Genomic DNA, 105,112 nt, shown 5'->3' with positions numbered 1-105,112 from the left:
AGGGCAGCCTTGTTCTTGATCTTCATCTGCTCTTCACCCTAACTCGATCTAAGAAGTATCGCTCCGGAGTGAGCGTCCCTTAATCATTTCTCCTCAACTCTTGGGTTTCTTTGTAAGCTTGTCATCACGATAGTCCCGTACAGCTGCTAGTTCCAATTGATCGAAATTTGACCTGCCTCGAGGCACTACGCACTTCAAGCTCTATTTGATCTTGGGGCAAGGCAAGCAAAGCCTCAACTAGCCCATTTTTCCTGTCTCGAGACTCAACAACCGACAAAGGTCATGTTGTGGTAAATTCCTGGAATTGAACCCCATAGTCCAGCATGGAACGCAGGAAAAGAGGCACTTTCACGATAGCTGCCTTTGTGTGTGTATGCAACAAGTCATGGGAAGGGAAAAAAAGCAACGTCTCGATGTATCTTTGGTCATCACAGTCGCCTAATGTACATTATCTAGAATTGGCAAGTGTCTTCAGCAGTTACAAGCATCCGCTTACGCTGACTTGCGCTCAAAGTAAGTCCACTGGCCCTCAACAGGCTTCTCCTCAAGGTCCTCCCATCTGATTATGGCTGTTAGCAAGGTCGGGAGAAAATGGATGAGAGAGGAAAGAACGTACACCTTGGCCTGGGTCATCACATCCACGAGCTTCAGCTCGCCCTCGGCAACCTGAATGACCTCCTCAATGAGGCCAGCTCCGATCTTGGTCTCCAACTCGGAAATCCTACAACATGTCAGTATAAGCCCCCCTTCCCCGTTGCTAGCAAAACCGTCTCGATGTGAGGGTCCTGCTCCGGGAAAACACAAAAACGTACTGGTCGGCCGTCAATTGCGGCTCCGCCTCCCACTGCACCTTGGCAACATCGTTCAGGTCCTTGCGGTCGGCGAGAAGCTGGTGGTCCTTTCGCTCGGCCTCGCTACGGGGGCCCTCCAGGGTACCGCCCTCGTCCTTCTCGCCGTCCCACTCCTCGTAGCGGACGTCCTGCTCCTCGTGCTGTGTCGCAACGACAAACGTCCTGCCGCCGAGCTTCACCGTCCGCGCGCCGCTGCCGTCGACGCGGCCGCTGACGAGGCGGAACTGTTCGGGCTTCTCCTTGACAATCTGCTCGGCCCTCTTCTCCCACTCGGGGTATCCGGGCGGTACCGTCGCTTCGACGAGGCTGAGGCGGTGCTTCGTGATGGCTTCGACCGATTGGCGGTAGAGGGAGGACTCGGGGACCGTCTGGAGCTTCTCGAGGGTGGTACCGTACAGATAGAGCAGCGTCGACCGCGGGCTGTTGTGTGTCCAGAGGCCGGTGAGACCTGTCGGGGTGCCGGCTTCGAGATAGCGAGCAGGCTTGACGCCCGCGAGCAGGCGAAATGTTCTCCGCATGGTTGCGATATCAATTGGCTCGAATTGGAGATCGCGGGTGTTCGGTGAATTGAGCTATGGAGCGCAAGGTCGGCAGCACTTGGGGAGGTAGTGTCGCTTGGATTTCGTTGACCAGTAGATTTCCTTACATAAGTCAGCACTCCCAGTCACGTGACTCTAGTCTGTCAGTCAGGCACTCTCGGAGGTGCAAATGTGCATCGCTTTTTGATAGCATTTATTCCAATCCAATACATGCATTTGACAAGCTTAGGGATTTTGGCCGCATTCTGTGCTTCACTCAAGATTTTGAGTGAAGTGGTGACGGCAATTTGGGAACCAAATATTGTCATTCGCATGACGCTTCACCGATGATGTACTACTGATATCATGACCAACGAGAGACTCTCTCGACATGAACACACGATAGGTAGGCATGCAGGCTGGCACTGGATTGATAAAGCGGACAAGCTATTTGAATTTTGTGCCAAACCGTACTGCCAGCCGCAATTGCTGGGAGTCGTTCGGAACTCGTCAAACATGAAAACAACTCTATATTCAGAAGCCGTAAAATCAACCTTGAACGACGTAACCAGGACGCTCTCACACCCTACCATGGGGGTTTCGGGCGTCGATAATGAATCGAAGTAGTCCCTCAAGTCACACATGGCTGAAGTAGAAACAAGTCGTCTCTCAACGATGCATGGTGCGTAACATACGCGGCCCCAGCCACACCGGCTGCAACGAAAGCAATCGGGCTTCCTCCAACCCTCAAGCACATCAACCCGCGGAATGCTGGCAGTTCGCTACACATCGGCCGAAGCTAGGTACGATGAAGCTGCTATACTGCGAAGGCGGCGGCGATCAAGAAAATAGGCGCTCACTTCCAGCCGCTTAAGAGGCGTTCTCACGGCTCTTGCGGTAGCTGGCCTGCAGCGAAAGGGCGTCAGCACGGATCGGTCTTCGTTATACTTCGTAGTTCGAGGCGCGACTAACCTCCTGCTCAACCTGCAGGCCATCGACAACCGGAGCGAGCTCGCTCAAGATCTCGTAAGCCTTCTTGTGGTACTCGATCTGAGCAGCAATCAGGTCGGCGAGGTTGCGAAGGGGCTCAGGGGTATCCAGAACCTGTAAAGAGAGTTAACAATCACCGATTTCGTGCAGGCAAAAAGTCCATGTGTACGGACATTCTTCATGACACCAACGGCCTCCTCAGTCTGCGTGACAAAGTCGTCCTCGGCCTTCTCGATCTCCTCCTGGGCCTCAGGGCTCAGCTCCTGCGGCTGACCCTCGTCGGGACGAGTGGCGCCGGGGCCCATCTTCCAAGTGGTACCGTGGGCGCGGGCCTTGGCGGCATCGAGAGTCAAGCGGGACTTCTCGACGTTTTGGCGGGCGCGGGTCGCGAACTTGAGGTTGGTGTTCAAGGTAGTGTTCCAGCCGGCAAGAAAGCGGCTCTGGATCTGAGCGTCCTGGGCCATGCGGGACTCACCAACGCGCTCCATAGCCAAGGCATACTTCTCGAGCGCCGTAGCCAAGGGATCCTCGCCCGTACCGGTGTGCTGCTGGTGAAGGACCTGGCTGCTTGACAGACTGGCCCGGGCAATGGCATGGTTGAAGGTCTTGGGCTGAGGCTTCGCCGAAGGAGGAGCGGTCAGGGCTGCCTGGGCCTCGGCCGGGGAACCAGCGGACGAAAGAAGAGTAACCTTCTCGCTGACGGTGCGACCGAGATCTTGGAAGGTCTCCTTAATGTTAGGCGGGTAATCGTAGGCCTCGTTCGAGTATTGCGAGCTTCAGGTCATCGGTGTTAGTGGTCGGTTTTCGGCTTATGGGGCCTCTCCGTCGAGAACTCACGTCACAGCCAGCATCTTCTGATGGACCTGCTTGAGGGCATCGACGCGCTTCTCGAGATCAATGTAGTCGGGAGGAAGCTGGGTCTATGGAGGACGAGGCGATTAGCTCTTGCTTAATTGAATGACTGATCAAATTAGCGCAAAGAAATCAAAGTACCTTGTCCTCAGCCTGGCCAAGCTGCTCCTTGGTGTACTGGAAAGTACGGGAGGCGAAAGGGGTGATCGAGGACCCAAAGGAGCTGCATTGTTGGGAATTCGTCAGCCTGGATACAGCACTCGCGACCGCTGACATGAAGGGTATGCGACAACGCACGTGAAGCTTTTGCCGATATTCTTGAAATCCATCTTGGAGGTGGTTTGATGGGACAAAGTTAGGTGGGAAAAGAAAACAACTCGGTCGCTGCGGGAAAGTCGGCACTGACGATAGTGCCTGTTGAACGGGTTGAGGTGGGTTGTAGATGCGGGAGTTCTGCCTCGTGCCTGCCTGCGACCTGAAGCAAGATAGACAGGTATCCAGTATGTTAAATTGGCTGCACAGCAACCTCCAGCATGCTGTCACAAGCTACCCAGGGGCAGCTGGCCAGGTGGATCGGTCCAGCAGGGAATGGGCGCACACTAGCGCACGTGATTCATGGAACGCCTTTCGGTACGTACTTACGCATCTTTGGATGGCACCGTCGTGACTGTCTCCTCGTAGTTGGTGGATGCATCCCTCCCTTACCTTACCTTACTTAGAAATACCCAGCAGCAGTTTGTCCTGCAGATTCTAGCTGGGTAGGTTCTTGGTCCCAGGTGGAAACTATAGGCCTTGCTTAAATGCACGTTTCCTTTGTCGTACTTTCAAAGAATAGCTAGGTACCTTGCTTGATGACCGTCCTTCAACTAAGTCCCACATGTAAGCCAGTGGCGTCGACGGATAGATATTCACAACGGCTCAGCTAAGAATATTCATGTATGACACGCATAGAAATTAACGTTGATCTCGGATTTTTTATTTCTCTTTTTATGAATTTGGCTTCATCTGACCCCCACCCATTCCAATGGTAATACTGCCACAGGGAACTCCTCTTCAGAGCCACTCCTGGAGGTCTTAGTCCGGCGGCTTTGTGTCTGCCCAAGATGGTTCAATGTAACGACAAACGTTCTCGTAATCCAATAGCTTCGGGTCGCTTAGTGGGAGGTGTGGTGTTGTCCAGAACATGGTCCAGTTGGTGTCCTTGAGTTTCCATGTGCCCAGAGATCTCTCAAAATACCACTTATTGACGGGGTTGTCCTGTCGGCTACGCCAGCAGACGCCTTCTGGGAAGCAGCCTCTGACCATGGCGTTGAAAACCACATCTGCAACTCCGCCACTTCCCTGGCGGCTCTTGAGAACTGCAAACTTATCCAAGTACGGAACCAGTCGAGCGGTCTTGTATGCAGTCTCCTCATCCAGCCCGAAAGGCTTCTCCCAGGTCAGAATTGCTCCACCCTCGTACTCTCCTGCAATGATGATACCGGCCAGGTTCTCGTTGACACGCTCCAAGTAGTGTTCAACGTCCAATTCCCGGTTGAAGGAGTCGTTAATGAGATTGACTAGTCGTGGCATGTCTATACAGGTGTCTGTGAGCCTCAAGCGAGGGCCGCCCGGTCGTGGTGGCACCCAGGCACTGATTGTGGGATCAGGATAGACTGTAAGTGGCATGCCGCGTTTGACCAAAGTTGCCACATGGGTCTCGCCGGACGTCATGTCACCCTTTTTCCCAGAGCGGACTCGGTCGAGCGGTAGTGATGATGAAAATACTGGCTTGTCTGTTAGGAGGTTGTGAATCAAAGGGTTTTGCCGGTTACGTGTTGTGACGCTTGTAAACTGCCGGATCGGCTTGTTTGCTGCAGCAGACGGGGTGCTGATTATGGCAGAAGAAGTCGAGGGCAACATCGCAAGCACCTTCTTTGAAAGGTCGAGGTTACGGGCGTGGAGCTGGCGCACACTCTCGGAGTATTTACCTCGCCGCGCTTCTGATCCTGTAGGGTGCGTGAGGCCATACATGATGCCCTCAAATTCCTGGTCCAAGTTGATATATCGATGACACGAATCATCATGTGCATCCGACAGAGGTGTGCCTCCAGCTGGGTCTAGGATGATGATCTTTTCGACTGAGGCGACTTTGGCGCCAGGGCTGAGACTGGAGTCAGGCGCTCCAACGGGGCTTTCGGAGGCGTTGAATTGAAGACCACAGAAAAACTTGGTCAGCGCAATGATGGTTTCGTCAGCGTCCACCACGTCGATACTCTTCATGTTGTGTGCCATGGTGACTGGAGGTACTACAACAATCGCATTGTCTCGCAGAGCTCGCAGCAGAAGGTGCGGGTGTTGGATATAAACGCCCGAAGGCATGAATCCCTTCGTTTGCGCTGTCTGCGACTCAGCCTCGGCAATGCATTGATCGAGCAGAATGCTCCCTGGCTCGCCAAATGTCTCAATGGCTTGCTGGACTCTCCATGACTGCTCCCGAAGAAGCTTTCGGGACGATATTTGCCCTCCATCGAGGACAATAAGGCTCACGAGTCCCAATTTCCTAAGTTGGGTCAGGGTTTTGGCGATAGCATTCAGCATCTCGTCGTCAACATCCTGAGGAAGGCGTATCTTGACAATTGCCAAATTGATGGGTTCGCCTTCAGGAATGGCGGTTTCGGCCTTAAACTCAGTGCCTTGGATGAATTTTGGCGCCTGATTGATGACTCGAACGGATGAATAAGTTTGGTCAGGTCCCTCTTGCGACTTGGAAACTTTGCGCTTTTTGGATCCATCCTCGCCGGACTGAGGGGCATATTTTTGAAGGTAGCCTTTGGCATCACGACGAGTGGCCGAAGCCTCTAAGACTGATACAATAAAGTCCTGCAGCTCATGTCAGAGATTGAAAGAAGAAACGGAGCGGGAGTTCAATAAGTACTCTGTCTTCAGCTCGTTGCCTCTCGCGGGCCTGATTGCTGGATGAGTGGCGGACTGCTGAAAGGGCACTTTGTAAGGCTTCTTCTTGGCGCGTGCCTCCTAACCGCGGGCGGTGGTAAAGTCTGCAATTGGGCGGGCTGTAAGAGTCGAGGGCGAACGGTGCCTAATATGAAGCTTGTAAGGCCTGGGCACGACGATTTGAAGACGTGATGGAATTAAGAGTTTGAACGCATACCCTTGCAACCAGGTTGCTTGCTTGCTTCAACGCTGGAGACCGCATCTTACCGATAACGGCGAGAAGTGTAGGGCATGCCCGTGATGTGCTTCGTTGGCCTACAGTGGCAATGTGATGAGCGAATAGAAGGCGAGGCAGTTTGATGTTTGATAATAAGTCCGGATTGAACACAATCCTGTTGTTCCTTCGTGAAGGGTAGAAGCAAGAGCAGATATAATATTGAAGCAAGTGAAGACAATAAAAGAAGCTGGTGTCTGTGATCAAGTCACCAGCCGATTAGAGACAGCGTAATAGCAGCGTCGTGAGAGACGGGCGGGTCAAAGCAGATCCATCCCTTCAGACAGCCATGATACTGACTGCCGGATCGTCCTTGGGACCTGTCTGAGCACTGAATCGCGCCGGTCTGAATGAAGTTGCAGGAACAATGTCGGGCAGAGTTTAAGAGTCGGTGACGAAGGGAAAGGGACCTTGGCTTAGGCCGGGAGAGCACGAACTGCAACCCGCCCTGTCCCCCCGACCGAGAAATTCCCACTTTGTGAGTCAAGGTGACCTACCAAAGGGCGTACTGATAAGACGATAAGAACAGATACGTCTCCATCATGGGGACCGCCATCGGCGACCGTCAAGTATTACCGGAGCACCGAGGCGAGCTGTCGGACAAGCAGACGAGGTAAGAGAAGACAAATCACCAATCGAAAAAAAACCTCAATAATTGGCGCGGTTCATCTCTTACCGCGCACTGCCGATGCAATTGCTTACATGTTGAAAAAATGGCTCGCATGTGACGAGGGGCAAAAAAAGAACCTCATGAGCGGCAGCTTCGCACGACTTACACTAACGGCCGTCAACCAACAAAGGTACAGGCATTCTAGTATAGTAAGACTCTCTCACTGCTTGGCACTCCAAGGCACAGCTGCGAGGACGGGAACAGCCGTAGATGTACACTAATCGACCGGACTGCCTTGCTCAACTCCGCACGCGCTCCCGCCGTCTGAGCTCCGTTGGCGTGGAAAAAAAGATCCCGAATAAGTTGTAAAGCGTACTATGCAGTGGAGCAAAGTTGTAAGCCCGTTGGTTGATCATTCGTCTTCAACTACTGTTAAGACGCCGTAGAATAGAACTAAGTGACTTGACAACCCGCCTTACCTGGCCTTAGTTAATACTGGCATATTGCCGTTCCATTAACCTCGAGATGCTCTTATCTATACACTACCTATGCTAGCCAATTTCTTAGCGGCCATTGTTTGTCCCAAGTTACCGATGAAAGTGCCGCTGTGGTCTCTATGATGAACCGAAGCAACCCCGCTCGGGCAAAGCCGTTGTCGTCACCTCGCTCTTCAAACTCAACTGACCGAGACCCTGAGGGGCTTTCCGGCATGTTAATGCCGCCGCTTACATGTCACCAACTACATTGAATTTCTCTAGCATTGCATTCTCATTAACGACACACTTCTCTCTTGACTTCTTGTATTCCACTGAATTTTACAATAGCATAATTCTTTTCCAACCTCATCTACTACTAGCCATCCTTGTCAACCACAGTCATCTTCAAAACACCACACTTCACAATGGCTCAGACACTCCTTTGGATCGGCCTCGGCAACATCGGCAGGGTGAGTCGTACCCGGAGTTTTGAGTCGCAAAACCCCGTTCCGATTGTGATATGCGAGCTCACCAGCTCAGGGTATGTGTAAAAACATTGCGGAAAAGTCCAAACTTGACAAACCACTCCTCATCTACAACCGCACCACCAAGCGGGCCACGGAACTGAGCCAGAGCCTGCCCGCCGGTAAGACTCAGGTCGTCGAGGCGCTTGGGGACGCCATCGCGCAGGCCGACATCATCTTCACATGTGTCGCCAACGACCAGGCAGTAGAGGAAATCTTCGCAACCGCATCCCAGCAGAAACTTGAGGGCAAAGTCTTTGTCGAGTGCTCAACCATAGCTCCCGGCGCTTCAGAAGCGGCCGCGAAGGCGGTGCTGGACAAGGGCGCCGAGTTCATCTGCGCGCCCGTGTTCGGAGCACCCGCCATGGTAGCAGCTGGCAACGCTACCTTGGTGCTTGCCGGGCCCAAGGCCTCGATCGAGAAGATCCGGCCCTATATCGATGCCATGGCGGCTCGCGAGATCAACATGGCTGACGAGCCGTACCACAAGGCGTCGACGTTGAAGGTGCTGGGTAACACCGTCATCCTGGGCATGGTCGAGCAGCTCGCTGAGACCTATGTGGCTGCCGAGAAGAGCGGGCTCGGGACCGGCTACGTGAAGCAGTTTGTCGACGCCATGTTCGGTGGCAGCCCTTACCCTGCGTACTCGGTGCGCATGTTGGAGGGTGACTATTACAAGAGGGAGGAACCGCTCTTCGCCGTTGATTTGGCAAGGAAAGACGCCGGGCACGCCATGGCCATTGCCAAAGCCGCAGGGACACGGCTGCCAAATATTGAAAACGCCGATAGGCACCTACAGATTGTCAAGGAGCACGTAGGACCATCAGGTGATATGGCCGGCATCTACGGCGCCGTAAGAAAGGAAGCTGGCCTCAAGTACGAGAACGACTCTTGAGCAAGGGCCCTAGATGCTAGAGACATGGCTCAAAGGGCATCAGATCAAAGACTAATGCACAACATCATGTAAAATGAAAAAAATGATACGAGAATATTGAGTCTGATTTAGTTGCATGACGTGAAGTGAAAGACGTATATTACTCAAACCTCGAGTTATAGGATATAGTACTAGTGACATGAAAATTGACCAACAAAATACTTGCATTGGTTCTTGCAGGCTGGAAGACCAGGTGGAGAGACGGGAATGACTAAGCACCAGCAACGGTCGAGCTGCCGGCTGGTGCACTGCGCCGACAGCTGCACCCACAACTGACGTCCAGGACCTCCTACCTAGCTCAGCCTTCCCAACGACGACAGAAGCAATCGACGAAGCAGCACGACGACATCAACGCGAAACCCGACATACCTGCACATCCACCAAAATCATACCCTCTTCCGAATCAAGCAGCAAAAATGGCGCAAGGGTGTGTTCCCTCTCCCATAGACGAGCGTACTCTGGCGATCGATGTGTGTTGACGTGAGAGAACAATAGGTACAGCATCTTCGTCGGCCTCGTCATCGTCGTCGCGATGGGCGCTGGCGCATGGTTCTTGTCTCCCAAGGGCGACACGCAGATGTATGTTATCCCTCTACTCGAAGCAAAATGCCGCAATCGGAGAACTACTATTCCATGCGTCACTGCGACAGAGACACAGCTGACCATCATCTACAGCATCTGGAGATCCTCCCTCCTCCTTGCCCTCGCATGCTGCTATCTCATGTGGGCCATCACGTTCCTCGCCCAACTTCACCCCTTGATCGAACCCAAACGCAGCAACCTCCGAGAGAGCGCCGTGCACCATTGACGACCTGTTATTCGAGGTGACGGTGGAAGGGCGAAAGAGAGCGAGATGCAACGCCATGGGTGCGATGTACTATTATCGATTTTACACAACTGCAACTTCATAAGGACGGCGTTAAGGGGCTTGTTAGGGTTCTGTCATATAGAACGAACGGCGCGTGACTGGCTGTTGAAGAGTGCCGCCTCGCATCTGTAGCTCAAGATGCCGACAGATGATACTAGTCCGGTGGCGATGGGGATCATGGATGGACTGGGTAGGCACCTGAAATGGCAAGACGGCTAGTTATGCAACATCAATTCACGCAATGCCGGCTGGTACATATTACACATGCATTTCCTCTGCCTGGCTTCTACAGCTATATACTGCCTGTTACCCTGCGGCTAGATCGCTTGCCCACTCCCTCACGTACATCAACAGAGCCCAGAGGGCTTTGCCATCTGCAGCAATGCTCGTCTCTCCGATGGAATCCACTCCATCTAGCCCGGCAGCCCAGAGAACACTACGTCCCACTGTCCACCGGGCTAGAGCTCCCAGCGTGGCAAGCAAAGTGGCAACGCCGTAGCCGCAATCCAGCAGAATACGAAGGGCCTCGACGTTGTTTGCTACGACGGCCCAGCCCAGCGACCGAGCCGCAGCTGGGACATCGTACTGCCATATGACCATGAGTATCGGAAATAGCTTGGTCGAAGACGAGACGAGGAGTGCGGTCGAGACGGAATTCGGACGCGAATATCGGGGCAAGATGTTGAAAAAGTTGAGCGGGGAGAACTTGGACGAAGTCAGGAAGCGAATGCTCATATGAAAGGCAAATGTCGACAAAGCGCACAGGATGACTGCCGGAACATTAGTTTCTTCCATCTGAGTCAGCCCTCAGCATGCTTCATGATACATACGGAAGAAGAAATATTGGGACACGATAGACTGCTGTGCCAAGCTGCCCAGGTTGGCGCCCTCGCCCCGAGCAGAGATGGGCACCGTCTGCTTCTCAATGCGCGCCCATGTCAAGTAGACGTCGAATAGAAGCAAAAGGATGCCGAGTCGTACGATGGATGACTGCGTAGGAAATAACGTCAGCGAGGGTCTTGCAGATAGTACTAGCACAAATTCCCCCACGACTTACATCAAAACGGTCGTCATCCTTCATCAAGGTATTGTGCAATAGATGACGATAGACCTGGGGTTTAATCAGGACGAGATCGATGAACAGCACCACGAAGTCGTGCTCGACGTATTTGTCGCAAAAGTGGCCGCAATTTCTGCAAACGGTCAGGCGGATGTTGTGACCGCTCGACTTGTCGTCAGCGTTGGAGTATTTGGTCCATAGGGTCTTGACCGGATGGCGGCACTCGATACAAATCGGCATCGCAAGATGGGGGGTGGTCAGGGTCGAAAGACGTCGCAAAGGGTTCGATCGTTCGGCATGGGTAAACGCTGTATCGTTTGCTGCCCGCTACTGAAACTTGCTTGATGGTACGCGACTAACGATAATGCGATTGCAACGCGTAGCGAGCATGGTCGTGGCAGTCTACACCGGAGCTCTCTGCGCTGCGCCAGAATCGGGATCCCAATCGAGCTTCGTACTTCGGAGTTCTGCAATATGGGGGAAAAAAGAGGTACCTGTCGCGACCGTGAGCTCGCACAAAGTGTTTGAGTGGGGCCGCTGGGAGCCGGGCGGAACGTCGAGTCGGAGGAGTGGAAGTACCCTGCACGGTTCATGTCCTCAGCCAGCGGAGGAGCAGGACTTCAAGACTCCAAGGGGACGAATTGATCACCACAGGTGGTGGGTGGCCGAGCCACGAACATGACTCTCCCAGGTCTCTCCAGTAATTAAGACTGGCAGTCATGTCCCTTTCCCCATTATCCGCCCCCACCACCGCTGGGAACTCATGTCCGTAAGCCGCTAACTTGGGACTTCTCAAACAGCCCAGGCCTCAAGCGAATTGGGGGGAGGGGATTGCAGGAATGCCACCTGTTCGTCCCCACTGAAAGGACCGCTAATCATTTCAGTACGGATAGGACAGGGCGCCACAAGCAGTCCTCGGCACCTAAGGTACCTTACCTACATTACCGACTTGTAAGTACCTTGAGCCACGAGGTTCGGAGGTGAGGTACATTGCCTTTCAGAGAGTTCTGAGTGCGTGATTGCGTCGTCTTTCGCGGCTGGCCAAGGGTCCCGTCCTTTCAAGTCCCTTGACAAACCCCGGCCCACATCTCTCGACGGGCCACAGTGCAGCCCGCCGCCTCAGCACTTCAATACATACGTAGAAGGACACTTAGCCCAGTGGAGAGGTGCCCATACTCCCTACCCGTCCACAGTATCGCATACGCACATGCGGTTCGCTCCTGCTGCCACCACCCACGGTCGCCATCCTACCACCGCTTCCCCTTCGCTGCTGCTTGTCACTGCTTGCTTCCCATGCTGGCTGCTACTGCATACGCTAAAGAAAAGGTACACGACCACGGTTCCAATTGTCCATCCATTCGGCCATCATACATCACTTCCATCCATTCATTCCTCAACCAACCAACGAATACTACACCTGCTCCTCCCTTGGCCTCAGCTGTTCTTCCCTTCGAGATACACGCGAGAGCGACACTCTGACGTCCCCTGTGAACTTAATCCGCCTTGACCGAAACACATACTTTATCGCCCGCTCTTTCGACCTACCGCTTTCAACCTTCTGTGCTTCCTACTCCGAAGTCGCCCACGGCGCTGCCGACCCAGATCGCATATTACCGTCTTCCAAGCGACCGAATACTGTCGATGATCGAAGCCACGCGCTGATGCCCTCCCTTTCAACTGCCTACCACCCAAGCGACGAGGTGGGCGGCCTTGCTCCATCATGGCAGATTCCCTAAACCCGGCCGGGTCGACATCACACATGTCTTCTTCGGCCCTCATGCCAGCACGTCATGATGCCGAAGCCCGCCCACGCAACCGGCGTCTCATCAGCACTGCAGAGGACTCCTCTACTGGCGGAGGGCCCTTGGATAAGCTGTCGGCTTCCTTTTCTGCCTTGCGTTCACCAAGCCGTGAGCCAAGTCCCATGCCATCCAGCCACTTATCCCGCGATGCCTCCAAGTCCGGTGCTCGAAGTGCATCCTCCGCCGCCCGTCGAAACAACACCGCACCAAACTCGGCCAGTTTCCTCGACACCACATGGTCGCAAGGCTGGGCTTCTATCCAAGGGCTTGCTTCTTCCATCTTGTCTGGTGGAAGTGTCCACGATGCGGGCTACGAGTCAGATCACAGGGAAGGGAGACGGACGAACATCAATCCTTTGAAAAGAGACTATTCTACCCCGCCACGAAAGGCTCCCAAAGACTGGGGCCCAGCGCCGCCCCCCAATAGTAGGCCTGCGCAGAGAGACATTGCGGCAGGCTCTCTCGCAGAAAGAGATGCTGCCCTCAAGGCAGCCCGGACAGCGAGCGTTTTGGAAAGTCACGACGGAGTTAATGGTGGCCTCGATGTGTCGGGCAAGTACAAGAAGAGAAACTCGGACGAAATCGCCAGGGACGCACCACAGGAAGAAGAGGTCCAAGATCAATTGGTGTATATACACCATGTGCAACCAACTGACACCTATGCCGGCATAGTGCTCAAGTACAGGTGCCGCGAAGACGCATTCAGAAAGGCAAACGGCCTGTGGTCTAGAGACATACTGGTGCGCAAGTGGCTTGCCATACCAGTAGATGCATGCGAAGTCAAGGGTCGCCCTTGCGAGCCACCCTCGCACGAGGGGCAGAATGTCGACTTGCTAGCCCCAACACCGGAACCTCGAAGCGCTCATGGCTGGGGTAAGCAGACCTCGGCACAACCACAACAAGTCGACTTCTTCAGTCTGCCTACTCAAAACGGGTCGTCGTCTCGACTCTCCAACAACGATGACCAAGAAGAGCCTTCTTGGTCTCACGTTCGATGGGTTGCACTGGACTCTGTTCCAAAACCAGTTGAGATCGCCCGCGTGTCGAGCAAAACGATTGGGTACTTCCCTCCACGTCGGAAGAAGAGCCTCCGAAGCACCTCAAGCATCTCGACGCCGAGACACTCTCTCGATGCCGCGGCCATAACAGCTGGACTCACAGAAAGCCCAGAGCAAGTCGGTAGGCCATCGTCGCGACGCCAGAGCAACTTGAGCAGTCGACCAAACCTACCCGGCACTCCAGGGCGATCGACTCCGGCATCGTCGAGAAGCAGGATGGGCAGTGATGCAGGCGATACCCGGCCAGCATGGATGAGGAGGCCCGGAGGCGTAGGCTCGTTGGGGCGAAGTGTACGAGCACCTGGACCGGAGAAAGATTACTTAAACTCTTGGGCGAAGAAGCATCTCCCCGGTATCGCCATCGACGAGTCTCTGCCATCGATTTCCGTAATGGGGTCCGAGACCGCAAACTTTGGATTTCGGCCGGGTTCCAGCAGCGGCATTGTAGAAAGTCCTTTTGATGAGGGACAGGATCTATCAGCGACGTCCCGACAAGGCTCTGGCTTAGACCGTGCAGCAGCATCAGTGGAGACATGGCTTCGAGGCGCGTTTGCAAAGTCTCCGGGCACGCATACCTTGGGGTCCCGAAGCCGTCAGCCAGATGATCTGGATCTCATCGAGTTGACTGATACAAACAGTGACGATGGAAGGTTGCCTATGCCCGCAACCAGCGGCGGAGTAACCAGCACAGGCTTGCTTGACGCTGCGCCTATGACGATTGGCTCCAGTGGGAGGAGCGATGGAGAGGGGTCCGTCTTGAGACGAGGCTTGAGCAACACTGGAGCAGCAGCAAAGGGCAAAAAGTCGGACTGAGCTTGCTCACAGTTGGTTTGCATTTGCTGTTGAAATGGGAAGAGTCTGGAACTAGGGATTACAGATGGGTACTCTCGGTGCTCCTCGAACAAAGCCTCGGCGGGAACACACCTCGTAATCCAAATTCATAAAGAAGATCCCAACGGTCTGGGTGCAGGGGCGATATGTAGAGGTGTCGGAACTCGTGTTGGAGTGATTGCGCATTATATAGGCGTTAGCGGGCATTGAGGGAAGGGCAGACAGAAGGAGGGTTGTGATGTGAAGTGAGTGTGCCGGTCAGGTTGGGCTTTCAGCCTCTTAGGTTCACCGCTTGTCTAACCCCTTCATCCCCTTTATCTTTGTTTACAACTTTTTATTTTCAAACATTAGACTTTGGGAGCAGTAGAAGATTGGGTTGTCAACCCAGGGTTTGGTTGGCGGGCAGGCGATCAAGGGGTTTGTTGACGAGAGGGTTCTTTCTGAAGCGAGGCGGAGGCGGGAGAAAGGGGAAAGGATACAATTTTTCTATCAGCTTCTAGAAACCACCTAGTCTTTGGCTATGCAATATCATTGACCCCCAGCCAGCTTTTCCAACACCAATACTTTGGTCCTTGATTTACAGGATCAAACTATAAATGCCTGCCTATACTGCTAAAGGGTGACTATGTGAAGATATGTTCCAAACTCGGCTGATCCGAATCTCGAAAGGTACTCTTCGTGCCGGTTGGGAGAATGAAGCTGAGTATATACGCAAAAAGCAGAGCCTGGAGTTGAAGCCTCTTCAGGGTCTAGCCGTATCATGTGAAAGCCCATCTTCTGTAAATAACGTGTCAAAAGGCATACGTAAGCGTATCATGCCATACCATCGCATCATATGGCTTATGTCTTCTCAAGTTTGAACCATCAACTTGAATTGAAGAATCGGTATACATTGATTGCTAAGGTCACTCGCCCATGAATGTCCTGACTTTTCCCACACATGCTACCAAGTAAACACGAAGCTCCCGTGACGAGATGGTATCATTTGGCGATACATCCGCTATGCACCTTCCCGCCATGTGCAAGTCATATGTCAACTTCGATTGCAAATACGTTGGACACGGCGGATGGAATATGCGCAAAATCGCCCTACGAATTCACCCTACTGGGGCCCTAACCCCAAATCAAGATTCATGCTAGCCAGGTCACCGTTATTGATACCAAAGAATTGGAACCTAGCACAATAACGTTAGCTCTCTGCGGCGTTCTCGGGAATCTAGCATGGCGTCCACCTACCAATCTTCAACATTGAGCGTGTTTGGAACAGGTTGCCCTTGAGCTGATCCTGTACTCCAGCTGTCACTTGGGCTTTGTCCATCCGGCATCAAGCCGTCGAAATTCGCTGTCCAGAGATTGCTGTTGAGGCTGTTATTGTTGTTGGAGCTCTGCCCTTGCCCCTGTGCCTGTTGTTGCTGCTGCGGTTGCTGCTGCTGGAAACCCTGCATGCCAGACCCCAGGACGTTCGCGCCTTGCTGAGGGCTTCCACTCAATCCTTGTTTGGTAGGGCCACGTGCTTGGAACTGAGTGCTTTGTGCTGGTAGACCATGGGACGTGTTTTGGTTATGCAGCTGCGCCATGAGGCCTGTATCTAGGCCATGGTGATTCGGTGGCGGTGACATGTGCGGGAATGCAGGCATACTTGCGCTGTCTGGGAAAAGCTGGTCGGGTTGGAAGTTTTCCCACAAGGACTGAGAAATATTCGGCGAGTTACGTGTAACAAGATACAGGTCTGGCGGTGTGGCCGGCACCGAGAATGAAGGGTTGAAGGGCGTCGCTGGTCTGGTCTGTGGCCTAGAGGAGGTTCCGCCCATGAACGTGTCTGCGTTCTGTCTCGCATTAGGTGATGTGATCGGAGGCGGCATCGTCTGCTGATTTGAACCTCCGTCGCCCTTCATATGGCTAGGGGTCTGCGGACGCGATCTTTCATAAGACTCTTGAGGCGTTGGAGTATTGACGCTGAAGTCGATCGCCATGTCGTCGTACTTCCTCTTGGCAACGTCCTGCGGCCGCTGTTGCTGCTCCAGCTGTGCCAACGCCTGTTGCGCTTTCCTGTGCCTCTTACCCGCAGCCTTCTGCAGCCGTTCCTCGAGCACTTTGTTTCCTATGATGGACTCAAATAAGGTATACACCATCTTTCCTACCAGCCAAACTCGCGACACTTCCTTGAGGGCCTGCATGCATGTTCTTAACCTGTCCTGGGTTACCTGCTGAATCGATGGGACCGGCGACCGCATTTGGTAGACGTGCATGATCAGGGCCGAAAACAAGCTGTACACAACAAATGCCGGACAGAATCGAAGTTCGCCATGAGCTGCCAAGTTCTCGATGATAGAGGTGATCATAGCCGCGGCTTGGAACGCAATGTTTCGTGAAGGATATGGAGAATCGTCAGGGAAACGACTGCCTCCATTTGGCGGCATGTGAGCTCTGTGTAAGAGGCACAGTGTTGTGTAGTAATTCGAGTGTAGCAGGGCTGACCAAAAGTGATGCCGAGCAACCTCCCAGTACACGATCTTTGGGCAATTTTGGAGCCAATCGGCGAGAGCCATATCGCTATGGGTCAAGTCGATGGCGTTTCTCTGTCGTCCTTTGGAGGCTACCGAGTACTGCTGAGACAGCACCAGGCCCATGATTTCGCAAAGCTTGACGTACTGCATGAAGAACTGCACGTGTATGGGATCTGGAGGGTACTCGCTGTTACGGTCGCCATCATCCTCGATAAAGTCATCCTCAGTGAGCATCTCGACGTCGGAGTCGTCGAGGTTGATGTGAACTGGTCGGCCGAGAGCAACGGCAACAGACCTGTCTCGTGTAAAGAGAGTCCACCAGATTCGTTTCCACAGCCTCTTATCGGAGCGGCTGAGTTGTGACTGCTCAACACTTCGATGCATTCCAGAACCCTGAGCAACGATGGTGGCGACTCGACTCCAATAAAACACGTTCTTGGTGACATCTTCAGGTCCTTCCCAGTACCACCCCATCAACAATAATGACTGCACAATGGTCACCCGATCGTCTTCGTAGTTGGCATCGTAGAGCGCCTTTGCCCTTTTGTAGAAGGTCAGGGCAGCGGGCGTCGTCGAACCATTGGCATCCATCAGCTGTGGATTCGTGCAGACTCTTGAGCCGGCCAGCAGCACAGCCTGCAGTAATAAAAGGGACGGCGGGTTCTTGGGATCGCGGTACTGTCGCATGAAGCGGGTACGGTTGATGACCGGAACGATAGGATGGATCCATTTGAAGTAGGAGTCGATAAGCTCGTCGCATAAAGATCTGGGCGGTAGAAGGAAGGCGCCGCGTTGGTGCAGGATATCGATTTCGACGTTGTCCAGCTCGGTCAATCGGGCCCTGGAACCCCTCACATTTTCGGGTAGAGGATAGTGCACTACGTCTGACGAGCCTTGTCGATCGTGTACAAGCAACGTCAAATTGGACGACTCTCCGAGGTACGCGACCCTGCCAGCATCCGTTATAGGGGCTCTCGTGAACTTTGGTTTCATCACCAGGTTGAGATAAGTGCCACTATCGACTTCCTCCTTTCGGGCTTGCGACTCGGTATAGGTGGACGACGGCGTGCCATCTGTGGTGTGATAGACAGCAGGAGTCCGCGGCGGGAAGGTCCCAGGTCCTGGCGCAGGAACACTGGGAGCTCTCGGTGAACGCTCTTCAGCATTATCTCCTTTCTCGCTGGAGCACACCTCAGTTAGCCCATGACTGGGAGCATGTGGAAACGGCGAAGCTGAGGCAGACCTGTCCGAGTCCTTGTTCGTTCCGGCATTCGTAGTCTTCTTGCGCTTTGGGGTCGGAATGCGACATTCTATTTGGAAGGCTACACAGTTTGTGCAGGGCACACCGAGACTCGCGGCGTCGCATCGTACCTAGACAAAGATATTAGACGAAGAGGTTTGGCGAAAAGTGTCGATCGGAGGAGGGGGTAGGTGGAATTCGGTTGTGGGTAGGAATCGGCCGACTCGGAAGCTCAATCGCCCACAAGAGAAAGAACACTCAAATAGAAAAGAAGACTATTCGTACCTTGCGGGCGTGACATGTCTGTACAATACAAGGTTAGCTTTGATTCAGATAACGGAAGGCCGACAAGAGGTGGGCGTGAGATCTCGCAGGGCAGCATTGCACCAGTAGAGCGCAACGCAGCGCCGCGGCGCGAGTAGCGATACCTCGGCACAAAGTGGGCAGAGGGGCCACGGAATGGCGGGCGCGACAAAACAATAAGGTGTGAGACTACGTACCTCGCAAGCTCTAGAAGCTCGTTGCCTATTCGAATCAAAAAATATATTAGCACACAGGTTACATCCGCCATTGATTGGAAGATGGCTATTGAAAAAATTTGACGGAATTTGGGTCGATGGTGAGGGACGAACCTGCGAAAACTCAAGTGGTTCGCGGCGGCCGCGGCCGCGGCGGCAGCAGCAGCAGAGCTACCTTGAGCGTTGGGACTCGCGCCAGCTGGATTGGTAGAGGTTCCTGGGGCCTGTGATGGCGACTCTGATTTTTGTGGTGATTGTTGCTGGTTTAGCTGCTGCTGCTGTTGCTGCTGCTGAGCCGAAAGGTCGGTCGACGACATATCGACATCCATGGGCGACCGTGAAGCGTGAGCTGCGACGGAGTCGTGAGGGTAATGGTGAAGAGGTTCGTCGACGAATTTCTCGGGTCGACTAGTAATGGGAGGAGGGCCAGTGGGAGGGAACAGGTGTGGCAGCAGCCGAGTCACTGGCTCTGGTGGCCCAGGCGCAACAACGTCTGGCTCTGGCGCAGGCTCTGGATGTGTTTGTGCTGGTGGTGCTGTTGTTGGTGGTGCTGGGACTGAGACCGAGACTGGGATGGACGGAGGCAGCGGAGCCTGGTGATTATGGTGGTGGTGCTGGTGGCTGGCCTGGCCGGCTGGGTACGGGGAGTGGGCGTGGTGTTGGTGTTGGAGGTAGTGGCCCTGCTGCTGCTGACGCTGGTAAGGCTTCTGGTACTTCTTCTGGTGCTTCTGATGTGTACGAGAATTGTTCAGGTGGCGTGGGTGCGGGTGCGTGTGCGGGTGCGGATGCGGATGCGGGTGGAGGGGGGGTGAGGTCAGCGAGAACAAGGAGTGGTGGGAGTGGGGGTGGGCAAATGGTGTTTCCCCTGATGCTGGTGCTGATGCGGGTGCTGGTGCTGGCGCCGGTGCTGATGCTGATGAGAAGAGGATGGGCCTGCGGGACGTGGAACCGGGGGCGGTGGAGCTGCTAGTGCCGGAGCTGCTGGGGCTGGAGATTGATGAGATGGAATTCGGAAAATGCACTTCTGCCGAGTGTCCTGCAACTCCTGATGATGATGTTGTTCCTGTCGTTCTTCTACTTACTGATGTTGTTGCTGGTATTGTGGATGATTCCAAAAGAGAAAAAGATGGGTCAATAGTAGGTCCGGAACCTAACACAGGTTGAGGTCCGGGAAGGTGCAATCCAAACGTGGAGACCTCTACAACTCTTGCCTCTCTTCTTCCTCTTTCTTCTTCTCTTCCTCCTGCACTGCAGCTTATATCCGTTGATGTACCCGTATCAAACAACAACTGATGTTGCCCCGTCCGTTCTTCTTTTTCTTCTTCTTGTCTCTGCTGCGACTGATGGAATGGGAAGAGCACTGACGTTAGATTGGGTTCGCTTTGTTGCCGCAGACCGGCAATCGCGTTGTAATTGTTCTCTGCCAGAATCCCAGATTCGGCTGCATCAACATGAGCCGCTGGAAGGTCAATGTCACCGTCGATGCCGAGGTCAAGGCTGAAGGTCAAGTTCAAGTCCAGGTCGCGGCTGACGTGATGGTCGAGGCTGTGCTTTCGAACCTCACTGTCGGTTTCTTTGCCTAATTCTGGCAACCCGGTGTCTTGTTTTGTCTCTTCTTCAAATCCAAAGTAGTTTTGCTGTGATAGTTGCTCGTTTCGATGGTAGTGTTGATCGGTTTCTTGTTGCTGCTGCTGCTGCTGCTGCTTCAATAGCACAATTCCGGGAAATTCAAGGTCGCCGTCCTCTTCAAGATTCGGCACACTTGGCCACTGGAGCACAGCCATCCAAATCTGGCCTCAGGAGATGAGTGACCTCCTGACCTTTATGAGGATGTTTGTGCTTTGTCCGGCGTGTTTTGCTGTCCTGTAACTCGGGCAATAAGCTGCCGTGTACAACGGTCAGTACTTTATCGCGTTGTGTCTTTGCGCAGGAAGGATCTCATCTGCCTGCCCAGACTCTATGCTGCTTTGCAAAAAGAAAGGGACATGAAAACAGAAGAACGAAGATAAATGGTAACGCAGTTCAACAACCAACACAACCACCGCGAAGGGCGACTCTGGAAGGGTCGCGTACCTTTCAAGTAAACTACAACATGGCATACCAAGAAACGATATCCCTACAGAGCTGGAGCTGCTGTCATGTACGTTGGTCTAGAACCCTGTTTTCCTACTCAGATACCCTGCTGTCTCTTTTCTTTTTTCTTACGCTGCTGAGGTAGGTTTCTTGGTCTGAAGATCGGACAGAGTTGTCGCCTGTAGGTTTGAAGCTCGGCCGATGACGGGATACAATAGATCGGGGAATCAGAAACCCAACCAAGTCGTGCCGCGCCCAGATTCCCGCTGCATCTGCCGGTTTGCCGCTGCTCAGGTTCCTTGTTGAGCAAAGCCCCCTCTTCACATTACTGGTCTGTTCACCAGCAAAGACAGAAAAGGCAATCAGCTTTAGCTTCACAGCATAGAGCCTTTGGCGTTTCTATCGCTTGCTGTCGTCTAGCTCCCAGGTTCAACGTTGTAGGAGATCCACTGTTGTGGTATGTGGTGATGCGCTGCAGTCTTTTCTCGACGTTGACTCGCTACTTTCTCGATATCTCGCAATCGGCTCCCGTGTAAGTAAGGCAAACTCGTCTGCCCTTGTCCCGGGACGATCTGCCTTGTGTCCGTATCACAAGGCAAGAGTTGTAAGGCTAGGCAGGTATCACGGAGGGAGGTCCGGCTAGTCGTCTGGCCCCAGCTTCGTTTTCTCAAATATCGGATCCAGTTATGGCTCGACGTGTTCCCACTTTGAAGACCGCAGCGGAAGCAAAACAGGCGTTATCTTGCGTTTCTTTCCTTGGTAACCTGCGGCTATGCTTGCTTTTGAGGCTTGGGTGTTTTACTCCCAGACAAGATACGCGTGAACGGGAGCGAGCCACCTTCTATTATAGACATCGGAGATGATAACTGGAGTCTGGAAGAAAGGATCCGGCTCCTCGAGCTGACGCCAATACCAAGTCCCCAGGTACATCGCATGAAAAGAATCACACCGTCTCCATCCTTGCTTTAGCATGTAGTTTCTACGTGACGAGTGACTAGTGATCAGTGTGCAGTGTCGAGTGCCAGGCTTCGCCTCTGCCGCCGCCAATGGTTTAGCTCGATGGTCCCCTTGGCTGTTGACGCCGAGATTATGGTCTTGTGGGTAAGTGTGACAGCCTCGACGGAGTGTGTACCCAAGGCCGGTGGAATGGAGCGAGAGAGAAAGCCACAAACGTTTACAGGGCAAGCATGTGAGACTTCTCAAACGGTGCTAGGTATTCAGTGCTCGCAGGATCGCTGCCCCTCCCCCGCCAACGTCTTTCCTGGTCCCGGCTTCCGGCGAAGACGGATGATCGTGTGCCATGGCCCGCCCAGAGTCCATATGTAGTATAGAATGCCTAGGGTACGCAGGGGGGCTAGAAAGTGAGGCAGCGGGACATGAAGCAGTGTCTGTTGCCGCAGGTGGCAGTCATTCAGAATCCAACCCACGCCACTGGTTGAACAGTCATGCGCCAATCCATGTTGAGAACGACGGAGACTGAGGAGGTGAATCCACTCCTTCCGCTCCTCCCCGGCCATCCATTTCGAACATGATTCTTTTAGCCCTCCTCGGAACGGATAGGTACGGTATGGGGGGTGGACGAGGGTGAGGGTGAGGGCGAGGGTGAGGCTGGGCGTAACCCGCTAGATCTGGGGTAAAAGAGATGGAATTGGCCGTGATGTACGGGGAATGGACTGCTAAGGGTGCGGGTTGCGGGATTGTGGTTGCAGAAGACACCCCGCCAGGCTCACGGCAAGGGAAGGGAAGGTGAGGGCCTGCAGGGGCTAGGCAACGGCGCAGGCGCAGGCCCGTAAAATGATATACTAAATGCTAGGTACTACGTATACTACCTAAGGTAGGTATCAAGGGATGTAGCGTATGGAGGACTGCGGAAGGGGCGGGGTGCAGGCTGGGCGCGCGCGCGCAGATACGGGTAGGGTAAGGAGCAGGAACGGTGCGGTGCGGGCAGCGGTACGGTGATCAGTTGTTGGTGATGAGCTCCTGCTTATTCGCAGCTGCACGACTGGATAGAGCATTCAAAAGTAAGGTAAGTACGGATAGTGCCTGAAGGAATCGTACTCCGAAGTCGCGGTAAGGGTATGCATCGGGGGGGGGGGGGGTGCTCCGAAACGGTGCTGGCCCGCGCATGTATTACCTCTTTAGGCAAGGACCACGCTTTGCTGTGTGTCTCGACTCTCCAAAGTGGATTTCTTCTTTTGCTGCGCCCAGAAATGCTGAGGTGCCGAGAAAAAGCATATGATCACGACCTCGACTTCGATTGCATGACCGCCCTGCTCTCTGTGCGTCTGGTGTCCGTCACGCAGCGTCACCTCTTCCAAGATTCTCTAAAGAGTGCCTTCCTTTGAACCGTCTAGCTTGTATATGATCACTCGAAATGGAGAAAGAAAATCAGACAGAAAAGGTATACCTACGTAGATGAGCTCACTTCTCGCCGGGCTCTTCCGATTGCCGGGCAGCGTTTCCCTGGCCATGGCAAGGGTACCGGCGCACACGGCACCACCACCAATACCACCACCATTACGGTTGTTAAAGATCCAGAACTGCCATGGCGATATGCTTAAGTGGTGGACTCGAGAGTTGGCGCGCCGCACGGCACTCCCCCGGGGTGGGAAACACTGACGTTGCGACAGAAAGTTTATTAGTCTACACACTGCGTAGTCGAACTGCTCATGATGATTTCCGCGCGCGGAACCCGAGCAGTCCATGGTACCAAGGTGACTGGGATACTAGCTGTACGGTTTTGCCTAGTGTGCCGCCGGTGAACTTCTTTGGTGTGTGTCGTGTGTCTGTCTCCAAGCCTAGTGGACTGTGTGAGTGTTAAAGTGTGCCAATGTCTTGTAAGTGTTGCACAGCAAATGACAAATGATTCTTACAAAATTGGGATTCTAGACGCCGCAAACTTTCCAGGCCGTTACTGCGTTGGTCTTGGGAACTTGGGATGACCGCGGTCCACGATCGTCCGGAGGAACGACAACTGAATAGGATCTGTATCCCCGCGCTGTTTACCAATTTGGCATGTTTTTTGGGTAATGCACTTTCTTCCATTCGATATTGCTCCTCTGATTGTTCTTCCTCCACGGGCTGTTGCTTTTAGAGGTTGCCAGCTTGCATTGAATGCTTGGATCTGTTCCCAACATAACTAGAGTTTCCTGGTATTGTAGCACACTGTCTCATTAGCTGTAAAGCTGTATCGTGTGCGTACCGTATCGTGAGATTTACTTTCAATGCCCGATCCTGTCTGGGTCGATCATTTGTATCTGTGCTAGTAGAGCTGGAGAAGCCTACATCATACGGGCTCTCATCTTGGCATGTAGCCTTGTAGGTAGACCGCTACTACTCTTTCAACTTTCACTGCCGGTTTTATTCTCCGTCTTGCTTCAGATAAATGAGTGTCTCGACAGGTTAAGAGTAACATGCCAGTCCTTCCGTCTCACGACGTATTTAACCCAGCTCATGCAACCTTTCCCCGCCATATCACCCTCACATATGCAGGCAGGATCGTGGGGCGGGCAATAGGGAATTGCATGTCAATACAACTAGCCCAATGAAGATGACAAAACGGGATTCTCCGGTTCCTCGACAGAATTCGAGAGCCAATCTATACGTTTGTGGGACTAGTATACGAAATTCAAGGTTGCTGTAACCACATCACACACGCAAACAGAGAATGAAACGCCCAGCCAAGGGGTACTAATCACCCAGTACTTGACGTATTGAAGCATACAAACAGGCCCAGAGTATGGAGTGAGGCCTGGGCCTGGTTTGGGCTGCTACATCTATATCTACTTACTTCCCCGCATTATCTCCCCGAGATCACTCAACTCCACGTAAGATCACCAATGACTAGGCCGGCACACTAGACTAGACATTCTGTCATTGCCGCGTTGTGTTATGTTCCTTGCAGGGCCAAATGACCAGTTAGCCTTAGCTCCTCGAATTTCCTTTTCAACCCGCAATATTCCCTTCCACCCCTGCCCCCCCCCCCTCCTTTTCCCAGCTTCCCGCCCCTTCCATACGGCCGATATATGAATGTGACTAACCTATGTCCCGGGACAGCCCTTGAGATCACCGGGGCTTCACGGGCTTGAAAAATGTACTACAATTTCTTCTATCTGGGCGATGCCGAGGCACGTTGATTTGGTGGTTGTAGAAGAAGAGGTTGAAAGCCGAGAAAGTTTCGTCACTGAACAGCGACAACTACGTCTTTGAAAGCCAAGAGCTTTCCCCAGTTACGAAGAGTGTGGGGTTCAAACATGTTATTGGGCACTCAAGCCGGTCAACAAACGGCACGTAGAAATGTCAAGCTCACAGGACACAGCTTGCCGAGCTCATTCCGGGTCTTACCGCGAGTCTCTGATTCCAAGGGATTCCTGCGGCTTTGGTTTCCACACGTCTCGATTTAGCTCAAAATCCGGGGTATCACCAGGCATTGTAGTAATAAATCAGTATCTGACGCCATCATATGTACATTATCCTCCGCCTCCACCGGAACCATTGGAAAGCACCCCCCCCCCCCCTTTATAGCCCTGTACCAGCACCCGATGTCTTTCCGTTGCCGTTGGCAATTGTGCCTCCGGCGGAGGCAGACGCCGCCGCAGCCGTTCCGTTCTGTCCGACTTTTGGTTCTGACCCCTCAACTTCAATGCCACTAATGAACAGGGCACTCACACCCTCGAGGAGCGCCACGAAGACGCATAACAGACTGGCAATGACAAAGTGGCTAATAGTCGAGCCGATCTCCAGCCAAGAGCCCTCATCCTTGACCACCCAGAAGAAGTATAGAGTGAGGACGTCGCTGATGGCCATTACAACCATGAAGAGAGAGGAGGGCGCCACGCCAAGTCTGACGTTAAGGATCCCGAGGTTCGCCGATATGAGGGCGAACGGAATCATGAGCTTGACGACGAGAAGCGCCCCCTGGGAGAAGGGATCAAAGATGGGAATTAGGCGGTACACGCTGTCCAAGCTGAAGGATGAAACCGACGCTACGTTCCCAGTGCTGAAGAAGGCTGATTGCAGCAAGACGAAGAAGAACAGACATACTCGCGCGTCGGCGAGAGTCAAGGCTCTAAAGCGTGACGTGGACGCATCCTGTGGCTTACTGGCAGTGTCTTTTGAGGAAGAGCGTCGATCTTCCTCAGTGCCCTTGCTAAAGACGAATACGCGATGCTCCAGACCGACCCAGGCAACCAGCAAGGCACTGAAAGCCACATAAAAGACACCTTCGTAGGAGATGGTTAAGATTACGAACGTCGGTGCACAGGTCAAGAACATGGTCATCAGACTGTGCTTGTAGTGGCTGTTGGGCTGCAGACGTTGAGCCAAGGGCATGAGCAGCGAAATAACTGGACAGATGGTTAGCAATGCCACGAAGTTATCCTGCCCTCGAACACTTACCCAGAACAATCCAGCCTACAACTTGATTTCCCCGAGGCAACCCCGCCTTCGCCTGAAGAGAGATAGCGCTGGACCGAGTGACCACGATCGCAAGTAAGATCAAGCCGATCTGCAAGGTCTCTAGTTAGCCTTTGTTGTTTCGTAGCACTTCAACCTGAGCACAATTCCTCACCTGAATACCTGTCAGAGTCCTGGATATGGGCAGAGCTGGCTTCGCCAACAGTCTGTCCTCCCAGATAAGATACGCCAGACCAATGGCGGCCATGACGATTCCACCGGCCACACTACCATGCGTTAAAATGTGAGTCCCAGTATGAATGGCATGTGGCGAACGTACATTAAAGGGATATCCTCTGACTTCATGGCGGGGAGCAACGTAAACACGCTCATGACCAAGCAGGAGAAGAACCAGACGACAGACAGCAGAGAGTTCAACTGAAGGAATCTCAGGCCATACGTCATTGGCCAGAAAGCCGCGAGAACGTAGATCACGGTGAGAACCTCGCGATGAATGTATCCCAGAGCCTGTGTACCTGGATTAGTAGTGTCCACCGGTCGAAGCAAAGATTCATCTTACCAAAGACACGATAATGCCGATGTAAGCCACGAGGTTCAGCAGGAACGAAAAAATACTCGCTCCAGTCTTGATGTGCCCAAAGAGAACCTTTCGGCCCTCGATAAGAGAGCTACGTCTAGCCCAGACTTCCTCCCAGAAGACGACGGGAAAGAAACCATAGGCATAATATGTGACCGGGGACTTGGAAATGATGAAGGATGCGTACAACGCTGCAAGGACGGAGCTGAAAGCCGTCGTGCCAAGAGTCGTACGTGAAGGAAGCTGGCTGCCACGCAGAACATGCAGATCAACGACAATCGTCAGCGCGAACGCCATCCAACCAAGGTATCCGATTGTGATCAGCGTGCGGAGGAACAGCCAATCGTAAGTCTGGAGGTATCTCAAGCCCTCCAGGGCGATCTTCATAAGAGCTGCAGACTCCTCAATGGCCTCTTCGTAGTTGCCAGCGTCGACCAAACGTTGGATAGCGGCCACTCGGCGCTCAGGGGCCAAACCTGCATCACTCAAGGGCTGGAATGGTCGGTAGCGGACCTCCGTGGCCTTCTTTTGTTCTTCCTTGACCCTGTACATCTCCAAAATCTCGCGAGCGTTGATGAGTGCTGCCTGAGCCTTCTCCTCGATACTCGATGAGACGTAGGACAAGGGTAGCTCACCAACGGAGTTGGCAGGGAACTCCACACCGATCAAATATGCCATCAGAGCAGCAATATCAGCTTGCGCCACGTCGTGTCTCTTGATCTCATCAAGATGCCAGTCAGAAGAGTACTCGTCGTGCCCAGGAGCAACAGAATCGGAGGAAAGCACCGGCGGGGCAATGCCAGATCCCCAGGTGATCAAGGGGGTGCGAGTATTATTAGGATGGCCATCGCCGTGGCTGCCCCAGTCACTCATGCCATGGTCGGCAGTGAAGACGAAAGCGGTCCGGTCATCGGCGTAGAAGTTCCCGATCATTTCTGTAATTTCCTTGACACCTTGGTCCACAACTTTGATATTATGCAAGTATTCCTTCGAGTAGGGACGGTACGAGTGTCCATTGGTATCCAGGCCGAGCAGATGGAGGAAAAAGACGACTTTGTCTTGGCGCAAAGCGGCATCAAGAGTGTCGTTCTTGGCTGCATCGGCGAAAAGCTCCTTGACGTGGTCAAAGACCCAGAAGTCCAATTGCAACGCATCTTGGCTGAAATCCTCAAACTCGTGTCCGTATGTGTAGGAATCGACGCGGCCGGGGACGGCGCCCTGTTCGAACATTGGCAAAATATCGGGGGATCCCCAACTCCAGGTATGACGGCTTCGGTTGAAGACGCTGTCGAAGTTTACGGGGTTGAGCTTCCAGCCAGTCGCCACGGCCGAGACATCTTCATAAAGACCGGCGATGAGCGCAACATGGCCAGGGCGAGATTCAGTCGGCACGCGCGTGTGTGACACTCCAAAGGTGCCATGTTCAAGAACGCGGGATCGTAGGAAAGGGGCGAGGGGTCGCGGGGTTAAGTCATCCTCAGATTCGGGGTAGGGGTCGGGAAAGGACTGGAAAGCCTTGTCTGCTCGTAAACCGTCACCTGGAAGAGAATGTTAGCATCCTGCACCAGCTACTCCATGGTATTTGAGAAGGTGGGCGAGCTCATACCCACGAAAAGAACCAGACGGTCTGCAGGGGCTTTGGAGTTTTCGGGTCGTTCGATTTGAACAAGCTTCATGCCCGAAACAATAGGACTGACGAAGTAAATGTCAAAAATCGAATATATATAGACGAGGTGAAAGATGACAGCGACGGCTAGAAAGCCGGCGCGCGAGGAGACTGCCATCACAGACGAAGGGGTGATGAAGCAACGTCTTCTCTTTGGTGGGTTGTGTCTCTTGCGATGTCTGTCTTCTCCTGTGGGCTTAAAGGAGTGGGAGTAGCTCAATCGACGATGATCTGGGGTATGGCACGCCCAGAGTGGGTAATAGGCGAGTGAATCCACTCGCTCAGCGCCAGAGTCGATTGGTCTCGTGGATGACGGATCAAAAGAATGAAGGGGAAATGTTCGAGAGCTCTACGAAAGAGAGGGAAAGCGCAGTCATTTCACGGCTCGCGCATTGCTCCTATAAGGAATGATATAATACAATGATGTTGATGCGCAACGCTGGACTTTATTCATAGAAAATGGGAACCCAGCCGTCCCGTCTAGCTCAATGTATGTAATCGCTTTCCACTCCAGGGTTGACAGTCGTCCCGCTTGTTGCATCGACGCGGAAATTATTGGTTTTCGCGACACGTCTCCCACCCCCGAACTAACGACGTGTAGGGATGACGGACCCACATTGACATCGGTAGCCCCATGCCGTGGAGCGGGAACGGCTGTGTGCATGTAGCGGGGCTTTTACAGCTTCCATCCTGGATACAACACTGCGAGGTTCCTTAGCTTAGCCCAGGGGCAGTGTATGCGACTTTAAAGACACCTTACTAATTATTGCCTGCCTGGTAGTAGCAGCATAACACGATTGGAAGTGCCTGGTCTTACCCACGTGTCTACATCATTGTCAAAACCATGGCTAGACACAGATGTATTCAGACATGTATGCAATTTGAAGAATTCCTGTTATTCACCCCCTCTATTGAGCATTGCAACTTTCCGTATTGCTAAGAGCGGATTTCACATGACCATTGAGGTGTAATTTGCTACTGGGACATCAAGGTATGCACCCTCTTACAGGCCAGTCAACTGGTAACTACCAAGCTGCTTTCCTTGAGAACCTCTTTGGATAAGGTACGGAAACCCTGCTGGGAAATCACAAGAACAGCTCTTGGCTTTTGATGTTCCATATTCATAAGCCGGCAAGGAAACAACAAACTCCGCGAATCGGGGCTGGACCAGTTGATTGACACACTGAGCTATTCCGCCTCGGCCTCAATGTATCCGCCAAAGCCAAAATTCTCAGCAGATTTGGGCGGCAATTGAACGTCCCGAAATCACACGCGAGAAATCAACACCGTCTCTAAGGGGTATAATATCGAACAACTTCAAAGGCTTCCCGCCCACCCGTCTCATCTAGCTTCTGACCACCAGAACAGTCCTTACATCAGGCCCATTAGTCCAGCCGCTCCGTCAGAGACTTGATGACACGCGCGTAAAACTTTGCCGCATGTGGCCGAGGGAATTCGATCTCTTCAACAAGGAAGTCAGGCAGCATGTCGATGAGTTCGCGATCTCTGTTAGAGTCCAATTGTGGCTTGTACGTGAAATGAGCCTCCTCGTAATTCTCGCCGGAGCTCTCGTTCTCAACTTCAAGTTTGAAGTGAAGGGCTGCGGAAGTCAATATGATGAGATAACTGTTGGTAAAGACGATGACTTACTTCCGTTTCTCCCCGTTTGTATGCAATCAAAGACCTGGCCCGCCGAGTCACGTTTGGTGACTCTGACAATCAAGCCGGTTAAATCCCCATAAAGATCCTCTTTCAATTGTCCCGTTTGCACAACATCCGCGCTAGCGATGGCTCTGGCAGCTGCGCTTGAACCCTTGACGGCGCTCCCAGGTATGACCTTGGCACTAGCTGCAGCTTCAGCAGACCTGCTCGCGGCTAGGCGCGTCGTCAGGGTCTTGATTTCCTGCTTTGCGTCGGCTAGGGAAGTCGTCAGAGCTGACACCTTTGCCTCCATTTCTTCCAGTTGCTTTTTGCGTTGTTGCCCTTCTTTGGCCAAGCTACGTTGCTCTGCAAGGTCGGCCTTGAGATGCGCAATGAGTTCGTTCGCAGCTTCATCCTATTAGCAATGTGCTACCCCTACAATTGGCATTTGGTACTCACTTTTGGCTCTTTCTTCACTCTCCTTTTTGAGATTATCAAAGTTGCGTTCTGCCGCCTTGACCCCAATGTCCCGAAGATCGCGATATTTCGCTTCCAGGTTATCGTACTTTCTGATTGTGTCGCCCAAGCGCCTCCGGATTTGCACATCACTAGCATCCAAGTCTGGATTACCGCTTGTCCGATTAAGGCGATGCGTTGACGGCTTTGGCACCGGTAGCTCATCGAATTGGTCATCACCTTCCGTATCGACGTCCATATCATCTTGAGCCTGCGTCTCTGGAATTTCAGATTCATCACTCCGGGTGGCCTTTGCTCCTGCACCACGCCCTCGCTTAGTCGACTTTGCGGTATCCTTCGTAGTAGAATTCGGCACTCCTTTCGGTGTGTCGGTAGTCGTCGCTATCGTAGCTGCTGCCTTCGGTCGCCCTCTCGTCTTCGCTGTAGTCGCCTTCACCGCCGGAGCAGTGTCCTCTTCTGATTCGGCCATACTGTCGACATTCGACGCATTATTCACCTCGTCCTCGTCCTCAACATCCTCCTCTTGGATCTCGACCTTCTCGGCAGCCTTACGGCCTCGCTTCGAAACCTTGCCGCTCGCCTTGCTCGACATGTCGTTGATGGCCTCTTCTCCAGCTTTGCTAATCGCCGCTGCAAGTTTCCCAGCCGCGCGACCCTTTGTAGCCTTCTGGGCAGGCTTTGCGACTTTGTTGGCAGCTGGTGGCCTGCCCCTGGCCTTCTTCGCCGGCGACATCTTAATTGGGTTCGAGGTAATGATCTTAGCGCTGGGAGAGGAGGTCGTCAAAATCTGTGTTCCAGTCTGATTCAGATAAAAGCGCAGTACGCGATATTTACACCACTAGTTGGATCGGAGGCTGATGCAAATAGGCAGGGTGTACCGGCGCAGCACAAACGCCGCCAGGATAGCCAACGCGCCCGAGAGAAACGTTTCGTGTCGCGCGGGAGGGTTCGTGGACTATCGGCTCGGAGGAAGTGGGCGTGTATTGAGAATATCGAATAACATTGGTTTTGCACTTAGACTGAGGTGATCGATGTCAGACGGATGCGTTGGTCATGATAGCAGGGTCAAAATACCAAGGTTGTAGCTGAGGGGCAAGCGCAAGTGAGGAACTACAACTTGCGATAAAAAAGTAAACAAAGCCGCGGTGCGACAGCCACCGAATTGGTACCTCACCTTCGGTGCTCCTAGGCGACCTTAGGCGGGCCGCGGCAAGGTGCTCAACTCACCTAGGGGGACATGCTTATCCCGGTACCTGACCACCACCTTTCCCAAGGTAGGTACCTAAGGTAGGTACATATCTTACCTTAGGTACCTAGCTTATCGGCTTATCTAGGAAGGCTAAGGTGGGTAAGGTGAGGTAGGTAAGGTACCTTACCTTAGGTAAGAGTCAAGACACCTCAGTGCAATTTTGCATGTGGCGGTGCGCTCTCCAGCGGAGCACGAAATGTGGCTTGAAAATTTACTGGCTACCCTTGTGAACCGCGGGTGGCGTTGTCGGCTCGATTCAATTCTCTGGGGCGTTGGACACGTCTATTTCGTTGCCGGCTATAATACTCTATCCCGTCACTTGGACACGCTCTTGCCGAACCACCGAGAGTGAGAAAGGATCTCCTCCCGCTCACGATTCCGACGATACTTGCCTTAGAACACATTCCAACAAGCGTCAATAAACCACCGAGAGTTATCAAGCTAGTCCGTTTCGATCGTACCGTGTCGGCCCTCTGCCGCAACGCCAACACTGATGACGGGCGACCTTGACCGTTGGCTGGGTTCCGTCGGAAAGCTTCTCGGCATGGGTGACCGAAAGAAGGGCCTGGGCGATTTCGCTCTGGACTTGCTGTTGGTTGCTGGTATGGTGGGTAGACAGCTTCATCAGAAGCACATGTTTGGTTCCGAATGTTAACCGCACTCTAGATGGCAACCGGCGTTTACCTCGCAAGAAACTTCCTTTCTTCCCTCACGAATACCCTCGCCGACCCCGATCGAGAGAAACACGAGCAAGCACGGCTACAGGCCAAGGCTCATCTAGAGCGCTTGCGCAAAGGCAAGAATGTAGGGAAACCTGGCGAAGAACCATCAGATGACGGCAGCGTCTCTCGTCGCGGACCAAAGCCGGAAGAGTTGGTGTTGAATGAATATGAGAACCTCATTGCACTTGAGATGGTGGCTCCGGAGGATATCCCAATCGGCTTCGCTGGTAAGTGCTCTACTGATCTGGTGAATCAGCACCAGGGATATTGCTAACGGCGTATGATAGACATCGGTGGCTTGGAGGACATTATTGATGAACTCAAGGAATCCGTCATTTACCCGTTGACTATGCCGCACTTGTATTCCCACGCGGCGCCACTGCTATCTGCACCCTCTGGTGTGCTGCTTTATGGCCCTCCAGGGTGCGGTAAAACTATGCTGGCTAAGGCAGTCGCCCACGAGAGCGGTGCTTCCTTCATCAACCTCCATATTTCGACAGTGACAGAGAAATGGTACGGTGACTCGAACAAGCTGGTCCGAGCTGTGTTTTCGTTGGCTCGCAAAATGCAGCCCGCCATCATCTTCATTGATGAGATCGACGCGGTCTTGGGCACAAGAAGGAGCGGCGAGCACGAGGCCAGCGGAATGGTCAAGGCTGAGTAAGTTCTGAATCAGAAATTTTATCGTTTCCTGTCACTGATAATTCAGGTTCATGACCCTGTGGGATGGATTGACGTCGTCAAATTCTTCAGGCATGCCAGCAAGGATCGTCGTTCTCGGTGCCACCAACAGAATACACGACATCGATGAGGCTATTCTCAGGCGAATGCCCAAGAAATTCCCGGTGTCTCTTCCTGGCAAGGAGCAGCGACAACGGATCTTGCAGCTCATTCTGAAGGATACAAAGACAGACCCCGAGTTCAGTGTGGAGTACATTACCAAAGTCACAGCTGGCATGTCAGGCAGCGATATCAAAGAAGCATGCCGTGATGCTGCTATGGCACCGGTCCGTGAATACATGCGAGAGCATCGGGCGAGCGGGAACTCCATGTCGAGCATCACACCAGAGAACTTCAGAGGTATCCGTACAGAGGATTTCTTTGGTCGCAAGGGTGGAGGTCAAATCTTGATGGATAACCATGCAAAACACTCCAAGGCGTCGAGGTCATCGGCAGATGAGTACGAAGATATTGTCGAAGAGCTGGGTTGATTTGGCCAGAAACTTGGATTGTATGAAAGGAAATGAAAGACGCGGCAGAGGTCTGCTCTGAAAGGGTAGTGCTCTTTTACTCGATATGTCGGGAACAACCATACAACATGATTGCCTACAAGTGGGCAACTTACGCAAACCATGCTAGAATGAGACGATTGTACAAAGAAATGTACCGATACAAGTAGGAAACGAATACTGAAATACCATCATTTTACGTGAGAGAACTTGCCAATTTTAAGCGTTGGTCGCCCTACCAGCAGCGGCTTAGGTTCCCTATTTCGTAAACCAAGGCTGCAACGACTTTTGATTTGAATTGTCCATTGCCTCAGTATTGTTGAGAAGACGCCATAGCCCTAAGGTGAGAACTAGGCCAGGCACACAGGTGTGCCACATCAGAGCAAATTCAGGTACAGACGGCAGTCAGATGTGTCAAGCATGTTGCGCCGACGTTGGTTTGTTACCATCCAGGCGCGCCAGCGCAGTGTGCCAATTCAACGCCGCGCCTTTTCCCCAGCCAACATTCCACTCGGACCACTACCGTGTCACCCCCGCCGTTTCCAGGGTTCATGCCGCCCCGCCATCGCCGACTTTCGGGGCACGCTGTGCACACCGACAAATCACGTCATCGGCAAGGGCCCACACCTTGGGTCGCCCAGTGCTGTTGGAGTCACACGCTCCGTCCCCCAAAAGCCCGCCGTCGGCCCTCACTTAACGTCCCTGTAAAACTTCTCCTGTACACACCTGCAAGCTCCTATCAGCTCTCTCAACCTTCTCGTCAATTGCCTCTGCTTTTCAATCGAGTACGCCGGTGCTGCGTTTGGACAATTGATTTGCTGAGCAATTCAGTCTGTCCGCGGCGACAAGTCTGGCTCTTAAAGGAGACCAGCGGTAGTACTGTACTCGATCCCGAACGCCTCCCGGACCTTCCTATCCTTCCTTCGTCCTATCGTCCCTCTCGACCATCAAGTGCGACGACATACAGGCATCGACTGGCCAAGATCCATTTGTCGAATCGCTCAATCCAAGAAAAACTCGTTCAATTGCCGCTGTCAACCAGATCAGCCGGCAGCTCCTTGATACTAGTGCTACCCCGCCATTGCTACATACGCTTTGTCTCACTATGTCTACACCGCCTAACAACGGAGCGGCATCTAAGTCCAGCGACCCCCTCAAACGGGTGGACCTTGACGGACACGATCTTCCTCCTTCTCCCGCGCCGTCTAGTCCTCGCAACGGTCGTCGTCGCTATGCCCTCGCCACGGAGCTGGTCTACACTGACAGCAACGACCAGTATGGCGCATCCAGCATCCCCATCTACCAGTCCGCCACCTTCAAGCAGACCAGTGCCACTGGTGGTGGGGAGTACGACTACACCAGGTCCGGCAACCCGACTCGCACTCATCTTGAGCGCCACCTGGCCAAGATCATGAATGCCACGAGGGCTCTGGCTGTCGGCTCCGGCATGGGTGCTTTGGATGTCATTTCCCGCTTGTTGCGCCCCGGCGATGAGGTGATCACCGGCGATGACTTGTACGGAGGCACTAACCGCCTTCTCACTTACTTGGCTTCCAACCAGGGTATTGTTGTTCACCATGTGGACACTACCAATGTGGAGAACATTCGTCCTGTCATCTCTGAAAAGACGGCCATGGTTCTGCTGGAGACCCCGACGAACCCTCTTATCAAGGTCGTCGACATCCCCTCCATTGCTAAGCTTGTTCACGAGGCCAACGATAAGGCTTTGGTTGTCGTGGACAACACCATGCTCTCGCCAATGCTCCTGAACCCCCTGGATATTGGTGCAGACATCGTCTACGAGTCCGGAACAAAGTATTTGTCTGGACACCACGACATCATGGCTGGTGTAATTGGTGTCAACGATACCGAGATTGGCAACAAGCTGTACTTCACCATCAACTCCACTGGGTGCGGCCTGTCGCCTAATGACTCTTTCTTGCTTATGAGAGGCATCAAGACACTTGCTATCCGCATGGAGAAGCAGCAGGCCAACGCTCAGCAGATTGCTGAGTTCCTTGAGTCCCATGGTTTCAAGGTCCGATACCCGGGACTCAAGTCGCACCCCCAATACGACCTGCACTGGTCTATGGCACGAGGTGCAGGTGCTGTTTTGTCGTTCGAGACCGGCGACGCGGCGCTTTCGGAGAGAATCGTCGAAGCCGCTAAGCTGTATAGTATCAGCGTTAGCTTCGGCTGTGTAAACAGCCTTATCAGTATGCCCTGCCAGATGAGCCACGCCAGCATCGACGCCAAGACCCGGAAGGAGAGGCAGATGCCGGAAGACCTCATTCGCTTGTGCGTGGGCATCGAGGACGCAACGGACTTGATTGAAGACCTCTCGCGAGCTGTAAGTGCTGTCAACTAGATTCGCCCCTAAGGCACCAATACTGACTTCTGTCGTAGCTTGTTCAGGCCGGTGCGGTCAACGTGACCTTGGACGGGTTTCACGCGACTGAGGCTGTCCAGCAGGCTTGAAGGACTCCTTGTAGAGGCTGGAGCTTGAGTACCTAGGCCTGGGTTGATTGGGTCAAAGAGAAGTCAACCGCACGCGTAGTGAGTGAGTGGAAGAAAATCCACCTTCGGAACACAGCGGCGTTGGGGCTTGGTACGCTCGATATGCGTTGGAAAATCAAAAAAGAAAAGGGGGGCAACGAAAAGCGTGAATAGCTTAGAGAATTCGACTACTTCTTGTCGACCTGACCTACCCGGAAACGGAATCGTTCCTTTGCCGCACCTTGTATGTTTCGCAAGTTTTGACAGCGAATGCGTCCATCTGACCAGATGAGGCGTTGCGGTTTCTGACTCCTTTAAATGTGCTCATGGCGCTGGAAGTAAACAGACCAGCATCATACCAACGGATCATGTATAAAGTAACGGAGTAGTACAATGCCATTCAACTAACTATTCACTATTGCCTCTTAAACTATGCAACCCAAAATCGTTCCGCTCTGACAAGACTGAGAAACTACACAATGCTATTTGTACAGATATCTAGGAAAAGTCGAAGCGGTCTGGGAGGACGACTGGAGCTACCAGCGTCCAAGCATACATGGCGTAGCAAACCCAAGCGCTTACAATCTTCACCCAGCTGGCCCAGTACGACCGGCCGACAGGAGCAAAGTTGCCATCGGCATTTTGGTCGTCGTAGCTCTGGGTTAGCAACGTCGCGATCCACGCCGTGGCTAAGAAGAAGATGATGTGGAAGACGGTATAGCTGTACTGCGTCTGTGAGCGCTCATCGTCACCGTGGACACGACTGCCGCCAGCCTCGCTCTCGTCGTCGGACAAGAGAGCGTCCGCCGGTAAGCTTCCCTCCTCAACGGCACGACGTAATGCCTCCGCCCGCATCTGTTTTTGGGCGCTGGGCTGGTGAGTGACGAGATCGTGCTCATCTTCCTCTGGGAGACGGATGCCGCCGGAAGAACCAAGTCCAAGGCTCTGAGTCGCCGCCCGTGTCGTAGTGTACGCAATTGTGAGCATGGTGACGACGGCGCCAATCACAATGGATGTGGTGCGAGTTCCCTGAGCGCGAATCAGGGGGTTGCATTGCTTGTCATCGGGTTCCATCGAAACAGCGGACATGGTAAGGTAGGTGCAGTATACGGCGACCATGGCACCCTGAGCAAGACCAGCCTTGGGGTTGTATTCCTGAATGGTGGGATGGACCGAGATGAAAGAAATTCCAATCCACAGCAGGAGGTTGATCGTAATCGCTGCTTGGTTCATGGAGCAACCGGATCCGGCGAAGAAGATGTACTGGACGATGGTCATGGCGAGTGAAGCAAGATACATGCCCAATGTAGAGCCGATGAGAACTGTCCGCCAAACCTTGGAGTCGGTTTCCTCAATCTGCTCAAGACAATACTCAGCCCAGTTATGGGCGAGATCAACAAGCAAGATAAGGCCGAGGATGAGGAACAACATGCCGCCGAATCGGGCAATATAGGCGCCGTAGAACTGGAAGAATTCGTCGGGAATCAGGAAGGAGAGGACGATGAAGGCAAGCCACACAATGACTTTGGGTCCCCAGTAGCCATTCTGAATAGCGGCGCGAGGGTTCTTGGAAGATGTTACACCGAACAGAAGCCCGGCGAGTATGAGATGGAAGAGACCGAGAGCGAAGTTGAAGCGGTGGACCGCCATCCACCCGTAGCATTGGCCGTTGGGACAGTCGATTTTGACGTAGTCGAGCATAAGGTGTTCCAGCTTCTTGATAGCCCACGGGGTGAGCATGATCCACGACAGGATCGAGTTGACGAGAAGCATGACTGCGTAGCCGATACGGGTGGCGACACTACAATGAAGTCAGTACCGAGAGTGGTGTGTTCACGGGGTGGAGGAAGAATTACCTGTTGCCGCACTTCCCACAGGCGCTGCAGACTGCAGAGCAAGTTGCCGCACCGCAGCAACTGGCAGCGAAGCCGATGAGCTGTAAAGTATTAGCTTGTGAAGTGAAGATAGGCTCTACAAGCCGTAGAGAAAGGAATGGGAGGGGACTCGTCGTACCGTGCCCATGCTCGGCACCGCCATCAGCGGCAACGAAAGCAAAGCACCCATGGCGCCGGTTTCCTACGGTATGTACTATCGATCTAAAGGGTACAAACGTCGGTTCGGCGAGGGTCGCGCTGGAAAGATGGAGGTGTCGCGTCGTTGATGTCTTTGCGAGATGCCTTACGTCGGCGCGGCGCAGTATGGATTAGGTAGAGAGGTCGCTTGGAGGCCGGACCTACGTACCTTTGGTAGCGAGCCACAAAGGGTGGGTCCATCTGTGGAGGCTGGGATACACGTGAGATTACGTAGTCTCTACTGTGGCTCCCCACCCGGATCCGAACCCCGGATTCCAAAACTCTCCGCCGAAGTCGGCCATCCACTATCGGCAATTCTGCACCGATTCCCGACATCTTTCGTCTACCTGGCACCGAGTGAAGTGAAGCTACTTACACCTGCCTTTCCTGCTCAACCTCAGTTACCTTATCGCGACGATCCCGACGCGGACATCTGAGAAGCCGCTGGCTAGCCCTACCATATCACCCATTATTCGCTATCCAAGCAGCCTCAAATGCAAGCTTCTCGTTTGGAAACCAGCCCGCACATCGTTCAAATCAATGATTTGCTGCCTCAACCAGAAACTATCTCGTCTTACCCAGTACACTTGCGTACCTAAATTTTACCTTTGATTTGCGATCCGGATCTTCCCCAGACTGAACCGCTTACTATATCCACCCGAGTGTACCATGGCCCCTAGAACGAGGACAATATTCCCAAACAGTAAGAAGACAACACTGTGAAGCTGCAGATGGCCTGTCGCAAGGGGAGCGGGGTTGCTACATACATTCGACGTGGTCGTGCTGTATTGCGTGCGACAATCCCCATCGGTGGAGTCCACACTTAATGTCTGATTCGTTGTATATGGTGCAAGTCAGTGTTGCGCAACCCGAAAATCATCCATCTTGTCCCAGTCATACTACCCACACATCAAAACGTCCTACGTGGAATGGACCTAGCTGTACTTGGCTTTGAGAACTTCGACAGCCGAAATGGCAACTAGACTCTCTATTCACTTGCTGGTTCCGAACCGACCTCGTGGATTTACCTGCAGTGGCCTCACTACTCCAGGTCTCAGGCCGGTGGAGGGCGAAGTGATACTCACCAGAACTGTATTCTCTACTAGCGTAGCGTCTATGATGTCTTACAAAAAGATCAAGTGACTGAGCGTTCCCCATGTGTCGCGCGAACTATTTCAGCGCCGAGGAAGAACAGGCGACCATGTTCGGCTGACTTATTCAAAATTGCCGACATTGACACAAAATCCGCTGAGACAATCAGCCCAACTGACCAGGCACACACACATAGGTAATATACTGTTGATTCAAGCAGGCAGGCATGATGAAGGGCGGCGGCGCATGGGTTTCCATATTCCAGCCGCGCAGTTGACACATGCACGCGCCACCACCCTTCCCTGCCGCGCCTGAAAGGAAGTTAGGGAAACAGAAACGCAGCGCACTCGTGGCACTCCAGCGGCAGGCCAAGATGCCGAGGAGGACAGAAGTACCGGGTACGAGACCCTTTACGTAGCCAATATGTAATACGCACAGCGTCATTGGTACTCGTTACGTAGTGTATTTGTCTTCTCGGCAGGGCACTTACGGCATCTTACGGCATTGCAGCTTAGCCTTCAGGGGCATCCTCCAGGGCTCCGAATCCCTACCTTATTCCCCATTACCTTCCCAGTTGAAGTGCATGCGCGGCCCCAAAAGAATGGATTTGTGATTCCTGCCCGTAGATAAGGGATCCGATCCGGCATCGTTCCCGTTTCGTTTTCCGACTCAACGAAGCTTCCCGCTGCCCCTCGACAACCTCTATCCTTCCTTTTCCCCTTACCTCACTGTGCGTCCTTCCTACCATTCCGTTTCCTCTAGTCTTAAGACAACGCCCAAGTCTTCATGTCGCATGCTACTGGCTTCGTCAATATCGATATGAACACTGCTCCTCCGATAGTACACTAAAACACCAAAACACCTACCATAACCCCAACCGTCGCAAAAGGCCCTCCCCTCTCCCCGACTCTTCGCCGTCATCGGTGCCGATTATCGCTGCCGCCCCTCGCTGACGAGCAATCTTCCTTCCGCCACAAACCGGCCGAAGCATGATATCTTGAGAACATCATTTCATCGTCGCCCAGTCTGCAGAAGCAATGTCAGGTCCACGGGAGAAAGAGCTGCACCGCGCTCGGCTGGTTGCCAGCGTTGCAGCCACGGTCATTTCTCTAGCATGCGGTACCAACGTGAGTTGGCGCGATCGGATCACATCCCTGCCAGACCTATCGTCACTCTCAACGTGAATCATGAGCTGATATGTCCCTGCTTTACAGTACGTTTACTCGGCATGGTCCCCTCAATTCGCCGAGCGATTGAAGCTCTCCTCGACCGAAACGAATCTCATTGGCCTTTCCGCCAATCTGGGAATGTACTCTTTGGGCGTTCCTGTCGGCATGCTCGTTGATCACAAAGGACCTCGCTCCGCCGTCATTATTGGCTCCGTCCTGCTCGCCCTCGGATACTTCCCATTCCACATCGCCTACGATCGCGCGGCTGGCCCCGTGCCGCTTCTCTGCTTCTTTTCATACCTGTCTGGCCTCGGCGGGTGTCTGGCTTTCGCCGCCTCTGTTAAGACATCCGCTCTCAATTGGCCTCATCATCGGGGGACTGCCACCGCTTTCCCCTTGGCTGCTTTTGGTCTGAGTGCCTTCTTCTTTTCGACGTTTGGGAGTCTATTCTTCCCCGGGAACACCAGCGCCTTCCTGGCCTTACTGTCCATCGGGACCTGCGGTTTAACCTTCTTCGGTTTCTTCTTCCTGCGCGTCTATCCTCATGCCACCTATCACAGTCTGCCAGCAAGCGATGGTCTTTCCGGCTCGCAACAGCTTCGACGCACTTCTTCGGAAGAGGCCAAGCCCAACCGACCCGGCTATGGGCACCGCAGCGCTCCGGTTGAACCTGGTACGTCGCCCAAACTTAATAATACCACTACCACAATCAACTCCACCGCCGACCACGAGCCGGTTCATCCCGAGTACGAATCGTCCGCGCCGTCTCGCGAGGCTGATGAGGCGCAAATCGAAGCCGTCGAAGCCGATGATTATGAGCCCGACGAGACGTCCTCGCTGGTATCGAGCTCCTCTTCCATGCCCGGTGATGTCTTTGTGCAGAGCAGTGTTGATCTGGATCGTTCTCATCGAGTAGATATTCGTGGCTGGGCTCTTTTGCGTGAAATCGATTTTTGGCAATTCTTCCTCATCATGGGCATTCTTACTGGCATCGGTTTGATGACAATCAAGTGAGTATCAGTATTCGGCTAACCTGTGATATTCTTTGGCATTAACAAAATCTCCAGCAACATTGGAAACGACGTAAAGGCCCTTTGGCGTCATTATGACGAGTCGGTGGATGAGGCCTACCTCATCACGAAGCAGCAGATGCACGTGTCCATTCTATCGATTGGTAGCTTCGCAGGCAGACTTCTCAGCGGTATGATGCTTTAGTCTATCATTCGTCCAAAGATTCAAGCTGACTTGGACTGCAATAGGTGTCGGCTCCGACTTTATCGTAAAGGTCCTTCACGGCAGTCGGGTGTGGTGCCTTGTGGCATCCAGTGCTGTGTTCTTCGTGGCACAGCTCATGGCCCTCCACGTCACTAACCCTCATCTGCTTGGACTGGTTTCAGGCCTGTCTGGTATCGCGTACGGTTTTCTCTTCGGGGTCTTCCCTTCCATCGTGGCCGAAACCTTCGGCATTCACGGCCTGAGCCAGAACTGGGGGCTTATGACGCTCTCGCCCGTGGTGTCTGGTAATGTATTCAACATCTTCTACGGCAGGATCTACGACAGGCACAGCGTAGTGGGCCCGGATGGCGAGCGCGTCTGCCACGACGGGCTGGACTGCTATCGTGCGGCGTATTTGATGACACTTGGCGCATGCTCAATCGGGCTGGTGCTCACCCTATGGGTCATCCGTCACCAGCGAGTGAAGTGGGCAAAAGAGGAGAAGATGAAGGCGGAGCAGGATGACTGAGGTACATTGCCCACGGTGAAACCAAAAGTATAGGAGGGGGATGAGGGAAGTCCACGACTGTCCCTTACAACTCTTGACACAAAGTCGTCTCTGCGAACACGGCTGGCTGTCAAGTCCTCAACATAGATTCAACGTCAACGGCCATAGATAACTCATAGAGGAAAGGCGTTTGGGGCAGCTGTTGATTATTTTTTTTTCGATTCATGAGTATCGACACTCGCTACCACAGCGGATATCAATGAGAAATTGTAATTCATCTTTACCCCTATTGTATACTCAACTTCATTCACGGAATCAAGTACTATAGGATCGGTGAAATTCACTTTCAGTATTGGGAGCATCTATCATTGCTGGTGGGTGCTATACTACGGTCGTCTTTTACGTTGAGCGCTTCATTTGCACTCCTCCTTTCTGACTAGTGAGGGGGCCCTTTATTGGGCACTACATCTCTACACGGGTAAACCCAAAGAGAACTTCATCCGTCAACGTATTAAAAACGAGACACGGTGTCCCAACGTCAAACAAAAAACCGCGTCGCGACATTACACAATATCGTTTGAAGCGGAGCTCCACCTCGTCCCCTATTTAAGGAACTGTTGTCCCACCTCATCGAATCACCCTTCCGGCGGACGCTGGTTGCAATGCAGTGGTGCCCGGGCGGAGAATAGGTAGAGGAAGAAAAGCCAAGGATACCTCCTGACACCTCATAGCCCGGTCCTCTGGAATAAAATATGTTCATCCCAACTCCTCTAACCAAAAAAAAGTGTGAATCGTACTAAACTCCCAGCCGATGCAAGATGCAGATGGAAAAACAGTGATGACAACACGGAATATTGTAGCGACACCATTGTCACTAAAGACTGGTATCAGCGTACTACCGAGACAGTGTCTGTCGAGCTCTAGATGGGAATATCCGAGACCATCTATTATGAAGAAAAGAGAAGACTCCCGTGTGAGTTGAACGTCGTTCGCCGACGAGTCAACTGAGACTGTAATATGTACAGCGCGGAGCGATTAGAGCGAATGGGTATTACTGTTCTCGCCGATCGAGTTCTTGAACAGAGCCAACACGAACAGTGATATCCCACCAAGTGAAGAGAATCGAGTGCCAACCTCGTCCTCATGGAGTTTTGCCACGTTTACGGTCTTCTTGATGGCCGTCAAATATTGAACTAAACCCAGCAAGGGGCCAGTTGTCTGTAGTCGAATGAATAACAACCAGCCAAGCAGCTATCAAATTGACGAGATAGTGCAGCATGTAGGCGTAGGAAACACCATAAACAGCAGCGTAGATGGCTGTGCCAAAGAGTAACACGCTTGTGAGATATCTCATCCTGCCCGTAACTCTAGGAACCATCCTACCGGTGGTTAAGTTCTCCACCAGTAATATGAACGGCATAATCGATAGCACGTTATGGTGCGAAGAGAAGGGCGTGAGCCAGTGGACGGCAAGGTTGCGAATCCACACTGCCAGAATGGGTAGATTGATAGGGAGGACCCAGAGCATGAGAAGCAGAATGGAGTGGGCGTAGTGGTAAAAATCTTGGGTCAGTCCAGATTTGACTTCTGAGGCAATCCGATGAGCACGGACGACGGTGAATAGCTGAACGAGACATGCTACCAAGTACGCAAATTGATAGGGTATAAACGTCGATACGAGGAATAGCAGGACGGCAGTTGTTATCATACGACGTCGAGGAGAGGATGCAACGAAGATGGGTAACTGCGGCCTTCGGCGCTCATCACGCCCGGCTGCGAATGGTCGCAGAGCTATCCAAGCGTAGAGAACGCCGAGAATCTGAGTCAATGCCAGGGTGACAAAGTGAAGACAGGCGCACACCCCTACACAGACGACTCCGATTAGGGGGATAATAAACCAGAAGAAGGGGTCCTGGGTGCCTGTAAGAAGATCGTTGCTGTGAAAGTCGCCTTCCGCTGAAGTCGTGTTGCGCCAGTGCCAAAATACGCCAGGGCCGGATGACCACGATCCAGTCATTGACAAGGAGAGGAATGTCAAGGAAAGGAACATCAGCGGTAGTGATTGCCGTAAGCAGAGATCCAAGCTTTCCGAGAAAGATATGAAGGCTCCGGTCGTGTCGTAGATCCGGAACTGCTTGCGAAGCACGAGAGCCACCACAAGCAATGGGAAGGCCGCAAATACAGTCCGATAACGCATGTACAGCTTTCCCAAGCTCCCCAACGGGTCGACTGTCAGCGTAACTTGGATTGCGGATTCGCAGGTTGGATCGGTCCAAAACTGGAGGCTAAGTCCCTGCTCATGTTGAAGCTTGTGCCTAAGAGGGGGCGGAACGAACGGGGCCACGCCATGCAAACTGATGCTAGCATGCCTAGCGTTTACGAAAAACTTGGACTCGTATGGCTGAGCCAGGTGTTGCCGTATGAGAGGCGAGAACAGTCCAGAGGATGAACCGCAAGCCTGATTGCCAATCTCCAGATTGTATGCCAGTAGACTCGATTGAATGGTAGGAATGTTGATCTCGGCAGCCAAGGGACGGTTCGCAGGTAGTCGCAGCGTCATTCCAAATGCGAGAATTCGACGCAGGCTGATGTTACGCCTTCTGTGTGATTGCGAATGATCGCTGAATTCGGCCACAACGAAGTTTGGAGTTGGCTTCGCCGCCTTGTCTATGACGGCTATGAATTGGTGGTCCGCAATGTCCTCGATATCAAACTGGAGATAGGAGAATGGTCTTGTCACTGGCTCATTTTCCGAGGCAAAGGGCTGGTGAAGCATTCTCGTCGAAGGGGGGAGGAGAATGGCGTCGGTCGCAGCATTCTTGCAGGCCAATCTAGTAGACCCAGTGCTATCGCCTGAGAGGTCCATGTGTGTCGAGAACAGCGTCGTCGACTGTCCAGGCTGCAAAGGGAACACGCTGCAAAGCAGGACCTCGAGCTTTCCATGTTCTCCTGGCTTGTCCAATGCGCTGTCGGTCAGTAGGGTGAAGCGCTTTCCTTCTGGGGATCCTTGGGGAGGTACAGGAAGCAGGTGAGCTGTGATTTTCGGGTCGTGGCCGAGCTGTCGCAAGACGAGGCGTTCGCCTTGTGCCTTGATCGCGTTCGAGTTGTCCTCGAGTGTCAGAAGTGTGCTTGGCCCCTCAACTGCCATAGTCTGCTCGGCGATCGACTCCATGCCAGTGAGGAAGTACTTCTTGAAAACCCGCATTCTCTCAGCCCTGGGCTTAGTCTGCGAAGATCTGTGGACATCGACCACGTCGTACATGGCGCGAGCAACAACTTTCCGAAATTGGTCGCACCATAGAATGGCCTGGTGATCCATACTAGTCCAAACACCTGGAATTCCGGTGGTGAAGACAGTGAAGCCGTGCGTCTCGGGGATTATCGGCTCGATGCTTGCGTAGTCGGACGGAACAACCGTGTCTAAGCCACCTCCAGCGATTGAGACAAGAGTAACATGCCACAACGGATTGTTGTTGGCCCATTTCTGTGAGTAGGCGTGACGCCAGTAGTCATTGATATCATCGTATATCTTGACAATCTGTCCGTCAAAAGTAACAGGGGGGCGTGAGTGTGGCGCAGACATGGTTATAATGGTGTTGATCGAGTTGGACTGGTAGTTCGGCATGATGAGCATGGTGCGCGCGACGATACCACCCATCGAATGACCGAGTACCAAGACAGAGGTTGGATCTGGCAAGTCCTGATCTCGAGCTGACATGCGCGGGTCCATGTAGAGCGACAAGATGTACCTGATGGCTTCGTTCAAGTACTCGGCCTGATCCAACATGGTCTGTCCGTGGAAGGCGGTGATATCCTCGTTGAAGTCAACTGTAAAGAAATCGAGATTCCTGGCGCCGGCTGCAACAGCAGTTTCATCGTGTTGAAGAGACTCGTGGTAGTAGTTTGCAGCTTCAGCGGCTATGGGTCGAACTTGTTTGTAACTTCCGGCATTACCTGGGATGAAGAGTACGGGAACGCCTCTCAGCTGTGAAAGGTCAGCGATCTGCTATAGCCCCGGCGCAAGAAACAAGACGCACCTTTCTTTCGTCGTCAACACCCTGCTCACGATACAGGTATAGCGAGTATTTGGTCGCAAACCGGGTGTGTTCGGTATCGAAGTCACGAAGACGAATGTAGGAAGGTCGCATGTACGACATGCGGCATCCCTTGGCATCGAGCTGGCGAGTCCATGACGAGTTCAATATAGCGCATAGCAGAGTAATCCCAAGAACGGTGACAGTCAGCGTGAATATGGTGACGGACCAAGGGCTTCGGAATCGAGAGCGGCGACCGGCGAAGCGCACATCGGGCATCTTCTCTGCGGCCATGGTGGTTTGATCCTCTCGCCGAGTGTCTACGATGTCGTCGTGGAGGCCGTCCCCGTCGCCTCTACCGTCGTGGTGATCGCTATCGAAATACTTGTCGTCGTTCGGCGTAGGCTGAAGTTCGTCGGCGACACTTTGGGAATGGTGGTGAAGTTTGTGGTTCGGCAGCTGGTGTGTGTGGTTTCGGTAGGCCGGCGATGGCGTGGCCAGGGATGGAACTGAGAGGGGTGACGATGGTAAGGCAGTTATGGGGTGGTTGTCGAGAATCGAATTCACGTTCGGGCCATGTTCGAGCTTCCAATTGGGATTGTTTGACCGTCTGCTCCTTGCGGACGACGGTCTAGATGCGGCTCCTGCGGCAACAGTAACAGCAGCGGGTTGCTTGGGAAGAGGTGCAGAATTGCGACTTTGGGCGGGCTGCTGAACGACTGGAGGATCGACAAGAGGTTCGTCGCTGTCGTCGGTCGAACCCGACGAGCGCCTCTTCATGGGTGGAGAGGGCTCGATCGAGTCTTCCAAGAAAGGAAGCGTGTCGTTCAATCGAGCCGTTGGGGAACCTGTTGTTTTCCTGGCCAGGTGAGAGAAGGCGGGAAGGTAGAGGAAAACGAAAGTATGGACGACAGCGACGTCTCGAGGAAGAGAGACGCGCAGAAGGCTGTGGTGGTGGTAGGACGAGACGACAGGAAAGGACTTGTCCTGGAAAGAACGTGCCCTCGACCTGCCTTTCCTTGGGCGCGAACTGGTATTGTCGGGTCCGGGCCTCTACTACCTACCACCTTAGTGGATGCTAGAGGTACTTAGGGGGTACTGGAATTTTGGAGGGTTCCTCCACTGGCGGTGCGTCTGTCACTGAGGGTGCCGCTGGGGTGCTGCTGCTATAACGGTGGTCCCGACCCACGGATTCGAGTCGAGTCCCGCGTCCGTCCCCCGTTCCGTCACCACTAACCTATCAGACAATGGAAGGAGAGATAAGATACCCACGACAAGGACATGTGCCGAAGTACCACCTTTCCTCATTTCCAAAGAGGTACCTGGAAGTGAGATACTGTAGGTAGGTACCTATCTCCCTAAGTTAGTAGGGACTCGGTGAAGAATACCTACGCAAAGCATCCGAATGGACGAATCCATTGCTATAGATACACGCACATTGATGTGTGCAGCCAGGACTAGAAGATGATGGTTACCCAGACACTACAGTGCAGTATCTTGGTCACTTGTGAAGTATGCAGCCAAGCTACCTTCATGAGACCAGAGAGATAAGGGTGACCGTAGTTGGTGAGACTGCTGCAAGCTCACTACCTAAGTGTCTTGCAGGCAGCTGATGATACACTCCAGCCTCAATTCACGTCACGTCCGCGTGGAGCGCTGTTCTTCCCGTTGCCTACGATTCGTAGGTACCTCATGTTTCTGAAGGTCGGTCCCCACGTGCCCTTGCCATAGGTACCTCGCATTACATACACATTTGTGTGATATCCCACATAGCATTTGACCTGGCTCATCTCGCGCCTCGTCCGTCCACGCAACGTGGAATTGTACGATCCACATGCAATTGGGTTTCCAATGTCTCAGCCCCATCGCCTCCTTTCTCTGCTCCTTTGTGAGCCCCTTCTACTCCGTACAAGACGCTGACTGGCACTGAAGCATAAGGCAAGGTAGAGTCTACAGCAAGTAGTACCAAAGTAGACACATGGCATGAAACTGCTGCAACTCAAGCTGGTTGGCCGGTATATTCAAACGTCCAGAGGAATCCCACATGAAAACGTAGCGGAGGCGGGAGCGATAGCTAAGAAAGGTTAAGAAATGCTGCAGAAACGAGCAATAAAATGGCTCTCGCGGCAAGCTGCGTGGTCCTCGATGCCCGAAGCGCCCGGCTCGACTCATGTTGTGCTTCAATAGCGTCAATTTGCTGCGACCAGATTCGCCGGCCCAGCAGATAGAACTGGTTAGGAACTCCCGCCGACCCTGCCAGCCTACCCTGCCAGCCTGCTTCACCTTAGCTTACCTTGGGCCAGGATTTGAACATTGTCAAATGAGGAAAATTCACATTCCATCAGCTCTGCAGCTCGCTCACCTCAGAAACCAACGTTGGTCTCCCGGGCTTCGGCACGCTTAACCTTCTAAGTTCTGTTCCCAGCCCCCCGTCTTTCCCGTCATTTTGCCATTCTCCGGCTTCTCTCCCCCGTATCACCAGTGCTTTCCAAAGAATCTAACATCTTTCTCTTCACTGTCCCCTCCTTCGCCCAATTTCTCGAGCTAGCCGGGCATCCCTGACCTCCCATGGTTTCTCGAATGTGACGTGAAACGTTTTCATGTCGTTTCTCCAGCGAGTGCAAACAAGATATCTGGTTTGGTTGGTTCAAATTTCTTCCTATCAATATGTATTAGGTAGCACCCTGCATAAACTTAACTACTACATACATTTTGAACTCTGAGCTTGCCCATCATTCGCGTCTCGCGTTGGCTCATCCTGCGTCGCCGTTGGCTACCTCTTACTACGTGTTAGTGCTGGAATTTTCCCGACCTTGCCGGTACCGATTGCTTAATATCCGTACCCAGAAGCGAATACCCCCTCGACTGATGACAAAGATTGAGATGCTCAATCTCCCCAACAACATCCATCCCAGCAATCTAAATCGAAGCGCTAGTGCATGCTTTCTGCAGCTTACCATGCTGCGCTGCTACGCATCCTGCCTCCTTCGGTCGAATTGATATCGCTAACGCCGAAGTTGTCAGCGACGAACAACTTCCCTCACTTACCGGTTGCCAAGCTTTACCGAAGCAAGGAAAAGAGAGAGAAAGGCCCACCCAGTTGTTTGGATCTATTGAGAAGTTACGGCTTCGTCTTCTTAACCCGCAACGGCTACAAGACTTGGCAAAAAGGGGATCGACACAGATGTTCTCGTCCTACCCACATACAACTCGATGCCAGCCTCTGAAGCATGGCAATAGCCTCTAGGCGTGGGGTGTGGTGAAATTCGATGTTGCAGTGCAGTCAGTTGCGGTGGGCCAATGGAACAATTACATTATGCCTCTGCGTAAATGTGCAATGCTACCCATTCCAATTCTCCGAATTACCGGCCTCTGGCAAACACGATCTTGTAGATATCTGGGATCCTTAGAGACGTCACGAATGCGAACAATGACATGTGCCAACACAAGGTTTTCCCCATCAGAAGCACATCCAAGTCCATCTGGTTGTCCGTACGCATGGAGATCTGCTTTTAACTTTCAAGATTCCCTCATACCTAAGTGCATGCAGCGTATATTGGCCGGTGCTCTCCTCCCCCACCCTTACCGGGGAGTTGGTTTTAGCCATTCACAATTCCCTGATGACACATCATTTCAAAGAATCAAAACATCATTTAGTGTGGAAGAGCCAGTCTTGGCAGGCACGACAGGGTTGGATGGCTTCGGGGAGATGTTAAAGCGCGCAGTGAAGGATGTGGAAGTATGGGAAACTTGGACTTGAAGCTCACGGAAATCGGGAACGCATGAGGAGTAGATTGGCGGGGTGATGCATAGCCCCATCCCGCGCTCCATGATTGACATCTCCGTGAAGTCAAGCCTTTCGATTTAATTTGATTTGTTTCGCAACCACAGCGCCCTGGGAGGACGTGGAGCCCTCGGGGTCCAGGGCATGGTGTACCGTATTAAGGCCGACATTGCCAACATGCAAAGAACAAGCATACCCGCATCGACGTTCCTCGTTGGCTCCTTGCATATTCGTTCGCCTGATTACCCATATTCCTCTTCATCCAAGTTGCTAAGGTACTCAAGAATAGTAAATCCGCCATATTGTATTCAGTATGATGTATTAGGGACCTTGGCATACCTGATTACCAGATGTCAAAGGACAGGTCTGAGGTGGGCAACACCCGACGGCTATTTCTCGGGTCCCCATGCGCCAGCAGCCTGCTGAGGTAAAGTGCCTACATATCTAATTACCACACTACCGACTGAAGGTAGACCTACCTGTGGTGGGTATCCGTCCACTTTACGCGTCTGAGCACGGTCAACGCGTCTACCCTTCCAATTCGTAGGCACCCCAGCACTTCACGACAGCTGCCGATGGATATAATGTAGACATGGCGTTGCGCATACACCAAGCGACGACCAAGCACCTAGTCAAGACGTCATGTGAGAACAAGCAGGAGATACGGATATAGGAAAAATCGGGTTACGCATCAAATCACAATTGATTGAGGAATCATGGCCACAATCAAGCCCATCGAGGGCCGCACAGTGAACCCCCCGCAAACTGTCGTCCACGTCCTGTACTGACAACATCGCAGATTCACCAGATTCAATCTGGTCAAGTCATTGTTGATCTGTGCTCTGTCGTCAAGGAGCTTGTGGAAAACAGCATTGACGCCGGTGCTACGAGCATAGGTACGCAAATCCGGACATCCATCTCTGCCATGTGATTTGTGGATAGACTCGATTGCTTACATCTGCACCCAGATGTACGCTTCAAGAACCAGGGACTGGATTCCATAGAGGTCCAGGATAACGGCGAGGGAGTCTCACCGGACAACTACGAGTCAATTGCCTTAAAGCACTACACTTCGAAGCTTGCAACCTACTCCGATCTGGCTACTCTCAAGACCTTCGGTTTTCGCGGCGAAGCCTTGTCATCGTTATGTGCCTTGTCTCAATTCAGCATTGTCACCTGCATGGCACAGGATGTTCCCAAAGGCGCAAGACTCGAGTTCGAGTCATCGGGGAAGCTCAAGGAAGCTCATGTGGTCGCCGCCCAGAAGGGCACCAACGTCATCGTCGGGAACCTGTTTCACAACCTTCCTGTACGCCGCCGCGAGCTTCAACGCAACGTCAAAAGAGAATGGAATAAGGTCATCGCATTGCTGAACCAGTATGCTTGCATCCAGACTGGCGTCAAGTTTTCCGTTTCCCAGCAACCTACCAAGGGAAAACGTATAATCCTCTTTTCTACAAAAGGCAATCCCACCACGCGAGAGAATCTGGTCAACATCTTCGGCGCCAAGACGATGACGGTTCTGGTGAAACTCGATCTCTCCCTCCAGTTTGAGCCCACCGCTAGGCCGGGCTTGAAATCCACTAATCAAGACGAGAAAACTTCCACAAAGGTCCAAGTCCAGGGTTACGTGAGTCGTCCAGCCCACGGAGAGGGCCGTCAGACCCCTGATCGACAAATGTTCTTCGTCAATGGCAGACCATGCGGCCTTCCTCAGTTCGCCAAGGTCTTCAATGAGGTCTACAGGGCTTACAATGCCTCCCAGTCGCCCTTCATACTGGCTGATATCCAGCTTGATACGCACTTATATGATGTCAACGTCAGTCCGGATAAGCGCACGATCATGCTGCATGATCAGAATCGCATGTTGGAGAATATGAAGGAGGCCTTGTCGTCCCTTTTCGAATCCCAAGATTACTCCATTCCGTCCGCGCAGCAGCCAATACAGATAACACAGTCAGCCAGGGCGGCCCCCGTTCTCGAGAGCGACGGCTCTGACGATGATGATGAACCTTCGAACCAAGCACCAGCCGCCCCGGCGAAGCAGACGAGTTCAAGTGACGAAGATGACGTTAGCTCCGAAGACGATGACGAACAATCTCATTCACGTACTAAGCAACTACGCAAACCTCGTCAGAGGAAACCCCAAAAGCTCACAACAGCAGAACTACAGTCCCAGAGCTTAATGAGCAGGTGGGTTGGACGAGCAACCGACAGTCGTGCTTTGCATCGGGGAATGGATATAGTATCCGAAGAGCCTGTCGCTGAAGATAGTGGCGAGAAGGCTCCGGCTACTGAATACGACCCTGGAACGTCCGAATCAGAGAACGAGGCAGCGGCGGAGGCTGCCGAAAGCATTTCTTTCAAGACGCCGCGACAGGTTCTCGACTTCAACGCTCGGCTTTCAGACGCCCATAAAGACCACGAAGCTGATGCTTTGGGGGAGAGTGTCTCGCAGTCTTCTATCGATGGCACCGAAAGTAGACAAGCCCAGATTCCTGCTATGATACCTATTAGAACACCAAGAGTTGACCCTCTCATGGCTTCATCTACTTCACGGCTACCTAAGCGGTCAGCCCTAGAAGTTGCAACCGTGTCTATTGGAGAGAGTACCATCACCAGCTCCGTAGAGCCAGCATCGAAGAGAATAAGACACGAGCCGACCTCATCGCCGACGCCAAAGGCTGCTCATTTACCATTGAGCTCAGCCACGGCAAAATCCTCCTTTGGCTCAAGGCTGACCCAGATGTTCTCTGCGAGTAATGCAGCGAGGCAGAAAGGTGTCAGCAGGGCGAGCACAGATCTGCCACAAAACCCCAGCGAAGATGCTGGCGCAGAGACAGATGATGGTAGAGAAAGCGATGACAGCTCAGAGGAGAGGGCACCTGCGGATGAGACCATGGTCAGCCAGGATGATGAATTTGAGTCTGCTTTCGATAGGGCCGAAGCGTTGTCAAGTCCAACACATAGACCCCATGCGAACGTATCGAGCCGTGTCAAGACCCCGGTGCCGGCCACAACGAATGACGACATTCTAAAGGATGAAGCAGCGGCGCAGACTATGCTCGCAGATGCTCGGTCGAATGCCCTCAAAGGGGGGGGCAGGCGAAAGGACGCAACTCTACAGCAGAGGCAAAATGTCAAGATTGACACAAACGATTTACAGTCTCGCATCGAATCTTGGCAGGCAGAGCTACGGCGCACCACCCAAAACCTAAGCCGACAGTCCAAGACCTCCGGTATCGAGGATCTCGAGGCCCAGGATGCCGAAGCAGCCCTGTCCTTGATCATATCAAAGTCGGACTTCGCAAAGATGACCATTGTCGGCCAGTTCAATCTCGGCTTCATCATCGCAGTTCGACACGCGGCTCGGGACCAAAACGGTGACGCAGTCGGGGACGACGAGCTCTTCATCATCGACCAACATGCGTCGGACGAAAAGTACAACTTTGAGAGACTGCAGTCCACAACGGTGGTCCAGTCTCAGAGATTGGTGCACCCGAAGCAGCTGGAACTCACAGCGCTGGAGGAAGAGATCGTCATGGAAAACGTCGCGGCCCTGGACGTCAACGGCTTCAAGGTCAGCGTGGACAGCTCGGGTGACCAACCCGTGGGAGCAAGGTGCAAGCTCCTCGCGCTACCCCTCAGCCGCGAGACGACATTCACATTGTCCGACCTCGAGGAGCTCATTTCTCTGCTCAGCGACCACCACCTCACCGAAGTCAGCAGTGCCCCTCGGCCGTCCAAGGTGCGGTCCATGTTCGCAATGAGGGCATGCCGCAGCAGCGTCATGATTGGCAAGGCTCTGGCACAACGACAGATGGAGAAGCTGGTCCGTCACATGGGCGAGTTGGATAAACCATGGAACTGTCCACATGGACGGCCGACGATGAGGCATCTCACCGGACTGGGTTCCTGGGACGACATGGGATGGAAGGAAACCGAGCCTCGGGTCGACTGGGCCAAGTACGCCCGAGCATGACGTTGGGTTTCATGTCGTGGTACGCAAAAGTCAAAGGTCGATCTTGATAACATACTGGTTCACTCTCCTATGTTATCATTCACGTTGTTCGTTATTTCTCAAGACATATCCGCGAAAGGGGGCAATTGATTAGTTTACATGCCAAAAATGACTTTTGTTATTTGTATTGGTATCACAGCGTAGTTGCTTGCTCTCGTTACTTTACTTTACATTTAATGAAGCTGTCCATACACTTCCTAGTCTTGTTCCACCGGACGTCGTGAAAATCAACCCGTGTTCTCGTATCAAACTCCCAAAACAAGTACTCATTCGCTGCTTACGAAAACCTCCTCATCACCGCGCCACGCCATATTGAACGCCCTTCGACCCTGCGAGACCTTCTTCAGCGACCTTGCCACTCACGTTACGCCTTCCATAAGCTGACGAGTACTTGTTGTCTTTGAAGTCGTTGCCGGATGAGACTTGACGGTTACCGCCGATCATGACCGGAGGAGTCGCCGACTTCAGCTCACCGTACGGCTTGGAGTAGAAATCAGCCTCTGGTTGAATGGAGCTGTCGCGGTTGCGCGGCCAGGGTTGAGGGACGAGCGATGAAGGTCTCTCATCGGCAATGTCGTTGGTACCGCTGACCCTACGAGAGTTGAGGTCTACGTCCGACAGTGCCGTATCCCTGAGCGAGTAGTACGGAGCCTTGGTCTTGGGCGGCGTCGGATGGGACTTCAATGGGTTCGGGTGCGGGCTCTTGCCGATATCATTCTCAAAGTCACTGCCAGCAAGGTCGTTCTCGTCGTGCTCTGAATCGGAATCTGCGACGTTGTATCTTTGAGACAGAGCTTCGTAAGTGCTGTTCCTCGTTCCCTGCCGCTGCGTGTTCGCAGCTGTCGTGGCTTGGTCCATGGCGCGATTTCGCTTCTGAGTGCGAGAAATCATGGAGTCTGTCGCAAACCATGTCTCGGTGAATTTGCCTCCAGGGGCTGGGACTGCAGAGGAGAGAGAAGTTCGGGATCCTGCAATGTTGGTCTCGTGGAGCGGCACCTCGGTGTAAGACCCGCGGTATGAGGACCGAGGCCCGGACGTACGAGCGTACTCGCTGACGCCTGCTGTCTGGTTTTGTAGATTTCCTGGAGGAACCTGGTACTGCCGACTGGGAAGATCAACAAAGGAATTGCGGTTGAAACTGGAAACGTCGGAGCCGGCGCGGGTTCGTTGAAAGGGGATGCTTGGTGGTCGAGATACATCCTCATACGGAGCACCTGATCGACGACGGTCCTCGAGAGGTGTGGATAGTCTCTTGTCGCTTTCGCCACTCATGGAGGTCGCAACACTGGACTTATTTCTCTTGTGTTTGGCTCGGGAGGTGAGGTTGTCTTCTAGAGGGTTCATGTCGGGGGGCAGTTCGGTAATCTTGCGGAACATGACACCAAGCCATATTGAGATGCCGAGAGAGATCAAGTGCAAGCCCCCAGCACCGATGAAGGTATAGAAGACGGCTGGAAGGAAATAGTCCAGTAGGCTTTGGTCGGAAAGACGCGTCTTCCAGGTGCCGCCGCTGTTGTTGACGGTAAGAGCACCGTAGGCGTAAAGAGGCATAACGCCAAGATCAGAGATGCTGGCGAAAAGTTGGTAGGCTGTAGACGAGGCAGGGCTACGGCCTCCAGCAGGCCGCTGGAGATGGTAGATGCCGTAGAGGCAGTGCACCATGGCGACACCCGGCTGGAAGAAGGTCAGTCAGTTTTCGTGTACTCCAAACCTTGGAGCAGGCAGTCTGGGCAGTGGACAAACCGTAATACGCATGACCCAGCCAGCCAAAGTCTCGATATTGTCTAGCAGGATGAGTAGAGCAAGTAATCCAGCAGCCCCGATTAATTCTAGGACCCTCAAGCACAACTGGACGATGCGCATCGCCTTGATCCAACTCTTCGTTCTAGGACCGAGGGCAACATAGTTGTTGGATCGATGGTTGAGGACTAGATGAGCACTACAACAGAAACGGCAATCAGTATTAACTTTCTCACTCCTCATGATAAAGACAGTCCTCGCTGTCAATCCTAGACCAAGCGAACTTACTCGGGATGACGGTTGAAGGTTACCAAAGGGCCATCCGGCTTCGGTTTGCGCGGCTGCGGCTCCCAGCTTGCGCGGGTCACTGCCTTTGGGTCGAACTTTGGCTCAGGGAAACGGGAATTGTTGCTGACGACATTGTAGAGGTATGGTTGGTGAGCCATGGTCGCGACACGGCGTTGGTCTTGTCCTTGCGTGTCCTCCGAGAAAAGAAGGAGAGGAATGCGCGGGACAAGAGTTTAACAGAGGTCAGACGGCTGGAATGCCGCCAACTTGAAGGGTATCCGGTGGTTGGATTGGTGTGGCTAAGGTCTCGCTTTCCTCTCACTTACCACGGACATGTGAATGAATGAAAGAGGTGGGGGGTGGGGGAATGGGTGGTGAGGTGGAAGGCGAGGCAGGATGGTTAAGAGCAAGACAGGGACCAGAATCAGAAAGGCCAAACTCAGGGTGAGATGCGCAAAGGTACAGGCAAATCCTGTGTTTGCCCGGCCTCGCCAAGATTGAAGCCGTATCGCTCAAAGGCCCAGTTGTTTTCCAGCCTTCCCGGATCGGTTGATTGACATTGGGTACATCTTGAGTCTAGTGTTGCAGCTGGCGCGCGGCGGTTGCTATGGCAACTCCTCGTTCCTGCAGTACTAAGGTAGCATGCCTTGGGAGCTGCACCATAGCAAGCCCAATTACCCTTGTCACCTCATGTTCAGGGAATGTTCGTTTGAAGCCTGTCGCGCCAGAAAGCTGTCATCCAAAGTTGTCTACCTTGTCTGTTTGCACCTCTTTCTGGCTCGACGATCATTGACCTCTCACCTCCAGATGTCTGGATCATGGATCATGGGTAGCATAATTAGTACACTAGATACTATCCACTTGGTCCCGAAACCCCCCCACCAACTTTTGGGAGGGTCGAAATGACGTATAAAGCTTGGACCAGGCCTCGATTACAAGCAACAGGGCACTTTTACCGGCAGCTGTAGTTCAAGAGAAGCTGCAAGAAGGTAGTACAGCTTCATGGTTCACGACATCGATACTTCAATTGCAGGCCTGCTTTTCTTCAACCGCGGCATCTTCACCCGCGGCAAAAGCATGCACCTACTCTTCTTTCGAATCTCCAGGCACAGCCCAGTGTCGGCAACCAAGTCAAGGTAGTAAGTGGCTTTATAAGCCACAGGCCGAGGACGCCGAGTCCATGCTTCACATCGGTACCGCAACTAGGCCCGGCTCCGGATTGTGGATTCTCGATTTAAATCCGAAAGCTTCCACCCCGACGCCTTCCTTGACTTGACTCACTCGGTGCTCTATACTCGGGCTGCATCAACCAGCTTTGGTGGTAGCTTCCCATTTCACCGACCAGGCTACCTCGACTTATTATTGTCTGAACACGCGGTGTCCAGTATCACCTCGGACAAGTCAAGTTCCTTAACCATCAGAACAGACCAAAGTCTACTCCGCGCTACCCTCCACCAGTCCCATGATTCCATCCCGATGCCGGGCCAGGCTACGCCCAGCCTGCCGCCGTTTTCGGATGGAAGTGGGCACCGGCGCTTCCGGGTCGCGCCCGTCAAGTACCGCCGCGAGACAAGTCCGCCAACCAAACGCCCCGTTCCGACTGGCCGTCGTTGGCTCCGGTCCAGCAGGCTTCTACTCTGCCTACCGAGTGATGTCCCAACTCCCAGAGACTACGGTGGACATGTATGAGTCGCTGCCGGTACCGTTTGGCCTCGTCCGCTTCGGCGTTGCCCCAGATCATCCCGAAGTCAAGGTTCGATATCTCCCGTCTCGTTGACTGCTTCACCGGTGCACGCTGCTTACACAACCCCAAGAACTGTCAGGACAAATTCACAGAAGTTGCGGCCTCGCCTAAATTTAACTTCATGGGTAACGTGACCATAGGCGACGTAGGCCGTCATCCCGACAGCTGCAATGTGCCCTTTCCCACCTTGTTGCGAAATTATGATGCAGTGTTACTCGCATATGGAGCCGCAAAGGATAGAACCCTCGGCATCCCTGGAGAATCCAATCTCCAAGGCGTCTACTCGGCTCGCCAGTTTGTGGGCTGGTACAATGGGCTCCCCGAATATGCCGATTTGTCACCCGATCTCACGAAAGGAGATGAGGCTGTCGTAATTGGTCAGGGCAACGTAGCCCTGGACGTTGCTAGAATGCTCCTGGAGGATATCGATGCCTTGCGGCGGACAGATATCACAGAAGAGGCCCTTGCCCAGCTTGCAACCTCTCGCGTCAAGAGGGTTCATGTCGTTGGAAGACGAGGTCCAATGCAGGTGAGTAAACCGCTCAACTTCTTGTGTCCAAATAGAGCAGACGAGTTGATCCTCCCATCTAGGCCGCGTTCACAATTAAGGAAGTCAGGGAGTTGATGAAGATTCAAAGTGTTGGCTTTCATCCGGTGGACAGCACGCTCATACCCCCAGACATCAAGTCACTTCCAAGAGCAGCAAAGCGCTTGATGGAAGTGGTCGCCAAGGGCTCCGTGTCTCGTCCACACGATGTCGAGAAATCATGGTCACTTGACTTCTGCTTGAATCCTGTTGAATTTTTGGCCAACCAAAATTCTCCTACCGATGTTGGGAGCACTGTGTTCGAGAGGACGGAACTGTCTCACAAATTTGATCCCGGTGCTCAAGCTCGGCTTACCGGAGAAACTATCACGGTGCCTTCGAACTTGGTCTTCCGTTCCATTGGTTATAAGTCCATCCCCTTGCCCGGTTTGAAAGAGGCTGGTGTAGCTTTCGATGACCGCCGAGGTGTCGTTATGAACGATGGACGCGGCAGAGTTGTTGCTGTAGATCAGGAAGAAGCTTCTGAAGCAACGCAGTCAGGGGTAACCCCCGGTGTCTATTGTGCCGGTTGGGTTAAACGAGGACCGACTGGCGTCATTGCCTCGACTATGCAGGACGCCTTTGAAACGGGCGATTCTATCATTCAAGATTGGCTGTCTGGTTTGCAATTCCTGTCTACGGGTAAGGAGAAGCCCGCGGCAGGATGGGATGGAGTCCGCTCAGAAATCGGTGACTCAGCTCATAAGAGAACAAGCTGGGAAGACTGGCAAAAAATTGATGGCGTAGAGAAAGGAAAAGGTCAGGCTGCGGGCAAGGAGCGGGAGAAATTCACGTCCACCAAGGCCATGCTTGAGGTCCTATCATAGAATACGGCACTGTAGTCAAATGTAGAAATACCCCTCTTTGTAAACTATAGAAACATTGCCATTTACTGCTTGATCTTTTCGGTCAGTTCTGGCACCTTGTCGAACAAATCTCCCACGAGCCCAACGTCCGCGATTTGGAAAATAGGGGCATCAGCATCCTTATTTATGGCGGCAATGACCTTGCTGTCCTTCATACCAGCCAAGTGCTGGATGGCACCTGAAATGCCAACAGCCAGGTACAACTGAGGTGCAACGACCTTGCCAGTCTGTCCAACTTGCAAGCTGTTATCAGCGTACCCGCTATCAACAGCGGCTCTGGAGGCGCCAACAGCAGCACCCAGAGAATCGGCCAGGGGCAGCATGACCTTGTCGAACTCCTCCTTAGACTTGAGGCCTCTGCCGCCAGAGACAACCCTCCCAGCGGTAGCAAGGTCCGGCCTGTCTGACTTGGCAAGATCCTCTGACACCCACTCAGTAGCAGAGTCAGACTTGGGATCAACGCCATCCTCCACCGTAGCTGAGCCGCTAGCAACTTCGGCCGCGGGGAAGGCCGTGCCTCGGATGGTTATAACCTTGATCTCGTCGGATGACTCTACTGTCGCGATGGCATTGCCGGCGTAGATTGGGCGGACGAAGGTGTTCTCACCCTCGATCGAAGTAATGTCGGAGATTTGCTGCGAGTCCAGCATGGCGGCAACGCGGGGCATCAAGTTCTTTCCAAAGGCAGTGTGTCCAGCGATGATGTGGGTGTAGCCGCCCTTCTTGATGTTCTCGACCAACAGCGGTGCGAAGTTCTCGGGGAGACCCTGCAAGTACGGAAATGTCAGCTCCGGAACCTTACAATTTGTCGATATTCTACAATAATGGCCTACCTTGTCATAAGCGGCATTGTCGACTGCAATGACCTTCTCAACACCTTCAACCTTTGCCGCCTCATCGGCAACACCCTTGATGTTGCTTCCCGCTACAAAGCCGTGGATGGATCCTCCCAGCTTCTTTGCTGCTGTGATGGCGCTCAGTGAGCCATGGTTCAATTGACCTTCTCTCTGCTCCAGAATGGCGAGGGTCGACAGCAGACTTCTTCTCGATACAGATCGGAACCCCGAGAGTCCCCTGGACGCTGCGACAGCCCCGCTGCCAGCGGCTCTTCGAGCAAGGAATAGCATTTTGTGCGGCTACGACGAATGCGAAAAGTACCGACTTTACTGGGCTCGTCTAGAGGAACAATTGGCGAAGCTCACCGTGAGCGAGGGCTTGGGTGTTGATGTGTAGGATCTCAAGTTGAAGAGGAACGGTTGGACACGGCCCGAGGTTACTAGGCCGAGTTCGCATGAAGCCTTTCTCAGCTGTCAAAGTGCCGTCATCAGAGGTAGAGACGCTCTGGCTTGGGCCGGGGGTGAGATTAGCCGCAGCAACCCAGTCGGCTTTATGCTCCGAGCTCTCGGCCTCACCAAGCTTCTCAGGACTCAGGACATTGAACAAGGGACGTGCACCAGAAGATTAGTCATGGTGAGCGATACTAGTCCGACACGTGACACTCTTTGACCACGTGATCAGCTGGACCTGGCGTCGCGCTTCAGCTTCCAACGGGAGAGGGATTGCGCAGGGAAAAGGTACACTTGGAGAAGCCCAAGGACAGAGCAGTTCCCCTGGTATCTTCGCGCCAAAATTTCTCCAGATCCAGACGCGACTCCATAACGACCACACCTCTTCATCTCCCATCAAGAACCACGCGCTTTTGGAGGGGCACACCCACAGGCTGCATCATCAATCAATCAATTCCACCAGTCGCATGTCATAGGGCATCCTATCCGTGCAATTTGTGTTCCATTTTGCGCGTCGCGCCCTTGAGCTTCCGCGCGCCTCGACAAGAGTTTGGGTGCCTGCCTCCTCCTAAGATCCATTCAATCAGAAGTCATCATGGAGGACCAACCCAACTACGGAATTTCCAACGCCGCCTCTCCTGGCAGCAATCCTATCCTTTCGCAACCACCTTTGCAACCTGCCGCGCCTACTCCGGGAGATGGAGCCGAAGGTGCGTGTCATTGGCGACCCCGTTAGCATTGCTTTCATCGGTACAATTGACGGCATCTAACAAGACTATGTTTCTAGATGTCCAGATGACCGAAGGCCCGGTCGCTGAGCCTAGCATCAAGCAGGACAGCGCGACACCCGCACCAGGCGTCACATCCGATAATCCCCTCGACGCCCCCGATGGCCCCGCGCCCGAGGCTACGCAGGACGAGGAAATGGGCGGTGCCCGCGACGAAACAAAGGATGGCCAAGCAGCAAAGGGCGGCGATGATGCTGCAGCTGGAAACGATGCGGAGGTGCAAGACTCCAAGACCAAGGAGACACTCGAAAACGCGGCTCGAGAACATCTTATCTCGCAAACGCACGCTATCGTTCTGCCGAGCTACAGTACCTGGTTCGACATGAACACGATCAACGACATCGAGCGCAAGGCCATGTCCGAGTTCTTCAACAGTCGCAACCGCAGTAAAACACCAGCTGTCTATAAGGACTACCGTGATTTCATGATCAACACCTACAGGTTGAATCCCGTGGAATACCTTACTGTCACGGCCTGCAGACGAAACTTGGCTGGAGATGTTTGCGCTATCATGCGCGTCCACTCATTCCTCGAGCAGTGGGGTTTGATTAACTACCAGGTAGGATCAAAATCGATGCGCTGTCTTGTATGGTGAACTGACTGAAGCGATGTAGGTTGATGCAGAGCAACGGCCCTCGCATGTCGGCCCCCCCTTCACTGGTCACTTCAAGATCATTTGCGACACCCCACGCGGTCTACAGCCGTGGCAGCCGTCTGCCGACGCCGTCGTCTCTGCTGGCAAGCCCAGTGCCGATACAGAAAAGAAGGCTGCGGCAACACCGGTCGCTAAGAGCGAGCTTAACTTGGAAGTCAGCCGCAACATCTACGAAGCAAGCGCTAAGGGTACAAAACTCAACAAGAGCGAACCAAAGACCAATGGCGAAACGCCAGTGACGAACGGAGTTTCGGGTATCGAAGATGCCACCAAGACACCAATTGTCAAGGTCAACTGTCACACTTGCGGTATCGACTGCACCAGGCTATACTACCACAGCTCTCAGGCCGACCCGAATTCCAAGACCAAGTACGACGTTTGCCCAAGCTGCTTCCTCGAGGGTCATCTTCCAGGCAACCAGACAAGCGCTCAATTCACCCGCATGGAAAACCCTACATACACGACCGTCCTTGACAGAGACGCACCGTGGAGCGATGCCGAAATCCTTCGGTTGCTTGAGGGCATCGAGAGGATGGACGACGACTGGAATGAAATTGCGGATCACGTGGGTACGCGAACACGCGAAGAGTGCGTCTTGCAATTCTTGTCCTTGGACATTGAGGGCAAGTATGCGGACTCGGACCTTGCCGTGAATGCACCAACCGGCCTTGCAATGCTTGGACAGCAGGGCGGCCATTTGCCTTTCAGTCAGGCGGATAACCCGGTCATGTCCGTCGTCGGCTTCCTTGCCGGCCTCGCAGACCCTGCCAGTACGGCGGCTGCGGCGAACAAGTCTGCCGAAGAGCTCACGCGTAAGCTTCGCAAGCGACTTGAGGGTGGCAACTCAGAGGAGCAAGCTGTGACCAATGGCAAGGGCAAGGACAAGGACGGTGACTCAATGGAGATTGATATCCGCCAAGACGTCACTACGACAACTACTACGACGACGACGACGCTGGCCACCATTCCTATGGCCACCATGGGCGCCCGGGCCGCTGGCCTGGTGTCCCACGAGGAACGTGAGATGACAAGACTAGTGTCCGCTGCGGCCAACCTCACTCTGCAGAAGTTGGAGTTGAAGTTGAAGTACTTCAACGAGATGGAGGCCATCTTGCAGGCAGAGAGAAGAGAGCTCGAAAGAGGACGGCAACAGTTGTTCTTGGATCGCCTCGCGTTCAAGCGTCGCGTCCGCGAGGTGCAGGATGGACTCAAGGCGGCAGTCGAGACGGGTGGTGATCAAGGTCTTAAGCAAGCCCAGGATGCGATGTCTGACGGAGCCAACCTCACCTTCCAGGCGGCGCCTGGAGCAGGCGCTGTGCAGCCACTGAGCAGTGGAGGGCAGATTAAGAGCTTCGAAGCTTGATGCAGCTCATGGCACGGTGTCTCTTCCATGAAGAAGACATTTATGAGATCCATTGGGACAAATATTGCTCTGCGTGTGGGCGGAGAACGGGGTCCCTGTATTTTGCAAGGGGTTTGGTTTGGTGATGAACAGGGAACGGCACAAATAATTGTGGTGAATTGAAATAGTCTGGATGATTTTAGGCGTCGGAGGGATTCCTATGGCTGGACGACTTCTTGTCGTTTACGCAATTGTATTAGATACTTGCACTACCGGTTTTCTACCTGCTTTCCATCTTGCCAACACCGTGTGAAGTGTAGACCTTAAGGGAATTCATCATTTCTCTGCGGACGGCAGTGTGATTGCTCGAGCTATGTGGTTGCCAAATGAGTTACGAGCTCACATCATGGGCACAGGGCGCTGACACATGCTAATGTGTTGTTCTGTACCTGGTATTGATCTCATGGTGAAGCAGTGCTGGTAGTTTGATGGATGTGCTATGTTAGCTTAGTCTCACATGTTTGGAAAGAATCATGGTGCATAAGGTTGTCAGATCCAGCTGCATGGGTAAGCTCAAGTCAAGGTGATCTACTTTGTGGCCGTTGAGCAAGCCACTCCACTAATGCGCGTACGGCGCGGTAGTGGTGCTTAGGGACGCTGAGGTCAACCGCAATCTGTGAGATGAAGTGCCGTGTGACCGCGGCCCTGACCGTGGCCGTGACCTAGGCTGGTGTGGCATGCGTCCGGTCTGTGGGGCCGTGCTTCATGAACCGGCCGGTGAAGCAAAAAGGTAAAAGCAAAGAGAAAGCGCCTTGCCGCCAAGGTTTGGGAGCACCCTTTCTCGAGGCATTCTAGTATCTGACTGTCCCGCCTCAGGTAGCTGTCGAGATGCCAAGATGTCCGGGTAAACGGAAGGGGACATCGATCAGTTCGATCCTCCGATGGTCCAGTCCGGTATCGTCTGGGGCTCCCCTCCTATCCGGTAATATACATATGATATTCACCGGATCAGTCTTCGTCCTCAGCCAGTGGTGTAGAATCGAATTGGAGGTGTGTTCCGCACTGACGAATAGGGCGGTTGATATCATGATATGTCTCCCATCAGAGACGGAATGCGATGAGCACCGGTAGTCATTTGTATTCGACCGAGCATCCTAGGTAAATCCAGCCGAGAGCCTAGGCTCAGGAATGGCAGAGAGCCGACGATTCTCCGGCCTCGGAGACTATTTGTGAGGAGAACAGATTGAGGGGATTTCTCCAGATAGTAGAGATGGAGATCAACTGGAGTCTTCGTACGGATACTGGGGTAAGGATGTGCGCATACTCCGTATCCGTACAAGTTACAACTCATTACCTACTACGTATGTACCGTATCGTGCGTATCCACTGATGGGGGTCGGCACCATCGTACGTACCTACTACGTAGTACATACATAAAGAAGAAAAGTACGGGGTAAAAGCTGCGTGCATGGGGCTGGCTACCTAGCTTCTGGAGCTAACGTCTGCTCACCCCTGTTTTACCTCGGCTCAAAGTCCCGATCCACCGCTTCTACACCAGATGACCAAGGTAGTGAAGACACCTTGCCGGCTGCACCGCGATGCGCCGAGGGGCAATGAGCCAGTGAGGGAATTTGGAGAACGAGTGCAAGATGGTGTCAATATGGGATCCGGTAAATTTTGCGCGCACGTATGGAGGGCCGAGACTCAATCGCAGACTGGCAGACTTGCCGTCTGGGTTCTGCGGTGCTGCAGCCGCCGGTATGCGGCCTGTAGCGCATGGCGCGCCGCGCGTGCCCTTTTCCCCAACTCAAGGTCCATCTCCGCCGCTCCGCCGGACGTTCGGGCATCGTGCTACAAAACCTCTAGAATGAGAACTGAGCAAAACGGAAGCCAGGGGAGAAAAGGGTCAGAGACCTGGTGTCTGAGAGGGTCAAGAATGAATTGTGTCTGATACCGTGCTCCGGACCACGGTCCCGTCCGGCTTGTCATAATAACATAGGGACATACCTACCCGGAGGACGCCAGATAGCGCAGCTCTTTCTTTCTCCCTTTCTTGCCTTTTCTCAACACCTCTTGCTTCATCTACCTCGCTCTTGATCAGTCCCTTGACATAGGTGGTCTTCTTCAGTACTTATAGCTTTTCGCTCTTTTCTGGATCGCAAAGGGTACATGTATCCTCTCTGGTAGCCTGTACTACTTTGGTCCCTACGGCGCTGAACTACCTAGACTACACCGGCCCATCCTCCTACGGAGTACCAGCCGCCTTATCGACAAGACGCGATCCCACGCCATCACTCGCGGCCCTACCTACCTTAGGTATTCTGAGATCAGGACAGGCTCACTACCTCACCTCAGTGTCTTCGTCAACCTCACACAGCATCCATTCCCGTCACCTGGGGACGCTTCTGCCACATTAGCAGCCCGAGGTATCGACAAACTAGCCCACCCCCACCGCCCCATCGTCGGAAGCACCTGGCTTACAGCGGCTTCGAAAGAGAACCTGACACCCCATACCCCAGCTGTTCCCCATAGCCGGACCCCGTACCGAACCGCAGCAGCCTCCTCTTGGAGTACCTGACAGAGTACGGAGTACCTACCTACAGACACACTGCTAGCCCAGAATCCACACATCCCTGTTGTGGTCGACATTGCTGCTGGTAATAAAGGGATTCCCGCGTGGCACCTACGTTTTGGCTTGTGACAAGCAGCCACTTCACTCCAAGTCTCCCCTTCTGTCTGAAGGTGTCTGTTGTATCCGTCAGTCTATCACCTTGTCACTCTGTCCTCGTCCCTCGCTCGCTCCGGCTAGCCCCCGCTCCGGCTCCAAAAGCCACTCGACTGAATCGCCTGCCCGTCTGCCGTCTGCCGCGGATCTTTCTGCGGCTACCTTTTTTCGTGCGTGCCACCACTGCGTCTGCACTGCAACTATTTTAACACCACCCAACCACTCACACACCACCACACGTTTAATCCTTTTCAAGAATTGGTCATGTCGGCCGCATTGCGAGCGTTGGAGGCTAGGTCTGCCACGGCAAGGACTTCTTTGAGACATCTGACCTTTAATCGTCCGGTACGTTTTGTTCGTTGACGCTGTTGCATCTTCCCTTCCGCTATCCTCTCTCTCTCTCTACTCTGCTCTGCTCTTTGGCCTCGGCTCAACGCCATCATCCTTGATCCCACCCCGCTCCGCTTCTTCGGCTCCATCCATTACTTTTGGGGAGCTTCTCTCTTCCGTCTCTCACATCCTCTCATACAAAACACATATCTTCTCTGCCTCATGCTCTGTCTCTCACACTCTCTAACCACGTCTCCTCTCTCTCCAGACCTTTGCAGCCATGGCTCCTGCAGCAAAGCGGAACAACAGTTCCCTCCCTTCAGGTAAATTGCGACTCCCCAACCATTCTCGAGCCGTTTGCGCTCGCGCCTTGAATAACCGAGGATGCGCATCGCTCGGCGCATTGATCCGCGCCCGACTGACATGGTGAATTGCGTACAGGATATGTTGAGGACAAATCCAAGGGCGCCATGCTGAGATTCCAGGACTCTCTACCCCGTCTGCCTGTGCCGACTCTCGAAGAAACAGCCGCGCGCTACATCAAGACCCTCCACCCCCTTCTGTCCGAATCAGAGTTCGCCACCAGCAAAAAGGCCGTCGAGGAATTCGTCAAGCCCGGTGGTGTCGGCAGCAAGCTCCAGGAGAAGCTGCTCGCCCGGAGAGAGGATCCCGCGCACCGCAATTGGCTGTACGAGTGGTGGAACGATGCGGCATACCTCAGCTACAGAGACCCCGTCGTTCCCTACGTGAGCTACTTCTACTCTCATCGTGACGACCGCCGGAGAAGGAACCCTGCCAAGAGGGCCGCGGCCATCACCTCGGCTGTCCTCGAGTTCAAGAAGCAGGTTGACGAAGGCACACTCGAGCCCGAGTACATGAAGAGACTGCCTATCTGCATGGACAGCTACAAGTGGATGTTCAACACCAGCCGTGTCGCCGCAAAACCCGCCGACTACCCCGCCAAGTTCTCCCACAAGGACCACAAGTACATCATTGCGATCCGCAAAAACCAAATCTTCAAGATTTTGCACGAGGTGGACGGCAAGCAGCTCAACGCCTCAGAGCTCGAGCAGCAATTCAACAAGGTATATGAGTTGGCCCAGAGAGTCCCTCCCGTGGGCGCTCTGACCAGTGAGAACCGTGACGTCTGGTCAGATGCACGCGAGATCCTTCTCAAGGCCAGTCCCAAGAACGCCGCCTCTCTGGAAGCCGTTGAGGCATCCTCCTTTGTCGTGTGCCTTGACGACGCTGCTCCCGTCACTCTCGAGGAGCGCGCGCATCAGTACTGGCACGGTGACGGCGCCAACCGTTGGTACGACAAGCCCCTCCAGTTCATTGTCAATGATAATGCTACGTCGGGATTCATGGGAGAGCACTCCATGATGGACGGAACCCCTACCCACCGTCTCAATGACTTCATCAACGACCTCATCTTCAACAACAAGCTTGACCTCTCTGACCCCTCAATCCGCTCCAACCTGCCCGAACCCCAGGTCGTCAAGTTCGAGATTACCAAGGAAGTACAGGCCGAGATCGACCGCGCCAGAAAAGATTTCCATGATGTCATTAGCCAACACGAGCTGGCCGTTCAGGCGTATCAGGGTTACGGCAAGGGACTCATCAAGAAGTTCAAGTGCTCGCCCGATGCCTACGTTCAGATGATCATCCAGTTGGCTTACCACAAGATGTACGGCAAGAACCGGCCTACATACGAGTCGGCCGCCACCCGCCGCTTCCAGCAAGGCCGTACCGAAACATGTAGAACCGTGTCAGACGCCTCCGTCTCGTGGTGCAACGCCATGGCCGACCCCAACATCGAGGACAAGGCCAAGGTCGACCTCTTCCGCCAGGCCATTGACTCCCACCTCGAGTACATCACTGCCGCCTCAGACGGTAAGGGTGTCGACAGACACCTGTTCGGTCTGAAGAGGCTGCTCGAGCCCGGCCAGGAGTTGCCTGCCATCTACCAGGACCCGGCTTTCTCCTACTCCTCCTCGTGGTACCTGTCCTCATCACAGCTTAGCTCAGAGTACTTCAACGGATACGGATGGAGTCAGGTCATTGACGGCGGGTTCGGAATTGCCTACATGATCAACGAGAACAGGTGCGTGATTTGTGTGCTGTCGTCTGCTGCAGTGTAGCCTCCCCCCAACAAACTAAGAAACAAGCTAATCTCTGCGTAGCATTAACTTCAACGTTGTGTCCAAGGGCTTGGGCAGCCAGCGCATGAGCTTCTTCCTCAACGAGGCCGCCGGCGAGATGCGTGACCTGCTCATCCCTACCATTAAGCCCGCCAAGGCTAAGCTGTAAACGGTGATAGAAATCCTTTGTAAGAGAGGGGACGAGAGAGGAGTTGTCGTTGGCGATATGGGCGAGAGAAGAGAAGTCGACCAATATCCCAAGGGTGCTCCGGCGCTCCGTCAGTTATGTGAGGGTGTGTATGTGTGTTCATATATGGTTACATGTAGATGACCGGTCGTTCTTTGCACCGATACAGCAGAAGCGTCTCTGGCAACCTGATAGACGTGACCGGTGGTGTCGGCACCACCGCGATCATATTGAAGAATTTCCCCCTTCGCAGTCTTCTCATTCTGGGCCTATGTACACTGCATCTCCCCATTACTCGAGTGGTAGTACCAAGCACATCATTTCGACAGCTTTCTATTGCCTCTATTGAACATGCGGGTATGAAGGTTGCAGGGCAATGTGTAAATGTAACGTGACTGAAACAGGCAAATCGAAACCGCACAGTTCCAGATTGAAGCAGGCTATGTGAGGTGGGGAACAAAAGATGCCGCCGCCATGTTTACTCCTACAAATGGACCCAACTCTGGCTCTTCCCAGTCTAATCCCCCTTCCTTAGCTGCAGCTGAAACTACTCATCTTAACCTGAGTGAGAGACAATCTCGTTGACGAGTTCGCCCTTGCTCTCATCATAGTAGGAGCAAATCTGCGATGGAAGCGGTACTTCCACATAGTCCTCGTCCTCTCCCGAGATAACGTTGAGGTTGATGCCTGAAGACTTGCTCGAGAAGATCCTGGTGTCTGTGCTCTCCTTGCTGAAGTAGACTTGAGCGCCGTCAATTGAGTCCATCAAGACAGCAGGCACAGCACCCATGACCTGCAATGCAAAGTTCTGAGACTTGATGACGTCCACAGTAGACACAAGAGACTCCACGATCAACGACAGACGAGTTGAGTTCTCAATGGTCACAGCATTTGCTTTGCCCTTCACAATGATGGTAGTGTTGCTGCACTTACTGATCAGGATGGAGTGCGAAATGGACGCCTCAATTTCAATGGGCTGAGGCTCCTTCTCAAAGTTTTCCTGCATATTATATGAAAGTTAGCCATCTGTGACATACCATTCAAAACATAATAATAGGGGGCTTTCATACGATAGTCCACTTGTTGCCCTCAAGCACCTTCTTTGGTGGTTTCTTGACGCGCATGCTCTCTGGCTTAGGCTTCTTGCCAGGAGCTGGGCTCTTGCCGCGTGCTGATGCCTCTCCATCAACTTTCGAGCTTGTACGAAGGGACGGGTTCTTGTGCGTCATTTCCGATCTGTCGACCTTGCGAAGACCCTTCGTCACAGCCTCGCCCTTGTTGAGTTCGGAGAACACGGCGCCCAGTCCACCTTTGCCACCGGGGGTTTCTTCCTTGATATCCAGTACTGGGGGAGGTCCAGGAGGCGGGGGTGGAGGCGGAAGACCGCCGGCCGGGGGTGGCGGAGGAGGAGCAGCGGCAGAAGCTGCAGATGCGGACAACGATTTAGCAACCTCCTGAGCTGGCTGACCCTTCGGGTTCCAGGGGATGCCGCTAGCGAAGTTTTGCTTGACGTAGTCGGCAAGGTCACGGAAGACTTGGTAAAAGGCGTTCACCCATTCGGTTTGCTGCGCATCCCTATGGTATACCGCATTAGCCATGGGTCCTTCAATATCACATCGAATCATTGGCGCAGACACACTTATCCTTTTGCTCCTTCAACACCCTGTTACCAAAGAATTGGGCAGAACCCAACGAATCTTCGACATGTTTGTAAGGACGATTGTCGACAGTGACCCAGGCGAGAACCATGATGCCCTCAGCAACAGCGCTCAGCTGGGTGAAAACTGGCGACCCTCGGTTGGACTCTTTGATATTGTTGACAGCTACAAGAGCTTCATTAATGGGCTTTAGGAGGTCCTGGTAGACAGCCATTTCGGCGCCATTCAAATCAGGCTTCTTGGCCTTCGTGGTGATGAGCAGGAAGTTGCGCTGGGCTTGGAAACCTTGCAGAACTTTGGCAGCCTACGGAGACCCTGGTCAACATCCAAATAACGAATGATTCGCGAGTGTATTTAAATGACTGACCTGGTCAGCAACAAGGCCTCCAAGTTGCTGACTGGTTTTGACATATTTCTCGACCGATGTGGCAATAAATTGATCGAACTCCTCAATGGACTCTGGAACTGGCTCCGGGGGAGCTTGGGGGGCGGCGGCGGCTTGCGGCGGCGGGGGAGGGGCGGGAGCATTGGAAGCAGCAGGCGGCGAGGCGACGGATTGATTGAGGGCGGGAACGGCTTGGGGAAGCTCGATGGTAGAGGTGGCGATATCTTCGAGCCTAGCCGTAGCAGCTTCGAGCCTTGTTTCGAGGTTAGCAACGAGTGCGCTGACAGTGGGCCCAGAATAGGAGCAACAGCGAGCTGAAGCTCGTCAATGTTGCCGTAGAGCTGGATGCAGAGTAGTCCGGGCTGATGGGATTTCGGTCGACGTACCGCTTGATGAGGGTGGTGAGGTTATGCATGTTGTTCGTTGCCATGTTGGGCAAAGGAGGGGGAGCCGAAGCTTGGTGCAAGGAGAAGGTCGACAGGAGAGGTTATAGGACGGCGGCGATGGGCCGGGGGTAAGCACTGACGGACAGAGACGGTGTGACGAAGGGCGTCAGAGAACGGAGATCGGTAGCGGGAGACGCGGTGGACATGCAATGGCAAGAACAAAACCGACAATGACAGCGAGGGCAATAGCAGGGTGGGCTGTTGCAACGCGTAGTGAGCTCAATGCAACCGAAGCTTCGTGCAGGATGTCTGTCGAAACAGCTCAACACAGCAAAGCCACTATTGCAAGGTTGATTGGGGGAGAGCCAAAAGATTGGGCGTGAAGTTTCAGCTAGTGCGGAGCTGCTGGGATGGGCGAAATGCACCTGGCAAAGAGCAACGGGTCGGCTGTTGCTGAAGATGTTATAACTGAGCAGAGAGCTACGAGGTTGGCGGAAGAGGTGTTTTGAATGGGTATTATCGCAAGCATCCAATGTCATGCCAGATGGGGGGGAACAGACGCGGCAGTACGTATCTTTGTTCTAGAGACACTGTACCTCTTAAGGAAGCTCAGGTACGGAGTACCTTACACCCAACTGATTGTGCTTGGGGTCCCAGGACAAGGTACCTCAGGTAAGGTAGCTCCACACGCTGGTTCAGAGCTGATGAACGGATGCCTTGCGCACTTTGGATGCCTTGAGTTCCTTGCCTAAGGCATTTCCTACCTCTATTCAGGCACCCGGTCCCAAGCCTATCCATCTATTCCTATCCGTAGGTCTGTCAAGCTTGGCTACCCAAGCTTGCGCAAGATATCTCACAGATCAACCTCTAACTTGGAAGAAATTTCACCCCATTGACCAAGCTTAGGTGTCTGCTGAAACCTAAGATCAATCCTACATCTCCTGCGCATGGGATTACTCCCGTTCATCTGCTCAGTCTCGCTCATTCAGTGCAATCTGCACTTGCATACGATGAGATGACGGTGGTCAGCATGCTAGGCAACTCTGAAAAGGCCGTTTGATTCGGAAGCAGCTTGCTCAGTAAACGAACTCCGGCTTACGTATACTCTGTAGGCTGTCGCCAAAGTCAACACTTTGTCCGTGAATACGGAACCAATAAGCGGCTATTGACGGCGATAGTCGAGCAAAGTCGTTCGGCAACAGAAAGTGTCACTTAAAATCACTAACAGCTTGCTCAGTACATCGTCACGCCAAGGCAGCATGTGTGGGCAGCTACACATGTATGGCTCACCTTGCCTCGCCTCAACCTCGGAAAGGTCTTGCAATGGACTTGGACCGACTAGCCAATTTCATAAAGAGCTCCTCTTGTCACCTTGTAACTCCTGTATGTGCCTGGTTACAACTTGCGACGCTATTTGGCTGTCAGTCACACCATGTGTGCCGAGACCGGAATCCGGGCCCATAATGGGCTGCCCCTCTTGGCTCAAGTGAGTTGAGTAAGGCAAGATAAGCTTCTGGAAGCTTTCTCCCTTTCTACCACAGGCACCTTGCCACGTGCCGGTCTAACGTGTGGTTATGTCTGCTGCCTTATCTGCAGGATTTCACATGAGATCATTTCAGGTACCAACCGCCCATAAGGTAGAAGACGGCGGTCTTTAGTGTATGGGTCGAAAATAGCATCTGCTTAGAGAGGGTGGGGTAAATTAGAAGAGAAGATGGATGGCGCTGCTACTCAACTGTTTGTTGTTGATCTTGAGGCTCACTCGAGCTACAATTCCACAATTCGTTTTGCATCTCCAATTTCCTTAGCAGCCATAAATTCGGGCCTGTCTCTCAATCCAACCTTTATCGCCCGCAAAGTCTCATGAGGGAGGTGCCCTCTCACCGCACCTCACCTCCCCGAAAAACATATCGGCCCGTCAGAGCCACCTCGCTTCGTCCGTGCTTGCATTGTGCATTCTCGCTGATACTGATGCGACCAATAACCCATAGCACACAGCAAAGTGGGTGTAACCTAGTTTCAAAAAGCCCTTCACTTCCCAAAATCACACTCAGATTCACCTGTCCTACTACGGCATTTCGGCTGGTTGCAAAGATACTACTCAGTTGTCTAATTGTTACCTTCTCACAATAGTGGCCACTGTCACGGAGCACAGCATTTCCGCCAACGGAATATATCTCATTTGATACTCCGTACAGTCTGAATCTTTACGCCACTCATTGCGTATCTGACATTGATCCGTCATTGCAATAATCCTTTTCACTGGAAAGCTTTGACCATGGCCGAAGAAGAGTCACAGTCGCCGAAGGAGCAGCGTCTCACTGACGAAGAATTCAAGGCATTACCTGCCATTGACTTTGTGACGTTAGGGATGTTCATCATAGGTGAGTCAGAAACCCCTCTCCACTGATGTCCCGTCTCTACGAATTCAACATCAGCCCGCTGTGCACCCTCACTGCATGATTCCCAGCTGACAGTTACTAGACGAGATACACTTCTTGCCACCTACGCCGTCCGTCTATGATATTCTCGGCGGTGCCGGCTCATACGGTGCCCTCGGAGCCCGTCTCTTCTCGCCAGCCCCGGATGCCTCATCGGTCGGTTGGATCGTCGACAAGGGTTCCGACTTTCCGCAATCCTTGACTGAACTCATCAACAGCTGGGAGACATCAGTCGTGTTCCGCGAGGACCCAGAGCGGCTAACCACTCGCGGATGGAACGGATACGAGAACGCAGAGAAGCGCGCCTTCAAGTACACCACCCCTAAGAAGCGTCTCACTGCAGAGGACCTGACGCCTCATCTGTTACTTTCCAAGACCTTTCACTTAATCTGCTCTCCGGCCAGGTGCAGAGACTTGGTAACCGAAATCACCTCAGCCCGCAAACGCGTGTGCCCGCCCGATTCGTACATAAAACCAATATTTATCTGGGAACCCGTACCTGACCTGTGCACACCGGATGAACTTCTCAACTGTACAAATTGCCTTCCCCTAATTGACATCCTCAGTCCAAATCACTCGGAGCTGGCGGGTTTCATGGGTGACGACGGCTTGGACCCAAAAACAGGAGAGATTTCGAAAGCGGCGGTAGAGAGATCCTGCGAGCAACTTCTCGCAAGCATGCCTTTATCGTCTTTCACGCTCGTTGTCCGCGCCGGGGAAAAGGGCTGCTACGTTGCTCGCAACGGCGGCCGCAAACGCCATCCCGCTACTGGCGACGGGGCAGGCTCAAAGCGTCGCAAGAAGGATTATACGAGGGGCGGCCTTCAGCCGGACACCGACATGGAAGCACTCTTCGCCGGTCTACTCCAAGATGACGAAGGTGCTGTTATTCGCGAGGAGATCGAGGTAGATTCTGGTACCGAACAGTGGATCCCGGCCGTTCATCAAGACAGCGCGAGAGTGGTAGATCCAACAGGTGGCGGCAATACCTTTCTGGGCGGGCTCGCTGTTGCTCTTGCAAGGGGTAAGTGCGTCGAGGAAGCTGCAGTATGGGGCAGTGTAGCTGCCAGCTTCGCTATTGAGCAAGTTGGCGTACCAACCTTAGCCAGAAATGAGGACGGCGAGGAGACATGGAACGGCGAGAGGGTAAAGGACCGGGTTGCGGAGTTCCGAGCCCGTCTCCAAACAACGCAGTAAAGTTCACGGAAAATGCTACATCTGTGGTGATAAACATAGAACCAGGTAGACGAATAATGACAAAAGATTTACGTCAAGTGCGACTCGTTAGATCTGAAACCTTACGGACCACTGCGCAAGAAGTACGACAGATGGATTTTCCATTCGTTACATGGCAAGGTCTCTTAGGGACGACGCCTTCCCGTCATAACACCAACGCCAGATGTCATATCACAAACAATCCCACATCATGCCACCGGACCTTAAATCTTGTAGACAAGCTCTCCATCGGTGTACCTATTTCTCGGTTAGTCATGTAAGAACAGAAGACGAGAAATCAGGTGGGGGAACTTACATAATCTGGTTGGCTTCATCCATTTTCTTAAGAGCTTTGACGGCCTCCTCCTTGCTGAAGGTACTACCGCTACGTGACTGCAACTTAGTGTTCACGGCTTCAAGAACAGCATTGACATTGGCAGAGTCGTCGTCGAACAGGGCTGAGTTGAGTAGCTGGCCAAGGGCGCTTCTGAAGACAGTCAGCCGCTGGGGACTGATGGGCTCGTCAACAATGGCGAGGCCAGCTGCTCCCGATGCCAGCTCGTCGTCATCCTCGCCAGTGTCTTGCGATTGAGAAGGCAGCTGAGAAGCAGGCATGGATGAAGCAAACGATGTTTGCGTTTGGGGTGCCGCACTTGAAGGGGCCGTGCCATCACCGCGGCGACGGGATCTCCGTGGCGTCGCCTCGTAGATATCCTCTCCTGCGTCTTCCACTACATCAGGCTCAGCAGGGGTATCCGCGTCGCTTTCAGGGGCATCTTCGTTGGCGCTGCTGGCACCAGCAGCGGCTCGCCGAGGCCGGGCCACGCCTCGTGTCGATCGCGAGGATCTCGGGACGGGTGTCCGTGTTGTCGTCTTCTTGAAGTTTCCATCATCGCCATCATCATCGGATGAGCTTTCCTCGCTTGATGACGCAAACTCGGTAGTCTGGGTTTTCCTACGTTTCTTTCTCGACTCGTCCTCGACCACCTCCTTGAACAGAGCAAAACGGAGAATTGCTTCGGCCGCAAGGGCATCGCGCTCGTCTACTCGATTAGATAGTCGGGACTTGGCGTGGGCGGTTGCCAAACGAATCAGAGTTTCCAAAGTACGGACGGTCAGAGGACTGGTTCTGCGCTGGTTACCCTCCATTTCATCGTTTCTGAGGCCAACATAAATGTCAGAAATGCGATCCGATGCGGCCTGAGTCAAGACAGGCCGAATTCTGGTCTTGGCATATTGGATGTATTTCTTCATGAAAGGAATGCTGAGCACCTCAGGCTTTTTGTTCGCGCCGCGTCCAGTGGTAAGAGTGACACCAGCGTGTAGCATCGCATCGAACTTCTCGTACACATCGGTCGGGCGTTGGGTATCGGCTTGATTATTGATGGCAACGCCGAGGGCTTGGCCGGCGTTCTCACGCACCGGCGCACCCTCTTCTGTCCCGGGTTGACGGTAACGGTGCATGCGCAGAACGTGCTCCGATACCTGCCGGTCCCGGGTATCCTCGATATCATCGGTAACGACGAATAACAGATCGAAACGAGACAGGAGGGAGTCTGGTAGGGCGATGTTCTTGTGAGGGTCCTTATGGGTGTCGTATTGGCCAAAAATGGGGTTAGCAGCTGCAACAACGCTGCACCTGGCGTTGAGCGAAGTGTGGATTCCAGCCTTGGCAATCGTGACGGTTTGCTGTTCCATGACTTCGTGAATTGCAACACGGTCAATGTCGGACATTTTGTCGAACTCGTCAATGCATACCACGCCACGATCAGCCATGACCATAGCTCCGGCTTCTAGTCTCCGTTCACCCGTCTCCTTGTCCGAAGTCACTGCGGCTGTCAGACCGACACCCGATGAACCTCGACCGGTGGTAGCAATTGCTAGTGGCGCCGTGTTGAGCACGAATCGAAGGAGCTGGGACTTGGCTGTAGAGGGATCTCCCACCATAAGGATATTGATGTCACCTCTCAAATGGGTGCCATTCTCCAAGTTCTTCTCCATGCCACCGAGCAGCATCAGAAGAATTGCCTTCTTGATGTATGCGTGGCCATAAATACTGGGCGCGAGTGACTGGGAAAGAAGGTCGAGAAGATTCTTCTTCTTTGCTACTTTGTTGATGTTTCGAATATCCGTGTCGGTTATGGTGGCAGTGGCGACACCACCGCCCGATTTCGATGACAGAAGAAGAATGTGGTTGGCGATGATGACAGTCTTGAACAAGGCGCTGTTATGATTTGTGTTTCTGTTTCCGAGAGTTCTGTAGATACCGACGAGTTGCACGCGGTCGCCAGGCTTGACCTTATCGACGAGGTCGTCGTCAAGAATCACATCCACGCCACGGGGCAGCTGACCGGCCGGGGCACGCTCGGGCATCTCCTGAATAGAAACGGTCTGGTGATCTCTATACGTGCTGAAGCCGTACTCGGTAGTAAGCGGGTTGCCTTCGTCGTCCTCCTGCGGGTAGGCGCTCGATGTGGTGACTCCGTTGGTCATGGTCTGGTCTTGGTACTCCCTGAAGTGAAAAACATCCTTATTCTCATTGTAATGCACACTCTTGACAACCTTGGGTCGGATCAGCGAGCATCTCGTCACGATGCCTTCGAGGGACACCATGCTGTTTAGGTGCTGAGAGGATAGCGTGCGAGGGTTGCAGGCATTCATGCCAAAGCTACCAGCCCATGCGCAGTAGTAGGAGATCTCGTTCAACTTTTCCGCATCGCCGGACTGGGGCAGTGTTTTGACGATTTGTTTCAGGGCATGATTGAAGGCAAGACTATAGTCGAATGGGTCTTGAAGAATTCCGGAGGCAAGCTCGGCATTATGGGCACGTAGTTGGTCGAGGTTGACGACCAGTCTTCTCTGCTGCTTTTGCAACATCAAGATGATGGCTGATCTGTAACTGCGTCCTTGAGAGTCATTTTCTGTGGTTACACCAGGTTAGTGTGCAACATTCAGAGGCGCAAAGACCCCTACGGTGATGCGAGAGCAGACGTACGGGGATCGAGGAACTCCTGGGCTGCGCGCACGCGGTCCAAGGCGGCTGCATCTTGCAGCATGAAGGAATCCATGGCGGTAATTGTCGTCAGAGTCGAGACTTGGTTGAACTGGGAGAACAGGGTATCAAAGGCGTAGGTTTGCAAAAGTAATTGACAACATGAGGTACAAGGGAGGGTGCAGAAGCGTCAATACTGGAGTGTCGAGGGGGGGAGGGGAAATGTAATCGGCCGCAGAGAGTGTGAGTGACAAGGAAAAAAAGGAGGGGACCAAATGCCATCCAAAAACGCGAGGCGACGCGCCCCAAGGTGGGACGCGTAAAGTGGTTTTGGTTTGGCAAGGCAACCGTGGCTTGCCCCTGGAGGCATGTGGCTGATGCCCATTCTCCAACAATTATTGGCTGATACCGTACGGTGTACCAGGTTCCCCAATTCATTATCAACCTTGAACCGTCACACACTTCAACGCAGACTGTCACCACCTGAAATCAGCCCCAACCCCGGCCAAGGATTGACCGATGAATCAATCATATTGTTGAAGATAAGCCGAGAATGATCCGTCGCGCGCTCAGCTTGCATTTGGACAGAGATAGGTAATCACAGCTTTTTCCTAACCCCGCGTTGCTCCAGAGTTCGAGAGTCTGGCCTTCTTCCCACGACGGTTGGCCCCAAAATGCAGCTCTCCATTGCGGCACCATCACGGCATGAGGAGTTGTTTCCCAGCCACGGCCAAACTACCCTGTTTCCGGCACGCCATCATCGTCCCGTGGTTACTCGACTCGCACCTATTGCGGGCAATCATCCTGGCAAATGAGCTGCCGCTACCACCATGACGATACCAGCTCACCCTTCGCATCTTACGCCTTGCACATTTCGGACCACTCCAGATGCCTAGAACATCTCGGCTTCTCACATACCCTATCCACGGGAGGCCGATAACAACCGTATCAATGCTGTGCCTTCCTTGCGCATGACACGTTACCTCGACGATGTCCTTCGCCGAGCAAAAGTATCTGTCCTTATTACAGGATTGGACTTGCCATTTTCAATGACGGCCGGCTGACGGGACACCCGCCGAATCGTAGAATAATCGCAGACTTGCCACCAAATAATCTCAGCCACGTACCCAGGACCCGACAGTCTGGGCCACCCTGGCAAGCCAGGCTCCCAGAGGCTTCGTGCAGATACGAAGCAGAATCTCTGGTGCCCACTTATGTCAATATCGTTTAATACAACGTCTGCTGTCAAACGTTGGCCATCCGCTTGGTGGTCGTCAAGCTCGTGAACTGATTTCACTCTATTGACTGAGTGTACGAATAATGGAATCCCTTGAGACTCTAAGGTTCTCTAACCTCCGGTAAGCACGTGTCCATTTATAGCCGATCGGCAACAGTAGGCCAAGGGAGGTGTCTTGTACCTTGCAGTGCTGTTCATCGCCGAATACGGCACCAGGCGGATAGCGCGCGATGCTTTGCCAACATGGATTGCATCTTGCAAGCCCAGTCGGTCGCCTCTGTAAAGGATCTCTTCCTCCATTGCTGGGCTCAAGTTCGGGCTTTATCTCACTAGTGACGAGTCACATCCGCCAACCCTTGTCACTCCCAGCCGGCTCTGTATGCATACAGGGGTAGAGTGCGAAAATGAAAATCCAAGGGGGCCGGGCATCGTCGGGTGAGACGAGGGTGTAAAGATATCGCCGATGCGCTTACCTCGTACGTGAAGTTCACAATGCAACGACGCCTGTATAGTTGCCAGCTACCTGTACACACTTACGGCGGGAGGAAACTTCTCGCGACGAGAGCGTCTATGGCCCCGTACTAACTAGTCTTGGGAACGGGATAGTGACACCGAAACGACCGGCCCGAAAGTATGTCGGCATCCCGATGAGGGGTGACACGACATCGGAATGATCCGACACTGTTACTGTTAGCTGCTCCACCTTCGTGGGTCCGGTCTCTTTCAACGGATACTCGCAGCTTGCGAAGACGCTGGGAAACCCAGGGGCTTGTCGATGGGTGAAATTTTTCAGAACGCCGTTGGACTGGTTCACAAGGAGATCTTCTTGCATCTTCTATTCTATATGAAGTGCTAGGTTGGTACCAGAAGTGCCATCTGATGCACGTCGGTCCGCGGCTATCCGTTTTCGTACTGGAGCGGCAGGACGCATCGAGAGAGAGCACCGTTGGGTAAGCCGATGGTGTGCCTCCGTCTCGACGGGGGCGGAGCACTGTGCTCACGACCGGGGACAGATCAAGCTATCACGGCTCGCTTGGTCGGGGGTATTCGCCTCGGTGGAAGGCTTCCGTCATGGTTCTCCAAGTTGTATCGCTCACCTACCTACTCCGAACTCTATTCTCCATGCCCACGCCCCTTCTCCACACCATGGTGGATGCGCCAATGCGTCCCCCTCCTCCCACGACGGGGTCTTGGTACGCTACCTTGGACCCTAGTGCAGAAAGGCGGACTCGATCCTAGGTTCGGCTTGCCGATATCTTACACATTATTAATTGCAGATACAGAAGCAACTGTGATGAGGAGCTTCGTGAGATGGGAGGTGAACAGTATTAAAGGCTCGACGCGAACCTTGGCCTGCCTGTGTTGTCTTCTGCTTACACCGCTCTAATCCCTTTATCATCCAGATCTTGCTTACGGACCTCTACCAATACGCCGTGCCTCAACGTATATCGTGCCTCACTCGCAATGGTTCTCAAACCCCTGGATACCATAGAGTTCATTGATGCGAGCCACTCACCAGTGCTCCATCGAGATCTACGGGGTCAGTTCGCACGCATCGTTGGCGGTGAAGGTCACCACTATGTTGTAGAAGGCGGCAGGAAACTCTTTGACGCTTCTGGAGGCGCTGCCGTCGCTTGTATCGGTCATGGTGACAAGAGAGTGGCAGACGCTATGGTGAGGCAGATCAATAGCATCGCATATAGTCCTTCGACATTCTTCACAACCCCCACCTGCGAGAAACTTTGCCAATTCCTCGTCGATTCGACCGGCGGTCGGATGTCACGAGCCTATCTAGTCAGCAGTGGTATGTTGGATCAACTCCGTCAGTACCGATTGATTGCTAACCATGTCAGGGTCCGAGGCTATGGAGGCAGCGATGAAGCTTGCAAGGCAATTCTTCCTAGAGAAGGATACGCCAGAACCGCAGAGGCATCTGTTCATTGCTCGAGAAAGGTCTTACCATGGAACAACTCTCGGCGCACTCTCTATGGGTGGTCACGTTTCTCGTCGAGCCAAATTTACGCCGATGCTCCTCGACAATATCGTTTCTCATGTGTCTCCATGTTACGAGTACAGAGGCAAAGCGCCTGGGGAATCAGATGACTCATATGTGGCCCGTCTTGCCCAGGAGCTTGACGATGAGTTTACCCGGGTAGGACCCGGGAACGTGTGCGCTTTTGTAGCAGAACCAGTTGTTGGGGCCGTAAGACGATCTGCCCAAGAAGCGCAAAGTAGCGTCAGTCATGATGAGGTCGACTGACATTTCTGCATAGGCTCTGGGTTGTGTCCCATCAGTGAGCGGATATTTTAAGGCTGTTAAGGCAGTTTGCGATCGACATGGTGCCCTACTTATTATGGATGAGGTCATGAGCGGCATGGGCCGCTCTGGGACTCTTCATGCTTGGGAGGGTGAAGGGGTAGTACCCGATATCCAGACTATTGGCAAGGGCCTAGCCGGGGGTTACCAGCCGATTGCCGGCGTCCTAGTCAACAAGGGAGTAGCTGATGTGTTGGAGAGGGGTTCCAGGTGAGGTCCATGAGGTGGTGTCTGGGAGTGTCCCGATGGTGAAAGTGGCCACACTGACGCAGTACAGTTGCTTCGTTCACGGACACACATATCAAGGTCACCCTATTGCATGCGCAGCAGCACTCGAAGTACAGCATATCATTGAGTCGGATGGTCTTCTAGTCAACGTACGAGCCATGGGCCAATTGCTTTCAGAACTCTTGAGAGGGGGCCTCAAGGACGAGCCTTGTGTGGGAGATGTCCGCGGCAAGGGACTCTTTTGGGGCATCGAGTTTGTGCGGGATAAGGTGAGCAAGGAACCTTGGCCCAGAGAAGCACAGGTGGCAACGGAGATGAGCGATCTTGGGCGCACCGAGGAATACGGCATTGTGGTTTACCCTGGTGCGGGAACTATGGACGGCGTTCTAGGCGATCACATCATTGTGGCGCCACCGTATACTGTGACACGGAGCGACGTTGAGTTCATTGCCGACACGGTGGTGAAGCTGATCAAGGGATACTTCGCAAGACTGAAGCAGTCTGAGTCAGCTGTCTGATTGACTTGGTCGTTGTTGCTGCTACGGATTCTGCGAATCATGTGCACTCTGCGAGAGCAGAAAGGAAAGACTTCTATGGCAACGTACGATACCCCACATGGGTACTGGATGATAATACAGAGGGACTGGGTGAAGTTATTGAAATTCAACGCCGGTCATGAGAGAAGTCGATGTGAAATAAGTCGCGATGCATGGTGATCTCGTGGACCTTCTTTGGAGTTGCAGAGGTGAAGTCAAGTACGGATACTCGATAAGGTATCGGGGCCTCGGAGGCATGGAAGGGCGGCACTCCAAACATGGGATGACATAATCCATCCCAACTGTTCATCCAACCCCCAGGTTCCTGAACTTACTTGCTCTCAACACACAGGCGACAGCATATCAGAACCACACGTACCTCATCTGATCAGCTTGCGCGCATTCGGGTGCGTCTGACACAGCCAGTGCCCGCAAGAGTACAACGCGCCTTCCCTTTACCGTCCCACTCCCGCACCAAGCTCTCGCCCCGCCCGTCCAGCCGCCTGCCAATGTATCCTCGAAGACCACTCGACCTTCTTTGAGCCAGCCATCTCACGATCTCGTGGGTAATCCTTCCCAAGGCACGCGGAATTGAACACCGGTGACGCGATATTGCAATTCCGGCAGTCGTTACTTCGTCCAGATCTCGACCTCCCACGACTCCCACAGCGCTTGACGACGGTCCGGTCCTACACTTCAATTCCCTGCGGTCTCCAATTCCGACACTCCTTGCTTCACCACGCTTGGCCGCAACTTGCAAGTGTTATAGCAGTATCAGCTGATAGGACGCACACCATGTCTGTCGGGCCTGCGACCAGTCGCCATGCCGACGAAGAAGCTCGTGCAGAGGTTGATGTGCTCAACTCGCGACTCGAGAAGACGGCTCAATTGACCAAGAAGATCCAAGCATGCATGGGAAGGTTGGAGTCCACCGGCAAGAGCGTCAAAGAAGTAGCAGGTCCTCTCAGTGGAGAAACGAAGAAGCTCCAGGTCTTGGGCAACAGTAAGTCTATTCTCGCTCATGCCTAGCAGGGCTTCAGCTGACATTAGCTCCCTCACTCGCAGACATCGATTCTGTCCTCGCAGCCATCGAACGCCTCCGTCAGCCCGCCGATAGTAAGAATGACGAAGAACAGATCATACGTGCCGGCCCGGACAAGGCTGGTCTTTCCAACTACCTCGCCTCAATCAAGCGCCTCTCCAAGTCACTTGAAAACATGCAAGCCTCCAACCTCCGGGCAAACCAACAGACAATGGCTGAGCTTGTCCGCTTAATCAAGTCAGGCAACTCTCAACTCGAGGGCCATTTCGACAGACTGTTGCGAGGAGAAACCCCACGATCGATTGAACCGCTACATTACATCACCAAAGACATGCCATTCCCTGTACTGTCACAAGACAAGGTGACACGCCTCGGCCTAGTCAACTCGTACATCTCAAGCACCCATCGCCAGAATGCTGGTGCTGCTGCTGCCCCACAAGATTCGGCCATTGCCAAGATTTATGCTGAAGTACGAGGGCCCTATCTTTCTTCTACCTTGGCCAACCTGGCTGCTGCCAGCGTCAACACGACGAAGAAGAAAAACCCCGACGCCATCTACCGCGCAGGCACCAATGGCATCGGTACATACGCGCAGGCCATGGAAGGCGCGTTTTTGGCCGAGTACGACAACATCTGCAGCATCTTCACCCGTGAAGATTGGGGCCCCCTTTTCCAAGCCACGTGCCAGAGCGCTATGGCCGAACTTGCACGTACTCTTCGCGAACTGAACAACCACATCAAGGGGCATTTGGACACAGACTGCTACCTCGCCTACGAGATCACCGAGATCATGTCTGGTCTCTCGAGCAACCTGGAGACGCGTACAGGCGAGCTAAAGTCTTCACTTGCCTCAGCCCTTAGGCCTGTGCGAGAGACTGCGAAGCTTTCATTGGGAGAGCTGTTGGATGACACGAAACGAAAGATTGCCGGCATGCAGACACTTCCACAAGACGGTGCACCGATACCCGTTGTATCGGCCACAATGCAGCGATTGCAGACCATGGTCGAATTCCTGCGGCCTGTCTCCAGTATCATGTTCTCTCTAGGCGACGGAGGATGGAGGTCGAATGCTGCAGCCGATGGACGATCGACCGACGCAATCCCCAGTCTTGCTTCCTTTGATATTGGCGCAGACGGAAAAGAAATCTTCTCACACTACTGCTCAGACACAGTCGAGATGCTCATGGCAGGACTGGACTCAAAGGCCAAGATGGTCCTCAAGGGTGGCCGAGCTGTCATCGGCGTCTTCCTGGCTAACAGCGTTGTCATCATTGAACGAATGATTCGCGATTCTGACCTTGCGCCACTCCTTGAGGGTCGGATGAGCATGCTAGACCAATGGCGCAAGAAAGCAACAGGCATGTACACGATGGATTGCAAAGAGGTCTCAACACACTTGTTCGATGTCATCCACACGAGCAAAGCAAGACCTCAGTCCGGACAGGCTGATTCTGCCTCAATTCTCAAGGGCCTTAGCAGCAAGGACAAGGATAACATCAAGAGCAAGTTCCAGGCATTCAACGCCTCCTTTGATGAGATGGTGAGCCGGCACAAGACGTACAACATGGAAAGGGAGGTGCGCCAGATGCTTGCAAGAGATATTCAGCAGATGCTCGAACCCCTTTACAACCGGTTCTGGGACCGTTACCACGAGGTTGACAAGGGCAAGGGCAAATATGTCAAATACGACAAGTCTGCTATTGCCGCTGTCTTCATGACGCTCTATTGAAAGGACCCTGTGTATCCTTACATGTCACCCGCTGAGTTATTCACGGTTGCGGTTTCTGGCTGGTTTATCGGCCATTTATTTATTTAGCATTGTTCTGGAAGTTTGGCAGGGCGTTTCGGTGGCGGATACCAAGTCATGGATTGGCAATGCTTCTCGTACATTCAAAACATTATACTGCATCTCACCTCTCGTTCCGAAGATGAATCGGAGCGGCCTTGGTGTTAGCATTTTCAACTATATCAGCGTACAATGAGAAGGCACAGAGCTTTATGAGGAACACGAGAGGCCTTGACAAGTATGGTTATTTTCTGCCGAAGGCAGCTTTGACTAACGATGTAACTATCCACACGAAGGGTTTACATTGTGTAGGAAGCACCATATCCATATGTCCCCGAATCTGGCTACCGGCTTCAGCACAAGCCCAGGCGCCAAAATCAAGCCTTTTTAAAGAGCAAATCGATGCGCTCTGACCTGTGCCACACAATCACCCCGTCGCTGCCGCGCTTGAACCACAAGATTCGATGCTGAGGGATGAACTCCTCGTGCGTCTGTTCGCTCTTCCAGGCCGACAGTGCCTTCTCCTGTGGTCCCAGGAATCTGTCCTCGTACCCGATGACGTAGTCATTGCTGTCAATATCGGGATCCCATCGCAGTCGGTTCAGCACATCAAGCGCCGTGCGAAACTTGCCTATCCCCTCGGGCTTCGGATTGGCTGTTCCTGAGCGCTGTTTCGCTGCTTTTGCCTTCTTGCTCAGCTTTCCGGCGGCGAGCCTCTCTTGCGCGGCCAATTCTTCCTCATTCTCGTCCTCGGTGCCATCCTCGTCTTCTGTATCCGAATCGTCATCGCCGTCGATGTACACACCCCATTCGCGATCATCCAATCGCAAATTTCCTAGCTCATTCGTCTTTACAATGCTCGCGCAGAACCATGATGTAGTGGAATCGAAGTACTTCTCGTCACTCAGAATCATCTTCTCGAACTGCTGCAAAACAGCCCTGAGATTGCTTTGTGCAACTTCCAGGTCGCCCCGTCCTGGCTTCTCGTCCGGTTCCATCCAATCCAGACCGACGAGGTAAGAGCCTTGATAATCGCCTTGGGTGTTTTGGGGATCGCACGTAGATGCGTCGACAAATCTCGCGGGCCAAATTCTCGCCGAAAGCTGCGGGACTCTTCTGTTGATATCTATGGGTGTTGTCAGCAAACAAGCAGCACGTAGAAATGGGGACAGGGTTCGCAGGCTACTTACCGACAAGGAGAGAGGCACATCGAGACTCCAGCCAGCCAATGAGCCTACTTCCACGCTCTAGAGATGCTCCCCAGTAATGTACACGCAAGTCCACAAAGGACCGGAACGACGTGAGAAAGTTCGCGGCGCTAGGCGTCATGACGTTATCTCGGCCGGGCTCTAGCACCGGTAGCAACGATTCCCAGGTTGCTCCGTCAGCAGATAGCAACGTGTTAGCTTGGCGGAGTTCTGTTGAGATAATCTTGACGGTCGGGACGGAGGCGTTGAGTGCCGTATTAAGCGTTGGCGAGTGCCACCCGAGCAAGACCAGGGCTTCTCTGCTTGTTCGATGATATCTAAGGTTCTTGTGGAAGAATGGATCGAATACCATGTCCTTTAGCCAGTCAAACCGCGCATAATGCTCGAAGAAGGTCGCAATGATATCAGCAGCAGAAACGGTGCCGCCATTGTGTACAAGCACCTTGCAGACATTGACCAACATGACGGTCAAGTGGATGCCCCCAAGATACCCAAACTTGGCAGCGTAGATTCCGCGCGCCTTGGCCCAAGTCTTGATAGCTTGGTGGCTCAACCGGAACTGGGCCAAGTCTGGAACGGATCGCTGGAGATAGAATAGATCTCTCGCGGGCTTCAGCTTCAGCAGTGTCTGGGCAGACAAGCTGAAGGCCGGATCTGACGCGGGACGCTTCAGAACGTCAGGCCACTCGTCCGCGATGTTGGGTGCCTGGCAATACTGGAGATCGCATCTCACGCCGAGAACCTCCACCTCGAGCATTGTGCCGGTCTTGGCTTTGACTTTCCTTAGAAGCCGAATACCAGGGATACCTGCTTTTTTCAGTCTTTGCCTGGTCAGAGTGAAGAAGACACGGGGACTGATGGATCCGATGAAGAAGCAGTCGATATCGGAGTTCCTGGACCACGTGCCTAAACCATAGGATCCTACGGGGACGAGCACAATTGTCGGACGGCCTCGTTTGTTGTCCACGAGTGGCTGGTCGGACTCGATTAAAATTTGACGAAGCAATTGAAGAGCCTCATTCCGAGCTGTCTCATCTTCCGCCGAGGGAAACACCTCAAGATTCTCCAGGCCCTTAGTAAGTTCTGTGGTATCTGACAAACCGTCTGGCGCTCTCTTCATATTGATAGGAATCGCCCGCGCATCGCTGGCGGCATTCTTTGCGTGAGAGCGCTGCAATAGACATCGAACACCCCAGTGATCACTCGGGTACAGGGGCTCTTGTCCGGTCTCGCTGTCGCCAGTGACGAAGCCGAACATGTTGAAGCGAGATATCTGGAAAGAGCAGGCGCCCTTGACCAAAATGCGGTCGTACCGTTGGGGTCGGTTACCCAATCCGGTACCAACCATCTTGCTGGCGTGGGGGTTTGCAGTAGGGTCAAAAGTTGCTCCTTGCTCGCCCTCGAACATCTGGTTGAGGTCCCCTTTGAAGTTATCACTCACGCCGGTCTCGATGCGCGAGACCATCCATACGTCGAGGAGTTCGGCCTTTGCCAAAGTTGTTTCGATGCTTCGGAGGACATTCTCTGTCTGGACCGTGATGGCCCCCTTTCTGACGGCGGCGTCGATAGTGTAGGAAGATGTTGTGATATTGAAATCACCCGCGATGATCCATTGATGCGAAGCGTATTTGGAATTGAGGTGACTTAGTAATACCTGGAGTTCTCTAAAGAGGACATTTTAGTACAGGTAGAAGATCAGGTCAGGCGGTATTCTATAGCTAACCTTTCCTTTGTAACCACAGCGCCGTCTGTCAGACCATGGCTCAGGTGACAAGTTGCCAGTACTAAAGGAGAAGTAGGTTCCTCTCCCTCGCTGTGTGCCAGATCACCGAAGCTGATTACGCATGATCCCTTGTGCGGGCGTAGGAAGGGAAGATACTCCCATGAAAATGGGTGCTTGCTGAGGACCACATGATTGAGTATGCTGGGTAATGGACCGGCATTGGGGTCGTCAGGAGACCCGTGGGAGGCATTGGGGTACAATTTGCGAATTCTGTCGTCATTGAGTAAGAATGGTAAGAAGTCGTCCGTCACTTCTTGGAGTACCAAGATATCTGCAACGGCATTTCGTGCGAGTAGGTTGTCAATGATGACGGGGTATCTGCTACGAGATGGGGGCCATTCGAACTCTGCCAAAACGTTCCAGCTGGCGACGATGAGGTTCTCCACTGCCTTGGTCTCTGGGTGATGTGAATATGTGTTTGAAGAGGCCGGCCGCCACCCCAACTCCTGGCTGGAGAATCTCCATGATTGCTGAGGGATAACGGCAGAGGCCAACTTAGGAGATAATCCAAACGAATCATCGCATTGACTAAGCGAAGGCGAAACAAGGTCAATGAGACCCCAGAGGCTCATTTGACCGGAAGAAAGACGAACTAGAACGGCCAGTTGGGTTACCTCCCAACTGACCGATCGTAGGCGTCGTAGCTTCCCAAGGAGGAAATTGAGTTTAGATGGCCCTGCCGTATCCTCGCACTGAGCAATCGTCATGTGCATGTGGTATGGAGCAAGGCGCGTCTGGCCGATAGCCGTGAGAACCGTGGTGCGTAAAGAAGCAAGGCGACGAGTCCTCTTTTCGTCCTTGTCACACAGAAACAGAGTGCTGCCGTGCTTATTTTCAAAATAGTCTGGTGAGTCGAGGGAAAGGGGTATGCTAGCGAGGTCACCAGTCTCCTGAAGAGCCTTGAGGGAATTGACAATGGCATCGGAAGCTTGATGCAGAGACTCCGAATCTGCAGACCTCGTGAATGGGTAAACGAGGTTGACGTGAGGTGGCCATTTTGCGTAGGCCTTGTCATTTTGAAAACGAAGACGGTCAATCGATGGCCACTGTTCCCTTGGTGGAATGAGGCAAAGAGCCGTGTCGTGTGTGGATGAGACGCTGAACTCCATGGGCGTTGGTCTCTTGGTTTCCGTAATGGCTTTGATTGCCAGTAGTTTTCGTAGAAGGATAGATGTGTAGATAGTGAATGGTTTGAAATGCCGCGAGCCCAATCTGATAGGAAAGGAGTAGAAATCTTGTGTCGATTGGTAATGGGCCCAGCGGAATTATACGAGGATGCTATGTTTACTCGACGATCGAGATTGCCTACATGTAATAAAAAGGAACAAGACTTGCGATGGCTTTTGTATTGAGCGGCCCGAGTGAGAAACTCGACTCTTCCAGCCAGAGGCAAGGTCCGTGTAAGTGTACCTTAGGTGTGTATGCTTACTGCGTAGATGTGCAGGCTGAGTCCAACATGGTAATTGAATCAACCCGATTCTTGGCCGCATCCCATTGGTGTATTCAGTATGGAACGAGACTGGCTACCCCTGCAATTATACGATAGCTTTCCCATTTACGGACCATGCATTACTGTGGGAATGTCTTCATTGAGTAACCGGGACTAAGGCTAAGGTAATTGCGGGGAGTGGGAGTCACTGGCCGAGTGTGTCACTGCGTCGGGCAGTCTCGTCCCGCTTTCCACTCACCTCTACCATGTATCCGTTTGCCGAGACTTTTGGTCTCGATGCGCTGACTAGGAGGTAAGCATATGGGTTGATCCCAAGTCAATGGATCGAAAAACTGGGATCGCAAATTTGCCCATGTCCCGGAGCGTCAAGACTACTGTAGGTACCTGTTCGGAAGGGCCTAAGAGGCGCAGGCGGCAGGTCTGGGGCGATGCGGGGCGGTGACTCACTGTCGTCGGTTGTTCCATCCGAAAGAGGCAAGCTGCATGAGACCCTGCCAATTTGCCAATTGCTGCTTCCTTGCAAGCCCTCTCTGCCTTACCACACCTGCCCCGTATGTACATAGTAACGCTTTATCGTTTACTTCGTACTTGGCGTAGAATGAGGCTCATATCAGCTAAATACCATGGCAAGACTTGCCAAGTTATGCATCTACTGCGATGATACTCACTGGTAATAAAAAAAACTCGATCAAAACCAATCTCATGTCACTGCGAGCGCGTGTCTTTCTTGCACTCGTTAACCTTCTCTTTCTTTTTCTCACTTTCTGCCTTCTGCCTAATGAACATTCATATAGATATCTTAAAATTTCCCAGTTAGAAGTATCCTCAAAGTGCCAAACACAATCGATACCGGAGCCTGTTATTCAGTTCTAATTCTGACTTACTGCATTCGACTTTGTACAGAATCAAGTTAGACCGCGAGAACCAATCACAGATCAGCCATTCTTAGGCAATGCAGTACACAATCTCCATATGGCTCAAACGCCAAATTTGGGTATCATCATTCATACAAAATCGCACTCAATTCCCCGGCCAAGCGAGATATCATGTGTCACGACTCCTGCGAGAGTCTCACACGACGTGTTCCTCAAGCTCGGGTCCTGTCCCTCCCCAGTCGATGGACGCCACGCCCTTGCCCTTGCCCTCCATGAGTGCCTCCAGCTTGTCCTCGTTCGTCACGTACGCCCCGTTCTGCCTTTTCTGCGCCATGGCATACTTGATTGAGTCTCTCCATTCCTGCGAGAAATATCGTCAATAACTCAAGGTTGACAATAGTTGCGACCACAGCTTCTACAAGGGCACTGCATGTCATTTGGGAAGCTGTACTTACCCGCCACCACACTTCTTCACTCTGCACCATGCACCTCCGACCCTCCTCGCCGTTCCTGGCCGTCGCAAAGGGCCACACCGACTGCACCACTTCGTACTTGTGCTTGCTTGTGAAAAGGTTCTTCATGCCCATGTAGAGCTTGCTCGGCTTCTCGGCACTCTTGACCTTGACCTTGGCATGCGTCACGGGAAACGAGATGTTGATCTGCCCCTTGTACTGAGTCGAGGCGATCAAACTACGAATCTGGCCCTCAATGTAGAGCGTGTCTAGATTGGCAACAACTCGTTCGAGTGCTTCAAGGCGAGGGCTTCAGGTTAGACATAGTTCAACCAATCGCATACCGTGTAACGCAAGGCGAACTCACCAAAACTCTTGATGGGCGCCGGATCCTCTATGAATCGGCGACACCACTCATCCAGCTCCCTATCACCCACCTCGGGGAGGACATCGGGCTTCGCGCCGCCACGGAACGCGACCTCGCCCGGCGCAACACACCGAATGTAGTCCAGACGCTTGCCCATGTCGTCTGCCACCAACAGGCCCATAAGGTTCATTTTGAAGTCAAAATCAATAGTGCGACCACGGTTGCCTTTGATATGTATCAACGGCTTGGGTGGGATGCTCGCCTGGGATCTGACGAGCCCTATCAGCGCGCTAGCGCTCGCTGTCAGATACTCTGCCTTGGACGACAGGGTGGTACAATCGGGCGATAGAGTGAAATTTGGTGGTGAGTAAAGCTTGTAATCCAGCCTGGGTAGACCGGTATAATTGTGAATTCCGTGTATCCCTTGGGAATCGTGTGAAACAGACGTCTCCGAGCTATTGGAGGGGCTTGAATATGGTGGGGGCTCCGAGGTACTGGCGCTGTCGGTTGTCAGGTCATCATCAATAGAACGATTTGCCAGCAATGCCTTTTCTGTTACAAAAGAGGACGATGCTGCGTTCATGCTAGATGTCGGCACCGGTGCCGGAGGCGGCGGCGATGCTCTCACTGTCATTGGGGGCAGTGGCAATGGTGGAAGCTCTGCTGGCAACTCCGAGGGGCCCGAAAAATCTGTTGGCAGTGCTGGTAGTGACCGAGAATGCAACACCACTGATCGCCCATCATTCAGCGTTGAAGCCATCGTCAAGTCTTGCGGAGTGTTGAAATGGCTCGTGGGTGTGGGTTTGGGCGTGGGTCGGTACAAGGCGTAACCTGGTCACTCAGCTAGATCGGATGAACCGCAGAAGGTGGCCGATTGTGTGGCAGCGGTTGATCAAGCCAGAGTCAACGTTAGGGTAATTAGAGACTATTCGAAATTGGTTCATTAAGGGAAGAGGCACGGTGAAGAGAAGATTTGGGAGTAGAACAATAAGGCGGTAAAGGGAGAGGGGAATGGTGACGAAGAGACCTGCATGGTCATCAGTTTTCCCCTCTGAATACAAGAGTAGCCCGCACCGGGCCTCGCTATTAAGTATTACCTTTAGAACCCGACGAGAGGTGAAGACCAAAGTCCCTGAAAAAAGAAATCACCTCAGAAATGTCAGACTAGGGTTTGAATTAGGCACCACCATTCTTCTCCAGCCCCCATGCCGCAGCGGAGTGCGAATGGAGCCTGCCCCTGCCCGCCGCATGCATCAGCCACGGCTCACGGTCCTCGGCCGGTCCTGGGTAGTGGGTTGCCGCTCACGTATCCGCGTAACTGTACAAAGATAACTACCGTATTGTATCCGTACGAAAACCTACCTTTCCATTGGACCTCGGTTCGTAAGCACCAAGCCGCTTTTGGCGTCAATTTGCCTCGAAGGATCATCACCAACAGCCCCATCTCATCATAAACAATGGAAGGCCGACTCCGAACTTGCGAATCGCCTTCCCACCCTCATCCTACAGCCTTCGGGGCAAACCAAAAATGATTACAGACCTTGGAGCCGGCTGCAGAGTCGGGAGCTCCCATCCCGATCCTAGCCCGGGTGAGTTGATCCATAAGTGTACAGAGCCGCACTATAGAGCCACAAGACAACGGATCACGGAAGCGCGGCAGCTGTCTACAGGAGCACAATTCGAAGGCGTTAATATTCATCATTGTCATCATTGCGATGCGTATGCCTACTAAACGAGTTGATGCCAATATCGCTATCCCCTCAACCCAACGCCGAGTAGAAACGCCCTTACACGCCCAAATTGTATTGAGGCACCGCCTGATCCGCTTGGTGATCGAGGTAGGGTAGTATGCATGCCAAGCTCAATCCACCAACGCCCAGGTAACCAAATTCTCAGAAACAATGCCAGTCAGTCCTCGTCTCGTACAGTCACTCACGGGCGTGTTTCGTCCATCTGCCGACTTTAGACGAGCTGGAAACCATCTTCTTCAGAAACGCGGCCGCCTTCCTGGCGTAGGTTTTGGCGTGCCTTGCGGCCCTTGAGAACCTGACCATTCTCATTAAGAATTTCGTACTCCTTCTCGACCATACGCTCCGTCTCGCGACCCGTTGTCGTCTTGACAAATATGTCCAGAGTCATTGGTCGGCCGGGGCTTTCAACACGATCAAAACTGTACTTCCAGTCCTCAGTGGCAGCGATGTCTCCATACAAGTCTTGCGATGGCGCCATGTTCATGACGGAGCGGCTGAGAGGATCTTTGATCTGTTCCTTGGCGCGAGCTGCCGAGCGCAGCCGTCCTTGCGGGAACTCCGAGTGTGACCGGAACTTGCTAAAGTTCTGCATATGCTTCTTGTAGTGAGAACTATTGCGAGTATTAGGTGTGCTGCTAGAATATACGGTTACAAGCGTTCAGGGGGAAGCGTACGTCTCACTGTTTCTGGCCCGAGGCCGTGTCATGGCTCGCTGTTGCTCAGTTCCGCCAACAGCGTCAAGAGTATACCAGTCGAGATGGCACCCGGCCAGAGGACGAGCTCCGTTGGACCACTTGGACCGTGAATCCTTTGATCTTTTGAAATCTTGGTTGGCGCTTCGCAGGTCGCGTTCGAACTGGGCCGGAGATTCGATTGAAGCGGCCATGGTGTCTAGGTTGACGGAGCACGGTACGTCGAGAAGGTAGATGAGGAAGAAGTATCGATATTCGTAATAGGTAAGCAGTCGTCAAACCGCTTTCCGATTTGGGTGAAGGTAACGTTTGCCTAGCTGGAGAGAGCCTCGAATATGGAGTAGGTGTCGAAAGACTTTGGGGAAGGGGCTAGGGGACAAGTAGATATAGTCGATGTGAGGGCAAGTGAAGGAGCAGTGAGCGCTTCGGTGACTGGCTCGGGGGAGGTGGCTACCTAGCACTAGTAGACTGAGGCCAAAGGAAGGAGGAGGGTCCGGGCAGTAGGAGGCAGGTTGGATGAGGTAATCACACCAAGGCGGACGGAAGTGGCCGGGTGAGTCACCGGACAAAGCTGAAGGGCTGAGTTGCCGAGGATGATAACAAGGATTCGAGACGGAAGGTAGCGTCGAGATCGAGTTCTGGGCGGACGCAGGTAATGTCGAATAAGGTACACATAGAGTGGGGTGAGCATACAGATACAGATTCGTAGCAAGGTAGAACCAGGTTCGTGTTGGAGTTGTCAGGAAACAGATGAAGAGGTAGAGAAAGACAGAATTCACATGGACAAAGGTCGCGGGATGACGGATATGATATAGTTGGCAACGGTTAGTAAGGCGCCTTCCATTGAGGTAAGGCAAGGAAGACAGATAAGGCAATGGGAGGTAAGGTAGGTTGGACGAGCCACAGTGCGCATGGTTCAGAGAGGATGGGGGAGGCGCGCGTGTCCCAACTTTTGGATCTGGAGACTGGAGCCAAGCTTGCCAGGCTGAGTTCCAACTTCAGATGAGACGGAAAGGGCGTGACGGAGTGGGTTGGTCGCGATGCAGGCACACCGCACGCCTGGGCTGTAAAGGCAGGACCTGGCGCGAGCAAGATGATGTAGGTAATGCGAGATGAGTGTCAGACGCGCTGGTGGTGGCCTCTTGACCGGGAAGGGGGCTCATCGTCTCGGCTTAGCGAACAGACGGGCGATAAAGCTGGATGATAGTGCACTTGATACGTTGATAAGGTAGGTACGGTCCATGATAAAGCTCGGGGCGTGTGGATGCGATGGATGGAGGGGGAGGGGGGTGTACCTTAAGGCAAGGTAACGTGGAACCTGTTGATGAATGGCCTACGGATAGGTACGGATAAGGTATGACGAATCGCGAATTCCATTGTTTGGGACTGCAAGTCTGCGAGTGCTGCAGAATGCAGAATGTGCGGAGTCAAAAGCAGATAATACTTCCCCCCGTCCCTGCTGCACTTTCCTCTGCTTTTGGGCCGAAACCCATGGCTCCTCCCAATCAGAGGGAATCCGGAAGGGGCGTGGCGTGGGGAGGACACTGCGACAGTCATCCGGCGTTGCAGACTGACTGGTGGACTGGAAAGAGTCACCCGGTCTCGCCATCCCCCCCCCCCCCCCAAAAAAAAGAAGCCGGCTGCTACCGCTAGCTGTCTCGGGGTTCCTCGATAGAGAAAGGCCTTGTCCTGTCCTGTCCGCGCCTACCTACCTTACTTTTACTGGTTGATGTCATTCAATGCATGCGGCGTGCTCGCAAAATGACGACAAATGCCGTATTCAACTTGCAACATGCACACTGTGACACCCGGGGTACGCTGGGTAAGGTCCTCCTCATCCTTCACGAATCCCCCCATCATCAGCTAACCAACTAACGTAGCCTGCCCGTGCCTGCCTTTCGAAGGGCTATGTGCCTGGCATTGGCGATTTACTATTGGGTGAAGTTGGCCATCTTGCCGCTGGAGGGCTGCCAACTCAGCTCGGTTGTGGTTGCTCAGGTCATATGGCCTCCCTCACTGGCACCCTCCTTCTCCATTGACTAGCTTAGGTAAGTACGTAGGCAAGTGCTATTACGACAGTAACCACCTTTTCCCTCCACCTCAGTCCGAGTAGGTAGCTACTCGGGTAGATTTCGCAGGTTTTCTGCCGTGGAAGGGCCAACACTGTCCCCATACCTTGAGAGCCTTGGGCGTGACTATTGCCTTTGATTGTTTTGCCGGGAAATGATATCACCGGGTCAGGAGGACGTCATGGTCGATTTGATACGGGCTGGAGTTGTCATCGGCCTGTTCAAAATTGTCCAACTGCAAATGCCTACGAGAAATCTAGGCTGGAGATTTTTGACATGCTCATTATCAGAAAATGCAGTTAAGAGATTTGAATCGCAAGGTGCTAGAGACTCGCTTTTGCAGTATCTGCTTGTTACTCCCACATCCCAGAACAGATTGCGCATGCGCATGGGTGATTACCTCACCCTCTCAAGTCGATGTTGTTTTCTATAACTCCCGTAATCCATCCCGAGTCTATCTGTTTGTTTATGGCAAACATCCGTAGACCCGTGGACCGGTGGACTGGGCGGGACCCTCGTGAATGCCTCGGACGCCACGACACCTGCTCCTCCGCCCGGCTTGTGCTCGGGCTTAGTCAGAAGACTTGGCGCTCAGCGCACGAGCCAGTCGACATTTCACCGCAATGCCCGGGACGGGCTCGACCTCCACTTCGATACCTACTACCTGTGGACGCTGCTGCGGCCTGCCAACTGCTCACGGGCCCATGCCATGAAACCTCGACACTTGCAAACTCTCTCGCATTGATCGTCCACCGGCTTGGCAACCATCACGAATGTGGTGGCATCTGAACAATTAGAAAGACCACACCAGATAGCAGAATGCAAAGGACGAAACCCTCCGTCATTGCCAGCATCTAGACCGTGCCTGCCAAGATGTGCGACTTCTCCACTTGCAGTGAGTGATTAGTAGCATAATGTAATATAACTCATCAAGTTCTTCAATAGCTGGGACTTTCTCTCGTGTCCTACTCTCCGGCTCCCTTTCTCTCCGTCGCCGACGGGCTATGTTTGGGTCCGGGAATTCCCCGTTCTAGCTGCATGATTCAGGTCGGGATGGCTTGACATAACCTTATTCCCCGCCGTGCCTGACTTCAGCATACGATACGGAGGCCAGGTCGAGGACAACACGATACCAGAGGGCGATGGGGATGCGCGACGTCTGAGCAGTCAGTTCACTGCCATCTTCCATGTATTTGAATTGAGGTCAACGCCCACGATGGATCGTGCTACCGGGGTGGCCGGTGAACTATCGGTTGTGGCCCTTCAGACCTCAGTGCGCGCATCTCAAGGCCATCCTTAAATCATTTACGAATACAGCATCGAGCAATATGCAGAGCACAGCCAATCCCCACGATCCTACCCGTCACTCTAAAATCACAGAGACCCGTTGTATCCGTCTTTCTGAACGACGACATGCAGTTACTACACGGGCGCTGCTGGCCGACTGCTCCCTTTCATGGCCGAGACTTTTGCATCACAGCTCAACGAACTTGATCAAGCACGAGCCGAACCCCGTTGTCTCGATATTATTGACTGCTTTTGTTCGGCCAGCGTATCTCAAAGTAAAAAGGTTCTGACTCCTAAATTGCTCAAGGTACTGCCAAGTACGCCCTCGAGCTAGCGCTCTGTCCTTCCCGCTTCCAGTCTATTTTTTGTCTTCGTTTCGGGGCAAATCATGACCTAGTGTGGCAAAGATCCACGCTAACCACACTTGCGAGATGCATGGCAAATGAAGGAGCGTAGGAGTCGTCGGATATTTTTGCTGCTGGAGATCTTTCTTCTCGCGGATACGAGGACAAAGAAGAGCACGACAGAAGGCTACAACGGTAACTTTGCAGATGTCCATTACCTAGTAGGTTGCATTATCAACTGATTTGCGACCACTCGCCTATCCGCTCGACCCACCAGGGCACCTATGGGCTCGTCTACCGAAGAACTCAAGGAGCGCCTCAACTCTATACACCACGCGAGTACTACCCAGACGCCGGTTATGGCTAGAAGGAAGCTACCAAGATGGTAAATAGAGCCCCATTCTTTCTTGTTATGTTTCGAACTGTCTTGTTTCGAATCTTCTTGGCCCACCGTCTGCTGGTTTAGTGGCTTCTTTCACCCTTGTTCACACCTCTACCAGCTATACCTGGCCCGGCGATTCTTTTATCTCATCTGAACGTCAATTAGCTGACCGATGTCAAGCTCGAAACAAACAAAGGAGCGGCTGTATCTTCAACCGCATCATCCGCCCATGTCTTTCAATCCTAACGGTTACACAGGGCGGTTTTTAAATTCTGTCTCGACGATGAACGCCACTCCCATGCGTTCGGGCGCTGGTAGGCACAATGCCTCGTCCCGACGATGCTCGGTCGAGTGTCGTCTTTCCTTGGCCTCGGTTCATCTCCACAACCTCATTCCACCTGAGAACTGAAGGCTCTGCTATGCCTTTGCTAGCGAGGCTGACTTAGTGTGTTCTTGGCCCTCCAAGTGGCAGGTTGAGCTTCCATGCTTTGTCCATCGCACAAGGTCCCTGAGTTGCTCGTCCGGTAGTGGCTCCACATAGGATGCATCGCCGTCCGAGCCACTGACCAGCCGCTCACTCTGCGAACCCAGGATGTGTTGTTGGGTGATGCGGTAGCTTCTCAGGTATACACTCCCGGCTAGTTTCTTGACATCCACAAGCGCGTGGTCGAACAAACCTCCTCGGCGCCACCATCTAGGTGGATTTTGAGGGAGGTGCTATAATGGCGTGGTCAAGTTGTATATATGTCTCTCACGAGTCTCTTCCTTCAATCCGGATTCTCTCTTGTCTCTGTCCTCATCACTTTAGTTTATCTCCAAGTCTTTACATCTCTTTTTGCTTGAGAGTCATTATTTTATAAACGACATAGCGGACGGGCTGAGCATCGCCACCATGTCTCCTGCTAGCAAATTCCTCGGGCTCTTCAGCCTTGTAGCAACTGCTCAGGCAGCATGCTCTAACTTCATAATAGACGACTTTTCAAGATCATCCGTTGGCGGAGTTAACAAGCTCAATTCGTGGACCAGTGACGACGGTTCCATGTCAAAGATCGCCATCACCAACGGAGCACTCACCTTCACTCCCAAAGCCGATACCACTTCATACTTCTACGAGACTCTGGGGTGCGTCAAAGCAACTACCCAGGGCTACAAGGCCCTGTCGCTGTCGATCACGGGGCCCAAAGACGCTTCCATGTTGTTGGAAATCCAGTCAAGAACATCATGTAGCGACAACACATACAAGAGCCAATGGGTCACCATCTCGGGCCTCACTGGCTCACAGCAAACGGTTACCATCTCTCTATCTTCATTCACGGAGGCAAACCTTGACGCCATCACCGGATTCGTCTGGTCCACATACTCTCAATTCTCCTCGTATTCATTCGACAACTTGCAATTCCTGTGCAATGATGCTACCAGTCCATCTACTCCAGCAACACCAATTTCAAGCAGCTCTCAGTCCAGCCCCATTCTTTCGGGCGCTACAACTCGCACTTCGATATCGTCTACATCCGGAAGTGCACGAGCTGCAAGCACGGTGTCGAGTACTGCCTCCTCCTCTTTCTCGACGTCAGCCAGGCCATCAGGCGCCTCTCAGAGTGCTACCTCGTCCGCGGCAAACTCCCGGGCCAGCAGTACATCTTCGGTAGCTTCAAGTGTTCGCTCATCATCCCCGTCCATATCTTCTGTCAGGATGTCAGCTACCTCCAGCTCCGCCACTTCCCAGTTGTCACCTGCTTCGTCGAGCTGCAGCAATCTTCTCATCGACGATTGGGAGTCCCAGTCACGGCTGACTTTCCTCTTCTATAATGCCATGCTTCAGCCAAGCAGCGATGACGGTACCATGAAGAGCATCGCTGTGAGCGGTAACAGGGTAACATTATCACCAAACAACAAGGACTCTTACTTCTACAGCAAGACTGCCTGCACAAATGCCAAGACGCAGACTTATGGTGGTATCTCTCTGCGCATCAAGGCCACCAAGGGTACGACGTTCCAAGTCCAGATGGCATCGCCGGCGATATGTGGCGGTGATGATACAGTCTTTGGCTTTCAGTCCACGGCTGATCTCGGATGGACATTCGACGGCACCGAAAAGCTGTACAGCTTTCCCTTCTCCAAGTTTCCTACCATCGACCAGTCCAAGATATCCTCCATTTTGTTCGGCTCACTCTCAGGGGCTGTGACTTTTGGTCCCATGGCCTTCTACTGCGGAAGCACACCCTCTGAGTATATCGTCAAGACTCAGCCGTCCGTTTCTGCTACAGCTTCGACTGTCCCTGCGCCCAGCGCCACAGTTCCGGCCAAGGTCATCGATAACTTTGCAAGCCAGAGCCAAAACGCCCTTGGATTCTGGCATGGAGGTGATGTCGACACTGCAGCGAAGTGGACCAAGGGAAAGGTTGTTATCAAGGCACCAGACGCCGACTACTCTTACTACACGCAATTCGGAGATGGCTGCACTGACATGACCATGTACGATGGCTCTTACTTGCACGTTGCATACTCGGGAAGCAATAAGTTCACCATTGCGATGCAGCAGCATAACACACAATGCAGCGATACTGTAGCACCTTTCCCCGAGACCTGGGATTCATTGGAGGCGGCTCGCTATGCCACTGGCAACGACATCTACATTCCCATTTCCCACTTCAACATCGTACGCAAGCGTGCTGTTGGCCTGGCTTTCAAAGGCTTCTACACCAATGAGGCGGTCACTTTGACCAAAGTTGAAATCGTTTCGTCTGTTCCCGCCAATACGCTTATCCCAAACAAGCTGCCCAGCGGTAACCTGGTCTTTGCTTGCAAGCGACCCAATTCGATTGCCTTTGCTATCGATGATGGTGACCCAAAGTACGCCCAGGAGGTTATGGAGGTCATCAGATCGGAGAACATCAAGGTCACCTTCTTTACCGTCGGTGCTCCGTTGAGAGACCCCTCTACGAATCTGAGCACCATTTATCAGGACATGATGAAGGAAGGCCACCAAATGGCCCTTCATAGCTACACCCACCCTAGAATGGAGGGGCTCCCCAACAACGACGCTATCATGTGGGAGTATAGCCAGGACATTGCCGCTGTTAAGGAGCAGTTCGGCATCACGACCAAGTACTTCCGCCCTCCTTTCGGTAACGAGGGCGCTCGTATGAGACAGCAGCTGGTTGCGGCGACGCAAAGCAACAGCCCCTACATTGTGAACTGGAACATCGATGTCGAGGATTGGCTCTACGCCCAGTCCGACACTCCCGAACAGCAGAAGGTGTCTTTCAAGCGCGACCTGGACAAGGGCGGCAGTCTCGTTGTCATGCACTACTTGTATCCCAGTACTGTCAGCTATTTGAGGGACTTCATCAAGATGGCCAAGGCCACGGGAAAGCAGCTCATGCGGGTAGATCAGTGTATGGAGGACCCCGATGCGCCTCCGTTGTAATTGATAGGATGGGATGTTCACTGTATGATAATTGAAATAGCTATATATGGGATGAGATGGAGACATATAGAGATTCAGGCAGGCAACTTTTTAATTCATATGATTCGAAGACATTCTACCGTTTTCGCATTCTCACTTTCTCTCGTAATTATAACTTACCTTTTCGGGTACGTAAAATCACTAGGTGCAAAACGGGTAGCAGTGGGCATATACGAAAGTTCTATACTATAGGTATCCTCAAATATAAAAATATAAGATGCTTGTAATATTTCCGCCTAGTTATAGCGGGCGAATATTTTTATTCCAAGTTAACTTAAAATAAATCTCTTAAGAAGGATTAGGTATTAACTTAAGCTAGTAAATAATTTTTTTAATAATTTTAATTAAATTATTTATTTATTTTAAAGTTTTATTTTTATTAATAATTCGGGCGGTTTTTAACTTTATTTATTTATTTTTATATTCTACTTTTATTAACTACTCGGGCGATTCTTAATATCAATTATATAGTATTAATATATAATATTAATAAATACTCTTACTATCTTAATAAAAAAAATTTTTTAAAATTTCTATTTTTTTAACTTTCCCTCTTATAAAGTTTATAACTACGGATTATAGTCTATTAAGACAGTGTGAGTATTTACTAATACTATATATTAATACTATATAATCGATATTAAGAACTGCCCGAGTAGCTAGTAAAGGTAGAAAATATAAATAAATAACTACGGATATTTAACTTAATATTATTTATATAAAGTTAATATCTTTTTAGGGCCCGGTCTGCTTTATTAAGGGCTATTTTCGCTTTTATAAATAAGCTAGTTTATTAAGGTTAATATTAAGTATCTTTATTACGTACTTTAATAAAACTTTATAACTAACTATAATTAGCTATAATTATTATTAAATACTAATAATCCCGTTATAATATATTAATTACCCCCCCTAACAGAGTAATTTACCGGGGCCGTACTATATATTACGTATTAAAGAAAACTAAGTATATTACGCTCTATATTTAATTACTAATTAAAACTCCTAACCTTTCCCTACGTAAAGTTCTTTAAGTTTTAACTATTTAAAAAGTAAGTTATATTTATTTTAATATATATAAGACCTCTTAGTATTAGCCTATATAAGTAGTTAGATCTTATATTATATACTCTTTTTTATTAAAAATTAAAGGGCCCCTTATATATTCCCTTATATTTATAATATAACTTATATTAAAGGGATTTTTAGTTCTATAAAATATAATTTCTAAACTAATATTAATATATTAAATCTTAATATCTATATTAGCCCGGCTATTTATAATATTTATATTATTACTTAGCTAAATTCTATATTATTAAAAAGTACTTTACTAATCCTCGGGCGTACTTACGTTAGTTATAATAGTTATAGCGTTAAGCTAGCTAAGGGTACTTAGCCCGAGAGGGGTAGACTTATTAATAAGCATCTTTAGGTTCTCGTTAAAGTAATAGTAGTTTATATATTAATAGGTTTATTTAGTAAATTTATTTAGTAAATTTATTTAGTTTAAATAGAGCTTTAAGTAATATTAAAAGCGATAAAAATAAAAAGAATCTTTATAAGCTTTAGTATAAGTAGTAAATATTAGCCTATTTAGCCCTTTTTTTTAAAAACCTCTACGTTATTATTAAAATTTAAAACTTCTATAATTAAGGGCCGTTTTTAACTATTATAGCCGACTATTATAGCTAATTATTATAGCCGACCTCTATTATTAACATTTTTAACTAGTACTATTATAAAGTAGCTTACTTATCCTAAATTATATAACGGTTTTTATATTAAAATTATTATATTACGTTAAGCGCGTACTTAGGGTATATTATACGTATTATATAGTTAAAAAGTATACCGTATTATATAATTTCCTTTAAAAGCGTAATCCTATTAAGGTCGATCTTTTGCGCTTATAAAGCCGGAAAAAAACCACTATATATATTAATTATTTTCTAAGTAGCTAAAAACTACTCCCTATTTTTTACCTTATTTAATAACTTTAAAATATCCCTTTTAATCCTTTTTATTCTACTTTTATATTACGTTTTAAAAATATTAATAAAATTTTAAAATTAACTAAGTATTTTAAAGCTATTATATTATATAAGCTAAGTATTAATTGAAATAATAACTATATTAATATACCTCTTTTTAGTTTTTAAGTTAATAATATTTAATTTATATTTTTTAAAACGATCGTATTATAGTTCGGGGTTTTTTAATATAATATTTATAAGATTAAATTTCTAGTTATTAAAGAAGTCCTAGGGGTTAATATAGCGGTTTTTTTCTACCTTTATAAATATAAAAAATCGACCTTAATAAGATTACGCTTTTAAAGGAAATTATATAATATAATATACTTTTTAATTATATAATATACGTAATATATCCTAAGTACGCGCTTAATATAATATAATAATTTTAATATAAAAACCGCTATTTAATTCGGGATAAGTAAGCTACCTTATTACTTATTAATAATAGGCTAAGTAATATACTTATATAGTAGCGCTAGTTAAAAAGGTTAATAATAAAGGTTAGCTATAATAGTTAGCTATAATAATTAGTTATAATAGTTAGTTATAATAGTTAGAAGTAGCATTTTTAAATTATAAAAGTTCTAAACTTTAATAGTAACGTAAAAGTTTTTAAAAAAAGGGCTAAATAGGCTAATATTTATTACTTTTTTATTATACTAAAGCTCGTAAAATTTCTTTTTATTCTTATTACTTTTAATATTACCTAAAGCTAATCTCTATTTAAACTAAATAAATTTATTAAATAAATCTATTAAATAAATTTACTAAATAAATTTATTAAATAAACTTATTAATATATAAACTACTACTTTAACGAGAACCTATTTTAAAAATACTTATTAATAAGTCTACCCCTCTCGGGCTAAGTACCCTTAGTTAGCTTAATATTATAATTATTATAGTTAATATAAGTATGCCCGAGGAGTAGCGAAGTACTTTTTAATAATATAAAATTTAGTTAGGTAATATTATAAGCGCTATAAATAACTAGGTTAATATAAATATTAAAATTTAATATATTAATATTAGTTTAGTTATAATAGTTATAATAAATAAGCTAGAAGTATATAAAATTAAAATAATAAACTAATACTTTAAATAGCTCTTATAAAACCCCCTAAGTAATAATAATATTTAAATAAAAAAAGATTATATTAAACCTAGCTATTTATATAAGCTAGTATTAAGAAGTCCTATATATTTGTTTTATTATTCTACTTTTACTAGCTACTTAGGCAATTCTCGATATTAGTTATATAGTATTAATATATAGTATTAGTAAATACTTATACTATCTCGTTAGACTATTTTTCCGATTTTCTTTTACTTTTTAAACTTTCCCTCTTATAAAGTTTATAAATACGGATTAACGGCGAGAAGTCCTATATATATTAAAATAAATAAAGCTTATTTTATAAATAAGTAGTAAAAAGTTAGGAGCTATTAATAAAAAGGAGATAATAGTTAAGTTAGTTAACTATTTTAGTTAGTAATTAGGTATAGAACGTATTATACTTAGTTTTCCTTAATACGTAATATATAGTACGGCCCTGGCAGATTGCTTTATTAGGGGGCTAGGGGTTAATAATAACTAAGTATCTTAGTATTTTAATAATATATATTTAAAAATAAGTAAATAATTTAATAATAACAATAATAATAAAGTAATAATAATAAATAGTAAGGGAAGTGTTTTTTAATTTTAATAAAAAAACGAGGTAACGAATATATATATATATGCGAGTTAAAGTTA

At 52.1% G+C, this 105,112-nt stretch overlaps 30 protein-coding genes across 30 annotated transcripts; 13 read left to right on the top strand and 17 right to left on the bottom strand.

Annotated features, from left to right (window-relative positions):
* Nucleotides 1-492: 492 nt before the first annotated feature.
* Nucleotides 493-1,369, bottom strand: CCOS01_11786 (uncharacterized protein; the record flags this gene model as incomplete). The annotated part of the gene is made up of 3 exons (XM_060459937.1): nt 493-559; nt 617-721; nt 813-1,369. 3 exons carry the CDS (start codon nt 1,367-1,369, stop codon nt 493-495), a joined length of 729 nt encoding a protein of 242 aa, XP_060309768.1.
* An 870-nt stretch (nt 1,370-2,239) lies between these two features.
* CCOS01_11785 (bin/amphiphysin/Rvs domain for vesicular trafficking) lies at nt 2,240-3,540 on the bottom strand (the record flags this gene model as incomplete). Its single annotated transcript, XM_060459936.1, has 6 exons — nt 2,240-2,275; nt 2,342-2,473; nt 2,533-3,133; nt 3,197-3,279; nt 3,353-3,434; nt 3,509-3,540. The coding sequence occupies 6 exons, from the start codon at nt 3,538-3,540 to the stop codon at nt 2,240-2,242; spliced, it is 966 nt and encodes a 321-aa protein (XP_060309767.1).
* A 745-nt stretch (nt 3,541-4,285) lies between these two features.
* On the bottom strand, nt 4,286-6,407 carry CCOS01_11784 (uncharacterized protein; the record flags this gene model as incomplete). The annotated part of the gene is made up of 3 exons (XM_060459935.1): nt 4,286-6,073; nt 6,129-6,290; nt 6,363-6,407. The coding sequence occupies 3 exons, from the start codon at nt 6,405-6,407 to the stop codon at nt 4,286-4,288; spliced, it is 1,995 nt and encodes a 664-aa protein (XP_060309766.1).
* Nucleotides 6,408-7,930: 1,523 nt separating this feature from the next.
* CCOS01_11783 (uncharacterized protein) lies at nt 7,931-9,771 on the top strand (the record flags this gene model as incomplete). The annotated part of the gene is made up of 5 exons (XM_060459934.1): nt 7,931-7,975; nt 8,046-8,882; nt 9,197-9,390; nt 9,459-9,542; nt 9,639-9,771. 5 exons carry the CDS (start codon nt 7,931-7,933, stop codon nt 9,769-9,771), a joined length of 1,293 nt encoding a protein of 430 aa, XP_060309765.1.
* Nucleotides 9,772-10,137: 366 nt separating this feature from the next.
* Nucleotides 10,138-11,131, bottom strand: CCOS01_11782 (Arv1-like family protein; the record flags this gene model as incomplete). The annotated part of the gene is made up of 3 exons (XM_060459933.1): nt 10,138-10,601; nt 10,662-10,821; nt 10,889-11,131. 3 exons carry the CDS (start codon nt 11,129-11,131, stop codon nt 10,138-10,140), a joined length of 867 nt encoding a protein of 288 aa, XP_060309764.1.
* A 1,480-nt stretch (nt 11,132-12,611) lies between these two features.
* On the top strand, nt 12,612-14,564 carry CCOS01_11781 (LysM domain-containing protein; the record flags this gene model as incomplete). The annotated part of the gene is made up of 1 exon (XM_060459932.1): nt 12,612-14,564. One exon carries the CDS (start codon nt 12,612-12,614, stop codon nt 14,562-14,564), a length of 1,953 nt encoding a protein of 650 aa, XP_060309763.1.
* Nucleotides 14,565-15,684: 1,120 nt separating this feature from the next.
* Nucleotides 15,685-20,631, bottom strand: CCOS01_11780 (fungal specific transcription factor domain-containing protein; the record flags this gene model as incomplete). The annotated part of the gene is made up of 4 exons (XM_060459931.1): nt 15,685-15,757; nt 15,819-18,269; nt 18,962-19,834; nt 20,213-20,631. 4 exons carry the CDS (start codon nt 20,629-20,631, stop codon nt 15,685-15,687), a joined length of 3,816 nt encoding a protein of 1,271 aa, XP_060309762.1.
* A 2,427-nt stretch (nt 20,632-23,058) lies between these two features.
* Nucleotides 23,059-23,625, bottom strand: CCOS01_11779 (uncharacterized protein; the record flags this gene model as incomplete). Its single annotated transcript, XM_060459930.1, has 3 exons — nt 23,059-23,244; nt 23,332-23,460; nt 23,572-23,625. The coding sequence occupies 3 exons, from the start codon at nt 23,623-23,625 to the stop codon at nt 23,059-23,061; spliced, it is 369 nt and encodes a 122-aa protein (XP_060309761.1).
* Nucleotides 23,626-25,438: 1,813 nt separating this feature from the next.
* CCOS01_11778 (phosphatidylinositolglycan class N) lies at nt 25,439-28,696 on the bottom strand (the record flags this gene model as incomplete). Its single annotated transcript, XM_060459929.1, has 6 exons — nt 25,439-26,265; nt 26,318-26,426; nt 26,490-26,601; nt 26,655-26,842; nt 26,895-28,450; nt 28,519-28,696. The coding sequence occupies 6 exons, from the start codon at nt 28,694-28,696 to the stop codon at nt 25,439-25,441; spliced, it is 2,970 nt and encodes a 989-aa protein (XP_060309760.1).
* A 1,267-nt stretch (nt 28,697-29,963) lies between these two features.
* CCOS01_11777 (chromosome segregation protein) lies at nt 29,964-31,534 on the bottom strand (the record flags this gene model as incomplete). The annotated part of the gene is made up of 3 exons (XM_060459928.1): nt 29,964-30,178; nt 30,229-30,627; nt 30,679-31,534. Coding segments are annotated over 3 exons (1,470 nt in total), but the record flags the coding sequence as incomplete, so codon positions are not given.
* A 904-nt stretch (nt 31,535-32,438) lies between these two features.
* Nucleotides 32,439-33,878, top strand: CCOS01_11776 (ATPase; the record flags this gene model as incomplete). The annotated part of the gene is made up of 4 exons (XM_060459927.1): nt 32,439-32,552; nt 32,612-32,894; nt 32,955-33,327; nt 33,377-33,878. 4 exons carry the CDS (start codon nt 32,439-32,441, stop codon nt 33,876-33,878), a joined length of 1,272 nt encoding a protein of 423 aa, XP_060309758.1.
* A 1,123-nt stretch (nt 33,879-35,001) lies between these two features.
* CCOS01_11775 (cystathionine beta-lyase) lies at nt 35,002-36,374 on the top strand (the record flags this gene model as incomplete). The annotated part of the gene is made up of 2 exons (XM_060459926.1): nt 35,002-36,246; nt 36,303-36,374. The coding sequence occupies 2 exons, from the start codon at nt 35,002-35,004 to the stop codon at nt 36,372-36,374; spliced, it is 1,317 nt and encodes a 438-aa protein (XP_060309757.1).
* Nucleotides 36,375-36,890: 516 nt separating this feature from the next.
* Nucleotides 36,891-38,456, bottom strand: CCOS01_11774 (serine incorporator; the record flags this gene model as incomplete). The annotated part of the gene is made up of 3 exons (XM_060459925.1): nt 36,891-38,193; nt 38,249-38,328; nt 38,406-38,456. 3 exons carry the CDS (start codon nt 38,454-38,456, stop codon nt 36,891-36,893), a joined length of 1,434 nt encoding a protein of 477 aa, XP_060309756.1.
* Nucleotides 38,457-40,593: 2,137 nt separating this feature from the next.
* On the top strand, nt 40,594-42,469 carry CCOS01_11773 (major facilitator superfamily transporter; the record flags this gene model as incomplete). The annotated part of the gene is made up of 4 exons (XM_060459924.1): nt 40,594-40,683; nt 40,771-41,735; nt 41,793-41,926; nt 41,985-42,469. 4 exons carry the CDS (start codon nt 40,594-40,596, stop codon nt 42,467-42,469), a joined length of 1,674 nt encoding a protein of 557 aa, XP_060309755.1.
* A 1,120-nt stretch (nt 42,470-43,589) lies between these two features.
* Nucleotides 43,590-47,262, bottom strand: CCOS01_11772 (uncharacterized protein; the record flags this gene model as incomplete). Its single annotated transcript, XM_060459923.1, has 2 exons — nt 43,590-46,433; nt 46,486-47,262. 2 exons carry the CDS (start codon nt 47,260-47,262, stop codon nt 43,590-43,592), a joined length of 3,621 nt encoding a protein of 1,206 aa, XP_060309754.1.
* Nucleotides 47,263-50,982: 3,720 nt separating this feature from the next.
* CCOS01_11771 (DNA mismatch repair protein MutL) lies at nt 50,983-54,248 on the top strand (the record flags this gene model as incomplete). Its single annotated transcript, XM_060459922.1, has 3 exons — nt 50,983-51,015; nt 51,066-51,162; nt 51,235-54,248. The coding sequence occupies 3 exons, from the start codon at nt 50,983-50,985 to the stop codon at nt 54,246-54,248; spliced, it is 3,144 nt and encodes a 1,047-aa protein (XP_060309753.1).
* Nucleotides 54,249-54,581: 333 nt separating this feature from the next.
* Nucleotides 54,582-56,473, bottom strand: CCOS01_11770 (uncharacterized protein; the record flags this gene model as incomplete). The annotated part of the gene is made up of 3 exons (XM_060459921.1): nt 54,582-55,961; nt 56,031-56,226; nt 56,316-56,473. 3 exons carry the CDS (start codon nt 56,471-56,473, stop codon nt 54,582-54,584), a joined length of 1,734 nt encoding a protein of 577 aa, XP_060309752.1.
* A 1,304-nt stretch (nt 56,474-57,777) lies between these two features.
* CCOS01_11769 (uncharacterized protein) lies at nt 57,778-59,472 on the top strand (the record flags this gene model as incomplete). The annotated part of the gene is made up of 3 exons (XM_060459920.1): nt 57,778-58,068; nt 58,130-58,588; nt 58,651-59,472. 3 exons carry the CDS (start codon nt 57,778-57,780, stop codon nt 59,470-59,472), a joined length of 1,572 nt encoding a protein of 523 aa, XP_060309751.1.
* A 62-nt stretch (nt 59,473-59,534) lies between these two features.
* CCOS01_11768 (electron transfer flavoprotein domain-containing protein) lies at nt 59,535-60,638 on the bottom strand (the record flags this gene model as incomplete). Its single annotated transcript, XM_060459919.1, has 2 exons — nt 59,535-60,278; nt 60,345-60,638. 2 exons carry the CDS (start codon nt 60,636-60,638, stop codon nt 59,535-59,537), a joined length of 1,038 nt encoding a protein of 345 aa, XP_060309750.1.
* Nucleotides 60,639-61,392: 754 nt separating this feature from the next.
* On the top strand, nt 61,393-63,603 carry CCOS01_11767 (SWIRM domain-containing protein; the record flags this gene model as incomplete). The annotated part of the gene is made up of 3 exons (XM_060459918.1): nt 61,393-61,507; nt 61,585-62,144; nt 62,200-63,603. 3 exons carry the CDS (start codon nt 61,393-61,395, stop codon nt 63,601-63,603), a joined length of 2,079 nt encoding a protein of 692 aa, XP_060309749.1.
* A 3,314-nt stretch (nt 63,604-66,917) lies between these two features.
* On the top strand, nt 66,918-68,947 carry CCOS01_11766 (choline/Carnitine O-acyltransferase; the record flags this gene model as incomplete). The annotated part of the gene is made up of 3 exons (XM_060459917.1): nt 66,918-66,960; nt 67,079-68,741; nt 68,821-68,947. 3 exons carry the CDS (start codon nt 66,918-66,920, stop codon nt 68,945-68,947), a joined length of 1,833 nt encoding a protein of 610 aa, XP_060309748.1.
* Nucleotides 68,948-69,521: 574 nt separating this feature from the next.
* CCOS01_11765 (uncharacterized protein) lies at nt 69,522-71,438 on the bottom strand (the record flags this gene model as incomplete). The annotated part of the gene is made up of 5 exons (XM_060459916.1): nt 69,522-69,965; nt 70,036-70,540; nt 70,605-70,927; nt 70,991-71,261; nt 71,395-71,438. The coding sequence occupies 5 exons, from the start codon at nt 71,436-71,438 to the stop codon at nt 69,522-69,524; spliced, it is 1,587 nt and encodes a 528-aa protein (XP_060309747.1).
* A 2,234-nt stretch (nt 71,439-73,672) lies between these two features.
* Nucleotides 73,673-75,032, top strand: CCOS01_11764 (uncharacterized protein; the record flags this gene model as incomplete). The annotated part of the gene is made up of 2 exons (XM_060459915.1): nt 73,673-73,778; nt 73,879-75,032. 2 exons carry the CDS (start codon nt 73,673-73,675, stop codon nt 75,030-75,032), a joined length of 1,260 nt encoding a protein of 419 aa, XP_060309746.1.
* Nucleotides 75,033-75,274: 242 nt separating this feature from the next.
* CCOS01_11763 (MCM2/3/5 family protein) lies at nt 75,275-78,118 on the bottom strand (the record flags this gene model as incomplete). The annotated part of the gene is made up of 3 exons (XM_060459914.1): nt 75,275-75,308; nt 75,367-77,971; nt 78,046-78,118. 3 exons carry the CDS (start codon nt 78,116-78,118, stop codon nt 75,275-75,277), a joined length of 2,712 nt encoding a protein of 903 aa, XP_060309745.1.
* Nucleotides 78,119-80,743: 2,625 nt separating this feature from the next.
* CCOS01_11762 (aminotransferase) lies at nt 80,744-82,342 on the top strand (the record flags this gene model as incomplete). The annotated part of the gene is made up of 4 exons (XM_060459913.1): nt 80,744-81,083; nt 81,133-81,482; nt 81,553-81,806; nt 81,874-82,342. 4 exons carry the CDS (start codon nt 80,744-80,746, stop codon nt 82,340-82,342), a joined length of 1,413 nt encoding a protein of 470 aa, XP_060309744.1.
* An 813-nt stretch (nt 82,343-83,155) lies between these two features.
* On the top strand, nt 83,156-85,131 carry CCOS01_11761 (Exo70 exocyst complex subunit; the record flags this gene model as incomplete). Its single annotated transcript, XM_060459912.1, has 2 exons — nt 83,156-83,363; nt 83,426-85,131. 2 exons carry the CDS (start codon nt 83,156-83,158, stop codon nt 85,129-85,131), a joined length of 1,914 nt encoding a protein of 637 aa, XP_060309743.1.
* Nucleotides 85,132-85,565: 434 nt separating this feature from the next.
* On the bottom strand, nt 85,566-89,288 carry CCOS01_11760 (endonuclease/Exonuclease/phosphatase; the record flags this gene model as incomplete). Its single annotated transcript, XM_060459911.1, has 3 exons — nt 85,566-86,314; nt 86,379-88,060; nt 88,120-89,288. 3 exons carry the CDS (start codon nt 89,286-89,288, stop codon nt 85,566-85,568), a joined length of 3,600 nt encoding a protein of 1,199 aa, XP_060309742.1.
* Nucleotides 89,289-90,700: 1,412 nt separating this feature from the next.
* Nucleotides 90,701-92,083, bottom strand: CCOS01_11759 (uncharacterized protein; the record flags this gene model as incomplete). The annotated part of the gene is made up of 3 exons (XM_060459910.1): nt 90,701-90,865; nt 90,960-91,252; nt 91,324-92,083. The coding sequence occupies 3 exons, from the start codon at nt 92,081-92,083 to the stop codon at nt 90,701-90,703; spliced, it is 1,218 nt and encodes a 405-aa protein (XP_060309741.1).
* A 1,202-nt stretch (nt 92,084-93,285) lies between these two features.
* Nucleotides 93,286-93,960, bottom strand: CCOS01_11758 (uncharacterized protein; the record flags this gene model as incomplete). Its single annotated transcript, XM_060459909.1, has 2 exons — nt 93,286-93,685; nt 93,749-93,960. The coding sequence occupies 2 exons, from the start codon at nt 93,958-93,960 to the stop codon at nt 93,286-93,288; spliced, it is 612 nt and encodes a 203-aa protein (XP_060309740.1).
* A 4,780-nt stretch (nt 93,961-98,740) lies between these two features.
* On the top strand, nt 98,741-101,278 carry CCOS01_11757 (glycosyl hydrolase; the record flags this gene model as incomplete). Its single annotated transcript, XM_060459908.1, has 3 exons — nt 98,741-99,222; nt 99,282-99,588; nt 99,671-101,278. The coding sequence occupies 3 exons, from the start codon at nt 98,741-98,743 to the stop codon at nt 101,276-101,278; spliced, it is 2,397 nt and encodes a 798-aa protein (XP_060309739.1).
* Nucleotides 101,279-105,112: the final 3,834 nt, after the last annotated feature.

This window comes from Colletotrichum costaricense (assembly GCF_030867565.1).
Source record: "Colletotrichum costaricense strain IMI 309622 chromosome Unknown Scaffold_13.1, whole genome shotgun sequence".
Taxonomy (NCBI): Eukaryota; Fungi; Ascomycota; class Sordariomycetes; order Glomerellales; family Glomerellaceae; genus Colletotrichum; species Colletotrichum costaricense.
Note: the sequence above shows the minus strand (reverse complement) of the source record. Positions and strands in the feature narration are given on the sequence as shown.